This window comes from Myiozetetes cayanensis, unplaced genomic scaffold (assembly GCF_022539395.1).
Source record: "Myiozetetes cayanensis isolate MyiCay16 unplaced genomic scaffold, myiCay2020 scf4, whole genome shotgun sequence".
NCBI classification, from domain to species: Eukaryota; Metazoa; Chordata; class Aves; order Passeriformes; family Tyrannidae; genus Myiozetetes; species Myiozetetes cayanensis.
This window is the reverse complement of record NW_026087631.1, coordinates 6,649,538-6,783,579: the sequence shown is the minus strand read 5'-3', so window position 1 is coordinate 6,783,579 and position 134,042 is coordinate 6,649,538. Positions and strand designations below refer to the sequence as shown.

The 134,042-nt window shown below is 42.9% G+C and overlaps 1 protein-coding gene across 1 annotated transcript; it reads right to left on the bottom strand.

Annotated features, from left to right (window-relative positions):
• Positions 1 to 44,973: 44,973 nt before the first annotated feature.
• TRABD2A (TraB domain containing 2A) lies at positions 44,974 to 112,805 on the bottom strand. The gene is made up of 7 exons (XM_050329158.1): positions 112,671 to 112,805; positions 104,983 to 105,543; positions 69,517 to 69,663; positions 67,164 to 67,338; positions 55,788 to 55,878; positions 48,147 to 48,401; positions 44,974 to 45,154 (listed from the first exon to the last, which is right to left on the bottom strand). Exons 1-7 carry the CDS (start codon positions 112,803 to 112,805, stop codon positions 44,974 to 44,976), a joined length of 1,545 nt encoding a protein of 514 aa, XP_050185115.1.
• Between the last annotated feature and the right edge of the window lie 21,237 nt (positions 112,806 to 134,042).

Below are 134,042 nucleotides of genomic sequence, written 5' to 3'. Positions count from 1 at the left end.
TATCTAATTACTTCTGCAACTTGTGTGGCAGGATGCTAAATGAACTTGTTCAAGGACCACTAATATTTTTACTTGAAAAGCATTTTTGAAAATAATCTCCAGTGACAGGATAAAAAGGTAAAAGCTAATGTTAAAGCACAGAGTCACAATAACTTAGCCTCCTAATGCAAAGCATGCTTCCTTACATGAAACAAGAAGTTCTTGTATAAGAGTATTTTAAACTGGATTCGTATATCTTAGGATCAGATGGAGGATGGAAAGTATTTGAAAAAGATAATGGAAAATTAATTGAAATCAGTTTTTTAATTTAGAAAAGTTGGTGTAAATAAAAAAATTCCATGTATAGATTCCTACCTCATAGTGTTAGATTGCCAAGGATGGATTTTCTCTAATAGAAATGTCCTAAAACTCAAATTATATGAGTGGTATGCAGTTTACAGCTCTTTACACTGGACTGAAACTACTTGCTGATTACTTTTGCAGATAACATATAAGGCAGACACTTTTGATATCCACTTATCACTTGGCCTTTTGAAAGGAAACAAACCACAAAATCTTTAGAATGACCTAGTGTAAAATAGCACAGAAAAACAGTTACTGAGCATAGAGAATATTGTAGAATAAAATGTGAGTGAATGTAACATTTTCCTGAAAGACGTAGTACACTTTTAAAGATTGGTGCATCCTGACCCACAGCTCTTCATGGCATCACCTGTTAGTGTCATGGTGTACTTAATTCCAAAGGAAGGAAAAATTCCCAAAATTATTACAAAGATTAAATGGCAGCAAGGAACTAATCCATAATATCCTTTACAAAATCCAAGCACTTAAAGAAATGTTACAGAAGAAGTGTTTATCTTACGGTCCACTGGCAACAGAGGAAAATGATAGTGAAGGTCCTTGTGCACTTTTTCTTGCTGAGGAGAGCCTTTTTCCCAGAAGGCTTGGTAGATTTCTGCTACGAAGGTATTCAGATGAGAATCTACTCTGATTTAATAGTTGAACATAAAGAATTGTAGATATAATCAAACATAATCTTAACTTTTACTTGTGAGTTACCTTGACTTTGGTATCTGGATATTCCCAAGACCATGTGGGTTCTTTGTTTTTGTTAGAATATTTTTGTCTTGAAAGTTTGCTATTTTATCTGCCACCGTGAGAAATACAGCTGTATAACTTCTAACAGTGAATATAAAATATTGACATACTACAGTGAAGCTACATAGTTCTTTTATTCAACATTAACTTTTCAATGTTGACTGTAATAAAGCAGTAGAGGATCATGATCTAAACCCATTATTCTAAATTACCATGTGCCTAGGGAAAGAGGATGGTATAAATCAGAAGAATGTTAATGAAGAACAGGACTAATCTTCAATTTTAGACAAAAGAGTGTCAAATACTGTGAAATCCCCAAATACTGTGAAATGCCCACAGAAATAAATAGATGCAAAATCAGCTGAAATCCCTTTTCTTTTGTGAGGCTCCTCTTGGCAGTATTTGGAAGAAAAATTTGAAACTCTGTAAAACACTTGGTGAGGTTACCTCTGGGTTAAGGGATTGGGCTGAGTGATGATCATTTGACTGAAAGCCTTCCTCCTTCTTCTTCCCAGAACTGTACATCCACTTTGAAATTATATGCAAAACAGTGGTTTATTGGTTTTGGTTTTTTTTCCTTGATGACAAACAGGCTAAGGCAGAAAGGACATTCCAAGTTTCAATGTAGGGAAGAAAGCATGTGCTCAGAAAGCTGGTTTCTTTATTTTTCCCTTTTGAATAAGCTAGAATATACTTAGGGCCTACTTATACGGGCTTTACACAGGTGAGAGTAGAAGTGCATCTAGGGTTTATATCTGATATCACAGTTGTTAAAACTAGACTCTTCATCACAACTGTTCTCTGACACCATTTCAGATGGTCTTCAGATCTCCAGCTCCTTGTCAGGTCTGTGGGATCATGGAAATAATTCACATCATTTTTCTCCTCTCCCAGTATGGGAGCAAGAACAGTTGTGTCTCAAGTGCTTTTGACATAAAATACTGAAGTTTGTGAAGGAAAAGACGAAGTCAAAGTCACAGGAGCTCTAAAGATAGATTCACCAAAATTATTCTGAATTTCATTTTAGTTAGAAACAACTCTGATTAAAAACTGTCACTAGTTTTTATGAGCTATTAAGGAGGCATGTGAACTGTAGTTTAGAATTCATTTTTAATTGAGTTGCACTGTCAGTCTCATTGTATTAAGAATAATTACTCCTTGAAAACTCTACTAACAAATGCGAAAAGTAAGTCCAAAACCTTCAGATGCCTATTTTTCCTGAGAAAAAGATCTTCGAATTTCCATCCAACAGCCAAGATTTTTTGGTTTATAATCGATAGAAGAGTGGTGCATAAGAACCTTTACATCTCTAAAGAGTCTGTCAGGCCATGAGGACTATCCAAAATTGCAGATGCTAGCTCCCTTTTTTTCCCCTCTTATCTAGGGGCAATGGAAAGGAGACATCCTGATAGAAGAACAACAAGTATCCATAATTCTGTGGCAAAAAAAAACTCTGTGGCAAAAAAAATGTATTTACACATAGGGCTTTGGTATTTTGTTTGTTGGTTTGCTTCTGTTGTTGTTGTTGGGGGGGCAGTGTTTGTTTTTGTTTTGAGTTGTTGCTGTTGTCAGGTTCTTTTACCTGTCAAAAATCCTTGTGGAAAAAACATGGAACAGGGAGACTTTGGAAATAATTTTTTTGACCAAGACACTACAAACCCTGAGTATTTTAGTTAGTGTTATTTGCAAAGTTTAAGTCTGGATACTTAAATTGTAGTTGCTGAACTTAGACCTCCATGGCTAAGTTCAGCCCATCTGAAGCACATTTAAAATATCCATAGTGTGGTGATGGGAGATCCTTCTATTCCAGTATCCAGCTTCTAAGAGGACCAACAATTTCTGTGATCTGACTATGCCTTTCTAGACTGAAAGTTGTTTCCACAGCTCTGCAGCTAACAGTACTCAATAAATTAACAGGTCACGTGGTATGTGTGGAAAAGAACTGAGAATATAAAACATGTTTATCATTAATGTGAACGTCTCTGCATATGACCGGAGTATTTTAACAATGCACTTTCTCAACACTGTGAATTATAAGATGCTTCGACTTCACAAGGAATTCAGAGCTGAAGGACCGAGTTTTTTGCCTGTTCTGAAAGCTTCCAATTTTATAATTACATGCAACCAAATGTCAAACTCCCATTGCAAAAGTGTGTGAATCTTATACAGCACAGGCTATGAATGAGCAGAAGCAACTGAAAGACAAAAGGGAAGTTTCTGCATTAGTTATTGGGTGGATAACTAATGAACAGGAGAAGCTGAGGGTTTAGGACTATTCAGCATACACACACAATCTCAAGCACCAGCCCAACTGCAAACACAGCATTTGACATGCCTTGTTTGTCAAAGTCCCATAGGTGTTCTTTGAAGATGTGTCCACTGCGTGCTACCAGTCTAGCAAATCTCTCCACTAAATTCTGCTGCTGCTGAATTCAAAATGAATGTGCCCTGAGACTAAGTGTCCTGGCATACTCCTCCCACAAAACAGACCTAACATCAGCAGAAAAGACTGCCAGAGTTTCAGGTTGTGAGCAGGGGATTTTTGAAAGGCAAGCAGTGTTTGTGGTAATGAGGAGGACACCTAGAGACTTAGTTCTCTCTAATTATCTTTAAATGTCCTCAGTGTAAATTGAATACTGCTGCCAGAAACCTTCTAGACCATACACTCTGGGAAAGTGGCCTTAAGCACAGGATATTCAAAGTGGAGTGGGAAGCAATAGCTCCAGAGAGATCAGACAGATGAATGGAATGACCCTATCTCAGAGACTCATGCAGTGCAATGACCTGGAAGGCTCAAGCTGAGGAGGTGCTGACTACCACAAGATCCATAAGGGCTGTGCTTCAGCACATTCTTCCCACTGCCCAGAAGTCTTTGCCTTGAAGAAACACCACAGATTGCAACCAGGTGTCCAGAAACAGGCTTGACTAACAGACTTTTCAGTCATCTGTGTGAATTTTAGATTTTAATTCCAGATTACCTCTGGAGAAAAGGCTACACATAAAATTTGGGCCAGCCCAAATTATATGTAATATGATTATTTATTTCATGTCTCTGCGCAGGTCTTATAGTTAGAGCTGAGAAAGGTCAAGTTCAGTGTGACATTCCTATTCCATCTACAGTGGCTATCTTGAGGACAAGATCTTGCACTAAGCTTCCTAAGGGCTTCAGAGGATTTGTTGCGCTAGCCTACAGAGCAGGAACCTGATTGTTTAGAAATCTACCATAGGTGTTCTCCATCTCTTCTGACATAACCAAAAAAACAGCGATAGGTGTTTTTTGGGGTTCCCATAGGGCTCTAAAAAAGAGATTTAATAGCATTGTCATAAAACCAGGATTGGATCAGTTACCTCTCGTTCACAGCTGTGTTTTGGTAATGGTTTCTTCTTCTATAGCATAAAAATAACATGCTTTTTATTAAAAGACAGACAAACAAACAAACAGAAAAACCTCAGCTTTTGATATTTTTTTTATTTGTGAGAGCTTGTCAATAACAAAAAAGCAGTCAAATCTACACCATGGGCAAGAGTGCCAAGTGAAAAGGGCTTTTGGAAAACTAAGGGTTTATGATAAGCGTCTCCAAAGCCCTGAAGATTCCTATGAACTTGGCAATTCAATAGTGAGAGTGGGGGAGACCTGTTTATAGGGAAAAATGTATTTTAGACAGTTCCTGGGGATGCATGTCAGGCATAAAGACTGAGAAATCTTCCAGAACTTGTTAAGACAAAAAATCAACCATACACGTGTACATGCTTTTTTCCATTGCTGTTAAAAAATGGAAACAGAGGCACTGCTGATGATTAGACAGCAATAACTTTGTCAGTTTAGGCAGGTTTTGATGTAAAAATAATATATAGAGGCTTTTATAATTGCTTTTTATTATTAATTTTGGATGTGGGTGTCTCCCATGGACACATTGAAAGAACCTGGTTTTTATCTCCATTACAAAATAGTTCTAGACTTTGTAGCTTGGACCACATGTCTTCCACCACATCCTAGTAGAGTCTTCTTGGCAAGATGACAAGTGCTTTTGCTCTCAGAAAGGCTGTGTTGCTCTTCTCAACTGAGATATGGTTTGTTTTCCAGGTGGCACAGCTGAAGTCTGTCTGATGGAATTCCCTAACAGAAAAATGTGACAAGTAAATAGGGAATTTGACCAGTGGCAGAAACAGCTGTTCAGGGTTCAGTCTTCATCACAGGCAGAATTTTGCTGTAATAGTCACCACTTTTGACTGAGTGCAAGTAACCCGTTACACCTTCCTAGAAGTGCAACATATTAGCAGCCTTACAGTAGAAACCTGGGTTCCTCTGCATCAGGAGGAAATCCCAATGAGAGCTCTGTATTATCTTGAGCCCAGATCTGAAAGTACAGCAGATACTTGACACAGGAGTGTCAAGTAAGGAGTACTTATGGATTGCACAGTGAACATTAAGCACAGGGCACATTATATTTATCAATTAGTATTTAACAGGTGTTCACTGTGCTCACAAAACACTGCACCTATCAAGACAATAACAAGCCTGCTTGTCTAACATTGAAGTTTGTACATAACCAAGCTCAACACCAATATAACCAAGTATCTGTAAACCTTCTAAGGAGTAACGGTGAAAGTTTCCTGACATGAAAATTCATTTAAAAAATTAATGTATCTGAAAAGGATGATCTGTAGTTACATCTGTTTTTTCCATTCAGCCAACATTTCTAGATATTCTCTGAGTTTATGAAATAGTCTCAGAAGTAAGGCAGGTGAATACCAGTCATGGCTGTAATTTTAGTATTTTTTAAAATCTGGTAAGGGAATTCTTCTCCTCCCAGCATACCCAGGTGTAGAATACATACCTTCCTCTCTGACTGCACTGTGGGACTCGGTGCTGGCTTTTGTGCTGCTCTGTTTGTACTTAGCATGTGTCAGAGTACGCATTTGTTCCCTTACTATAGCAATGCTTGCTAGTTTCAGTAATCCCTTCTAATGCTTTTGGAAAGTTGCACATTATTTCTGTAAAACCTTTTTTGCCAAAGCCTCCATTTTCTCACCAATTTAAAAGAAATCTCTTAAAGAAAAAAAAAATCTGTATTTTTTGTCAGGATGTGAACTCAGGGTGTCAAAGAATCAAAGACTTTGCAAGGGTTCGTGTGGGTGTAATCCCTTGGAGTATAAAATTTACAACCAGTAAAAACATGGAGCTTCTGGACCGGGGTGTAACAGCATGGAGAAGGTGACTCAGAAAGACTCTGCCGTGGTAATCCATGGTAAAGTTCTAAAGGAGATGAATCCCTTCTGATGGATGTGGAAAAAAGGCTCTCCTGTCTATACTCGAGGCAGAATTAGGTAGATCTTACTTTGGTAAAATGACTACAAGTGTCAAATTACTTTTGTTTACTGATTGAAGGAACAATTAGGTTCTCAATACCAGGAAATTTACTCCTGAACTCTTCTATTCCAAGAAACATTAATGGCACATCTTCCCTGTGATTCTTACCAATAGCATGGATATAATAAAATACTACTGGTTTTGTTGCTTACCAGCAGCTCTGCTAAGAAGCTTTGAGATGAGGAGGTCCAGATACCAAAGCACAAACATATCTTGAGTGAAAGTTGGATCCTTGCTTTCCCTTCTCCAAGGCACCAGAAGGGTGATTTCAAACCGAGAGCTTTGAGTCAGGTGTCTATATTTACAGTCCAGTGTCTAAACTCATATTGTCCTTGTTTTGAACCATCTTCAGAACCTTTGCTTTCCACAGCAATAAACTAATGGTTCAAGGGCTTTGTTGTCCATAACACGTGCTGCAACTTACTTATAGTTTTGTGCAGAAATAGTTGTTTTGCATTTTCAGCAACAGCTTAAGGATCTCATGCAAGCTCACCTTATAAAATTAACTTGGAACATTCTGTGAGTCATTACAAAGCACAAATTAAAAGATTTGTGTAATATAAAAGCATAGACTGAAATCTTCCTGTACTTGCTGTGCAGACTGGCTGAAAAAACTCTTGATGTATGATGGACGTTTAAGTTGCTAAGACAATTATTTCTAATGACTACAAGTAGCAGAAAGATTTATGTAAGAGCAGAATAATACAAAAGTAATTTCCACTTTCTGTTTTGCTTTTCAGCTATTTCAGAGCTATTGTAAAAGTAAAAGATGTCCTAAAGGTTCAGAGACTTTTCTTAAAGAAAAAATAGTATAATACACTTGAGGGGAATTCAGATTTTTGCTATAATTCAGTAAACATTTCTAAAATAAGGATTTAATGAAAATTATTAACTGTGTGATGAAGGGTAGCATGGAAAAATCCAATCTGATAATCATTATTTGCAATTCAAACCCAGAATTTACAGATTTATCCCCAGGGTATGACACCTATAGCAGCTGTCACCCAGCACAGAGTAATCTACTTGATTTCCACACTTTTAACAGTTCATGCAGGCTGGTGACTCTGTCCACCTCGTGCCCAAGCACAGTGACTAGGAGCTCTCAGGAGGATCCTCCTTTCCATCATACATGGAGAGCAGCTGATGGGACAACAAGCTATCCACCTCCCAGCCTCGCTCTGCCTCTGAATGTCTGCTCAGAATCTGTGTGCAGAACCCCAGCATGCGGCAGGGACGTGTTTCTGATGTGCTTGTCAAAAGCTATCTTGTTGCAGGGATGAACAATCTCTGCTGAGAGATATCGATCTCCCTCGCATCATGTACAGTGAGACAAAAAAAACCCCACTCAAACTAGATCTCTCATGCTGTATCTGGCTAAACAGAAACTCATGGAGTCATACCAGTTTATTTATATGCGCTCTTGAATTGCATTTAACACTTTACAAGTTACACAGTGAGCAGAGAACAGGCTTTAAAAATTTATTCTCTGAATAAAAGATAAGCCTGAAGGAGGTTTCCTCAAGGCCTTCTAAAAGCAATGCTTTTCCTCATGTTCTAAGAAGAAAACACGGAACTGTTTAGATTACATTCTTTCTAACATATTACAAAACAGAAATGAATTAAATGCCTTCAAAATTATCGTAAATTCAATAACAGTATTCCTATAGGCAAACAGGGGCAAGTGTTCTTGAGAAAAATACATCATGATAGTGACTGTGTCAGTTTTGTTTATATATCAACTGCACAATATTGACTGCAATGCCCGTCTGGAAACATAAAGCAGTATTTCTAAATGGATTTGGAAGTTTTAAGTGATTAGAAAAATCGTCTGTATTGCTCAAATAAATTTTCATGATGAGGTATCATAGCAACAATATGAAACTTTTGTTCCACTAGAGAAAATATCACTTTTCTGGCAAACAGCCTGTATTGCACATTCCTTCGAGGTTATTGTAATTCATTTTCTAAAAGAAAATTTTAACACTCATGCCACCAAAAATGCATAAATCTCACACAATGTGATCTGTGTGATCACCCGTAGAAGACAACTGTGCTGGTGAAATGTTTTGCCGGCTTTGATTTACACTGACGTGTAGAAAAGGCTTGGTGTTTGCCAGCACCCAGTCTCACTGGATTGGTGAGAATTGTTCTACTGGCTTGCCTCAATCCAGCACTGAGGTTTTCACTAGTTCATCATAAAATATTTAGTGCCATAAAATGGCCCCAGGAGTCTGTTCCCCCTTCCCTCTCCCCACACAGTTGATGAGCCCATCAAAGAGCAGTTTCTGGAAGAGATGGGAACAGCTCTGCTGAAGAAAGAGTTGAGCCCAAGTTAATCTAATTTTTTCACACACTGCATTTTTCTACAGAAACATTTTCTCAAATGCAAGATGGTTGTGGTTTTTTCTGATTAGGGAAACTGATGAGACCCTAAAAGTAGGTTGTTAACCAGCTGAATTTACCATGCAATGAAATCCTCTCCCACTACGTTTCCAAATCGTGGTCATTGCATTCCCTGTCGTGCCTGCAGGGGCAGCAGGAGCCACTGCCATGGTTTATCCCACCCACATATTTTGATGTCTAGCCAGCTGCACAGTTTGCAGCACGGGCCATAGTGGGGCACCTTGAAAGAGGCTGTAAACACTGTAATTGTCCCAGTAGTATGTTTTTAAGCATCATTTTTAACAATGATTCCTGCTTAGGGGTCTTACTTTAAGTACTTGAGTTATTACTCCGAAACACTCATGCCATGTAGTACTAGTTTATACTTAGCAAAAGAACACTTTACTTACAAATAAAAAAAAAATTAAAAAAAAAGTGTTTTGATTAATCTTAGGTGTTTTATATTCACTGGTCAAAATGCCCTTGTGAAGATGTTCAAAGCACAAGTGAGAATAATTGCTCAATAATACCTATACAACAACTTCCCTGGGTTAACCATGAGTTATGGTCAGGGTTTTTCTCCCCCTTTTTAACATTTAAAGTACAAAAAAATTTCATGCATATTAGAAGCTTTGGCTTTTTATGTTATATATGTATACTTACTATTTCATTGGGTAGGACTGGATTCACCAAAAGTGCAGCTTCATTAGAAGCGAGGTTTTTTTAAAGAGAGAAACAATTTTCATTCTTTTTAACCAATAATCTTCACAATACAGACCTGCAGCAAAAAGAAAGATGAAAGTGAACCTGTCATACCAGGAAGTCTGAACAAGGTGGAGCTGTGAACAATCTCATCACTGCGTTTTCCTGATCCTTGTGCTGTTTTCACAGTTGCAACTTCAAGCATTATTATAATTATGATGTTTATCACTTTACACTGCATAGAGGGGAGAAAATAAAAAATATGCATCCCTCAGACTACTCTTCATAAGCCTCATCCTGTATTTCTTCTTTTTTTCTTTGTTCAGAGGAAATATTTCCATGAAATATTTGGGATTATCAACCTATTTATGAGGCTCACTCCAAAATCTAGTTCTCCTATTCTTCACCAACTTTCTAGTAGCTCTCGGCTACTCAGTAAAAGAATAACTACACAGGGAAAATATATTTCCTAAATTTCATTCCCAGGAATATATGGTATTTTTTTTTAATTCTGTGTTGTGGCTATTCCATTGAATTGCAGACTATGAATACTATTTAAATTCAAAATAGATGCTTAAAATTAGATTAAAGTGTTAATACTTCATGCTGATCGTTCTAAAGACAATTTTCACTGATTTCTACATAAAGAAACTTATTCTTCTTAATGTGTTTCTAATTTTGCCATTAAACTCCCTGTGTATATTACTGAATGAGACCTTAAAAATGAGGAAATGAGTTAAAATTTTAATGATTTTTCTTCACTGCCTTAGTACTAGATGTTATTAAATCCTTGTTGCAAGCCCAAAGGAAAAAAGTTTATTAAATATTGTGTTATTTATCTTCCCTATTTTCTACGGGAAGGGATTGCCTTTATTTTGCTAGTACTTTTGCTTTTTGCTATAGCTTATTTCTAGATTTATAATTAATATTGTTATGGACACGCAGTGGGACGCCTTTCCCCCCCCAAATAGAGAGCTATGAGACAAGTAAATTGATTTGATTCAAAAACTGTTTCTAAAAGCTGAAGTTGATACCATCTTTGCAAAAGGACTGGTATGTGTTTGGTTGCCTAATGGATTTAGAATAGAGGTTTAAATAATTAGAAATCCTGTAGGGGCCAGCAGATACATGATAGAACTATGGTTTGCAGGTCAGGTTACTCTCAGTGATACAGGGAGAACAAAACAGTGCTTCTGAACTCAGGGGTGGTCATTACCAAGACACAGGTGCACTCCAAAAAAACCAGTAAAAATTAAGTTTGTTATGTGCTTGACTCTCTATCATCTATCTGAAGAGCTTTCAGATTAAATACAACAGGTATAGGAAGAAAGTATATCTCCTAATCTATTCTGATTAGCAGAGGGAAAGATAAAAAGACATGGAAATACTTACCCAGGGAATCTGTGGCACAATCAAGAACTGCACAAAATCACTGCAGTTCTACCCAGAAACCTTAAGCACAAACTCATATTTTTTTTCTTCTTGTTTATGCATCCATTAGTTTGTACATAAAATCTCAAAATTCTTATCCTGAGTGTTTCTAAGCATATAATATTACTTTGATTCAGCTGCTATAAATGTCCTGCTTAAGCAGATTTTAGAGGATTACTAGGGTCCCCGTAGGAAAAATGAATAAGATTTAACAAATATAATATTGAGAATTTGGATCTGAACAGCTTCTTAGTATTCCTTTAAAATGTTCCTTCATAAAATCAGAAAGCATAAAACCACTAGCACGTGAAAAGTGATTGATTTGTGCAAAGTCACAGATAACATATATGTTAGTGTAGAACATAAAATGTATAAATAATAAGAAACAATTTATTAAAATCTGAGTTGATAGGAAATGGGTTGAAGAGAATATCCAAAAATCCTGTTATGTAAGAGAAACAAGATCTAACAAGTAGTACAGCCATTCCTCATTATTTCTGCTTAACAAACTGTGATGGTTAAATCAAATTTTCTCTTTATCTACAAAGTATAATTCATTTAACATAATTAGTTTAGAAATGTATTTAAGAAAAACCTACAAACCTGAAACATTAAATTGGCGTTCCTACGCATTCCAAGGGATTCTGCATCAACAGTCAGAAGGTTTCAGTGTATTACTTAAAGTCTTGGAAACTGCCATCCACATGAGCAAAATACACTCTTGTTGCAGAAATGCAAAGTTACATAAATATATATACAATAAATATATATATATATATGTGACATTCATAATAAAATATTATCTTGTGACTTATATAAGTAAAATTAAGTGTCAGGCTGTACATACCACATATTATCAAAATAAACCTAGGATTGACTTTCAAGTATCTGAAGATATATATAATTTAGCATAAGAAAATATCTGTAACAAGGCACTTGCAACTGCACATGGATGGCAAATATTTTCATAGGCAGCAATTGATTATGGAGGACAATATGAAGTTTGACACTCCGTCATGCACACACCCCAGCTGTTCTGCAGACAACACACAGATAACCTAAAAGATTTAGAAATCCCAAGTCTGTTTCAAGTCTGAGCACCAAAAAATAAATCCCACAGTGCAACCGAGCTAAATGAACCACCTGAAAAGTGGTCACTGAAAGGGAAAGGGCTTATTTTTTGCTCTTCTTCTCCCTGTCATGAAAAAATAATTAAGTAAAACAGTAAAAAAAGTTTATCTATTTGCAGATAATGCATCATGAGGCAACGCTCAAAGAATCTACAAGCAAGGTTCCTGATAGAAGACTACCAGATAGTGCCAAGCTTGAGTGCCTCAGCTGCAACCCTGCCTGCTGATCATAAAGCTTTGTGTGTGGGTGAGGGGGGACAGCATCAATCTCATTCACCATAGGAAATAACATCTTCTATACAAATGTTTGTAGAGACCAGAACTGAATTTTAGCATATTGCTTACATGCATGGAGTGGTCTTGATCCTAGTTGAAGGCTATCCCTTCTCCGTATCACATAAAACAGACACGAAAATACACAACCACTTACATTCACGGAGTGCAAACACAATGCCTGGGGCTGAAGGTATTATTCTACTCAGATTTTCAGACAACTGAAAAAATTTTCACCCTTTCTTTTAGATGTATGCACCCTAGTCTGGATGTTTGTCATCATCTTTCAACGTGTCAGAAAAAAAATAAATAGCTTTACAAAGACTTTTTCCACAGACTTTGCAAAGGCATCTCTCAACCTAGCTGCCAGTAACTTGCCCTACTGAGGTCATTTCAGATGCAGTATTGACAGATTTCTATCAAACACTAAAATGCACAAAGAGATACTATTTAATATATTCAAATATTCTGAATATTCTGTTTTATTGAATCAGGGAGAGATTTTTTTTTTTAATGTCATGGACACGGAAGTGGAAGTGCTTTTATAGGATAATCGGTTTCTTTCAGTTGTTGCAGTGTAAACCAGTACTAGCACTACTAGAAAAATATCTATGTCAAGCAGTAAAAATGATGTAAATATTGAATATTTGACATCATACAGAAGGAATTGCATACATGGTTTGAATATGGTCATTGCTGCAGCTGCATATGTATGCTTTATAACTTCTGTTTGTCTCACTACCCACATGAGCAAACAACTAATTTTGGTAATCTGGCTGTATATGTGCCTGGTTTTCCATATAAACAGAATCAGAGCATGTGCAAAACAAATGCTTGTTTTCACTTTTTTCATCTGAAACTTCAGGTTATGGTCTTTAATGTGATCATCAACATCCCTGAACTCCTTTTGTCTTAACTTCAGATAATGATAGCAAGGGTTTCAAATTCTATATGGAAATACCAGTTTCTTAGTAAGAGATAAATAAAACTTCCTAGACATGCAAATCTTCTAAAACTAGTTTATATCAGCAGTGTTCAATTACATATGTGTACACAAAGTGACTGTCTCAAAGGTATCAAAAAGTATTTTCATTTAGCTTGTCAAATTAAAAGTGAGATTAAAGGAACATGGAAAATGAAGAAGGTATTATTATGTGCTTTCACTTTTATCTCAGAGGGCAAATATCTCTGATATAATAAACAAGAAGTAAAGATTTATAAAGAAGTGAATATGAGAAGGCAAAAGAAATGTTTTATCTCCTAAATTCGATAGAATTAAACTGTGTTCAAGATGAGTCATAGAAGCAGAAAGAAAATAGAAATCTTTATGTGGTTTGTAGTGAATGACCACACAGATGTTTTGCAGAGTTTATCTCAAGGGCTGACACATCTGCTTCTAAGAATTTAATTCTGTGTTACCTGGTGGTTTTACTTTTCCACACTTTCTCTTTTCCACCATCATTTTCCATTTTTAAGGTCTGGCAGTTAATGAAAAACCACATTAACAGGGTTGATATTCTCATGGGTGTCCCATTTCTTTAAAATCCTTGGGTAAAACCTAAGAATAAAATCTATCTTCTTTCTCTAAACTATTTTAGGAACCAGGACTACAGAATACCAAAATAATCCTCTTGGATTGTCATATTTCAAAAGGGGAAGGAACAAAATAAAAGGAAACAGAACAAAATAACCCCCAACAATATTTTAAGATTTGAACCAAGGAGACAATTCACCCTGCACAAAAAAATATAACTAGAAGAATAAAATAATCATATATATGCTACCTGTAACATAGTAAAAACATTTTCAAAGACAATGTGGCCTTTAGCAAATGATGCCACCCGGAGGAACCTTGACAGGCTCAAAAGGTGGGCCTGTGCAAACCTCATGAAGCTCAGCAAATCCAAGAGTAAGGTTCTACACCTGCGCTGGGGAAATCCCAAGCACAAAATCAGGTTGGGCGGAGAATGCATTGAAAGCAACCACGAGGAGAAGGACTTGGGAGTTTTGGTGGACAAGGAGCTTGACATCACCTGGTAATGTGCACCACTTGCAACCCAGAAAGCCAACTGCACCCTGGGCTGCATCCAAAGCAGTGTAGCCAGCAGGTGGAGGGAGGTGATTCTGCTCCTCTGCTCGGCTCTTGTGAGACCCCATTTGGAGAGCTGTGTCCAGCTCTGAGGCACCCCTCGCAGGAAGGATGTGGACCTGCTGGAGCAAATCCATAGGAGATCTACTAAGATGATCAGAGGGTTGGAGCACACCTCTTACGGTGTTCCAGCCTTAGAGAGTTGGGGTTGTTCAGTCTGGAGAAGAGAAGGCTCTGGGAAGACATTAGAACACCTCCCACCACCTGGAGGGGGCCTACGAGACACAGATGATCTTTATGATCCCTTTGAACCCAAACTTTTCTGTGATTATAAGACTGCAGTGTTGACGTCCAAACAAAACCAGTCACCTGTAAACAAATATTTACTATGTGCTTTTTAAGAACAAATCTTTTGCAAGTCATATTTGGCTACGGTTGGCAGATCAAAAAGGATTGGGAGGGATGCTTGAAAACACTCTCATTTCAACAGATATGCAAGGGTCTTTCTCTTCAGCTTTGCAGAAGAGTTCAGAACAGTATGCCCAGTTTTGGTTTGTATGTCTTAGTATATGAGGAAAGTAACTGTACAAAACATGTAAAACTGGACAGAAATAGAAATTTAGGTGTCATATTTATGTATCTATGTTTTGAAATATTTGCTGTTTGAAAAATGGTATTTTGGTGTAATAATCACAGACTTCTGATAAATATGAGATCATCTAAAAAAAAAGTATAAAACACAACAAGAGAGTTCTAGAGAAAGTACTTTCATATTTAATAGAAGTACAGGAGACATTCTAATAGAAACTGTGCCTCATCTTTGCAGCCATTTTTACCTGTTATAGTACACACAGTTATCTTGGTTCCCTTACCAGTAGTGTCATAGGTGGAAGCTATGACTCCAGTGGAATTTTGGGCGGTAACGATGCAGTCTTGAGCACCCTGAATTTAGCATCACCGTTGACAGGTACAAAGTCTGTGGTTATTGATGTAAGTAATACAACACCAGTTTTAGAGGAGAATGTAAGAGAGGTGTTTGTGAGAGTGAAAAACTATAATAACCCTGCAGAAGTGACTGCAGTATTGTCAGTGCCTTCTTCAGTAACCTGTGTGCCAGAAATAAATTTTTGAAATCTGTTCATTTACTCTCTTAATATATGGAACAGAGGCTTGGTCAGCCATGGGGGGAGGGTGTGAAAATTCAGGCATACAAATAAGAAGACAGTATTTCTTTGCAAATGCAATGAAGTCGAGCAACTGTGGGTTGCTCCGGCTGCAGAGGGTAAGAGTATACAGCTGCTATCTGCTCTGCAGGGACAAGAAGTTTCTCCACATAGTGGCCCTTCCTGAAAAAGCAAGAAGGAGATAATCAGCTGGGTAATGGGTAACACACTCAATAGACAAGATAATTGTAGAGTTCAAAGAGAACAGTAGTATGGACTGTGACTGTGAAAGCTCCTTACTGTGAGGAATAAAAAACATTGCATTTTGTCTCAGAAGATAAAAACTGGAAATTTGTTTTTCATCTTGGAAAAGGGGTGTATGGAATAAAATATGAAGAAATGCTCTCTGCTAATATGAGAAATTTGACTTTTTTAAAATATACTTATTTTTGGGTAGGAGACTTCAAGAAGATTACCTATGAGTTGATAAGCAGCATGTAAGAGTCTTTAACTGCTCTTTGTATGGGGACTATATGTCTACATTCAGTCGAGTTTTTAACTTAAAAAGTTCTTCATCTTTCTGAGAAAAAGAGGTTTAAAAAATCAAAAACTTTCTGTGATATTAAGAACATTTTAAAGCCTCCCAGTCTATGTTCAATAATCTATGAGTCTGAGATCAGTAGTAGTCATAGACCCTAGACTTCACTTACTACATCCTTTGTTTCACTGAGTACTTCAGTTTTAGGGTGTATGTGGAATTCAGCTTACCTAATTTTAGCCTTCAGAAAGTGTGGTGCCTTTCTGCTAGCCTGCCATCTTTAATCTTCCTCAGTTAATAGAGTGAGAAGGACACTTCACTAAGGTCATAACAAAACAGGAAGAATATCTAAAACAGATGGAGCAAACATGTTAAACAGATGGGATATGCTGTGTCTACACAATACCTTTTCTCCCCCCTTCAGCTCCCTCTCTCCTTGCTTTTATCACAGATACTTGAGGCACAGCTCAGAGAATTGGTCTCTCAGCTTTCTCCCACATTTAAGTGAAACACTCCTCCCTGTCAGGAACTAAGATTTACACTACCTTTAGTTCGCCACGACGAGCCATGTTTAGAAGACAATAAAATAAAAAAAAAAAGGTCTTTGGCTCCTGCAACTGCTTTACAGCTTCAGCTGGCAGCCAGTTGGTCGTGCAGATTCTGGGTCAGGTTACATAACTTGCCTTCTGCGGAGCTCTTCTTTTCCGAGAAATGCCAGAAGCAGACAGCCAGGACACTGCAGTGCAAGTGCTGGGCTTGTTATCTAAGTGAGGGCATCCCGTGGCATCTTCCCCGCCTCGACAACTGAGGTTTCACTTAAGTATCACCACCATTAGATTCACACCAGATGTTCCAAACAAGAGGTGCAAATGTTTTCCTCTCCTTCCACACTTAAAGTAAAATGTAGTAAATCATTCCGTGGAAGAGTTTTCATGCAATTCCAAAAACGTGTAATGGCCAAGGGTCACACCTCTTCCCCTAAGCCAGAAAGAGGTGTATCTGATGATCTCTTTATGAGCTTCGACTGAAAACATTAGTGTTCAGAAAAACCCCTTTGAACTGCAACTGCATTTATTCTTGAAAAAGCTGAAGCTATCGGTTCAGCACTAGAAAATTTGCTTAAATGGCCCGTTGAACCCTGGAACCCCTCAGTCCTTACCAGAATAATGCGCACTTGGATGGCATCCTGAAATAAGTTTTCATGAGTTTTAAATTTTTTTTTTTCCTCACAATTTGTAAATCTCTTTGTCGGAAATTTTCTTTACATATATATATATAAAATATTAAAAATAAATAGATTCTTCAAGATTTTTTTTTTCCTGGGTAGAGTGAATAAAAATGATCATGCAAGCATTCATTATGTTACAGCAGCAATGTTCTCCAGAAAATATTTTAAAAATCCAAAAAGAAAATGGGCTTTCTGAAACCTTTCTGAAACCTTCTGAAAGCTTCCAAAACCTTTAGTGCACAGTGAAATAAGCAATGGGAAATGTTTTGAAAACATGATTTAAGCTGAAACCAAGGGCTCTTTAGTATATATTTGCTGTCTTAGATAATTTGGTAAGTTTTCATTGCATCACTGACAAAATATGATTTTGTAACTATGAGAATTAATAAGAGAGAAAGTCATGTTTGGGATGAAACTTAATAGAATTACACCGGATATTTCACAAGTAAATTCCTGCTGGCTTTAGTGGAAAATGATATAAATAGTGACATACTGCAAAATCAGTAAAGGAAAATTATAATATTCTTGTTTAAAAACACTTTCAACAATTAGGATGAAAAGAGATCATCTATGGGAGCAAATATATCCATGACTGCACTCACAGTCTGTGATCTTATACTTCAAATGTGTGGTTATTATTCCAACTGCTTGGAAATGCAGACATGACTTATTCTTTATGCATTTTCTTCCTTCATGTTGTACTTTTATAAGTTAGTTGTAAGTAGTAACAAGCTTTGTGTGGACCTTTCTACTCAATCAAAATTAATACAATTGATGAGAGGCTCTTCATGGTAGCAAAATAAATTCTTTTAGACTAGTTACTATCTAAAATCTGCAGACAATGCTATTACAATTGCAAAACACTCATTAAAATATATTCTAAATATGTAAGACAGGTAGAATAACTGTTTTAATGACTGCCTCTTCCTACATGCTTCAGTACCTTCAGACATACCTGGCTAACAGCATGAAAAAAACCCAAATGCCAAAAACTATTTTTCTCTCTGTTTCACCAATGACATTTTCTTCAAAACATGTAGCTGTCATTTCTGTGAATGTTGAGCTTATGTCTGCATGAAGTCCTTTTGCAGGTTCATTGGCTATCTGAATTAAAAGAAAAAAAACATGAACTACATTTTTAAATTTTCTTTCTGTTTTTTTACAGCACTGTTGTGAAGTTAACAGACGGGCTCTGGCAATATGGAAACTGAACTTCCACTTTCTGAATGGAATAGATTTATCTACAATAGGTTTTAGTTTTAGTCAGATGAACACGCTTCTTATATAACAAGTGGGACTAAAATTTTGTGAAATTTAAATGCGGAAGAGATTTAGAGCAGAAGAAGATGTAAAATAAATGGTCTCGCAGAAATGGGTATAACAGTACAATAAATCAGCTGAAAGTTGAGTGGGTACATCCTATTATAATTTAATGGTCTTGTTTAGCCATTATATTATCCCATTTTCAAGCAGCAGTTTCCTATCCTACCTGGCAAAAAGAATGGCCAGGCAGGAGAGCCAGCATCTTGATTCAAAAGTTAAGGATTGCAAAAGGTAAGCAAGTTCAGTGAGTATGAAGAGAGAGCATAAAATCACAGAGATCACAATATTTGTTCCTTATAACCTCTACTAGGCACCCTTGATTTTTGGTGTGTGTTTTCCTAAGCTAGGGTTGTTTTCTTTATTTTCAGTTTTCATATAGTAGTTATAAATGGACATTTTTCTCTGGAAACATGTCCAATTGCTTTTTGAAACCATGTAATCTTTCAACCTTTGCATTGTTTTCAGCTAGAGTATCACTGAACTTTTTGGGGTTTTTTGTCTGTTTGTTTGTTTCAATTGGCTAACTAATGGTTTAATTTGATGCCCTCTGTACAGAGGCATGGTATAAATCTATACTCCTCTTCACAATTTTCCATTGTCTTTTTTTTCCTTTTCCTGACTGCTGCTCTTAGGTCTTCACAGAACTGTGTGTCACAAGTTCTCAGCTTGCTCTGTAGGCAGAGTTAGGGTTTTTCACCACATGCATTAAGTTTATCTATACATCTGCTACTTTATTGGTCGTTTTACTGCAGGAGATTCTTCAATAGCTCTTCAGTTTGCTTTTGTTTTTACTTCTCTGTATGTGTTCAATAATGACACCTCACTGATCATCCCCTTTTACAGGGCAGTGACAAATGGAATGAACAGAAGTGATCTCAGCAGAGAGATTAATGGGGTTTCACCAACTACTTGCATCCCTATGAATAATATTTATTTCTGTGCTTGGTTTCTGTTTTTTTTTTTTTTTTTAACCAATTACAGACTCTTTCTTATTCAGTGGTAGATTATTTGCTTTACCACTCTTTCGCTGGAGGCTTTGCTGAATATTCTGAATGTCAAGAGTACTAAAATCCAACTGGTTTTCGCCTTTAACCCTTTGAAAGACCTGTAATTGATTTGTGAGGCCTGATTTCATTTACAAAAGGGAATTCCTGCACACCATGCATAAATCATGATGTCTTCAAGCCATGGCACATCCAGTGTAACAGAGGCATTGTTCTTGGGTAGAGAGAAGAGTCGGTGTAATATAATACAGGAAATGAAGAAAAAGTTAGGAATTGTATGACTTTCAATAGGCAAAATACAAGCCTATAAAACAAACAGCATTATGAATAACATTCTGTTTCCAAAAGGGATTTAAATACATTCTTAAATTAACTGCAAAACTGAAGATACCATTTTAGCATGTCTACAGATAATAGGTTCCACTCACATGCTGAAGTACTACTCTGAGTACACTTTCCCAGACTCAGATCAGACAATGGCAAGTAGCTTAAAGTCATGTATGGCTTAGAGGATACCTTATCTTGGAAAAATATTAATTGTGGTCCTACACATCAATATTTTTAAGGCTAAACTCTTGAAAACTATCTTCCTCCCTTGTTTAAAAATACCACTGTACACCTCAGACACGTACACTCCGACAATTGCCTTTAACCCAAGCCTGTTGCAGTGTATCTTAACCCAAGCCAGCAGGTCCCTGGAGGCAGAATTCCATTCCCTACATCTAACTTCTTCTCTTTGCCGTAGGCCTTCAAGGCACTGCACAAAGCTAGACAGAACTTTACCAAGAAGCTCAGAAGACCTCAAGAAACTTTGGTGTAAGTTGTGTGGAGTGTCTGACTAAGCTGTGTTAGAAAAAGCTGCTCCAGGTTATTGTTTTTCTCAAAAGTCTTAGCAGGTTTACTAAATGGTTGAAAGAAGAACAGATTGGTTTTAGATAACTTGAGTTATCTAAACAGTAACTTAATTATAGCCAAATGCTAGAGTAATTCACTAGTCTATCTGAAACCATTATTCTTACTTGCTTTCATGTGCTAGATCACAGTTTAAACTAAAGATATCATACATCCTCAGTTCTCACTAATGAATCCATTATTTTTTTCCCTAAAGGATGCCAAATTCATACAAACTCACTAGAGAGGCAAGATAAGAAAATAAGCTTGTTTTAAAATGGAGACAGCTGCAAGTTTACTTATTCTTATTTTTGTTTTGATGGTGAGAAATCACTACTCCAGAGGGAAAAAAGTGAAATATTAAGGAAAAAAGGAGCAGAAGAACCTGATCCCTTCTAGAGAGTTCTTTGTGACCTTGAAGAAAGTTGTTTTAGTCAAATGTTGCTTGATACTTAGCTTAAGTTCATCCATCTGACAGTAAAAATGACCTGGATTCAAAAGGTGATGAATAATAATCAAGCATGGCAAGAGATGGCGTGAGGAACTTGGAGAATTTCTGTCAGTGAAGTTTGCTAATAACAGCTTAAGCAAATGCCTGTAGGGAGAGATCTAGGCATCTCAAGCCCAGCTTTGGAACAGGAAGGGATGGGCACTCAAGCTCCAAGAGCATTTCCTAAGATTGCTTTAAGCATCTTAACCTTAAAAAGTAATTTACAGATAGATAGACAGACAGATAGACAGCTAGGTAGATAGATGTGCTTTGAAAAGGAAGGAATTTTCATCTGTCACCCTAAGTAAGACTCAATACAGATTCTGCACTTGGAATAAAGAATGAATGTTTTTATAACTTAGATGAGTTTATTAGTTTCTCATTATGTACTTACAAAGGGAATGAATGCTCACATGAGGTATAGAACAAAGAAGCTTGGCCTACATTTTAGTGTAAATTCCTATGATCCATACTAATCCCATCTTATGGGAAATACTGTTAACTATTTTTTCTGCAAATGTTCTAGTTTGCAAGTGTGTAAATTTTGGTGCAATTTAATAATGCTATGTTCTTAAAAGATACATTAAACCAACCTGCTAAAAATACTTCAAAGGAGAACTGATACCATAATGTCTCTGGTAGACTTGCAATTATAAAATGCATGACAGATCTTGAGCAGTGACAACTCAATATTTTTCACTAGCAGCACTTATTTTCTCTTACATTCCTTCCACCTCTTGCAGCCCTGTAGTAATGGCCCCTGGTGTACTGCATTTTTTCACAGTGTTTTTGCAGTTTTTCTGTAACTAGGAACTGAATGCTGGAGAAAAATGTCTCCTCTTGAGGTTAGTCACAGGGACAGCTCGCCAGAGCATACCTGGTCTGTAAATATTAACTCATGCTGAAGGACACCTGACTCCACTTAATTCTCTCTCCCTCCTCTGTCCATAGGCAGAAGCTAAATATGCAGGGATATTTCTATCTTGGCGGACTTCTATTACAAAATAACAAAGTAAACTTAAACTCAAGAAGACTCTGTAGCATTTTGTGGCTTCAGAGCTGCAGAGGTTAATACCAAGAAAAGGGAGCAGTTAGTATTTATTCCACAGGTGCTATGCCAGCAGATCACAAAAACTGACTTTCTGATCAAAAATTCTGATGAGAAGACAAAAGTATATAATATGTTCAGAAGGTTTTAAAAGTAATCAGTTGGTGACTCTTTGACCCAAGCAAAGTAACTTCTTAGCTCTGTTTTCTCAGGGGCATGGAGATCTCAAAAGTTCTTTTTAACTACAGAGGGACAGCCTAAATTCTCAAAATGTCCATTATATTGTGCCAGATCATAGAAGCTGAGGAATGCCTTCTATGGAAAAATCTACACAGAGCCATGTGCAAGTGTAAGTGATTTTCTGAGTAAGAGAAGCATTCCTTAAGACACCTTTATTTATAGAATCACAGGATGGCCTGGGTTGTAAGGGACTGTTAGATCATCTAGTTCCAACCACCTGCCATGGCCAGGAATACCTTCCACTAGACCAGGCTGATCAAAGCCCAATCCAACCTGGCCTTGCGAGGGCAACTTCCAGGGATGGGACATCCAGAGCTTCTCTGGGCAACCTGTGCCAGTGCCTCACCACTTTCATGGTAAAGAATTTCTTCCTAATATCTAATCTAAATCTACGCTCTTTCAGTTTCAAGTCATCACCCCTTGTCCTCCTGTACAACATGGCCTTGTAAAAAATCCCTCTCCAGCTCTCCTGTAGGGTCCATTCAGGTATTGGAAGGTGCTTTAAGCTCTCCCCTTCTCCAGGCTGAACAAACTCAGCCCTTTCAGCCTCTCTCCATAGGAGAGGTGCTGCAGCCCTCTGATCATCTTCACGGCCTTGCTCCAGCAGGTCCACATCCTTCTTATGTTTGGGGGCAGATCTGGATACAGAACTCCAGGTAGGGTCTCACAAGAGCTGAGCAGAGAAGCAGAATCACCTCTCTCCACCTGCTGGCTACACTTCTTTGGATGCAGCCCAGGATGCAGTTGGCTTTCTGGGTTGCAAGTGCACACTGCCAGGTCATGTCAAGCTCCTCGTCCACCAGAACTCCCCAATCCTTCTCCTTATGGTTGCTTTCAATGCATTCCCCACCCAACCTGATTTTGTGCTTGGGATTGCCCCAGTGCAGGTGTAAGACTTCATGGGATTGTCACAGACCCACCTTTTAAGCCTGTTCAGGTCCCTCTGGATGGCATCCCCTCCCTCCAGCACATCAACTGCACCACACAGCTTGATGTTGTCAGAGGACTTGCTAAGGGTGCCCTTGATCCCACTGCCTGTGTCACTGGCAGAGATGTTGAATAGTGCTGGTCCCAGTACCAGCCCCGAGGAATGCCACTTGTCACTCATCTTCACTTGGAATGTCAATCACAGCTCTTTGAATGTCACCATCCAGCCAATTCCTTATCCACCGAGCACTTTCCAGGAGCATCTGATCCATGATCTGTCCAGAAAGAGAGGTGAGACTGCCTGACCTGTGGTTCCCCATTTCTTCCTTACGTACCTTTACTAAAATGAGGGTTATTTTTTCCCTTTTCCAGTCCATTGGAGCTTCACCAGGCTGACACAACTTCTCAAATATGACGGATAGGGACTTAGTTACTTCCACCGCCAGTTCCTTCAGGACCCATGGATGTAACTCCTCATGTCTCCTGGACTTGTGCACCTTCATGTGCCTTAGAACAAAACCAGTCTTCTTCTGCAGCAGGTTGTTTTTCATTCTCCCTGCCTTTGCCATCTGCAACTTCTTCAGCTTGGGCAGTGTGGCTGGAGCACTCGATGGTGAAGACTGGGGGAAAAAAGGCACTCAGTAGCTCAGTCTTCTCCATGTAATATCCTGGTAATCAGGTGTCCTGTTTTCCTTCCAGAGAGGGCCCATATTTTCCCAAGTCTTCCTGTAATCACCAATGTACCTATAGAAGATTTTCTTGTTGCCTTTGATGCCCTTGGCCAGAACCAATTCTATCAGGGCTTTAGCTTTCCTAGCTTGATCTCTGGCTGCTCGGACAATATCTTTGTATGCCTCCCAGGCTACCGGTCCTTCCTTCCACCCTCTGTGTGCACCCTTGTTGTGTTTGAGTTTGTCCAGGTGTTCCATGTCCATTCATGAAGGCCTCCTGGCATTTTTGCCTGACTTCCTCTTTGCTGGGATGTATCACTCCTGAGTGTGGAGAAGGTTGTTCTTGAGTATCAACCAGCTTTCTCTGGCCCCTCTTCCCTTCAGGGATTTATCCCATGGTACTCAAATAAGCAGGTCTGCTCTCCTGAAGCCAAGGGTAGTGAGCTTGCTGTGCACCCTCCTCACTCCCCTAAGGGTATCAAACTGCACCAATTTCATGGTCACTGTGGCTCAGGCTACCCTTGGGCTCCAGCCTTTCCTTGCTGGTGAGAATGAGATCCAGAATAGCACCTCTCCTTGCTGGCTTCTTTATCACTCGGAGAAGGAAATTGTCATAAGTGTATTCCAGGAACCTCCTGGTGCTTATACTCTGCTGTGTTGTCCCTCCAACAGCTATTGGGGTTGAAGCCTCCTGTGAGGACCAGGACTTGGAAAGGTGAGGTTGCTCCTCTCTGTTTGTAGAGGGACTCACCTCTTTGGTCTTCCTGACCAGGTAGCATGTAGGAGACCTCCACTATAATTGTCACCTGTCCCTGCCCTCCCTTTAATCTGGATCCATAAGCTCTCAACTGGTTCCTCATCCATCCCTGGGCAGAGCTCCATTCACTCCAGCAGGTCCATGGCACAAAAGAGAGGGCAACACTTCCTCTGTATGAATAATCCTACCCAGGAGAAACATTAAGTCAAATATCAGCACATCAATCTGAACTCTGATTTCTGTCCAGGAACTGCAAGCATGTCTCCTGCATTTTATTGCTTTAGTGGATTGATGAATTCTTCATTGCCCAAAGTGTTTCCCCAAGAATCTTACCAAGAATTTTGTCTTCAACAGCCTTGATTTTTGTCCTTTTTTTTGATCAGCACTGGTGCACACAATGATTTGAGTTCCTTGATGTTCAGACTCTGGTTTCTACAGATGCACAACATCATTAGGGAAGATTTGTATTTCTGTTTGCTGCTCTGACACTTCTGATCCTTGCTTCCCTTTCCTTCAGTTCAGAGTTCCAGTAATTCTCACTTTTTCCCAATGAAACTAAAACAGATTCTTTTCTGTTTATGTACCTCTTAAGTGTCATAAAAGTGTCACAGCAGGGAGTCTCACACCTCTGTAAGTTGCTGCTTCATCCTGATGCTGCAGCAGGACTCAAGCTCAGCCCAGTTAGATGTTTCATTTGAGAGAGCTGTCAACCCTTGACAGCTACAAAAGCACTGCACCTACTCGCTATTAGCAGTTCTACAGATGGAGAAGAAACCATCCCCCTGATGCCTGAACTCATAAACATCCAAGCCTTGCCACAGTGGGAATGTCTGCTTTCCAAACCTGTAAGTACAGACTACCTGCGCTGCATTCACTGTGCTTTTAGATTCAAGTTCTTGAAGCCAGAGTCTTGGAGGAGACCTGCTCAGTTTTTTTTGCATCATCTCAGCTGCTACACTATACGCTGACCTCTTCCCACAGATTCCTTATTTGGCAACACCATTTCTCAACCTAGGCACACTTCTGCAGCACAGGAAGACTTCCCACACTGCCCCAGTCCCGGCAAGAGCCTTCCCCTGGAAGGCAGCATCCACCTCGCAGAGCTGTGGCTGGATGGCATCTCAGACACTGCAGGGACAATTAGTCCAGCAGCTCTTGAGGGCCTTGGTGTGCGGTGCAGTGGCACCATCGCTGAGGACACGTGTGCTTTTCTAAGCCAAGCTGCTGATCCCCGTTTTGTACAGCCTGCTGTGCAAAGTTCCATGTTTGCTGGCTGCGTCTCAGCTCCTTTTTCTGGCCTCTCTTACCACCATTTGTATAAAGCATCTCAACTAAACAACAGCCTGGCAAGCAGCACTTCTGTGAACTACATCCTCCAAAGGGATACAAACCTTTTATCAGTTTTACTAAAAATGACACAGCATGAGCAGTAAAATTAAAAAGTGATTATAATTCCATAAAAAAAATTAGAAACACACAACACTGAGAATCATTCATAGCAATGGCATATGAACAACCAATATGCAACATTTCTCAGAGTTAGAAAATGATAAGTGATTTATGGACAATGGTTAGACATAAATGGGTTGTAAAATCTTCACATAGAAAGGACTTCAAAGAATAAGCCTTAAGACAGAAACTGCTTTCTAGTAGATTTAAATTTTCTGAGTAAAAGGAATTCAATGGAATAAATACACTTATGTACTGAAATTACCTGATGAAACGTCAATAGGCTTTTTGACTGACAACTTTCTGATGTGTTTCCAAAGGAGTAGAAGTTATTCTTTTGAAATTTTACTATTTTCAACACATTTTTTACTTTTGTTTTGCTGAACTTGTTTTCTCCCCTGTATTAGATTTATAGATAATTTAAAGTGGTTGGTTAATCTGCACTGGGACATAATTCCACTATAGTTTCTGAAATGGCAAATACATACATTTTTACAAGCTGCATGTCTTCACCAAAAAGTTAGCAATTACCAAAGGGAAATTCATCTGAGTGCACAAATTATTTCTTTCTGATTTAAAATTTGTCAGTTCGTAGGGTAGCTACAGGAAAAGGACAAGAACTGTGTGGCCATTTGTTACAAGTGAAGAGCAGGTGCAGGTCCCTCAGGGATGAGGCAGGATTGAGGAATCTGCACTGAGCAAGTGACAGCCTTGGTTTTCATGAAAGCCAAATGTCACCACAGTGCGAGCCCTGGGACACCGGCGCTGATCAGATGAGGAGCTGGTGGGGAGCGAAGCTCAGGGGAAAGCACGGCAGGGGTGAATGATAAAACTTGTGCTGATTAACACTTGATGTATGTGCAGTGTCCTGTTTAGCTCACTGTGGAGCTGTCTGAGCCAGTGCAGGTGCTGCCGTCCAGCTGCTGAGACGACGAGATAAAACATGCTTGGGACTCTACAAACTCAAATTGGAGAAGGGAAGAAGAGAACTGGCTACTGTAACAACAAGAAAAGAAGAGCTTTGGACTTGGATAAGGAAATGAAAACTATCCTGGGTTACCATAACAAAGTCTTCTCGCACGCTACACTATTTAAGATATATTTGAAGTCTCCAGGGAATATTCCACATTTTTGACACCAACAGTGTTTTGGGAGGAAGCGCTTTTCTGCTATACCACTACCAATTTATCAGTTCTAGTTACCAGATTAGAATGTCCATGTATACAATGTCAGCCTTAGTCTAGACAGCATTGTTTTCTGTTTTTCTTTTTGATGACCGCTGTGGTACAGGGCGATGCCACACAGTAGCCTGCCAAAAGTTCCACTTACAAGACCGTTTTCATCTCTACCCAGCAAGGTAGGTGAAGACAAAAGAATAGAAGAAGCAGTTTCTTAGCTGTGGTTTAGAAAAAGAAACTAGAAACTGAAAAGAAATCAGGATGTGATTTGTTTCTTCCTGATGCCACCTGCTGGGCAGGCAAGGAAAGAGCGTGAATTCTCTGCAGCCTGCCCGATAGGTAACACCACGGAAGGGGGGACCATCATGTGTATTTCTCACCAGACACAGTCAGTTCACTTACTGCTTCTTCCGAAAGATTTTTTGCTTTGGCTCACATATCTTTGGCTTCTGCAGTTTATCTTCCTCTGCCTCTTCGTCCTTCTCAGAAGGTTTCAAGAGTCTTTATCGCCTTTTTCTCTCACTCTAGTCTTGCCTCTGGGGGTTGCCATCAGCAATTAAAATCAAACTGCACTGTTGTGTTGCCTTAATCTCCTTCCACCAAGACAGTTTCTAGAATCACAGTCCTAAGCTCTGTCATTTTCTCGTGATTACTTCATTATATGTTTGATAACGTAGCAGTCTTTGGGGTTTTTTTCCCCCTCCCTGCAACTTACTTTGCTGCTTCAGGTAGCAGCTACCTCCATGCTGATTAAGGCCCTTAATTGTATTCTCCCTTCAGTATTGGACCTTTCAGTAGATGCTTATCTTATAAATCTTTCAGATTATTTATTTCTAAAATAAAACATTTTCCCCAACTCACAATTTTATGTTCAGAAAATCAAGAAATAGATTCCAGATTAATAAGATGAACATTCACTTTATGTTTATTAGGCAGAGATAATCTTCCTGAGCTTTTTGTTTCACATTACCTTGCCAGATGAGAGCTGTTCTGCATGAAAAGCAGTCTTCAGTTTTCGGGTTTTTTTGCCTCCAACTTTCTTACATAGCATTTCTGGTTGTTCAGAGACAATTGAAGCACATTGAAATTGTCTGTTACACAGTGTGTGATTAGTACAATTTGTTCCCCGAGGGCTACTGAGAAAACCTTGAAAGTCCCTGAACTTCACATTTGGTTAAGCTATTTATTGACAGTAGCCAATATTTTTTAAGAATTTGGAGCATTTTAGGAATGAGACCTATGCTGTACTCTTGCAAGATTAGGCCATGGAGAAGAAGCATTAAAAAAGTAAAACATTGACTATAGTACATTAGGGACAAAGATTACGATTTTCTAGTTTCAGGATTCTTTCTTAAGTCCTCTGTTTTGAATCACACAGCTCACTTAAATGGTAGCTTGTTTTGTCTGCACATTTTTAATTTGCCTACATTCATAAACACATGAACACAACATATATACACATACACGCATATATACATATATAAAAATACACACAGTTATATAAAAATGTATATTGATTTTAAGACCACTCCTTTGATTTTTTTCTTTATTTTTATTTTTAATGTTTTCCCTTTCTGAATTGCCACGTGAAGAAATACATATTTGGACCTTCCTGCTCCTTTTTCTTCAGAAGAAGAACCAGAACACTGGTTCTTACAAGGTAAAGTTAAATTGGCTACACCATTAAGTTTCAGCCTTTCCAACTGACTAGTCATCATTCCTCTGATGATAACAGAAAATAACTCAGTTTTGACAATAAACCTAGGTGACCTTCTTGAAATACTACTTATTTACCCACTGAACCCTCACTAAAAGCAGGATATAAATATTTTGTTCAGACCTGACAGATCACCCTATTCATCAAAAATCCTAGACAATGGTCTTTTCAGTTATAGAGCAGAAGTAATATCCTCCTCTTTTCAAACGAGATAAAGATTAATATAAGACACTTATTAGAATTTTGCTTTTCCTTCCTTCAAAATAAGTATCTTGATTTCCATGTAAAATGTTATCTGCTATAATCCAATCTGGTATTTCTATTTCTCTTTCTTTGTGTCTGACAGCTGCCCATCTAAGTCATCCTTTTCAAATATATTAGGGAATTTCACAGAATGAAGAATATTTATATCTTAAACCACTTTATAAAGTGGTTTCGGTTACCACTTGCAGCAATCGAAACTGACAGTGGTCACAAAAATTAGTATCAATGGCATAAATACCCATATTATAAAACCCATGGAAGATAAATTAAAAAAATATTTTGAAAAAAAGTCTTGCTTTTAAAAGGGATTAAAAAATCCAAACACCCCCCCCATCCAAGCCAGAAAAAAACCCTAAACACATTCTTCATAGTTTCATGTTTATGTCTATAAATCTCGAGGTCTGAAAGACTCATAATGCAGCTTTCATATTAAGAGAGTATTATTGTTCATGGATCACCTTCAGCATGCAAAAACTACTGATAGAGAAACCAAAGACAGAAAGATGTGGGAGCTTTAAAATGACCTTAAAAGGAAAATCAGACTGAAAGTGAAAAGAAATCCTGAAAGACTTGAATAGAAGGACAGTCAGTAAAACATTGTGCAGAAGAGAAGCTGAAAAAAAGCTTACTGACTTTGATACAAATAATCACCACAGATAACTGATCGGTATAAAAACATTGTATGGGTAAGTAGCCTCTGAAGTTTGGTGGTGGTGGTGGTTTGGGCTTTGGTTTTGTTTTGGTTTTGTTTTTATTTTTGTTTTTGTTTTTTTGTTTTTTTTTTTTATCAAAGCATAGCTCCTGGGAAGGATGTGTGCTCTGTATTGCAAACTTTGGATACACAGCTAAGCATCATCCATGCTTAGACTGCAGCTGCATCCAAGTCAAGCTGTCCAGTGTCTTTCTGTACAGCTGCTTGAGCTCTTGATCCCAGTGCTCAGTGTGGGATGCTACTGTTTTCAGTAAAGTGCAGCTGTCTCCTTCAACTTTAGGTTACCACAGGTTATCTTCAATGTCAGGACTAACATAATTTGTTTGTTTCGGTGTCAGCCAGATCTTCATAAAGTCTACCAGCTTTTTCTGTTCCAAACCGAGTGTAAATTGCTTGAATAAAACTGTGAAAAAAACCTGTATAAAGCAGCACAGTTTTAAAACATTCTACAGTTTATTGGTTCACATTTTCAAAATTGGAAATATAGCAACACACTTATATTTTTTTTGTGTGTGCAAAACCTCAGGCTTAAAATACATGCTTATTTTTTCCTGTGTGTTTACACCGTTATCTCCACATCTTTCAATATAGGCTAAAATAAGAAATCAAATTACTCCAATTGCAATTAAATTGTGTTTCTTGCCTCTTTTTCTGTCAAATCACTCTCACAATATAGCTGAAATATTTCAGCTATTGTACCTCTTAGTCCATACCTATGCATCCTTACTTGCATGCCAAATTAATTTGTACTAACTGACTACTGCTATAATGAGGTATCTTCTGGGACTAGGTAGAAAGGAATTCCCAAAAAGTCTTGAGTTTCCACTTACAGTAGACAAACAAAGCAAAATAAAACCTTTGCCTGTGCAGAGAAAAGAAAAATGTGGAAACACTTACTTTTGTGAAAGGTTGCCTCTGAAAGCTCCTCTGATAGTTACATGATCTTACCTAGTTAATGACAATTATCTAGCTTAAATTCCTTTTTATTCCTTAAATTCTTTTTTAGCATAATTGTTTTGCAGAAATTTATTGTTGAAAAAATTCTTCCAGGGTTGGAGTCTATCTCTAGTGTAAAACAAGTGGTGTCAGTGACCAATTCCTTTCCTGTTTGTTCCCTTGGAGTTGAATGATCAAAATGTTGTGTGTAATTTACCCTCCCATGGGACATGCAAAGAGACAGAAAGGATAATTAATGCTCCCTGTTATTGATATCATCTATCTGTATCTGCTAAGTTTTGGACTACCATGGGACCTTACTTGACCATCCAAGAAACTGGAGAAAAAGTTCATTTTTAAAGCATTTACGGTATCCTTTAATGCAGCACAGACAATTATCTACTTCTGATTTTTCCTGAAAAAGAAGGTAAAATATTTGAGGACTTGCTGTAGACCTACCTCTTCAAAACCTGTATCAGCTTGTGGTGGGTTTACCCTTCCTGGATGCCAGGTACCCATCTGGCTCTATCACTCCCTTCTTCAATGGGACAGGGGACAGAAAAATATAAAAAAAGGTTCATGGGTCGAGATAAGGAGAGGGAAAGATCACTCAGCAATTGCCTTCATGGGCTGAATAGTCTTGACTCAGGAAACTTAGCTTTATATATTACCAGTCAAATCAGAATAGAGTAATGAGAAACAAAACATAAATCTTCAGAAACCTTCCCCCCACCCCTCCCTTCTTCCCAGGCTCAACTTTACTCATGAATTCCCTGCCTCACTCCACACCTCCCCAGCGGTGCAGGGGGACAGGGAATGGGGTCCTTCCTCCTCAGAGGGAGGACTCCTCACAGTCTTTGCCTGCTCCAGTGTTGGGTCCCTCCTGTGGGAGACTCTTCCATGAGCTTCTGCAGTGTGGGTCCTTCCCAAAGACTGTGGTTCTTCATGAACTGCTCCAACACGGGTCCCTTCCATGGAGCGCAGTCCTTCAGGAACAGGTTGCACCAGCTTGAGTCCCCCATAGGGTCACAAATCCTGTCAACAAACCTGCTACAGTGTGGATTTTTCTCTCCATAGGGCCACAAGTGCTGCCAGAACCCTGCTCCAGCACTGGCTTCCCAAGGGGCTATAGGCTGATTTGGGCATCCACCTGCACTGGTCTGCGGTTCTTCAAGATCTTCAGGTGGATCACTTCCAACTCTTTTGCAAGCTCTCTGGAGCTTGTGACGTGAAAGTAGTAGTGCACCTAAGGAACTGTGATACCAAAACTTCAACAGAACAAAGAGAAAATGCCAGAGCTTCGAGGCAGTGACAACCAATTACCTCCTCCATCTGTCTGAGCTGGGAACCTCCAAGCTCCTCCAGGTTGCATGTGTAACCTCTTGCAACATGACAAAAACCCATGTCACTGCGTTGGTGCCACATATTTTGAATGACAAGCAGTGCTAGTTACAAGGGCTGCCAGTCAATAAGTACAATTTATCAAGATAAAGCTACACTGTTAGAAATATGTGTTTTCAGAACAGGATGAAGGAGATTGTGTACAAATGCTTCCGAAGTCAGTATAACATGTTGCTGTCAGAATACATCCTACATTATGTCCTTGCCCAAGGTGATACTACTCAGGGAAATTTTCATTTGAAAACAGTTCAGCTATTACCAAGGACACACAAAGTTAACAAGAGCCTGGTTAAAAACGAATGAGGACACAGTTCTTCACACAAAACCAAGTAGATCCACGGAAACATTTGCCAAAACATACTGCAGATGCTGACATTACAGGGGTTCAAGGGGAGATTGAACAAGTTTATGGAAGACAAATCTGTAAGAGGTTACTAAGTACACAGAAATGACATCTGGTTCAGAAAAAAAGTGCTGAAGCCAAGAACTGTGGCAGCTGAGAAAGTATACAAACTCAGGCCTGCCTTGTGTTTCTGTGTATTCAATGTCCTTACCATAAGAGCAGCTTTGGGATTAGCTGCAGAAGTTTTCCAGGTGTCTGCACCACAAAGGAGTAACAAGAGCAGAGCAGTCTGTTCCCTGTCCTTTCTACTTATTACGCAGCACTTGGGTGATATTTTCCCTTCAGTACCCTACACACAGGCAAGTGCTGCAAATTTCCGAGCAGGCTGCTCTATCCAGTCAACCCCTGAACACAGATAAAAAAGCTCAAGGTGTCAGTAGCAAAAAACATACCCTTAAGGGGAACTACAGTATTGCAGACTTGGGATACTTTTACTTTAAGACATTAAATCATAATAACTCTCGCAATAAAAGAACATGCTCAATTATTGTATAAGTCTCTACTCCAGAGAGAACTACTTTGGGAACTGAGGTTTCCAGTTTTTAACACTGTAATTATGTATAGAATCACAGAATCACAGAATGGATCAGGTTGCAAGAGATCACAGCGGGTCACCTGGTCCAACTTCCCTGCTCACGCAGGTCATCCTAGAGCACATGGCACAGGATTGCATCCAGATGGTTCCTGAGTATCTCCAGTGAGGAAGACTGCACAACCTCTCTGGGCAACCTGTTCCATTGCTCCATCACTTGCACAGTAAACAAGTTCTTCCTCATGTTCAGGTGGAACTTCCTGTGCATCTGTTTCTGCCCATTCCCTCTTGTCCATCAGCACCACTGAGAAGATGGTCTCATCCATCCTCTTGACACCCTCCCTTTAGACACTTGTATGCACTGATGAGGTCCCCTCATTGATGAGGTCCTGTTGAGACTGAACAGGCCCAGCTCTCTCAGCCTTTCCTTGTAGTGGAGATGCTCCAGACCCCTAATTATCTGACCTATGTTACCAGCTGCAGAAAAGCTCCCAGTAGGCAGCACCAGGTCATCCTCACTCAGACCATGACAGGGAATATTCCCCAAGTGGGAACCATCTGTTTTAAGAGAACCATCTGGACAGCATTTGTCCTAAACTTTTAAGCCTATAAATGAAGCAAATCCTACTGCAGATCTTCTAAGCCGTATTAGATCTTTTAAAATTCAACGGTTTCACACTTACAGCTTGCTATGCCTTCCTAGTTCTGTCCTGTAGTTCAGTGTTATGCACAAACCTCGAAGCCCTTGGAAAACATACAAACCAGAATTTCCCTTGGCTTACTTGTATTATTGACAGTACTAAGTAGTTCCTCATTTGAGTATCTGTCACTTGTGCTGTTCTCACTCACAGAAGGATGTCAGACAGAGCTTCTTAGACATTACTTGATTTCTTAGACATTACATCATTACTTACAAATGAAATATAGATTATTTGTGAAAGAAAAACTGACAAAGATTTGGTAACTTCAAATCTAATCTGTAAAACTTTAAATGCCTGTATAGTATCTTCCTCCATAGTGGTACTGGGGTTTGCCCAATAGTATTAATTTTCCTCATGGTAGCTCATATGGTTCTATGGTTTGGATCTGTGCTGAAAATAGACTTGATGACATATATGTGTTTTAGATACTGCTGAACAGTGCTTGAACAACACCAAGCCCTACTCTGTTTCTCATGCAAGTGAGCAGGAGGGGAGTGCACAAATGGTTGGAAGGGGACACAGCTGGAAAGCTGACCCCAGCTGACCAAAGCAATATTCCATACTGTATGGTATCATAATCAGTACATCAAGCTGAGGGGAAAGAAAAGGAGAAGGGGCAGGGCATTTGGACTTAGAGCATTTGCCTTCCCAAGTAACCATTACTTGTGACAAAGTCCTGCTTTCCTGGAGGTGGTTGAACATCTGCCTGCTGATGCTTTGTTTGCATATACAGTTTTTGCTTTACCTCTCAAACTGTCTCTATTTCAACCCACAAGTTTTGTCACTTCTACCCTTCCAACTCTCTCCCCCACCCCACTGTGGAGGACTGAGCAAGTGGCTGTCTGGCTGAGCTCCCTGCCATCACTAACCCACAACAACACAAACACTTCTGCTGTTTAATTGTGTGGCAGTTAAATGGCAAGTCTTCTGTTTTCTCTCTTCAATTAAATGAAATTTATGCTCTTGATTTTTCTAATTTTGTCTCTTCTGACTACAGAGAAGCCACTCACAGCCCAATCTGGAGGAAGAGAATGACCCGGAGAGATTTCATAGATCCTTGATAAATACGTCACTGATTTTACTTTGCTAAGGACCTCTTTCTGTGGGCAACATAAATCAGAATAGTAAGCTGGTCGTGATTTGAAGTTAAAATAGTTTCTACAAACTGAAAAAAGCTTTTCACCTTGAGTGGCTTCAGTGTAGCTGATGTGGGCCTATCAGAACTGAACATGGCATTTGTGTGGTCAGATACTTGATCCTTGCCTTTTGCTTTGAGATGGAGGAAAATTTTTAAACCCACATCTGGAAGGTAGCGCTCCTCTGGGTCCCAGAGCTCTGAAATTCAAAGGGCTTAGAGAAGGCACACCAATCAGAAAGGCAGAATCAGACAGAACGACATGCACTTTTAAAGAGACGTTTGCTTGTTAATTGCCAGCCATTCAGACCTTGAGCATTTCTGACAGGGTACATGGATTTATCATCAAGACAAGCCTGTGTTTGAAATGCTGCATAACACAAAAAATCAAGATACAGCATATGATTCCACTGGGAGAATAAATTGTATAAAAACAACGACTGATGTAAAATCCAGGAAGAAGAGCAGTAAAATCAAAGAAAGACATCTGACACTTTTGTCAGCGCATCAGGAAGAGAGCGATTTTCTTCAAGAAAGGCAGTAGGGCTGGAAGTGGAAGTGACTTTCTCTCACAAGGGGAGAGGCAAGAATAATGTGGGGTCTCCTCTTAAAGCAGGGTGACAGGTATACAGGCAGCCTGATGCTTACTTATTGTCAGGATGGAATTCAGAGCTCCTCTGGTTTGATTTTCTCTGGAAGAGTTATGTTTAAAGCACTTGTCATAGTTCGTATTTTTTTAGCAAGGAATTTTTCTTTCCTTTCCTCCTGCCCTGTGTGTGTGTGTGTGTGTGTGTTCTGTGATGAGCCATTTAGTTAAACAAAGGAATCGGCTCGAGCCTTAATGGGCGAGATTAGTTGCCTTGACAACGAAGGGGGTGGAGGCTGGGGGAAGAGACTCTCTCTCTGCCGGGGTGAGTTGCTGCGGCTGCAGACACTGCCGGGCTCCTTTGCTTTTTTTTTTTCCTGTCGGAGGGGGAGTTTGCTGCTGCTCTTGGCTCACCCTCCGGCTGACTGCAAGCCCTGCTTACAACGACCCTAATCAGCTGAAGTTTGTGATGCTTCCATTGGGAGAACTTTCTGTTTTATTGCTGTTGTCTTCCCTTTCCCCTCCCCGGTGGCAGCCAAGATCCAACAGCGCCACCTGGTGACGGGCACTGACATTACAAGCTCACTCCGTGATCCAACAGCTCTACCTGGTGACTACAATAGACACTACAAGTTTTTTACACCTTCAGTGACCCAATGCTTTTCACCTGGTGAATGGTACATACATATAAATTTTGCATCTCCAGTGACCCGACGGCGCCCCCTGCTAACTGTGGTTGGAACTGCACCAAAGGGTGCAAGAAATTGAACGCTTTTTTGCCGTTTATCGTTTTGTTCTAAAGGGGATTATTGGTGGGTATAGGAGACATTTCTAGTTATTTCACGGGTTTTTTTTTTTTATTTTTCCCGTGTTCCTGTTAATACACACATACCTTTTAATAAAGGGCTGTTATTTTCCCTTTTCCATAATTTGTTTTCCTTCAATCGGAGCCTCTTAATTTTGGATTTATAACTGGAAAGAGAAGTTTGGGTCTTTTCCTCCTAATTCATCCTCAGCAAAAGACCCTTGTCTCATTTAAACTGGGACAGCACTTCAAAGGAATTGCAGATGGCTAAAACTTCAAGGTATCCCTCAAAAGAACAAAACAGTGGTCTGGCCAGGGTTCCAGAGGAACTGGCTGCCAGGAGTGTACACTGGCCATTAATTCCCCCAAATACACGATACTCTGGAAAGCTGAAGATTTTGAGGTAGACTTCTCATCCTTAATACACAGATGATGACTAATGATTTTATTCTCTAAAAGTACTTTTCTCCTGCATGATTTTATCAGTCCCATTCAAGCACTTAGATATATATTTAAGAACGTATCCTCCCTGTTTGGGAAGGAAGCACCACTAAGTCCCTTCTTAAGAAAAGAGAGAGCAAGGCACAAATAGAGCAAAACTACTCATCTAAAATGCCAGCCTGAGCAAGGATCTGAACAAAGTACTCCAACTTCCCACTTCAGTGCTTTAACCATATTTTTACGTACAGAACATAAAACCATACATTTACTTGTTCAAGAGAGAACATCATGGCAAACAACAGACAGAGCACAGAGATGCTCTCTATGGTATAGAAATTGGTGAGGATGTTCCGAGTAACGACTTTGTCATATTCACCTGAAGTGTGCGTATTTCCACCCTGGGTAGCACTGCTTCCTACAGAGGTAGCAGAAAAACAAAGTGGGAATGTTAAGAAGGTAGATAAGAGTTCCCATCCAAATTACCATTCAGATAGGACCACCCAGGCCTAAAGAGTGTCGAGAAAAAAGAGAAGAAATAACCGCCAGATGAAGTCAGGCAGAAATGTGTTTGTACTGCTGACTGAAATAATTCTGACATAGGAAGCCCATAGCCTTGCACCTACGTTAGCTTTTCTAAAGCCTCAAGTAATCTGTTCCCTTTCGTGTGTTGAGAATCAGCTTCTAAAGTGCAGGGGCAACATCTAGTGTTAGCTGAGGGATACTGCACATTCTGGTATCTCCGTGAACGGTTAAACATCTGAGTCACTGACAATCAACGACAATAAAAGAATTTCTGTGAAAACCAGCTTTTCTCACTTCAGGTCAAGATGATGTATCCCACCGATCAGGCAGGCACTGCCACGAAAGACACACATCATGAACTTTCTTCCTATTTTCTCATTGCCTGAATGCTGTTACTGGGCAGCTCTGTTGGTGTCCCTTTAGACCTAGTAACAAACAGTCCAGGGCCTTGAGAAAGCAGGCTAAAGCTACAGTATCAACTCAGAAGTGATGTTTTTTAGACAAAAACGTTTCTTATCCACATGAATAATGCTATGTTGCACTAGGTGAAATGAACAGCAAAGATCCCACCATTATTTACCCTGCAAGTACTAAAAAGACTATATAGAGGCACTGGGAGTTTCTTTCTCCAGTACCAATCTGAGGTGATAAACGCAGTTCAAGAAGACAGAAACATGCTGATCCTTTCAGAGAGGAGGAGAATTACTGTCCTGAAGAATAAGGCTATTACTGAATAGGAATAGGTTTGATTAAGTAGCAGGAGTGTGAAAAAGATGCTGCATAGAGAGTGCTCAGAGTTTCAAGCAGGGAATGAAGAGGTCATAGGAGATGCTCTGCATGCTTCAGACACGCTCTTTAGGATGATGGAGAACGGGAGAAGAAAGTTGTGTTGCAGACCCTATGTTGCAGGAGACCATTGCAAAGACACCAGATGATGGCATGCAGAGGTCAATACAACTCAGACCCTCCTTCTATCACAGGAGCTTTTACTCGATTTGAGGTGCCATTCAGCCCATTTTCTAAACCTTTCCTCCCTCATCATATATGACACAATTTCTCTTCCATAGTGTGACAGAAGCAGCCTAGGACCAGAAAATGTCTACAAACTTTCTGAAGCAGGTTTAGTGACAGCCAGATCACAATCAAGATGTGGTTGAAAAGGATTGGTTTTTTTTTTAATGTATGGGTCCAGCCCTCCTCCAGCGCTCAAGAAAATCTGTTGTCTAGGCTGGTAAGAATCTTTCACCTACCCTGTCTGGGTACCAAGTACTAAGACTCAGGGAAATATCTGGGACCCCAAAATGTTTATCCAGGCCTCACTACTAGACTAGAATATGAATTACATCCCACACCTGCACACAACAGGGTGGCAGAAGATACAGACCCTCTTCTGCCTCACACCTAGCACAGAAACTGGTGCCAAGTACACATGCCTGTTACTTGTGGTCCCACTCCAGCCATGGCAGCTGAGCCCCTCACCTGTTTTGTTCTCCCTTGCTGTTTTTCAGGATACTCACTGTTGTCATATTGGCTGCTGGCTAAGACCACCATGCACTATATTTAAGAAAAGATCTAATAAGAGGATAGGACTGACTTTAGCGATCAGGCCCAGGGTGTATTCAGGTAAGTGTACTGACCAGGAAACCAGTCCCTTTTATACCACCTCCTGTCTACTCCCTCTCTGTGTTCCTCCCCACTCCCTTCTGCTAGATATGCTTTTGCAAATTTTGGGTAGTCCCTCAGGCGCCCCCCTTTAACATTTCAAATCCTCACAGTTCTCTTTTTTCCCCTTTCTTATCAGTTACAAAGCTGAGCCTGAGAATTTCTTTCAGTCCTTCATCAGTGAGTAACTAGAAACTTTTAATCCTTGGCATTGTCTCTTTTATCTGTTGTCTATCGGGTTCGTGTCTGTTTGTGTTCTTGCTTATCACTTCCCCTTTCATTTATTTTTCCCTTTGCCCTGAAAAGATTCATTGATCAAATAACCTTAATTAGGCATATGATCTTACCTTTCACACACTTACCACAGCACAAGATATTCTCTAAGCAGAATGCGAAAAAGACAGCTGATTTTTTCTTGTTGGTAACTTGAATTTGTGTCACAGCAAGAGTACAGGTCAGGGAACAAAATACATCAAATTAACTCACACCTTAAACCTTCCTTTGCTGAAATCAACCAATTGCCGAAACCAAGAAAGGTGACTATATCCTTGTCTTTGAAAATCCAGAATGGAGGGAAAAACTGAAGGTGATGCTATAAAGATAGCTAGCATGACAACTATTTGAAGTTATTTGCTCATCTGACCTCCTGATAGAGTGGTAGCCACCAGCACCTTACACTGAGCCAGGTGGAAGCCAATGACCACCTCAAGATCACTATTTTTAGCTTAATCGGAGCCCGTGAACCATCTACGGCTTGCTGGAAGCATGGCTGCTGGCTGGCTCCCTGAGCAGATACAGGGGAAAGTCTCCCCAGGGACAGGGAAGGTTCTGTCAAAAAAAACAAGCTGTGGGATTTTCCCCAGTACCTCATACAGCTATAGTTTGCCAAGCAAGTAATTGCTGCTTTGGTCTGAAGACACCACACGAGCTGCATATGGAATGGGCCTGCTGGAGACTTGGCTGTCTGTACTCATGTTTTGTTTGAGCCCTGTATGTGGGTGCTGTTGAGAGCAACACCTCATTGCCCTCTGCCTGTCTATCTGTCTCCAGGATATGTGCTCAGCTTTGCTACCAGTTGATTCTCAAATGGGAAAGCAGCAGCCACATCCATCAGTCTGGACAGACCTCTGGGTCCCTGGGCAAGGTTCCATGCAGGAGGAATGCCCAGGACCTGGAGCTGCTAGAGAGGGTGGCCACTTACGGTACTGCTTAAGGGGTGTCTATACATTTCAAGACCAAATTCTAACTCACCTTTTGATCTCTGAGTTTGAAGGCTGGCCTCATCATATTAGAGGAGATAAAATTCACTGAAACCTCTTTCATCCTTATTTGCTAGTCCAATTCTCTGGATTGAACTCCAGTTCTTTTGGATATGAGGGGTCATGCAGTAAGAGATTCATTCCCCAGAGAGGTCTGGCAGGATATGTGCAACAAGGCAAAAGTACTACAAAGACTTCTAATGCACTGTGTTTTTCCACATAAAGAACAGATATAAACATCAGGTTCTACAGCACACTTACCCTGAATTAAAAAAAAAAAAAAAAAAAAAAATCCAAATAAACGCATCAAGAAATGCAGTGGCCAAATTGCAAACATAAAGAAATTTCAAAACAAAATTGAGTTTTTATGAAATTCAGGTGCAGGATATTCCATGTAGATCTTGAACACATCACCAGAGGAAGTCACTGAGATTGAACAGAGAATAAATTCAGTAAAGCACTGAATATTTAAATAATATTCAGCTGCTTATTAACACCTGCCACTGAAATTTTGGAAAGGGTAATTTTGTAATCTTTTGGGCTGTGAACCAATCACCATACTGTATTTCATCATTGACATTGTGATTCCTGGGCAAGTTATTGTGTGTTTGTTCACAGTAGTACACATAAATGTTTCATGGGTTATGAGTTTCCATTCCTGCTGTCTAGGTGATGAACTGCTGAGACAGTGGTTGTCAGTTCTTCCGAAAGCTGCTTTACTTGCCTAATTTCCTTTATGGCTGTTGAGTTCTTGGGCTAACCACAAGTGATGTTTTCAGAATTCTCAGCACAACTGATTTTCCTCAAATTTGAGTCTTACCATGGAAAACAACTCCAACATTACAGCTTTACTTCCCAAGCAGATAATGGACAGCTACACCCACAATAATCAGTAAACAAACAATGAATTCAGCTGAGTGTAGTATTTTTATTCTGTTTAAACTTCCACACATCAAGACAATCCAAGCATCAAGCTAGAAAAACCTTGAGCAAACTTGTTGATTCTTGTTGCTTATAACATTTCTGCTCCAGTATTTTGAATAGCCTTTGTCCATTTTATCCCCTTGGGTGTAAGTTTATATCCTTGAAGCTGTATTGACAAATAATTAGCCAGTATGCTGCAACAGCAACAGTCCGGCACAAAACTTCATATGCCTTCCACATGGAACTGAGGTCCAAACCCACCACTGGAAGATCTCAGCACACTGGTTTGCTGACTACCAAATTCTGGGATGGGCCAAGTGGGTTTATACTTATAGCATTCCACTGTGTTTAATAAGAAATACATTGCCTGGGATGATTTAAAAAGCCAGGTGGACAATCACAATAATATCAGGTGTGACTGCATGCAGCTGCGTATCTGTAACAATAAAACTAGAAAAGACAGGGGCTTATTTCATTCTATTGCTAATTTGAACGTGATCAAAATAGCTGATTCCCACCATTTCATTAGAAAGGGCCACCTCCACAGAGAAGACATCCCCCTAGTCAACTTCTCAGTAGGTGTTAAGAGGGCACCTGGAGGAGCTGTGGCTTCAAATTCTCTCCAGCAGAGAGCTGAAAAAGCTCTTACCCAATATTTTAACCTCAGAGCTAACTTTCAGCAAAAAGATATTAGCTTTGCTCCAATTTTATTTGGGACTGCAGAAGCAGTTCCCACACTGAGTGTATACATTTAGATAACTGGTCCACTGATCTTATGCTGGTACTGCCTAAAACCGCACAAACTAATCTAGAGCCAGGGTTGGGGTGGGGTGGGGGGCAGAGAGGACAACCAGCAGTGACTGATCTGAAAGAAAAAGTGAGGGGTTGGAACCACTAGTTTAGTTGACAGGTGTCAGACCAAGTCCATGAGACCCTCAAAAATATCCTGGAAGAATTTGCTTACTTTGCAGAAAGGCTCCCAGGATGCAGTTTCTCTAGGCACACAATCCATCACAGTTTAAGTACATCTGGTTCCCTGACACAGTCAGGCACTGGGAAACAGGCCACAAAATGAGTTACGCTAACAGAACTGGGTAATCCATAGAGTTATTTCAGGTCTCTGGAATTCCTGAGCATTTTATAACCACTCTTTCCTCATGCCAACCTACAAAAAAACATTGATGGCTGTTCCACTCAACTCAGTTACCCTCACAGAGATGAAGCTCAGAAGCAACCATGGAGGAGAGAACAAAGGTAAAAGGCAGTGTGGAGCTATTTTACACAACAGCATTTGACTTGTAATGGAGAAAAGAAACAAAAGTTCTGCCTCAGCTGCTTTCTCCCAGTGCTTCCAGTGCCCTTTGGACCTGTGCCACACTTAATCTGGAATTTCTAAGGACAGAAGGAGGAAAAGCAATACAAACGGATAGGTTACCAAGTACAGGACACACTCTGATGTAACGTTTTTGGTGGCCCCATTCAGATACACTGGTAAAATACACAAGTATGTATGTGAGGGTGATGAGACACAGGAAGAGGTTACCCAGAGAAGTTGTGGATGCCCCACCCCTGGAAGCATTCAAGGCCAGGTTTGATGGGGCTTTGAGCAACCTGGTCTAGTGAAAGGTTGTCCCTGCTCACAGCAGGGCAGTTGGAACGAGGTGATCTTTAAGGTATCTTCCAACCCAGACCATCCTGTGATTCTGTGATTCTATGTGCACAGTTTGTCAGGCCTGCAGTGCATTTTTGTAACTAACCTTTACTCCATATGATCTGCTCCCTTCAGGTAATATTCAGGTAAAGGAAAACAAGCACCAGACCCACCAGGCCTATGACTAGTGAAAGATCAACCTGAGAGAGACCAGAGGGGAGAACACACCACCAGCCTCACTGCTGTGTAAAGCCAGAACACATTCAGGACCTTGAGGTCTTGCAATATTCTGTACAAAAAGGAATATAAAAGGAGATGGTGCTGTCTTCTACTCCAGCCCAGATATATTTCATTCCCCACAGTGCTGCTGCTAACTGTGATACTTAGCCTCTCCTTTCTCTGTTCTCCTCAGCAAACTGAGGCTTTGTTCAGGTTCAGTCTTTCTGAAGGTGGACTGGAATTTGAGATCAAGAGTTGAAAGGCCTGTTAAGAAAGCTGGAATCTTTGCTGTTCCTCCTCCAATGGGTCATAGAAGCATAAGAAAAAGAAGTACATTTTATAGGCAACAGAAAAGGTAGCAAAGCATGTGTAAATGCATAGGAAAGAAAACCTGAGGGTTTGTTGTCTTACTAGGGCAAGTGACTGCTATGTTTCCAAATTACCAAGCTGAACATGTTGGCTCCAAGTCCTCCTATGCATGAATATGAGACCTTCCTGGACAATGAAGCTCCCCTAGGAGGAGGAAGGGATATGTTGCTCACAAAATTAATAAGTGTGATCACAAAAGTATGTCCTGTACAAACACAGAAAACAATTCATCGTGACTTCCATGTTTCTTACATTCAACAGTCAGCAACATGTCCATTTCACACAGGCAGCGAAGGACTTCAAACAATTTGGACAGTCTGAGCAATGAACTCAGTAGAAAACTTGCAAGGATTTCCTAGAACAAAGTTTAATTGTGTAGAAATGGAAAAGAAAGCTCTTTCGCCACAAATGTGAATCCAGCTAAACAAAGGACAATATATTTGTGATTTAGAAAGAGAGGGAAAGCCTGCACATGGTCTTCTCAAATCACTTCTTCGGAATGTATTTTGGAAGTGTCCAGCATTTGGACACTTGGATTTGTGAAGTTGCCCAGGATTTTTTTTTTTTCCTTAAATATATATTGGTTAGAGCATGGTGATACTAACACCAAGGTCATGGGTTGAATCCCTGTGTGGGCCATTCATAAGGGGTGGGCTTGATGATCCTTGTGGGTCCCTTCCAACACAGAATGTTACGTGATTCTGTGATTAGTTTGCACTTACAAGTCTTGTCTGGTCATTGGAGATTGAAGTGTACCCATCTTACACAGCACCGAACAGAGAGCAGAAACATTCTGTTCACAAGTCTTCACTGTTTTATTCTATTGTAGAAAGTGTTATCATGAACCTTTATATGTAATCTGGAGCCCTAACAGGCAAGAGATAAAACCATTACTAAGTATAGACATAAAATACCAACCTCTCTTTCCCAGCTGTGCTCATATGACCAAAATCTGTTCTAATAAACAAGTCAGTGATAAATCTTCTTACAAGGCACTGAAGGTGAAAAAATTGTAGTTTAGTTGGGCTCATATAGCTAAACAACAGCTATGTTATAGCAACGTTATAATCTCCCCAAACCATTATGGGATAACATGAAATCATTCTTCTGCAAGAGAAGGATAAATAACACTTTCATTAAAATATCTTCTCCTGTATTGGGTAGGTCAAACCAGTTAACAGTGTTAATCATCCAGACTCAGGAAAAGGAGGCAGTTTAGGAACACCCCAAAGAACGGGTGTCCCACTCAGAGTCTTCTATTTCTTTTTTTCACATGAGGTTTTTTTTTATTTTTTATTTATTTATTGTTATTTTTAAGGCAATGGCCCTGCAACTTGGGTCCCCCTGTGTTTCAATGCAGCATTATCATGTGGAAAGTCAAAGTCAGTAGCAGGAAGAAGAGAGAACGGGAAGGCTGGTGAGCACTGCTGGCGTCTGTGCGGATGTGGCTGGACCGCCCGCGGCCCCGGGGCTGGGATTCGACCGCGATGTAGCCGTTGATGATGCGAATCCGGGGAGGGTGGTCGGTGGCACTGCAAGGCAAGAGAAGAACATCAGTCCAGACCCAGCCTAGAACTGCCCATCAGCCACAGAGCGGGAGGTGGGCAGCCTCTGTGCCCCACTGTTAGCCTTCCGGGTCCATGAGAATGGTCTCTTGTGCAAGTTACACGCCCACCAGACGTCTTTGTCTCCTAAAGGCAGAGTGGTGTCTTGTCCCTTCCTCACAAGTGTGGGCAGCTCCCCTACCAGCTCACAAGGACGAGGGTGCTACCCAGCTGAACTGTGAAGCAGTCTTGAGGGGCAACAGGGAAGAGAGATTGAGGACAGTGACGCCACCAGGAAAATACCAGCCCTTGCCTCAGGTCTACCCAGCCTGCCCACTGCTCCCACAGTCAGTCAGGTGGGTAAGACGACCATATTCCTAGTGCCTTTCAGCTAAGTAGTAAATATATAAGAATAAAATAAGTACTGCTGCAGAGGAGTGTCGCTGGAGCGAGACACCTGTGCTCAACTGAGTACATCTTCCTCAGCTGTGCTTCGTGCACCTTAGTGTGGACCAAACTTGTTTTTATACTGTACACTGTATGATCTCTTCCACAGGTCATGAATTACAAAGAGATTGCATGACATACTTTAAGGAGAGGAAGAGTCACACCCAGAAGCACATACCAGAGTCACTGGGAAAAATCACCACATTCCAGAGTATTTCCCACGGAAGTGAGTGCTCTGACATGGTGACAAATGAGAGCTGAATCACAGCCCACATGATGCTGAACTCCCATTACGGCAATATGTGACAGAGGAGAGAAATTTGTGTGCTCTAGGTTGCTAATGCCAACTGCCCTGAACCAGGGTGGGATTATACACCACAGCAGGCCAAGAGCCAGAAGGGTCACAATTGGGGTTGTTTTCCTTGGCAATGGACTGAAAGTAATATTTGATCCTGGAGCTGCAGGACTGACGCACAGCTCAGGGCCTCATGGTGCTGTGTGGAACGTGAAGGTAAATTTGGATGAACCTAAAAGCAACTCCACCTGGCAGATACAAAAGCTGAGTAACTTCTCCTGCACCAGCTGCTGTGCATCATTCTTGTCTTATTTTGGCCCATTAAGCAAAAATGCTTTGGGAAACTGAATGCAATTAGTATCCTTTTTAAAAACATTTACTCTCCCTTACCCAAAGGGCTCCCCTGAAGATTTGAACAATAGCTGGAGTGAAGCCAGCTGGCAGCACATCAAAGAAGTACAGCTGGCAGCTGATGCATACAGGGGCACAAACAAAAGCCATTCTGCCAAGCCCACCACAAGACTGTATTAAAATCCCTTGAGCTGCACCTTTCACATTTGCAGGCTTACAGAAGGAATCACAGAATCATTTAGGTTGGAAAAGACCTTTAAGATCATCGAGTCCAACTGCAAGCCTGAAAGCTGCGAATGCCCTGGCAAAAGGAACCTGTGCCTGAGCACCCCGAGGGATGGCTGGAGCAAAGGCTGAGAGTCCCAGCGAGACGTGCCCTGCCTGCACACTCTGGGCTGAGCCCAGAGGTGCTGGATACCCGCGGGAAAGACGCGGCTGCTCCACGAGGTGGGGCTGCCAGCTCATCCCACGCCTGCCCTGGAGCCTGGGCAGAGAGCGCGGAGGCAACCCCGGCGTTACAGAAACCCATCGCAAGGATGGGCTTTGTGCCCGAGTGACAGCTGCTCTCCCTCGGCTGTGCGGGCGCAGCAATCTCCTCTCATAGCTCGTCTTTCCCAGTTTTGTCATGCAACAGCTCCACGTCCAGACGTTCAAGCTCTCTGCTACTAAGGGCTCACCCTTAAAAATAATCTGTCACCTAGCATCTGGGTAAGTTTCCAGCATAAAGGATGGCTTAATTAGTAGGGGAAGAAAGGAAATATTATGAAAGAAAAAAAAAAAAAGTCAAGTGGCATTTGCTGGTCCCATGTTTATGTAGCAGTTTCCTAAGCTGCCATTATTAGCTTTGCTTTTACTGCACTACTGCCTGGCAGTACTTGCAAACCAGTATGTAGCCCTAATGTACCTCCAATTTAATCGCAGTAGCACATCTTCCCATCTTCCCTCATCCTCTGAAGGCACGGAAACTGCAAGTGCACACATATCTCACAGTCACTGCCCACTGACTTCCCTGAGCTTTGTGGGAAAAACTGCATGTGAAAAACTGAACATATCACTGTGCAGGCAGGGTGAGAGCTTAAGACAAGCCAGTCCTTAGCATTTCAACTAAACTATCAACAGAAAATCCCCAAACACAATCACAATCACCTGGTATCAGCTACATTAATAGTAAGTAAATGATATGAGGTTATCTGACAGGAGGAAAACACTAAGGTATACGTTCAGCCACAGGCCCAAGTATAGGTAGTGAGAGAGAAGCTGGCCTTTTTTTTGCAGGCTGCTGTACTGCTTGCAGGTAAGTGAGCTCTTCTGGGTGAAAACTAAGGGCTATGTATGAACCTTTGCCCCACAGCACACTCAGCTTTTTTTATATTAACTCCATCATCCACTAGACTGTCATGCTTTTTAAGACTGGAAGAATACAGAGACTGGAAATACTGCATGAATATTGTCCAAGTGCAAGGAATACATATGCCAGGTATGACAGTCTCCACATATGCAGCAGTTCTTGGATAACAGCCCAAAACTTTGATCTGTACCATCTACCACTAGACACATCCTTCTGTGACAGAGAGGACTGGCATACACTCACAACCTCTCAATCCCCAATGCAAAATGATCTAGACAAGGCTTCCTCTTGTTTGATGCCTTCTTTTCCACAAACCTAACCATGGGGAAAAAAACAACAACCCTAAACAGCTATTTTGTCAATAAAAGCACAAGCAGTCTTGTGCAAATTTTTCAGAAAGAATCATGGTCAGGGAGGAGGTCAGATCCTGTCCTCATGGTGTATCTAGCCCCTGCAGAATTTTGGTAGACCAAATTAAACAGTCTGAGTAAAGTCCAGTTTGCATGACAAACCATCCTCCCTCCCCAGCCCTAAACTACCTTTCTTCAAGGCGAACCCAGAGGTCATTAAACTGTCGCAGTCTGTGTTTCTTCTGCTGCTGCTTCTTCTTCTTCTTTTTGTACTTCCTGTCTACCTTCTCCAGCACATCGATGCTGTCAGGCAGCAGCAGGTGAGGCAGAAACTCTTCCTCCTCCTCCTCCTTCTGGGGGTGCAGTGGCAGTGGGAGGTCCTGGGACGTGACATAGGGACTGTGTGACGATGAAAAGGCTAACAAGGTTTTGGGAGACTTTCGGCTGGAAGAAAAGAGGGAACATAGACAACATTTGAAAGGACTTTGAGGCAAAATCTTGATACAGACACTATCAAGGCACACATATATAAAATAGGTGTTTCTCCCTGACATATTGGCTGGATGCTCATTTCTCTGCCTTGTATTTCTGCTCCTTCTTCTTTAAGTCAATATTCTGAGCAAAAGAGTTCTCTTTAACACACACACACACACACAAAAGCTTTGGAAAAGAGGCAATCTGGATCTGAGGAAAGAATGCAGTCTGGCTCAGGGTGAAACAACTCCTGGTAATAACTTCAGCTACCTAGAATGGAATCACCCTCAAAGTCAGAGGAGGTCAAACCACACTCATCTAGTCTACTAGACATGCTCTGATGTACCGCAGAACACAGACCAGACTATCCTTTCAGCATTTTCTGCCCAGAGCCAAGTAACTCTGGGGAGGTGGCAGTGAAAAAATGACTAAAGCACACCAGCTGATGAAGCCAGTCCTGCATCAGCAACTCCCACTGGTAAGGTAAGTAACAAGCAGACTGTGGTCATGGCTACAGAAATGCAAAATTACTGTCTTTGGTGGGAGTGGCTCAATATACCTGGCTACCCTGGACAAAGAAAAGGCTGAGGTTCTCAACAGCTTCTATGCCTCATTCTTCAACAGCAAGTGCTCCAGCCACAACACTGAAGTCTGGAAAGACTGGGAGAGTGAAGACCTGAGCCCATTGCAGGAGAAGACCAGGTTCAAGACCATCTAAGGAACCTGGATGTGCACAAGTTTATGTGAGCTAGTGAGATTCATCTGTGGGTCCTGAGAGAGCTGGCAGATGAAGTTGTTGAGCCACTGTCCAATTTTTGAAAAATTGTGGCAGTCAAGTGAAGTTCCTGAGGACTGGGAAAGGGGAAATAAACCTCCCATTTTTAAAAAGCAAAAAGCAGAAGATCCAGTGAACTACAGACCAGCCAGTCTCTCCTCTGTGCCATGCAAGATAGTGGAGCAGATTCTTCTGGAAACTTTGCTAAGACACATGGAAAACAAAGAGGTGATTGGTAACAGCCAACATGGCTTTACAAAGGGTAAATCATACCTGACAGATCTGGTGACCTTCTATGATGAGGCTGCAGCACTGGTGGATAATATATAATTATATAATGGCCAGTCTTCACGAGCGAAGATCCGGGGAAGGTCTTTACACCTTCCAGCCTGCGCATTGGATTTTTTAGGTGAGACACAGTGTGGATTTGGTGGATGGATGGATCACTCAGTGGATAAAGAACTGGCTGGATGGCTGTACTTGAAGAGTTGTGATGAGTGGTGTCCCTCAGGGGTTGGTACTGGCACTGGTGCTGTTCAACATCCCTGTCAGTGACACAGACAGTGGCATCGAGGGCACCCTCAGCAAGTTCACTGACACGCCAAGCTGTGTGGTGCAGCTGACACGCTGGAGGGAAGGGATGCCAATCCAGAGGGACCTGAACAGGCTTGAGAGGTGGGCCAGTTCAAACCTTAACAAGGCCAAGTGCAAGGTCCTACACCTGAGTCACAGCAGTCCCAGGCACATCTACAGGTTGGGCAGATAAGCGATGAAGAGCAGCCCTGTGGAGAAGGACTTGGGAGTGATGGTTTGTGAAAGACTCAGTATGAGCCAGGAATGTGCACTGGCAGCCCAGAAAGCCAATGGAATCCTGGACTGCATCAAAAGGAGCGTGGCTAGCAGGTTGAGGGACAGGATTTCCCCCTCTGCTCTGTTCTTGTGAGATCCATCTGGACTGCATGCAGTTCTGGTGTCCCCAGCACAAGAAGGACATGGAACTGCTGGAGCAAGTCCAGAGAGGGCCACGAATTTGATAAGAGGACTGGAGCACTTCTCCTTGGAGACAAGCTGAGGAAATTGGGGCTGTTCAGTCTGGAGAAGAGAAGGTTGCATGGAGACCTCATAGCAACCTTCCAGTACCTGAAGGGGGCCTACAGGGAACCAGAGAGGGACTCTTTGTCAGGAAGTGATAGGACTAAGAGTAATGGGTACAAACTGAGAGAGAGAAAATTTAGGTTAGATATTAGGAAGAAATTCTTTACTGTGAGGGTGATGAGATACTGGAGCAGGTTACCCAGGGAGATTCTTGATGCCTCACCTTTGTCAGCATTCAAGGTCAGACTGGACAAGGCCTTGAGCAACATCGTCTACTGGGAGGTGTCCCTGTGCATGGCAGAGAATCTGGGACTAGATGATCTTTAAGGCCCCTTTCAACCCTTAATGTTCTACAATTAAGCAGTCATTTGGGCTCTCTAGTCTGCAGTAAGTGAAAATAGATTAGTTTTGGGAGCATCAAGTTTATTCTCTTCTCATTTTGTCTATCATGAAGCCAGATGGTACAAAGCAGTGAACACACAGCCTTTACAAAATGTCAGGGACATGTCTGACACATTAGAGACCTGGGCTCAACACACTATTGTGGCATTGACTTCTAGTGCTGATCTGCAAAAGGACGTAATGCTGTCCTGCCACTCAGATAAAGAACATCAAGGGACACGAAACAGAGACCTTTAAGGGTTCGAAAGATAAATATGGAGGTCTACATGGAAGGGAGGAAACTGAGCAATTGCATCTCTCTCATAAGTAGAAGTGACCTTTTCACATACTCATAGCAAGCAAAGAGGGAATGAAAGGCCTTCAGCCTTCCAGCTGACCATTAGAGTGGCAGCATTATCTGGAATTTCAAAGGAGCTCCAGCAATCAGCTCCACACTGATACTGTGTGCATGAACAGAGTACCACTCAGTTGAGCCCCCAGAAAAAGCTGTAAGGGCTATGGCTACTCAGCTTCCTGCAGAGGTGAGAAACTGAAAAAGCAAAAAATCAGCTCCATCCTGATTACTGAAGCTCTGTTTCTTTATACTTAGAGCAAACAACATCTCATCCATACTCCAAGGCAGGCAGTCTGCAGTGTCCTATTCACTCAAGGCTTTGCTGGCCCACACTTCTCATTGTCTGGAACAAAGCAATTTGCCCTCTCCTTTATGAGTATCTTGGGTAAACCCACAGGTTCAATCCACTCTCAGTGCACACACAACCCAATACAAATACCTGACTGATCCTTATGGCTACTTAAAGAGAAGAAATCAAGCAGTCTTCTGTAATGAGATTAAACTGGAGGCTGGTTTGGGCTGAAATTCAGAGTGGTAACAGAAAACCTGTGCTGGTTTCAGCTGGGGTAGAGTTGAGTTTCTTCATAGTGGCTAGTACAGGGCTATGTATTGGACTTGTGCTGAGTGGGTTGATAGAGATGTTTTTATTGTTGCTGGGTGGGGCTAGCACATAGCCAGGGCCTCTTCTGCTTCTCCTGCTGCCACACTGACTGGGAGGTTGGGAGGAGACACAGCTGGGACAGATGACCCAAACTGACCAAAGGGATATTCCAGACCATATAAAATCATGATTAGTGTATAAAGCTGTGGGGAACAAGGAGGAAGAGGGAGATTTGGAGTGATGGTGTTTGTCTTCCTGAGTAACTGTTACACGTGATGGAGCTCTGCCCTCCTGGAGATGGCTGAACACGTGCCTGCTCCTGGGAAGCAGTGAATTAATTAATTCCTTGTTTTGCTTTGCTTGTGTGTGTGGCTTTTTCTTTCCCCATTAAACTGTCTTTATCTCAAGCCATGAGTTTTCTGGCATTTGCCCTTCTGATTCTCTCCCCAGTCCAACTGGTGGGGGAGTGAGCAAGTTCCTGTGTGGGGTTTGGCTGCTGGCTGGGGTTAAACCACAACAAAACCACAGACCCCTGGGAAGAAACCTGGCTTTAATCACTTAAATCTTCTCAGAACTGTGTTCTCTTTTCAGCTTCCAGTGGCATGAAAAAAGGAGGTCCAGAAGGGACATATTTCAACATGGCTGCAGTTTTCAAGCTAGCCCGTCACTGGTTGCGCGTTTATTTGATGGTGAATAAAAAGAGTCCTTCCTGGAGAAGGAGAAATAAAACTGTGGACTGAAACATGAAAGCGAGAGTAGATGGAAAACAAAGATAATTTGTCTTATTTCCTGCAAGGCAAATCACAGACTGATCACATGGTGAAGTTTATTTGACAGAGACTGATGCAGAATGGGCCTTAAGCTATCAATCTCTTTCAAATCCTTGTGATTGTCACACTCTGTCACACTGAACTATCACAACCCTTCAGCTCTCCTCCTCAGCTGCCTCACATCACCTGCACTTTAACTCCACCTTACAGAGTGATCCCCCACTAGCTGTCTCCAGTCACCTGATTTGATCCTCTTGAAGGCCCTCTGCCCATGATTCCCTTTCCCCCATCTTCTCTTCACTGTGTTTGTTCCCTAACTAAGTCACAGCAGGGAGATGAGTGGGCACACCCGCTCCCCTGCAGATTAGAGTGCCATGCTGCCTGCAGCCTTCCCTTCCATGGGAACTCATGGCCATATTATGCAGGAGCTCAGCACTGCTACAGGTACAGGATGACCTGCATCCTGCATGGCCAGCCGTTTGTTGGGATAGATGTGGCCTCAGGCCCTATCACTAAACACCCACATATGTAACCTCCTTTGCAACACTTCCTGCAGGCAGTTCTTCCAGGGACTGACTAAGCAACCACTGGAAAAGGCACACGGATGCAAAAGCACCTTAATTATGGCTGCAATTGTGATGACTGTTTTACAGTATCTAAATGCATTCCAAAGTCAGGAACAACAATTAAGACCAGAAGGAGCTTAATTAAACTCGTGGTACTATTTATAAACTGTCCTTTGTGCTGCTGCCTGGTTGGAGAACCTCTTTTGTCTTCCCTGCTTTGGAGACAGCAGGGAGAAGGAACCCTCCTGCCTCCACCAGGGCCATTCATCCCACCCCATTTCCCCCGCAAATGGCCAGCACAGCTCAGGCAGCCCTCTCTAAAGGTGAAATTGTGTAACTGCTCCCAGTCATTTGCCTGCTACAAGAAAACAAGCATAACAATCCTATGTCTTTCTTGGTTCCTACACACAGATATCTAGAAGATACCTCACAAGGGGACTTTTTGGTTAGCCAGAGCACAGGAGGTAGCAGATGGTGGTGCTACTGCACAGTGTCATGTTGCAGGGAAGGGAGACAATTGCAAACTTCCTCCTTCTCGTGTGTAAGAACCTCTCAGCCCCACCGTACCCAACACTAGAACAGTCACTTGAATTCTCTGCCTCAGTTCAACCACTTGACATTTCTTTCCTCTCTAAATTTTGTACAGCGAAATAGTCCACAGGCACTGTCTGGACTGCGTGCAGCACTGCTATCTAGGACAATAGCCTGGACATGGTTCCACATTTATGTGGGCTAGACTGGGTTTACTGTTACAGACTGCCCTATTATTTTCTCCTCAAACAAGTCCAGGATAGCAATCAAGGGAAATCCTCCATCTCATTCCTAGGACTCTGACACATGCTTGCCACAGGTCTTTCCCCCACCTCATATGCTCTTTTCTCTTTTTTCCTTTCTTACTTCACATTTTTAAATATGTTTCCAAGTCATCCAGAAATGTTACTAGTGAAGTGCTGTCTTCTTTAGCTTATTCAGTCAGCTTTAACATCAAGACTCCAGGAAAGATGTTCTGTCCAGTGAGAGATTTAAGATGCAACTCATGCCAAACTGAAGGCTTTCAAAGGCACAAGAGTCACCGGCTGGACAATGAACTCCCATGATGTGGTCAGAGAACTGGGTGCCCAGCCCCAAGTATCCTTGGCACCAAACTTCCTGATGACTGAAAATCTATCCCTCCTTTCCATAGTTGTCTGCCTTTCATTTCCTTACAGCTACATTTTACAGAGCAGTATCAGATCTTGTTTATTCCGAATACCTATTAAGTTGTATTTCTTTAAACTTTAAGAAGCTGCTACAGCAGTTTTTAGGAATACCTAAACTAAAAGTGAGAAAACCAATGAAAATATCAGTGCAAACTGTTTGTTTTGGGTTTGTTTTTGGTTTTGTTTTCGGTTTTGGTTTTGATTTTATTTTTTTTAATAAATCCTTCAAACAATGATACACTGGGTTTTCTAGCATGACTCAAGTGTTACAGATTCGTTAAATCTTGACTTAAGCACATGGGTCTTCTCCTTATCAGACCACCTGCCCATTGCTGGCAACAGGGCTAGAGTCTGACATTCATGGGGATAAGTCTTGGCTCGGTTTTTTTCAGTGCACGTAGAGTTAATGATATATGCCCATGTCAAGAATCGTCACAAAAACGTGATCTGCCAGAGTTTGAATCTTATGGTTTTAGACTGCAGCAAAAGCAGTGTAAAGAGAAAGGTGAGAGAAAGTATGAGAAAAACATCTATTATTTTGTAACAACATCTGTGAAGCCCTTGTCACAGAGTAAGTGCTCTCTGCACAAAAGCTGATAGTCCTGCCTGAGAGCATCACAACAGAAATGTGGGGGAGGAGGAACAAAGATGTAAACAGAGAGGAATAGCATGCTTGACAAAGAAGATAAAAAGAAAACAGGACCATAATTGGGACCATTCTTTTTCTCCACTGTGGTCTTTTAGAAGTGACTATAAGCAGGAGTGGGCATATCTGACAAATACATATTTGGTAAGAGTCTGGAGAATGGGGAGACAAGGATTGCAGATCCTAAGCTGGTGGCAAGAATTCCAGGAAGAGGTGACTCAAAAGCACGGGTAATTCTCAGCAAAGAGTGGAGGAGGAGATTATCTGGCATCTGTAGCTACTGAAACCATGGAGATGGATAAAAGCATCCAGCGAGAGATAAAGGAGGTAGTAAGGGTATATCCCAAAGGACAGCTGCAGGATGAACCAGAACAACAAGTACCTTGGCTTAAAAATGCAGAAGAGAGTAGAGGACATGAGAGCAATCAGTCATGAGCACAGATTGCAAAGAGACAGGGTAGAGTCTGGGCAATCAGATTCCAGGCTGAGAGAGACTAACCAGGAAGAATGAAAAATAGTGGTGTAAAAAGAAGGAGAATAAAAGGCAGGGCAGTCAAACACATTAAAGGGAGGAAGGAGAAGTCTGGAAGCCCTATGTGGTAGGAGACAGTATCCAGATCGGATGAACCAAGCATGCATAGTCTGTGCTTTTCATTTAAGAGTTAAATCTTACAGAAGAGGAAATGTTTTTTAATTTATAAAAACCAAACAAACATAAAAACAAAAATAATCCAAACAAACCACACACACACTAAAAAAAAAAAAAAAAAAAAAAAAAAAAAAGAAAAAAAAAAAGGTAAACAAAATCTTGTTTCCAAAGCAGCTCATGGAAGAGAAAAGCAAACTTCTGAGAAGGAGAGAAGGAGCCTAGCTCACTGTAAGGTATAGTTCCATCTGCCACTGCTTCTTCATATTGTTTACAAACCCAGCCCTCAATGGCTGCTCAGCTAGGTGAAAGCATGCATTACTTGTTGATGGCTTGTCCAGCTGGAGTGTGTTCTACCTCGTACCCTTCTCTCCTCAAAACATCAATCACTGTGTTGTTGCCCATGAAGTGACCTGCAGTTAAAAGAAAAATTACATCAGAACTTGACAAGCACACAGAAAGAAGGAGAAGAACAACAAAGTCCTTCCTCATCACAGGAGGTGTGCCACACTCAGGGGAGGCAGGGCTTTATCACTCCCCACCAGCATGCACCAGAAACACAGGATATCTAATGAGTGATTGCTGAACTTTGCCAAGGTCACTTCAATTACTGCATTCTGCCTTTCTAAAATGCAGATGTGATTGCAGTTCCTCTGGTTCCACAGGTTATTGCATCATGGGCGCTGTTCAGGGACATGGTGGAGTCATCATTCCTGGAGGTGTTTAAGGGAAGACTGGACATGGCACTTAGTGCTGTGGTCTGGTTGACACCATGGTGTCCGGCCCAAGGTTGGACTTGATTATCTCAGAGGTCTTTTCCAACCTAATTGATTCTGTGATTCTGTGATTATTAGGCCATTGTGGATTAGACTGTGGGAACAAGCAACAAAGTTCTGATACTGCTGTTTAAGCGCAGCACTGAGCCTACAGGTGGTGGTGATACAAAAAAGGTCAGAATGTGGCTGCATTTCAACACGCTCCAGCTGTTGTTCAGTTATCACTAACAATTTTTAAACTATTAAGAACCACCCAGTTGCAGAGAAAAGAAAGTAACTTTGAAAGACAGTTACTTAGGTCAACCCCTTTCATTCCTTCTGTACATGCCACTGGGGTCAGGAACCTGACTTCAGTTGGGTTGACAAAAGTTTTGGAAATACTTAGATAGTTCTGCCCTAATTCTGTGATTTACATCTCCACTCCATTTTCAGAGTGATGTGGTGGCTATTAAGAGCATTATTTGGCATCACAGTGAATACCTGACTACTCAAAGGGTGCAGGAGTTATTCCATAAGGACTGTACGTTCTGCACACAGAATGTCTTCCACCATCACTTTAACACTTCATCAGATGAGGCTGCTGAGAAGCAGATGGAGAACAAAGATCTTGCACAGTCCCTCATAGATCTCGCTTTCGTGAAACATTTTTTCATTTAACAGCCTGCGTTAATTAAAATTAGCCTTGAGCAAATTACTTATTAGAGTGATCTCTTGTTTCTGCGGATGTAAGCAGTGCTAAACTTGACGAGTAACTTCAGAAAAACTGTTTTCCGCTAAGATTGTTCATAAATACATGAAAATAAAACCACCAGAATTATTTTAGTAGCCAGAGAAAGCAAGAAGTTAGAAAGAGAATTCAAAGAGTGATGAGATTATCAGGAGACTAAACATAAGGGATTTATGACTTTTCACTCCAAAATGGGTTCAGTGAATTGGAGAACAAAATTCCACTTTCTCACGCCGCAACAGCAAAGTGCTCATGAACTACCAGCTTCAGGCATGACAGCTGGGTGGTATGATTTGAGCACAGACATTTATGAAGATGAACTTTCCCCCAGAACCTAAGAACACAAACCCGTCCAGCTCAAATGAAACCTTTTAACCAATGCCATGCACACCCACTGGGTACCATATTTTCTCACCTAGGAACTGGATTTTTTTCCTCAGCTCCTCAGCTTATATTTTGTCCTCAGAAGGAGTAAAACTGATGCTCTAATATGCGGACCTAACCTAATACTGTTGGTATCTGTTGCTTGCCGATGGTTCAGCCCCAGGTATAGCTAACTGAGAATTCCCTCACGTCAACAAAAAGACCAGATGCAGCAGGGAACAGTAATGAATGTAATCAAATATTATAACTGAGTAAAATTAGCCACTGGAAAGCAAACACTAGGTATAAGATGCCAGACCTGGTTTCTGTCTCTCACCTTTAACGCAGGTGTGTGCAAAACAAGTGGGAGAGGGAATAACTCCTCCTCCACACAACAGAGGAAGGGGCTTCCCAAGAGTGATCTGTCCCTCATAACTGACAGTGAGGTAGGAAAGACTTTTAGAGAAATGCCTCTCCGTTGACAAGGATGGGGGCAGTTCAGATACTGCAAGTTCAGACTAGGTATTCATATCATGCAGGCACTGCTGGAGGAACTGAGTCCCATCTGCAGAAGTGAAAAGCCGTGCCAAGGCTCTGAACCTGTATTTTCCTAATCCAAGTCCTTCAAGAGGAAAGGGACAAGGCATAAAGATAAACAATCTATAGGGCAATCTATGGTGTTAAAATGATTTTCCCCAAGCCAGTTTAACAATTTACAGTCTCGTGCATTTCAAGAGGGAGCTACTGAATAGTCGCACACATGACACCATTAAACACACTACTCCCTTATCAATCTTCAGTCACCTTTGCTCAGAGCAGTGATTTAGACTGGTATGTGGGAAATTACTGTAGCACATGGATGAATCCCATTTCAATCAGTCAGCCTGCTTGAGCAATTTCCTGAAGCTGGGCTATTTCTTTTTAATTTAATGCAGTGATAAGAATATCTTTTTTATCACAGCCATGTATATATACCTTCACAGAGTGCCTTTGCTCATTGTTGCCAAGGCAATGAGCTATGTCTGCATTTGAAAGAAAGATGATGTGCTAATACTGTGCAAAAGAGAACTGACTAAATGAATACAAAGGTGCAATACAGATGCATACAAATACAAACATGCGATATTACATTGTTCACAGGATGTGATCAATCAGGAGCCACTCAGGCTAGGTACATAAAAGAATTAGGAGATGCAGTGTTTGTTATCCAAAAGGTGGGCCACGTGTGGTCCATGAGACAGAGCTTGTTCAGGGTCCATAGGATCTACAGGTTCAGCCAAACGAGATGTAATATTAAAAGAGGAGGAAAGGTGAAGGATTGAGGTACAGGAGCCCACCAGAAGCCTCTCTAGAGTCAGGGCTTTTGCCTCTTTTCTAGGGACCATCACAAAAAAGATCAGATAGCCAAAAACAACAGTAAGAAACATAAGAAAGATTCACTCTCCAAGGTTTGAGATCAAGCAGCTGTTGCTGCAAGGGAGAGTTAGATGAACATCACATGATGGGGAGTAGGCCTCTTTCACCTGTGTTCTATTTTAGCCTTACACACTTGAATGCCTCCCAAAAGAAAAGCCCAGGGCTCTGTCCCATCAGAAAGCCTACTCTTTTCTTTCTGTACACAGCCCTGCATTATCCTCACACCACTAGGTGAAGAGATGCCTCCGAGACGTCAATTGACTCTGGCAGGGGGTGGGGAGCCATGAATCTCTATTCTTCTGTGTTCAAGCTCAAAGAGAAACTAAGAAGCTGTTGTGTGCACCAGCTCAGCCATGCACTCTACTGGAGAGTAAATAAGACCCCAGCCTTTAATCTGCACTGAAAGGAGATGGCATGCAGGGACCACAAACAGGCAATATGCCTGAAGAACAATGCTGTTTGACTAGCACGCATTTGCAGACTTGGCCACGCACTCAGACATGCACTGTGCACTCCTGACCTTCCTCAGTAGCAATGCACAACCTTGTAGAACACAGGATACTACTACTGCTCTCAAATCTATGTCTCCTGCTTATAGCTTTTACTGCCAGTGCATGCACAGGTGCTTTTGTCTAGATAACCATGCCAAGACTGTGGGTTTCAGTAGAGGTTCCTGAACCCAAATTTAAGCCATTGTGAGTCTGATAATTTTCTTCACCTAGGGAAAGGAACAAGGAAGTATTGCAAAACTGAAATGTTTCTCCAAAAGTGATGTGCTTTGCTAATTAACTCACCTACAGAACTTCTCAAAACAGTTGATGATGAAGGCCTTTCACAACATGGGAAAAACGGTTTAATACCATGGAAAATGAACATCTGAAGTTAGTTTCCATGGGCCAAAATGAAGGAATTTTTCTTGTGAAAGGTAAGAAGGTACTTTTTATCTACCCGGTTCCACCGAAAATCAGGTCTCTTAAATGTAAGACCTGAGTATTTTTGGTCCAAAGGTTTCCTATTTTTACCCTTGGGCAAAGTCAAACCTCCAAAAACTGAAGCTAGAAAAAGGTTTTTCATGAATTATAAGGCCAAATTTACAGAAAAGTTAACATAAAAGAAAAGTTTACAACTCAATGTTGCTTATTTTGTGAAAACCGAGTTAAGAGAAAAGCCCACTGGGGCTCTATTTGCACCAGGCCTTACTGAGAGCTTTCCACTGCTAAAGCCTTAGGCTCATTAGACAAGCAGACCCTCATGTAGGTGACTAGTTAACAGTAAGGGAAGGAATTACCAGGGTCATGTCAGAGCTACAGTACTCACAGCCACCTCTGCCATTGGATCTGCTTCCATTGCACACCAGAGCTTCCTTTCCAAAAAAGTTATTAAGGACTTTAAATCCCACTAGCTTAAAACACACATTACATGACTAATTTTTTTCTGCTATAGCTGCACAGTGAAGGTAGCAATGGGTAAGCCCAGCCCTGATAAGCAGCCTGATGGTAACCTGACTGTCAGTACTTAAGCAGAAAAAGCACAGGATTTTGGCCTGGCTGATTTTGATAGTTGCACTAATCAACTATCTGGAACAGAGGCTACCGCCTCTAATGCAGAAATGCAAAGCTTTCTTCACCTCACATGTCAAGAGATGTCAAGAGTAGTGCCCTTCATATGAACCCTGGGGCTTTGGATTCGGGTCCTGCCTCCACACAACATTATCTATCCCCTTTGGGGGTTGTTGTTCTAATAGACCCTGTCATTAGCATTCTGCAGACTCAAAGAGGCTACCAAGGAAAACATTCTCAAAGCTGCTGGGTTGTATCTGGCATTCTCAGATTACAGAGGTACAGGCACACCTTCAGGCACTCAACCTTTCCTCCTACACAAGGAAGCTAAAATAATGCTGCATTCCAGTGGCAGAAGCAAGAAAGCGATCAGCAAGCCCTTTGTGCCCAGGGAGAAGTGAGGTGGCCCCACAAAACTAATTTAATCTTTTTCTTTAAATCTGTTTCATCACTACATTATCTTCTCCCCTCTCCTCTCTCCCCCTTTTTTTGTCCTCTTCCAGGATCTACGAAGATTCAGCTTCTTATGGACTTTTCATAAACATTCTCATTACACATTTACGATCTTTTACATAAGGCATACATAAATTTACATTCCCTATGCACACTCATCTCCAATCCCAAATGTGCTGATGGCAGGTTCAAAGTTTCCATGCTGGGTTCTGAATTCCCACTGAATTTTAAAGTGTTATTACTTTCACCAGAGCAACTTTCGTATTTCTATGGCAGGTTTTTTTTTGGTTTTGTTTTACAATATATACACCTACACAAACTGGACAGAGACATCCTGGGCTCAGCACTGTTGACTGCTTTTTACACCCACTGCTGACAGGTCCTTTCTCTAATCTTTTCTTACCCAGAGACAAAAAATCTTGTTCCTCTTGCATAATTTCCCATCCAAGAATGCCAGATGTAGCAGCAAAATTCAAGAAATAACAGTGAACAGCTCTACCTGGAAACACTGCCACCTAACACACCATTCAGACTCAGTACAACTACGTTTTCCCATGGAAAACTATTTAAAACTATTCTTTTACTTCTTTTTTTTTTTTTTTCTTTTAAGGTTTTCATGACATGAGGGACTAGGGAAAAGGCATCAGACATCCAATGCACTAGGTATGCACGGCTGACACATAACTGACTAGTCTTTCACATCCCGAGGACTGCCTTTAATATTTAGAGAAGTTGCAGGAAGCCATTTGGTGGACCACAGCTGAGGCAAGCAGTGGCAGTAGCATGCTCTCTCTTTTCCTTGACCTGAGGTGTCTGAGACTAAAGGTTACACAACTATCAGCTCAGACAGGGTAAATTATGCTTCTACAGTGATGTCCACATCCTTCTGCTTATTGCTGGATCACGTCAACCACCTGAGAGCTAGTTTTAGCTTAGTGAGTATCATCTGAATTAGTTGTTGGGAGGAAGACAACTCAGATCTGGAGCTGCTAGCTGGACTGCTAATTCAGATACTGATCATCAGTCTGCTCATAACAATTCTTCTTTCAGGGAGGTCTTGGTGGGGGGTGGGGAGTAAAGACTGGGAAAAAAAAACAATCAGTCCCTGGCAATTTGAATCCATACGGTCTGAACCAGTGCTAAACAAACACATTTGTTATTTCCTTTAGTAATCAGAAGAAATAGTAGCTGAAGAAGTTCTCACTGTCATCCTTCTTTTCCTTGTGTTAATGGTGGCTGGCCAACATCCATTATACTTTAAAGCCTCAGAATTATGCTTTTTTCAGGAGCAACAACAACAACAACAACAACAAAGTAGCTCTGAGACAGAAAGGAATTTTCCAGTGTTTACAAGATTAAGAGGATCAACTTCTGAGGTTGTCAAATCAGCCAGCATCTCTCACTGAAGTCACTAATTTCTTCCATAGGGATACAAGGCATTTTAGATCCCTCTGTACTTCTTATTCATGAACTGGCACTTCTGGAGTTTCTCAACTGTTCAAAGAGGCAGGAGAGACTAGAGGGAATTTAAACTTGGTTCCTAGAAACTCTGGCTTCACTAGAAGTCTTGACTGTCATAATAAAGTCAGGAGCTCATCCCACTAAATATGCTTCCTCATACATAAAAAAAAACCCCAAACACAACACTTTTTCTTTTTTCTGTCATTCTTTAGCCCCTTCAACAGAAACTGTAAGTAAGCTAAGGAAAACAAGCTGTGCTATTTCCTAGAATAAAATGACCCTGTTGAAAAAAAGCTCACCTAGAGATGAATCAGCTTAGAAACATCAAAGGACACAGGGGAATGCTTCCACTGACAAGGAATGCTTCCCCTGACTAGATAAGTATCATACAAGTGCTGAAGGGGGCAGGAGATCTGATGACAATGAATATAGAAAAGGTCAACTTCTCAGTGCTGTTGGTACTTTCTCTAGTGGTCAAACCAACCTTCAGGAATCTTAGGTTCCTATGACTAGAGGGAAAGTGCAGGGTTCGCTGTGTGCAGAGAAGGATCAGGAACATTCAAACAGACCAGTCATGTAGACCAGCAGATTGAGCTGCTCCTCAGCCCTAGTGATACACCTCTGGGTCCAGTGCCTAGCTCTGAGCTCCCCAATTCAAAAAAGATGTGGACATTCTACAGAGAGTGCAGCAAAGGGCCACAAAGACAATGAACAACCAGAGCATAAGTCATTTGAGAAGAGGCTGAGATTGTTCAGCCCGGACAAAGAAAGGCTTAGGGGGTATAATTGATGTATAAATGTCTGATAGAAGGCTACAAAATAGATGGAGCAGAACTTTTCTCTGTGGTGTCCCATGAAAGGACAAGGGGCAACAAACACAAATTGACATGTAGGAAATCCCGTTTAAACATAAGAAAAAGCATCTTTAGTTGTTACACACTGGAGTAGGTTGTGCAGAGAGACTCTGGAGCCTTCATCCTTGCCCCTACTCAGAACCTGACTGGACTTCAGTCCTAGAAAAAAATGCTCTATATGATCCTCCTTTGAGCAGAGGAGTGGATCAGGGGATCTCCAGAGGTGCCTGTCAGTATTGACTATCCCTTGATTCTGGGAAGGTTTAGCCAGCATGCAGCACCCTTGTGAGACCTGGACAAATGGTAAAACTCTCCACAGCACAGCAGGACAGCACAGCCCTCTCTGTGTCAATGTGCACTTCCTAGACAAGCCAGAACTTTGATGACCTGCATTGGCTCAGCGTTCAGATCCTGAATGCTCCACTTAGAGCTCAGAGAAATTAGAAACACATGCAGAAGGAAGACTGCTGGTGGAAGATTATAGCTGGCCTTGCTTCACAAGCTCTACTGGCGGCAACAGGGAGTAGGTCTGGCTTGTAGCTGTGGTGCCACCATACAAAAATGCCTGGCCACGATTCAGATAAAACCCTTACTGAACCTAGTGGAATGCTGCTGCTATTACCAACTCTGTCTTCCCATGCTTTCCTCTAATTCCCTCAAACAGACTTAGTTTGGCTTGAAACTTTGCGTGTTTGCAACTTTGGCCAGAAGCAAAGCTTTTTTGGATCTTTTCAGCAAAATCTGTTATTTTTTAGTTCTCCACTTTTGTGCAAATTACTTCCAGACAAAAATAGTTCCAGCAACGAGCTCTGACTGTGAAGCATTTTTGATGGAATAAAGGCCAGTTTGTCTGATCTGCTAAAATATAGCAAAAGCATAAAATATACTGATTCTAATGATCAAATCTATTACAGTCCACATTACCACATGTAATTCCATGTAAGAAATCACATTTGTAACCATGGAGCTATATTAAGACCTGGAAATAGATAGGTTTGTTTGTGGGGTTTTTTTGTACAATACATTACACATCTCTAAATCCCATCAATCCAGTTGGAATGTTAAAAAAAAAAAAAAAATCACTGTTTTCTGATTTTCCCCCATTTAAAATAAAAATACCAAGAGCAGTTTAAATAATAAGCAAAGGTATTTGTAATACCACAGTCACCACAAACCATGACCTTGTTTACATATAATTAATGATAAAAGCTGTTTCTTCAATGGAGTTTGGTTAACGGAAAAAAATTTAGATTTTCCTTACAAAAAGCCAAGCTGTCTTAAAAACAAAAAGCACAGGGTGAGAAAGTCTGGAAAGAAAACAACTAAAAGTCTTCTCTCCCCTTCTAACATGGAGGCCCTTCAAAATTCTACTACCACTTTGATACAACCTTGTCCTGCATTTTATAAGCCAAGGTTAGGAGATACTTTTTTCGCTGGTGGTCAGAAGAGGGAAAACCACCATGCAGTCATGATTTAGTCCCATTTCTGCAGGACTTTCTATGGTCTTCCTTTTTCTTCTCCTTTCCTACAGTTCATTCTAACCTGCCTTACGTAAGCACTTTTCCTGGAACCTTCTTCCAGTAATTAACAGCAGTGCAACACTCAAGCAATGCTCAACACTGGTCATATTTGTTCATCTTCACTGCTTGCCAGCATAAAAATAAATCTTCTACATAATTATCTATCACATACAGCAATCTGCATATGCAAAAGGCTAAATTAACTTGCTGGAAAACAATAAAAGAATGCAATCATAATTGTAATGTGCATTCAGGAAACCTCAGTAATCTATAGAAATTGATCTGTTTTCCGCAATAGGTCCTGCAATGTTACTTCACATTTAGACACTTACTATGAAACAAACAAAAAAAATCCCACCCCCCTTAACCCCCCCTAAATACTCATACAGTCAAACAGGGGCATAATGAGGAATTATGCTGCTGAAAGTGGGAGTCTGGCACTATTCTTTGAACAGAACTATTTGGAAGAGCAGAGAACAGAGGACAGACTGGTTTCAAAGCCAGAGTGGAATTAGAGACAATTTCAAAAACAATCCAGCATCCACAGAGGAGACAGGGAACCTGTCTGGATTCAAAATCATGATGGAAAAGCATGAGAAGAGCACACCAAAAGCTCAGAGATCAAGCCACATGAACATAAGCTGCAGATCAAGGGTGTTCATACAGGACTAAGGCTCCAGGAAGTGCTGCAGTACAGCAGTGTTGGCAATTGGGACACACAAAAAAAGGGAAAATAAGAGTAAGGAGGAAAGCAAGAATCCAGAAAGGATGGGAGGAGACTTTAAGAATGTCATGATTGTTGAGAAAAAGAGAGATTGAGAATGACAGCGATCTGATCTGCTTCTGCAGTGCTTCTGGGTTCTGGGGCAGCACTGTGCACACCTGCGACAGTGAAGACAGTCTGGGGCAGAAGAGCAGGAGCAGAAGAAAACCGATGAGAAGGGAGACAAATGACACAAAGACATCTAAAGACACATGATTTGCACCTGCTGGGATGCAGAGTGTGTGCAAGGAGTGGAAGGAAGAAGCTCTCTCCTCTCCTCTCTCTCCTCTCTTCTCTCCCAAGAGGATCCTGCTCCTGGGACAAGACAGACCCAGTGTGACACATGCATCCACATCTGCTCATCGTCATGGACTGCTCATCACTCAAGTTGTGATGCAGTAACTGAAGCCCAGATATCTATGACTGTCCTCCTGACAGAAGGCTAGCAACTTGGGGCTGGCATATGCTTCGGTTCAAAACATCAGCCCAGTAGGGACAAACACGATCAGAACATCAGCAGTGGAATACAGCAAAGCGCTGGTCCTGGCCGACAGACAGACAAGACCAATATCTGCACAACCAGTGCCTGCTTCAGTGTTCTTTGTGACACTGAGCTGCACAGAGCAGCAATGCTGCAGGAAGAGGGCAGGTTTCAATTTTCAAAAGTGTCTGAACAAACATTGTCAGCCACCTTTGGTTACCTCCCTGCTCTCACATAGAGGACGCCCTGTTATGGTAAGTTTGTAACACTACAAACTTACAGCTACCGGCTGCAAGTGCATAAATTCCCACAGACTTCGAATACAAATGTTTTCAAGTGTTTAAGTAAATATTTTCCTTGCCTTGTCTAGATCTTCCATCCTCACTCAAGCAGTATGCACTGAGACCGGAAAATCACAGATGGATACTGACACTCGTTTCAGTTCTCCCCCTTTCCAAAGGCCCATATGGTTTGTGGTGGAGAGGATGTGATACTTCTCTGGGAATTAGCACCTGTCTTTTCTAACACTGATCCTCACTTCTTCCCCGGAGCTAGAAAAAAGGGTGGGAGTCATGGCAAACCAATCCTGTTTATACCCTCCACCCAGCCCCAGTCTGAAATGCAGGTGTGCCCTCATGGATGTGCTGCTGGGTGTGCCTGTAGAGTCCTCCTGGCTGTTAAGAGGCAGAAAATGGAGTAGGTTTTCCCTAAGTGGGCCCAATGTGCTGCTTAAAAATAGTAGCAGACACAATTTCCTTGTAGTTGTGGAAGCAGGGTGAAAGAAGTAAAGAGCTGCAGGAGGAAGAGAAAGGTGAAATTGTGCCTTGCTTCTCCCCTTGCATTTATTGAACACCTTAGATTCACACAATTTGGCATGTTCTTTTTTTGAATGTGTTCTTGAAAGGTTAATTTAAGCACTGGTGCAACCTCTGACTTGCTGCCTTTCATCTCAGCATCCTATTCCTCCTATCCTTTTGTATTGGTTGCCCAGACCATAAAGATGTACTTAGGTCAATAAGCTGTTCCTTCTGTATGTGCACTGTAGCTGATTCACTATCTTTGGCTATGCATATAAAAAATATGTCTGTAGTGAACAGATATTGTAATAAGTGCATACCCCATGAGCTCTTTGCATACTGAAGATAAACAGTGAAACACTGAAAAGGTTTTCCTACTAAGGTACAACTATAGGGGGAAAAGCTGAGTTCTGTGTCCACCATGGTAAAAATACTGACCTTTCTTTAAACTGAGACAAGCAGTTGTAAAAAGCTTCTAATGGGCATGGGAAGAATGTGTTCAGGTTGAACGGCACCTCAATCACATACCAGCTCCAAAGGCAAAGAAGAAACTCTTTTCTGGGTGCTCTTCGAGCAGGTCCTTAACCCTCCTGCCCATTCGCTCATTTCGCTTGTAGATGAGCTCCTGACGGAAGTAGCTGTCTGTCTCCTGTACAGTAACGTGTTCATGGGCTGGAAGTGTACCATTAATGAAATTTGGGACCTAAGGAAGAAAAAAAACAGCCTTCATGAATGCGGAATTTCTTTCACAGACAGCCATCATGCACAAGCATTTTGCTCCACACTGAATGTGGCGATTGCTTTGTCCCTCAAGGCACAGTCAGCAGGACAAAACACAAAGCAAGCTGAAAAAAATACTCAGCAAGCTTCTAAATAATGCTTAATTTCTCTCGTTTCATGACCCAGCCAGGTGGATTTTTTTCTGATTCAAAGTCAACAAATACCATCAGTTTGCTACACTGAAGATCCTAAACCCTGATTGCTTGGCTGAAGAAAGTAAATATTTGCCCCTGGCTACCTTTAGCTACATACCTCTTCCTCAAATTGCCATAGGTATGACATAACTGTAATGATAATTACACCCTTCTAAGAGAGTTTGGCTGGTATCAGAGCCCTCAGGCTGCCAAAGAATAACTGTGCAATTTGAACTAAAAAAAAAAAAAACACATCCCTAAACTTTTCAAAAGAAAGAGGGCCAGATTTTGTCAGGAAAGAAAGCATCAGCCCTTCCAGTTGCCCTATCCTCAAAGTATCTTCTAAAATGCTGGCTTCCTCTCCTGGGGCCCCCAGGACAGCTGTGACTGCACACTATCCCGACCTCTTGCCATGGAGGAGGGAGAGAAACATGGGTCTGCAGTTGCAGCAATCCTGGCTTCTTGACAAGTAGCTGTAGGCATTGCTGTTATGGGGACTGCTAATAAAAGGGCCTGCAAGCGGTAGTTTCTGGAGATCAGAGCTAATAATAAGCCAGGTGCTTTCCCTTGCAAGGCTGCAGCAGATGAAGAGACTTTGGAGCCACTCGGATTATTACTAACTCTTCCCAGAGGGTTCTTAGAATGCAGTGGGTCATCTACTGGGCAAGCACGGGGTTAAATACAATTTAGTAAAAAGTCCTGCTTAAAACATAAACTGAGAGTGTTGTAAACTATTAGTACTCAGCTCCTCTGTCAGGGAGAGTACCCTGGGGTGGAGCCCCTAAGATTAGGTAAAGGACAGTTTACATGGAGACCTGTCGGAGAAGCAGCAACACTCTCCAAGGACCTGGAGTCAATGCCATCTGTCTCCAGTCTGTAACATCTTTGTAGAATAGTGATGCAGCACCTGTATCCTCTTACAATGCTGTAAGAAATCCTTTGAAATCTGTGAAGGAAGCGCACTGTGTAAAACCTAGGCAGTGTTACAACCAAGTTGCCTGCAGTTGCAGGCAGGAAGGTGTCCAGGACAGGAGGGCAGCAACACACGCACAAAGCTCAGTGCTAGAGAAAGAAGGGTTAGTATGAGTGCAGCTTTGCAGTACTGCACTGGATGTATCAAAAGGTCATACGAAAATGGTTGTTCAGCAAGGAAAGCCCAGGTATCAATACCTGCTTTTTCAGTACTGTAAGGATAGAGCCCATGATTTCACAGATGTGCACAAATTACCAGGCAATATCTCACAGACAAGAATAGAGAGGCTTGATGTCTCAGTCTGAGGTTAGCTAATCTAACAGCCCAAAGAGGCCAAATTAGTCCCTGCTGGGCATTTTCTTGTGGTTTAAAGATCAGTGTTACATTCCACTGTGCTGCTTAGGAAACCATCTCCATAAACCCAAGTCTGTGAGGTCTCAGAAGGTCTCTTTTCCTTCACATTCAGCCTAAATCTATGTTTTCTTTGTTTCACTCCATTTCTCTTCTTTGGGCCTTGTCCACAGCACATAATCATACTGATAGGGGACGTTAAAAAGCTTGCAACTTGCCCAGCCCTACACAAAAGTGTCCAAGTCACGAGTGCGTTTCTCTGTCGCTCTTAGCACAAAAGAGCCTGCTGTTGTTCTACATCAGTGTTAAGCTCGCTCATACCTAAGCTAGAGTAATTCCACAGGGTCCTTAACGAAATAACAGACTAACTCATAGAGCTTTGACGCTAAAACGAACATGGCACTCTCCCAAAGGGGAGGGTCAGGTGCGCCTTCGCTGCTTGTGTGCAGCAAGACAGGGGTTGAGGTGGTGCAGGCTCCTGGAACGGGAGGCTCGGGAAAGCAGATGAGGCAGGGAGCCAGCAGCATGCCCTTGGCCCTCACCTGTAAAGGGCCTGCCCTGGGGACAGACCAGCGCAAGTGTGACAGGGGTTAGTGCTTCAGGGACATGTGCATAGTGCAAGGGCTATGGTGGCTAGACTCACTTGAGAAGTGTCATGGTTGAAGATGATGGAGCTGAGGTCCCCACAGTTGTAATGCTTGATAAGGTCTTCAGTCGTATAGGGGATCTGGACACTGCCTGCTCGGAGTCTCTCCTGCTGCAAGAGAGTCTGATTCAAAGCAAAGACCACCTGAGGGAGGGGAAGAGGGAGGAAAAGACAGAGTTCCTGGTAAGTTCTCTTTTCATCCCATGATAAGGTCGCAGACTCACAGCCACCTGACGAGGGCTCTCTGCAGCTGTCCTGCTCTGAGCCAGTCCACATCTCACCAACATGTGCCTCCCATGGGTTCCCAGGTACTCACACCTTGGGTTCTGTGGGCCTGCTGAGAGGGAACTGGCTCACCACATTTAACTCCATGTGGTTTTGCCCGTGAAATGGTTAAGACAGAAGATACAAAGGGGCAGGTGGAAGCAGAGGCAATCTTTCTCCCCAAGATGACACTTTGCCTGACCACTACAGAGCCCCAGGACATGACGGCCTTCTCAGACACCCACCTAAATTAAGCACCTAAATTCCTTCCTCATCCACAAGAACAATACCAGGCTGTTGTTTCCTGCTTTGTGTCTCCTTCTCTAAGACAAAACCTATTTCAGGCTGGAAGGGCTGTCTGGAGCGAGCAAGGGAAGGATGGTGGCCATTGGGATATGCAGGGAGCCACCCAGCACTCACTTTCTCCGAGCTGACTGCCTCCAAAGGCACTGGGGCTGCCTGCATTCCCTCCTCCTGGGCCTTCCCCTGGGAATGCAAACTCTCCCATTCCCTTTGCCTCAAGACAAACTATCCAGCTGCCACAGCTCCTACCACCAGGGAGCCTTTCCATTGACCAAAAATGGAGAAGACCAGCAGAGCACAGCACAGCTCTCCCAAGGCAGTGGCCTCAGGACCTGACCCAGAGAGAGCTGCTGATCCAGCTGCTGATCCAGCTGCCCCATGCCTGGGGCAATGCTCACCCCCACTTCAAAGGGAGAAGAAGGCACTTTGGAGCAACGCTTCACAGGTGCCTCTGGAGCCAAACAGACAAGGCAGAACCTCCACACCTCTCCCCAGCTGCTCCAGCCACTGCAGCTGGTGGTCACCAAGCTCCAGAAAGGCAACCAAGGAAAGGAACCAAGGAAAGACTTGGGGCAGGAGCTCACCAGTCTGAACATGGGATGACAGTGGGCACCTTTGGTGAGATGTGGAGCTGAAGAATCACCCCCACAGAAAGCAGTCCTCTGCCAGCACCTTGCAAGTAAAACATCACCATTTCTCCTCAGCACAGTGCATACTCAAGCTACCACCAGTTTTCACACCAAAACTAGACATCTGTAACAAGCTTTCTTACTAACTACTGGCTTTTTTAAAGGAAGTAACCTCAGAGATATTGCTTTGAAATTTTTCAAAAATTACTCTTGGGAATGTTACTTTTTAAGCTTACTCTCTGTGTAATTAGCTCCTCCTGGACATTTGCCTCAAACACCATCAAAGGCACTCTGGAACGGGAAGTATTTGCCATCACCATGAAACTCACACATGAGTAAGCATAGTGTTAATGTACTGAGATTGCATGCACTAAATTTGAGGATTACAGAGCAGATGTGAGAACAAACAGGTGCAACTTCCCTCCCCCAGAACACCAATCCGTCTTCTACAGAAAGATTTAAGTTCCACCAAATTTGGAATCACTGTCCCCACTACAGCTAGAGCTTCCTTCACTGTGTATTTAGCCCAATACAAAAGCACATGACTTAGTATTAGTTCTGGGCAGGGGGATGTTCATGAATAGCAACATGCATTCCTAGCTCATGTTTTTAAAAAGGGCAGTAATTCACTTTGTTGGTATAAACTGCACCCTGTTAAAATCATACCTCCAGGTGAACACTCAGCAAAGTTCCATCAAACTAAGCAGTGGCCATCTTGCAAAGGACCTCTTTTTAATTTGAAAGTAAATGAACCAAACCCAAATTGATACCACTTTATGTATGAACAAAACTTTGCTCGTGGGCTGGGGTTTATCCCACTCCAAAGCCATTGTTTTTCCATTTGTTTGGCTTCACTTCCCACACAGAGAAGTCCCAATGGACATTAGTGACCAGATAAGGTTCACTGAGAGACAAGCCAAATCCATGCTGAAAACATGGGATTTCTGCACCCAGGACTGCCAGGTCATGCCAGGAAAACCTCCTATGTATGATCAGTCCATCCAAAAGCACTTCCACGGGAAGGGTTTATTTTGTAAGCTATTTGACTAGCATAGCATCATCTGCTTTACAATTTACCGTTAAAGCAATATGTCCCTTTCTAAACTTTGCAGCCTCTGAAACAATGACCAGACATTCCCTTTTCACAGAGCAGGCAGGGACTGTGACATCAAAGAGGCTTTGCAATCTTTACCTTTTGAGTTTCATGCAGACACAAACCAGAAGAGGCTAACCAATTTCTTTGAAGAAAACAACTAGCCTGCTGGGAGAGACATGAGAACACAGCAAATCTTCCTCTCTCCACTGCACCCCCACAGCCTGCACTCCTGCTGTCACTTGCTCTGCATGCAACCCTCGGCACCATGCACATCTCTTCTCTCCTCCTTTGCAGTATTCCTCAAGTGAAACAGATTCAGTCTGTCCTCCAAACAGACTTGGCCTGGACTGTAGCAGCCAGGTTGAGCCACACAGATGTTGTCCTTCCTCACGCCCATGTTGTCAGACTTCCCCATGATCAATATCTTTCCCCTTCTGGATCTAGACCAGCTTCCAAACGCTGTACGTAGCACCTGAGAGAAAAGTCATGTAAGAACGACCTGAAGTTCCCAACAAAGGGACAGAAGCCAAGAGAGCATCAATGTCCTTGGCAATTAGCCCTCCCTAATAAGTTACAGTAACTCATGCACCAGGCTCTGCACTACTGGAATGCAGGAAACGCTATTGCCAGAAATACTCTCCACCTCAGCTGTTCTGAGCAGAACAGTGGCATCTGCTGGAGGGGCACGGTGGCACACCTCCCAAACAGCTACACAGGACTACAATTTGCCATCAGCATGAGAGCACAGCCTCTCAAAGAAATGTGATAGTTCCTCTCAATCTCTGTGCCACTCGTACCTTCTTGGGGGAATCGAAACTCCTTGTCCAGAAGTGAAGGGGTGTGGGGATAAAGAGTGAGGGATCTGTTTGCAGTACCAGGTGCTGCTTTAAGCTCTGCCCTGGTGAGGAGGTTATCTTCAGTAAATAATAATAGGTAAACACTGTCATGATCTCAAGAGAAGGAAGACTCCTAAACCTACTGTTCTTAAAGGATTTAATTTACTGAGATGGGTGTTGCTCAGAAGTTGGTAACTCTTATCTATAGTTACTTCTCAAAGAAAACATTAGACTAGGTGCAAAATGATAGTTAAGAAGATCACAGCCTTTCAAACTGCAAATTGGATACCAGTCTTGTTTACTAGATGTGAAAAGCCGAAGAAAGTCAACAGGGCACTAGAAGCAGAGAGCAGATCAGCAGCTAGTCTGAAACTGTTATATTTGCTTGGTGAAGATACTGCTTGCCTTCCTAGCTCCCGTTCAATACTGCAGTCCTTTGATTTCTAGTTATTTCAAGAAAACAGAAAATAAGGAAAGGCTGAAAAGAAAATTTCAATTTTGCTTAGAAATTAAACGCAAGAATTTGTGAGCTCTTCCAAGAGTTGATACAGAGAATATGCATCTGTCTTGCAAGTATCTCTTGCATTGCACTGTTTTACTACTTCCAAGATCTTTCCTGTGTTGGAATCCACAGAAATCATTCATCCTCCTTGCAAAACTATTCTTCCTTACTTCACACCCCCCTCCAGCAACTCCATCCTACTCTGCTCCATTAAGTGTATTCATACTAGCATCAAAGCATCTCCTGAAAAAGATGTATTCGAAGAACAAAAGTAACAAGTTTATTAGAAAGTGATTTTTTTTATCTCCCACCTCCCATTTTCACTGTGATGTCTGTCTTCCCCCAACCCTCTCCCTTTTTGTACTGTGGAAAAAATCGATTAAGCTCTCTAGTATACATATTGCTGCAAACCTCATTCTCCTCCTGGAGATTTCTTCAGATGTCAGGAGACACTTGTCCCCTTTGCTAACATTGTTGGAGTGGCCTACTAGGCTAAGGGGGTGGGGAAAAGGGGGGTTAGAGCCTGGCAGATGCCTTTTTTGTCAGAGACAAAGGACCCCCTGCCATCCTCTCCACTTTTCAGTACTTTCATCCACATTGGATCAAAGCGCTGTTCTGCATATGAAAGGAACCTGGCATTATTCGCCTCAAATTAGCCTATCGCCATCCTGCTAGCCTCAGAGTCTTCCCAACAAAAGCACTCACATCTGTTCCATCATTTGCCTCATCTTCTGGGGTGTTTTTTTCTTTCTGCTCTCAGTTTTTGAGGGCCATTCAGTGCCTTGAATTATAGTCTGGGGGAACATCTTCCTTGCTCTGGGATCGCTCAGCCAGACAATTTGCTTTTAATTGTCTTAAGGAATCAGGGGCTGCTTTTGGGTCCTCCCTAGCTAATAACTGCATCCATTATTGCTTCCATTCAGCCTCTTCAGCCAATTCTTCCCCTCTTTCTCCTCCTCCTTAAAAGAGTGTTTCTCTCCTTGCTCTTCACCTGGAGGAGACCATTGCTTCTCTGGGCCAGTGAACACTACTGCCCCAAATCAAAGCGAGACTTAAATCAAAAGCATCATGACTATGAGAATCAATAATCCTCCTTTGTCATGGTAATGGTCCAGCAGGCCAAGTGTTGAGAAGAAAGCAGGATTCCTTGCTGCAGTGTGACACAGCTCCTTAGATGTCTGGTGAACCTTCAAGGTAGAAAGTCAGGACAGGCAGTGTGAGAGCCTGGAAACCTGAACCCACCTGCCATGGGGAGTCCTGCAAAAAACAGCCTGCACACACAGGAGGGAGAAGTCTGATTTTGGCATGGGCTAAAAATAGCAAAAGGAGGTTTAGCCCACCACCTACAGCCTTCAGAGCAGTCTAAGTCACTTTCAGAGCTGTTGCACCTGATGAGATGCTCCTTGTGGCCCCCACAACAAGATTTTGTAAACAAGAGGAAAAAAGGAAGCAAATTCCCAAATTCAGGCCACTTCTGTGAGAAAGACTGGATTAGAGCCATTAGCAGAGAGAGGTTTTATGAAGGACTCACCCGAGGGACAAGAGATAAACAGTACAAGTCAACGAAACAAAGAGGGTGTAAACTACACTGTGTCAGTTATGAGCTCCAAGTTTCTCATGGGCTCCGTATTATTTATGTTTGGGGTTTTTTTTCATCAAAGGCCAGCACTGCAAGTAGAGGGAGCACCTTTTCTCTGACAGGATCATCCAAGACACTTAGATGACACTCTGTTTGCCTCAAATCTGACAGAGAGACGCTGACACAGGTAAAGGCAATGAAGAATTTCATCTTTGGTCTGCCAAAAACAAACTCACATTAGGGCAGTGCAAGCCTGATTCTTGCAGTGTGTCTTTCCAGAACCAAATAAAGAGACACTGAAGTTTGTGGTTGTTATCTGAAATTTATATGGGAATACACAAACCAGTCCTTCTTCAGCTAGGAGCTGTATAAAACAAGGGACTTTAGCAGTAATCCTCTTGTTACAAGAGGATGGTTGATAATGTTGAATCAGAGGAACACTACTTACATCAGTGTATTGTAATTCATTTACTTGTAATAGAATGCATTAATATCTACCCTTTTGTCTGAGTAATTGACACTGAATTTACAGTGTAAAAGGTAATTTTTATATTTCCACTGACAGCAGCAGAAATAAACATCCTGAATGTGGAGTAAGACCATCAGTGGAATAGATTGTTCCCACTTCTGAGGGCAGCTTGCAATTCACATCTGGACAGGACACCTACAAGACCTCGGTGGAACTTGCTCCCATCTTTCCATGGACTAATTTCATGGCCATGAATCTGCTGCTGCACCTCATCCCTGGTAACTCTTCATCTCAGCTCACTGGGATTCCTCCCTGTGCTGTCGAATGCTTGAGCTGTTCATGAAGTGCATCTGTGTATGGACAATTTTGAACTGGTGATCCAGATAAACATGTTACTAAAGAATGATTAAACTTTTTAATTCCATCTGTATTAAAGATTTTGTAAAAGTTTGTTTTTAAAACCTTCACATGTGAAACCTTCACCAGATACCTTTTTACTTCAACATACAGAACTAGGGATTAGCCCTTTATCTGGACTATAGCAAAGCCTTTGACACCACCTCCCACAGCATACTCCTGAAAAAGCTGCAGCCCATGGCTTGGACAGGGGCACTCTGCTGGGTTAGGAACTGACTGGAGGGCCAGGTCCAGAGAGTGCTGGTGAACGGGGCTGCATCCAGCTGGGATCCAGTCACCAGTGGTGTCCCCAGGGATCAGTGCTGGGCCCAGTCCTGTTTAACACCTTTATTGATGATTTAGATGAGGGGATTGAGTCCACTATTAGCAAATTTGCAGGACACCAAGCTAGGGGGGAGTGTCAACCTGCTGGAAGGCAGGAGGGCTCTGCAGAGGGACCTGGACAGGCTGGAGAGTTGGGCCAAGAAGGCCAATGGATCCTGGCCTGGATCAGGAACAGTGTGGCAGCAGGAGCAGGGCAGTGATCCTTCCCCTGTACTCAGCACTGGTGAGGCCACATCTGGAGTGCTGTGTTCAGTTCTGGGCCCCTCAGTTCAGGAAGGACATTGAGGGGCTGGAGCAGGTCCAGAGAAGAGCAACGAGGTTGGTGAAGGGGCTTGAGCACAAGTGCTGTGAGGAGAGGCTGAGGCAGCTGGGGTTGTTTAGTCTGGAGAAGAGGAGGCTCAGGGGAGACCTCATCACTCTCTACAACTCCCTGAGAGGAGGTTGTAGCCAGGTGGGACTTGGTCTCTTCTCCCAGGTAGCTATCGGTAAGACAAGAGGGCATGGTCTCAAGCTGTGCCAGGGGAGGTTTAGGTTGGATATTAAGAAGAAATTCTTTACAGAGAGGGTAATCAGGCATTGGAATGGGTTGTCCAGGGAGGTGGTGGATTCTCCATCTGTGGAGGTATTTAAGAAGAGACCGGACATGACACTAGTGCCATAGTCTACTAATTGTGGTGGTAGTGGATCAAGGGTTGGACTTGATGATCTCAGAGGTCCTTTCCAACCCATATGATCCTATGATTCTACAATCTAATTTTCAGGTTTCTACTGTCCTGAAGCAAAGAAAAAAAAAACAAAAAACACCAAAACAAAACAAAAAAACTAACAAAACAAAAACAACGAAGTATTTTCAACACACTACACTTAGAATTCTTGCCTTTCTCCTACTTAGCATTTCTTCAGTTAGCAATGTCCATCTTTTTTTGGATTACCGTTGCCCCATAACTCCTAAACTCGGGTCAAAATCAGACATGGGAACACTTAAGCAAGTGAAAAGGAATTACTAACAATCCTGATTTCTCTTAGTATATGCTCACTTTACAATTTACAGAACTGTCTAATCAGTACACTAGTAGTAAGGGTTTCTTTCTTTTGCCTAGCTATTTAGTTGACAGGACACTTAACACTACCATCTCAAAATTGGATTAATATTAAAAGAATAATTAAGTTGCAAAGGATAAAAATTCTGAAACTAGGAGTTCTTGGGCTGAGACTAGCTGTACTTCTAAAATTCAACATCTCAAATTGATGTTTTGTTTGGCTTTTCATTTGTTTTTTAAAACCAATCTTCTACTAAAATAGTCGGTTTGGTTTACTTCCACTTCCTTCTTTTCCATGGGATACTCTTAAATCTAGTTGAAACAACACTAAAATACTGAGGTTAATAAACTTCTTATTTTAGCTTTTAAACAACTTTACAGGAAAATTCCCTTAGAATGGAAACAATCTGGCTTTCCAATTGTAGAAAATATGTAAAAAAAGTAGAAATCATGACACATGACTGTGTTTGTGACTGTAACAAGTAAACCAAAGTTTTCCTATCCTCCACAGCTTTAAGGACAGCATTTAGCAGTACTTTTTTATCTTCCTAAAACACAATTACTGAAACTAAACAACCTTGGTATTGATGACCTGGGATTTTACCTCCTTTTTTTTTCTTTTTTTCACTCAACCACAGATGCTCTTTGGAATGCTGCTAGATGAAAGAAAAACTCTTGTAAGTCCCCTTTTAACTTCATTATTCTTTTATTTATCTTCTCTACCACAGGCTACATATATATACCTTAGGACTAAACTTGATAGCAGTTTGGAAGATTACTAGAAGTAGTATGCCTTAGAAATGTAGAATACTAAAGTTTGAACTTACTCTCGCCACTACTTGTACACATTTTTTGGTGGAATGGAATAATTCAGACAGCAAATTTTTAATTGACGGGAGTGCTTACCCCTCGTTCTGCAAAACTGATATACATTACTTGCATAGTTCAGGTAAGCATGGCCAAATCAAGACCATAAAGTGAACAAACAACTCAGCCTTGCAAAGTCATGAGCAGCTCCAGGCAGTTATGTGTCTCTCCTGGTATCCACACAGGGAGATCTTTGGATTTTCTTGAAGGTCTGCCAGCTGTGGAAGTTTGTTCCATGTAAAACACTCTGCACTGATTAAACATTTTTCCACTCAATAGAGCAACTAGGCCAGGGTTCTGGCTGCTGTTCCAAACAGAACAACGGTTTTGAACCAGTGTTTACATTGTAGGCCACTGGAAGTGTCTTTAAGAGAAGGTTCTGGCCTCCAAATGGAGCACAGCAGAGTGCAAGACGACCTTTTCCACAGCTACAGGGGTGAACGGTAGAATTTAAGTTCTATTTACATATTGTTATATACTGTTAGACTTGCCAAGAAAAATCTCAAACAAGAGCTGCTAAAATGGTCCCTGGCTGGCTTCAGGCAGATCAGAGGCTGGAAGTTCTCAGTGCAAGAGGAATAGCTGACAACATTTTCAAATACTGAGACACAGGCCTAAATCTGTGCTCTTCACAGTAACTGTGAGCCCAGTCACACAGAAAAAAGACCATGTCCCAAGTAGGATGGGAACTTATAAACCACCAGCTGTGCAGTGTGAAACCCGTGAGATGACGTTCTTGGAATGGGTCAGCCGGCTCCACTGCCACATGGTAACTCTACTTCCCTCCCTGTCTGTCCACATTAGGACACAAGCAGGGGTTCCAATTTAGCCAGTATACTTATCTGCCTTTGTGAAAAAATCTAATCCACTCTGATTTTCGGACCTGGGAAACCCCACCTGCTGCCAGTGCAATCAGGAAACTGCTGAGCGTTTGGTACTGTCCAATTGCTATAAAGTATCTGGTGGTTTTTAATTTGGGTGGGGTTTTTTGTTTGTTTGTTTTCCCTTTGTTTTGTTCTTGAAAAAGATTGTTGCATGCCAAAAAACGACACTAAAGGAATTTTAAGTGGCTGTCTAAATTCAACTGATTTGCAAAAAATCCCATATCAGATAAGCTATTGCTGCAAAAGTATGGCAGATTTTAAGCTGTAGACTTCTGAGCCAGCTTCAATGCATCCAAAGCCAGAAGAAAAGATTCTTATTTCCCTCACTAACCCCAGGACTTGTCCAACATACTACAAGCCTCTACCATTTTCCTTTTCTTGCTGCCTACATTTAAAAATAAAGGTGTTAAATCACCAAAATGTAACTGCAGTCCATCAAGATATGAAGTCAGAAGGATGCCAGTTCAATCTGGATCACAGAAGCATCTATGAATGCTGCCACTTGGCATGGACTAGAAAAGAATCACAGTAAAAATTAACTCAAAAAATTTGTCAGACAAAAAAGCCATGAGAATATTTCAGACCAACTGAACAGAAATTTCTTAATCACCTCAGTCAACAAGGTAAACAACAGTTACAACAATGAGATAACCCCGTCTTCTTTAGCACTTCTGAGCTCTACATAGTCAAACAATTTTGTTAAAGGCCAGAGCAGGTCACCTACCCCACAGGCAGTTCCAGTACACAGTCACGCACACTTACAGGGCAGGTTAAGTGTCCTGGGTAAACATTTGCTCTAGCATCTCTGAAAAAAACAGAGGTATCTGCCAAGAGCTCATAATTTTCACAAAGTCACCATGATTACCTAAGTGTGACTGTTGGGATTAGAATGGCCTAAGATAAGCAGGCAGGCTCTGGGGTGTGATGAAATGAACAGTAAAAAGAACAAAGCATGTGAAGATTTTTCTCAGGGGTACGTTATACTTTGGCCTCAGAAGTGAACAACTGGGTATTTTTCCCGGGCTGGTCAGGGCAATGCTTTTTCAGAAATCATGTTGAAAAGTTGCAGTGTAATTGGTATCAACTCAACCACCAACTCTCTGCACAGAAAAAATGCAAGAATGTACTGGCTTAAGGTCTGTAACTTTTAACACCGAAGCAAAAAGTTCTGGTGCACTCAGAATTGTGCAAAAGATTTTAAAGGTATAATGGGATGTGAATCATCATCCTCCAAATCCAGTTTTGGAAATAACAAATAATATTGTACAGTAGCAGTTGCTTGGTGAGTATCTGCTAAAACTATGACAGAAGCAAAACAACAAGCAGGTAATCAGGGAAAAATAATTCGAGCTGCCCAAGCTAGGTAAACTATGACCAGCCGTACTAGTAGACTAATGGGATCTTTTTTAGGGATTCCCAAGAGATTCAATTCAATGTTTTGCACAAGAAACCCTCAAGAAGGTCTGCACAGTATAGGTATGAGACTTCTACTACAAAAACTCTAACCTGAAAACTTACATTTGAATGACAGCACAATACAAATTCCTGGGTTCAATTTCATTACTACTATCCACCCCAAAGGTCTGCAGAAGGATGCCTCCCTCCTGCATCATTGCACACTACACCTCATTACTAGTGTGCACCTTCTCTGTGTCAGGCAACACCCAGCAGAATTCCTTATGCTTATGTTTTCTCAGTTAAAATCTGAGATGCAAGTCCACAAGCAATGTGTCTACGCAGTGTTGTGACACTGGATTAAGGATGAAAGAGTTCAGAGATTACCTCACTCTGGATTGTGACACAGAATAGATGAACGTAAAGCAGCTTCTCATCCCTTCAAATATTCCACATATCCCACCACACAGAGTTCCTACAGGGTTTTTTTTAAATATTCACATACATGAAAGGACTCCTCACAAACTCATATCACAAGGAAAATAAAGTTGGCATTGAGAAACTTGTGTCAAAGATCCCTCAAAAATATAGAAGCTCATGAACTACAAATTCTCCATTTTACCATCTCAGGAAAAACGCTGCCCTATGGGCATTTCTGTCTCATCTGCAAACTTTCTAACTGGCAGCAATTCCTGAAACAAAGTTGCCTCCTAAGAATAGGGCATCTGGTGTGTGCTAGCCTACAAAGTGTGATCCCCAAGTAGGGTGTCTTTTACCACAGTCATCAATAGTGAGGGGCCCCACTGGACTAGCTTGTGTCTCAGCTCAGTGCAGCCCTTCTCAAAGACCACCTCACCAGTATGCCCCAATACACAATGCACCGTTATGTCGCAGTGTTTTTCCACTGCATCCTATAAGGATTCTGGTTTCAAAGTTTTGCTCACTTGCTCTTCACAGCACCCTAACTCCAAACCTCCTTTTCCTTTCTAGCAGCTACTCTTTCCTCTGGTGCATTAATTAGCTCGCTTTCTTACTTGAGCTCATGTTATGTTGAATTTATTTTGTTGAAAACACTCAGGTGTTGATAAGTAAATTCACATAAAATATCTTCTTAGGAAACCATATACAGAATAATATCTGCTTGTGACAGATAAAACAAGGAACGAAATCACCATCCCTCAGAACAGCACTTCAAACTCTTATATAAATCCCCCCAAAAACTGAAATGTGGTCAAACCCCAAGAACCTGCTGAGACATTTGGAATTAATGTAAAAAGAAAATTTAAGTTTGTGAAAAGGTTTCAGAAGCCACTGGATGCTTTGCAGATTAACCCTTTGTGATCTCTGCAAGCCCAACGAAGATCTATGAACTACAGTGGGTGCACATGTGAATTTCAAAGATAGAGGACATTAAAGCCTTTTGTCATGTGCATGCACACCACTGCCCAAAAATTGAGCCCTCACAAGCTACAGACTTCCAGCTGAGCAGTGCTGCAAATTAAGTGTAATGTTTACTAGTGTTTCACTTGACGGTTTCTACTTGCTTCTTGCACTCAAAAATAGGATTTCACACTGTATGAGCACATCGAGCTGGTTCTGATAAGTTGGCTGAAGCCTCTCTTCCTGCTGCACGAACCAAAGCTCTACATAAATTCTCTTCCTTTTCCACTCCAAGCCTTCGCTTCCAGGCTTAGTCTCCCCCTTCTGCTTGTTTTTGTGTGGCCTGCTGTCATTCATTTTGACTGTGTGACTATCCAAATAAGCCACAGAAAGTGCCTTGGTTGGCTGGAAACCTGACAAGCTCAGTCAGAGCTCACTCCATCTGATGTTCCCAGTTTTCTGCTGCTCCAAAGGTGGGAAGAAGTGTAGGGTCTATTCCTGATGGTCTAATGCTAGTGCTCAACTTCACATGCTAACTGCTCCCACATTTCCTTTTTATAATCAGGCTGTCCTTAGAACAGCAAAAGGTGCGAATGTTTCAGTATGAAATTTCAGTTGCAGCGGTGATGCATCAGATTCTTCTGATATGACACTATTGATTCTCTGCCAGGTGACAAGAAGCACTGTGGTAGGAAGTGCTTGCGCACCCATCCATAAATAGTGAGAGTGAGATCAAAGGGAGACAACTCACTCCCTTGGTATGTCCTCTGGTCAGCATCAAAGCTACCAAGCCCAGAACTCAAATCCTTTGCAGCCTCTACTGCAACCCACCCGTACAGCTCCTCTCAGGAGGCCTTTCAGGTGAAGTAAACAGCGCTGCTACCTGACAACTGTCCTGCCTGCCTTGTTCACACCAGGACACTGCAGGCTTACAGACACAAAAACAGCAGCACCACCGCTTAAAAGTTTGAACCTAAGTCATACACCAGGCTCACAGTCAGTGTGTCCAACTGCATACGTGTTCCTAAACAGCTCAAATGAAGTAAAACAAAACTTGAAGGTGCACTCCAGCAAGTAACTTCTTTATTCTCTGTTCTTGGCTATGGAAACTGACAAGCCATTCCAGCTGTGGGACATGGGACTTCTCCCAAGTCCTCTTTTTTCAAGAAAGACAGTCAAATAATGTCAGTCCAAATCCTAACTCCCCTCTCAGTCTGCCTGCTAGAAAATATCCAGCCTCTGCTGCAAATCTATCATCTCTCTGTAGAGGCCCTTAGAAAATATTATTAGTACCTTTATTTTGAATCCAGGAAAGAACACAGAGATAATTTCACTTATATTTCAGTTAATCCAGCCCTAGGGTTTCAGTTTCTTCAGCAATCTCATAATTCTGCTCCAGAGGCCCTCAAAATCTTGTCAGCACAATCTTTTGTCTTGAATGGCCTCATGAAACTTAAAAGCAACTGGGTCCACCCTCCTTATATTGTGTCAGGGATGTACTTGATGCAGCTCAGTGATTTAAATTGTGATGAGATAGAGCAGTCATTCAAGGACACCAGACATGGAATGACTGCACATTTTGAAAAGCACCATAAAAAAAAAATCAGACACAAGCAATCATAAAATAAAAATAATTAATACTTTAAGCCTATCATAATTTTCTTCCGTGCTGATGGAATTGTTGCCACAGCACTGCAGAAAATGGTCAGAAATTCTCCACCATCAGAAAGGGCTAATTCAATTTCAATTCAAAATAGCTGAAAAACATAGTTTGATAGAAGTGCTGACATGTTTGACCTTTCGTAACATTTGAAATCGTTTTAATTCAACTTTCTGCTTAACAATTTCCAAGGACATGGCTTTTATCTTGTTACAGGCTGTCACTAGATTTCCCTAGCCCAGTTTCCTTGTACATCACTTGTTTTCCATGAATGTTCAAGAAGGTTGCCTAGCAGTTTGTAGTATGCTGTGCCAGTTACTTTAGAAGCCTTGGCTATGTGTGTCTGCTCCTCCTGCTAGTTTTTAAATGGTTACTCTTACCAGGTATCTTCTAACTCTCCCCTCATCAGTAACTTGCTGGCTAACCCAGTATCAGTTCTTTTCTATTCTTTTCCTGATGGCCCATAACAGCACTGTTTTTTTACAAAAATACTTGCTTAATTCAGCCTTTCTGCCATGCTCAGATACTCCAAAGCTGTTCTTTCCAGAGCTTCTCTCTTTTTAATTTCCTCCACTTACCTCCACAACTTCTTTTGCTCCCCAACTGCAGTAAATATTTCTGCATAACAAGCAAAATCACACCAGTGCAGACCTTGCTGGTGGACAGTTCTCAAAAAACTTGGCCACCAGAAAATCTATTTAAAACATTTCTTGCTTCTACCCATTCCACTTTCTTATCACACTCATTAGACTTCCTGGCTTTATTGACACTAGAAATAAATTCCTTACTTCACAAGTTAAGTGAAAAAATGCTAAATGAGCACAAAGCTGTACAGTCAATTTCCTTAATTTGGAAGGGGACATAAGTGACAAAGCATCAGCTGCATCAGTAACTGGTTTGGTTAAACAGAGAAAGTCCTCTAAAACTTTTATCCTAGTTTTGTGTGGTAGCTAGATGTTTACAGGCTACTAGAGGGGGCGGGCGGGGGGGCAGTAAAAGGAAGTCCCCTGGTCTTCTTCTGGAAAAAGACTTTTAAATTTCTAACTGCTGACACAAGAAAATATCTCTGCTTTTGTCATGAGGGCCTTCATCCTCAGTCCTGTTCTCCTTAAAAACACTGCAATGGAGAATGGGGTGCCTTTCAAAGGTGTTGGCAAGCACTACAGCTCATATACCAAAGAAGCTGTTGAAGAAAGCACACACTGTAGAAAGGAGAAATAAAACCCAAACCAACAAACAGACCAAGTGCTACCATCAGGTTCCCTCCTCAGAGTGACCAGAAGGATGCACCAAGCCTGCTGAAACAGCTCATAGGGAACTACCATAAACCTGGGCCACGGGCTGGCTGCTGGCACTAAAGCTCCTCACTGCAAGAGTCCTCATCCACAATTGTGAACTACCACGATCTCAGACAGGCTGCTATAATTTTTTAGGATGAAACTCCCAAAACACTTCTTACTCTCTCCATAGAGCAGTGCACAAGCAAACATGGACTTGAGCTTGGTAGCACGTACCACCCCGTGCTGCTGGGCACGGCTGTACCGCAGCTTGGGGAGTCTGCAGTCACACAGGGCTGGTGACCTGTGCAGCACTGCAAAAAGTCAGACACAGTGATGCCAGCACTCTGCCCAGGATCCCTGCCCAAATTAACACAGCCGAGTGAACTCAAACACCATAATCCTTCCACACCTCATTTTACTCTTCATATGCTCTGACACTGTTTGATAAGTATTTCCTATCTGGCAAATGCTTACGGGATTTACTACTTTAATGGAATGGGTGTGTAATTACAATTAATTTGCAAAATTTCTGACAAATTTGGGTCTAAAGACTGTCACATTTTCCAAACCAAAAAAAAACATTAAAATCAAATGACTTTTTAGACTTACAAACAGGCAGTGCATTTAACCAAGCTAATTTACGAGGTCTTCCCAGGACAGGGGCTCTCACTGCAAACTGAATGTGCCTTTCTGCAATAAACTAAGGAGCTAAAAATAACAAAATTTATCACGAACTCCTGAATCTCTCTCTCAGTACAGGAAGATTTATTATGAAAAATACATTTTGGTGGGGGTTTTTTTGTGTTGTTTTTGGTTTGGTTTGGGGTTTTTTGTTTCATTGTGATTTTGGTTTTGGTTTTGTTTTTTGTTTTGAGGGTTTTTTTATCATGACTTTAATTTCAAGGTTTAAAAGGTCACCAGAACTACTTCTTTGGAAATGGAGCAATATTTTGCAACAGTTATGGTAAAACGAAAGGATAATCTGAGAAGGATCAAATCAAAATGCTGGAAGAAAAAAAATCAGAATCAATATACAAATAAACATGAGGAATTATTGGGAAGGTAGCCATGCCATCACAGGATCGGTGGGTGGCAGGGCACCAGAAAATGTATGAACCAGCAACATAATGCTTTTGCCAAAGACAGTTTCTAATAGTGTAACATGTAAACACTGGGAAGCACTTAGCCTGTCCTATCCCATCCTGTGAAGGCCTCTGCCAGTCTCTTTCATCCTATTTCGGACACAACTGAGACGCAAACAAATTCAGTCCAAAGGAGAAAAAGAAGACTCTTCAGAGGTTTGGAAACATAAGCTACAGGGAAAGATGAAGATACTGAGTTAGTCAATTCAGAAAAGAGAAACCTGAGGAAGGAGACAGGCATCACCACCGCTCACCCTGTGTAAAACAGGTAGTTAAAAAAATTTAAAGGTCCTCAAGTTATGATCCACAGCTTGGGACAAGAAGAAGACATCAGTTCAGCTTGTAAGAGCAAGTATTTTAGGTATGAGGGGAAGCTAAGATTGGAAGGAAGGAAGAAGGGATGGATTCCCCTGGGACACTGTACAGTCTCCAACACTGAATTTAAGACAGCTTTAGCCTGATTTCTCAGGCGTCATTTTGGTGTACTTCTGCCTTGGGACAAGAAGATGAATTAGATTTCCACAGACCCACTAAGTCTTTTTCGCTGTAATAATCAAACGCCTCAACACTACAAGTACCTGCTTCTTCAAGTGAGAAGACAGCACTCTGTGTGGAGACAGACACACTGCTGTTGGGAGAGGCCGAGTGTGCTCGGCAGAACCTGGACACAAAGCACACCTGGTCCTGAAATTGGCTAAAACCCAAATATCATACGCAAAAAATGAAGAGCCATCTAGTGTGGTGAAAGTAAATGTATGCAGAGACAAAGTCAGTGATCAAAATAATACGATAATGTTCCCAAAGATTAGTTTCTGAGAAGATATACCATAGAAAAGCATAATTTCCTTGGTAATTTTGTTAAACTTAGCAAACCCACAAGATCTGAAATGTTTCTGTTTGTTACATGACAGAAGGATTTCATCTTGGAGATTGTTTACAAAGTGGTGGTTATAGTTTTCTCCGAATTGTGACACCTGATGACAGTAAGATCATCCATATCATATGAGCTCAGTAGCAGTCTGCAACCAGCTGAGTCATAAATTTTAGTAACTGCCAACTGCAGGCCCTTCACTGGTCCTTCAATTTCAATTTTATTAAATTAATTAAATATGCCAGTTTATCTTATAAACCTACTTAACGCACCAAGTGTCGTTACTAAATTAGCTCTTAATTTAGTTACTGAACAGAAATCATTCATACATATTCACGGAGCTCAGAGGCCACTTAACTTGTTCCTATAGCACAGATTCACAGTGTATTTCTAACAACCAGAAAAGATTGCTCAAGGTGTGACTGCAGCCAAGGGACTGCATTAACCTCTGCCACGTGCAGACCCCATCCACAAGTCTTTAGGGCAGAGGAAAAAAAACCTTCAAACACCAAAATAACAAGACTTACAAGGAGAGGTCTGATTTCATAGTAATCCAACCCCTTTTGACAAATCATCTCTGCCAGACCTTGTCTTTCTCAGATCCTCTTCACCCATTTGACTTCCCATCACACTGCTGCTCCAGCTCAGTGCGCCCACGTGCACACACCCCCCACTTGAACACGGGTGTGTACCACGGAGGGAAGTCTGAATGTCATTTCAGAGCAGTGTTATGAAGCAGCTGAGGCTGCTCCTCAGCACCAAATGGCCCCAATGGAGATGGATGTAGGACACCTACCCTCCCTCTGAGACTCAGACATGGTAGGCAGCCAGGCACCCCGCACTGGTGGCCAGTCCTGACATTGCTGAGGCAGAGCAGCGGCTGCAAGGCTTCACCAGTGGTAGCAAAATTACACTTAACACCACACACACAGAAAGCCAGTACTGCAGCAACATCAGCAGCACCTGAAGTTGCATCTCTAGCACAGGCTAGCAACCAGCAGGGTGCAGGAGGAATGGCTCCAGCAGGAGGGGACTGTCAGAAGAGGCTGCAGATCAGAAGCAAAAGCCAGATCTAAATCTTGGTAGCAGATAGAATTTGCTGACAAGGTGTTGCCTACTCTTACCACGTGTGCATGTTTCCCTTGACTGAAATGGCACCAGCCACTCTTCTCTTCCCCAAGAATCATAAAACTTCATGTAGTTATGGGAGAGAAAAAAATGAAAGAAAAGGATTCTGTTCTACAGCACTTACAGCATCCTCAAATTCTTAACAAAATTGCTTGCAACTCCCAAGTATATCCAGAAGTCTTCTTTCAGTGTAGATGATGATCTTCATATTGCCTTCCTCAGTGCTGACTTTCAGAGCAATTCACAGGTAGGCAGTTCTAGTTTTTGCCTACTGCTTTACACAACCAGTGACTCGAAAGCCAGGAGAAATCTGCATACAACAGCTGGATCTTTTAATGACTGCCAAGACAGCAAGCAAACAGGTGCTCTGGGAAATGCTGGGCAGAAAGAAATCAAAGCTATCAGACTTGAAAAGCAAGCCCAGAAAGTCAGCAAAATGCATATCCAGCCAGCTTTCTGAAAATCACAAATTCTCCAAAGAGAATCAGCCTATGATTAAGTTCCTGCATATAAAGAGACTGCATTTCAAAAATTCTATGCCTCTTTCGGCCCAATTCAAAATCATTGTGAATCAGCACTTGGAAAATAAAATTTAACTTTTACAAACAAATATAACGAGATGAAAATTTAAAAATTTTGGAGCTCCAAAAACTAAGGCTAAGTCCATCTAGGCTTCCCATTGTCAAAAAATTGAGGTCACACTGCAATTCACAACAGAGACATTTCCGTAACCTGGAAAATTCTAATGGACAAAGAAACCTGTTTCCACACACTTTTAGTTGTACCTTTGAAAGCCACCGCTGAGAAAATACGATTCCTTGGTCTGTGGCTATGAACAATCCAGTGGGGAGAGAGAATAAGCATGAGCTCACCAGGACTGTGCTGAAAGGCCATTTAAGCTGCAGAACTTGAGGACATGGCTTATCTACTCCAAGTCAGGTTTCTTCCTGTTTTATTACCTGTGAGGACAATGCTACATCCTAACAAAAAGCATGAACTGCATTTGCAAAAGGTTCAAACTTCCATTGGCCTGAGTTACACCATGCCCGCATTTTCAGATAGCCAAAAAATCCCGCCACCCAAGATCACTGAAGTATGTTTGCACCTGTCTTTGTCTATCCTGCTGTCTTTGCTGTAAGCATAATCCATGGAAAACATACTCAGCAAAGTGCTTGGAAAGCAAGCCACAACCTTAACTCTCCTGTGGGCCAAAAACCTTGCTGACGGTTTTTCTCTTCGTCTCTGTTACGTAGCAGCACAGCTGAGAGCAGAGCCAAACCAACATGAAGCAGAGCCTTCTCAGCTCCAGAAATCTGAGCTGTTACATTGCACCGACAGCTGGAAAACTCACTTGTTCAGAGCTCCTTCTTCAGTGACACTGATGCTGGGGCTGCCACAACACAGGTACAATAACTGTGAGGAGATTCAGACCTAACATCCACTAACAAACTGAGTCCCTGGAAAGAAATAGGGGACTTTAACCAGCTCCTTCAAAAATCCAGCACTACACAGATTTCAGTCTGTCCCATACAGCCATAGTGAGCAAAGATTTTCAGATGCAGACAAGGGATGTAGGAGTCCAAATACCACAGAGACTAATAAGACTTATTTGTCTAACCCACTTAATACTTAACAAAATCTGCTTCAGCCAATATAGATTTACTTATCTGGCAAACGCCACACCCAGGAGCAAAGGGTATGTTCTGCCTTCACACTGCAGGAAGCCTGCAGGAAAGAGTGCATCACTCCCTGCACTAAACATAAACCCATCAACATGACCCGTAGGCTTGAACTAAAAGTTTTCATGACCCAGCATCACTCATTTGACCATGAGACAAAGCACTCAAGAGACAAAGCTGTCAAGAACATTAGGTTCAGGCCACATAGCAGCATCTCCCAATAACCCCTCTCCCCAAGACTAAAGGGACTTACTTACCCTCTTGCTGTTTTTTAACATACCCTTTGATGACAGAAGTGTGAAATACTGTACCACTCTCCAAAATAATTCAATTTACACTCAATAGAGCCTTGAAAATAAAGATATCCTGAGATATCACCTATCCTTCCCTCCACAGACTTATGTAGAGTCACTATGGTGCAAAAGTAATTATGCTTCAGAATACAATCTTCTCAAACATGACAACCTCATTCCTGGTAGAGGAACAGAGATCTATTAAGAGGCAAAAAACAAAACTCCCAGCTACACTTGGGTCTCTGCAATGTTGTGCTACTCTCAATCTTAATGAAATTTGTGCTAAAATTTAGACAACATAAACTAACAAAATCCACCTTCACTAAATCCTTTAACAGCAAAACACTTTTTAAAATAGGAAACATCAAAAACAAGAGCAGCATCATCTGAGGCTAAGAGACATATTAACAGAACAGAGGAGAAAATAAGCAAAACAATCCTGTTCTGGTATTTCCTTTTCTCTTAGGCAGTCATTTGTCTGTTGCTTACAGGACAGATTTTGTACCCATCCACAAAAGCACATCTGTTGTACTCCTGATGCATACTTTCTACTTGCTGCCAAAAAGCCATCCTTGGCTCCTGAAAGAAACCATTTTAAATCTATTTTATTAATAGAAGTTCACTGCATGTGAAAAACCTAAACTTCTTGGGAGACTAAATCCACCTTCATTTAAAGCAGTCACACCACCTCATGTCTTTTCAGCTTGCTTTGCAGTAACAGTCCAGTTCTACCTCCCTAAAAGGCTACTGGAATGCCTTGTTACTAATAAGGAAACCGGATTCTCAGACTGGGAAAGGATCAGTTTCTCAGAACTCCTAAAAAAAAGAAAAAAAAGAAACGAACCTGGAGTGTGACTAAAGCATGTGGCCAGTCTGCATTTTTCTAGGAAAACCAAGAGAAGCACCAGCAGAAGCAAAATCTACCATCCCCTCTGTTCCTGTGAACTCTTTTGCTGCTGCTATTTCCAAGTACTGAAACAGTGTACTCATTGCAACATCTCCTCTGTACAGCACTGCTGATCCTGATGTTGTACAAGGAACAGAGGGCAGAGTAGAGGAAGAAAGGCAGTGGCATTATTGTAATTTTTCAGCTTGGAGACACCAGATTCTTTTTCCATCACGTACCATCCCATAGCATCCTTTAAAGGAAAAGAATGCTTTGGCCAGAAAAAAAAATCCACAAAAAAACAAAACAAACAACCTCCCCACCCCAAAAAAAAAACCAAAACAACCCCCCAAATAACAGTGATAGGAATTGTCTCTTTCACTCTATCATCAAGATTATATTAACATGTTTTGTTTTGTTTTTTCAAAGTGAGGACTCCCTTACCTTTTCAGAAAATTTTCTGTAGAAAAGAGCCCACCTCAAATCCTCGGGGCAAATCTACTCAACAGGCAATGAGGAATTGCAGTGCTGCCACAAAGCTGTCCCAGGACAGAGGGGATAGGTGAGATGTGGAGGGCACTACACCTCCTTGTCACCCTGAACAAGGTACGTGGAAGTCTGCAGGAACACACCAGCACCTGCTTTCCCTCTAGCCCAGGACCTGTTTGCAGAAACTTGCTGCTAGCCACCACTTGCAAGTAAGGCTCTCCATCTCCTTCTCCTGAATACCAAAGCCTGCCACTGCTCTAGACGTCATCTTACAAGCTTTGCTTGTCATCCTTGTACACATCTTTCGGGCTCACCCTCCTTTCAGTTTTACCTGGTGGCAAGTCTCAGTTTGAGGAGACAAACACAGAGAGAGAGAAGGGAGACGAGATCATGCAACCAGGTGTTCTGACACTTGGAGCATGTATTTGGAGTATCTGATCCCTCCTCTCCCACTTCACATAACCCCTACAACTACCTCAGTACTCTATGCTCTTTTCTCATCAGAAGATCCATTTTGCTTAGGTAGGCCACTGCAATGCTGTAATGCAGGGTCAAGGCCGGGCTAGATTATAGGATGTGAGCAGTTAACATGGATATGTCAGCATGCTGATCCTCTCAACTTGTTACAGTCAGCTAATTATCCAATAGCATTTGCCACATGAAGCAAATCACAGGTGACTGAACTCTACAACTCTCAGTGGCATAGCCTGGTGTAAGATAAGCCTAGTCACCATGAAGAGACTTGGAGACAAATTCTGCAAGGTTACTCACTGAATATCAGAGTTAATATGCACAAAATGTAAACATTTAGGAGCACCCAGATCTCCACAGGGTATGCTAGTACTTGTCACTGGCATAGTTTGGAGAAGTGGAAGGGAAAGCAGTGATGCCAGAAGTAGGAGCTGGTCTGTTGTATTATTTTCCCTGTACTCTCTGTCACTTACTCAATGGCTGCAACACCTATCAGACTTAGTAGTCTGAGAAAGTCTAGAGAAATTCGACTTCAGCCTTCTCCACTTCTGCATCAACCATTTCACAACCCATTTTCCCATGGCTGCTCATTACATCCAATTTTGAAGCCTATGCCAGGGATCCCTTTGCTGTTTGACTCATGCTGGGACAGAGTTGTTTCCTTCCTACCACAGTTCTACCACTCCTAAATAAGATGGCATGTGACTGAAAATAAGATCATCTTCCTGCTAGGAGCTAAAGTTGAGAAATTAATTGGCTTCAGTCACTGCTACCTGAGACCTAGAGACTTGACCAGATTTACATTCCTGTGAGTCTTAGCAACAACACAGTATCTTAGTTTCCCCTCTGCCACTCTTATTAGAAGTCACAGCAGAGACAAAGGATGACCACTTGTACTCAAATCAGTCTGAGGCAAGTGAAGTTTCTGCCCTCATGGAAAATAAATGCAGAACAGCTTTCAGAAAGGTGTTTTCCCAGCAGTAATAACTCTCAGCTGTGAAAGCCCATTAATAAAATCCTCTACTGGAACCCTCTGTGGCCAAGATAAAGTCCCTGTTATCCATTTACTAATCTGCAATTACTCTCCTCTAGGGGCTGAAGGGGATAGAGGAAAACCTCTTGGCCAGGGCAAATGCAACTAGAAACAGAGTAAGCAATCTGTGGAATGTTTGAAAGCCTCTCATAACACTTGAAATACTTCATGTGAAGACTCATACCTTGGTGAATCTCCAGGTTTCCATCACATGACCTGCAGCTAGACCCTTGAATTGCCTAGTTTCTAGAGGAGCCAGGCTCCTCTGCCTGGCATAGGTGATGGGGCAGAAAAATAGAGGAGAAAGAGAGAACCAAAAAAGGCTCTGCACAGAAGCACTGCACTGTCCCCTGGAACAATGGGGCAACATGAGAACATCTGGCTCACTGAAAGTCCTTGAGAAGTGTGGATGAGCAGAAACCAGGAACCTTGGCTGGGGAGAGAATACTGAGAAAGTGCAGCAGCACTAGAGAAACTGCCCCATTCCCAGCCTTGCAACAAGTTACATTTTTTTCCTCCCTCTACCAGGTGGAAGTTGACAGGTGTCTGTGCAGCTCTCAGCACTGCAGACCCCGGGAAGCTCTTTAACCATCTGTGGCATGGAACTGTCCATGTACAGCCAGTACCCTGGTGAACCTGCTTCACCTGCTCATGCTCTGTTCTCTGTTTCCCAGTTGGAGAAAAGAGCATTCCTTTTCACTTCACAAGGGCTGCCAGTGAGTGGAAAGCTAAGCCTTAAGCCTCTCTCCTCCCTGCACCTCTGGCTGGGCAACCTGCAGAGCATGCAGATGGACAAATCCAGCAAGGAATGCAGTTCTGCCCAGAGGGTATTTTCCATGTAGTGGAGCATGGTGGTGGCAACTGGACTGGCAGGAGTCTGTGCTTCCCTCTAGGTCATGTCCTGGCTGGCAGGACCACCACCTGATGCACCCACCCTGAGAGCAGGAGGACAGTGGGGAGACCTGCTGTCCTGAGATCTGCACAGGTCAAGCAATGATGCTCTTGCAGAGGTGATGCCTTCCACCCAACAGTCAGGAAAGTTCACTTAATGGCTATCATTGTTTTTAAACATGAACTCTGGTGGCAGCCAAAGTACTTGCTTGATTATAGTCAGTGCTCAGGCACTCCACTGGTTTGCATTAGACCTGTCCAACTGTCCTGTGAATAAATATCTCCGTGTATTCCAGGAAAAAATAAAAGGGGGAAAAAATGCACACCAAAGTTCTTGTTAAGTGTTGATATTAAACTGCAAAAAGGAACCAAACAGCAATGCAATTAAAACCCAGTTCTACCTCTGGCCTTTTTTGCTTACTCCAGAAAGGGCATGAGCTCATTATTTGGGGGGGTGCAAACAAGAAAAAAGAACTCTGCTTATACTGAAGGGGAACAGGACTGAATTTCCTGATTCCTGTGGAGTTCAGAGGCAGTAAAGTGACAGCAGCAGGACTGTACAGCCTCTCTAATACCAGGGTGCCAGTCAAACCAGACCTGACTGAGGGTTTCTAGAAAACCAAGCCCTGGATGTGGGGTGAAGGGCAGAATGACAGTCTTAGGCAGAAACTGGGAGTACCTCAAATCCCAGTTCTTTTGCCTCTCCCCTTTTCGTGGTGCACACATCCTCTGTGAGCTGGTGCTCTCCATACAACCATGAAAGCAAAGTAACATCTCATTTAACTTCTGCATCAGCAGCGACATTTACCCTAAACCATATTGATGTGAAGATGGGGAGAGAGGAAGGAGAAGAAAATGCAAGTCAAGGGAAAGGAAAACTGAACATAGAGTGTTTCTCTTAATGCTACGTCTACAGCTCTTGACCACAGAAACTGGAAAGAAGTGGTTATAGGAACAGCAGGGAAAAGCTGATGGACCTGAAAAGGCAGAAAGACAGAAGGGTCATTTGGAACAAGTCTTCCAGAGAACTGAGATCTTCTGGGCTGGTTCTAGCCCATGTAATGCACTCATTCAGTCCCCATTCAAACTCTGGGCACTGAATGCATGAGTGACCATACAAGACTAAAAAGAGAGAGTTGAATTTGAAAAACTTGTATATTTCTAACCAAGAGTTGATGCTGATTTGCAATCACTGAGCATTTGAATGAGTAGGAAGATTTTGGGATGTAAGCCAGTGTGACCAAGGCATGTGGCTACATAAAGAGTAGAACCCTGCAATGTTACACTACAAAAACATATATAATATGCTTAATACGGGGAATTGTTGATGTCCCTGGCTGGGACATTTCAGGAAAGCAGTGTTCACAGGGGGGTAAAAAGTGAAGGTCAGCTCTACCACCTGCACCAGGGAGAAGCTGTAAACTCAGTGTACAACAGCTGTGTTTTCCAGAGGTGCTCTCAATGCATCCCATGCTTGTATAAAGAAATCCACCACCAGAATTTATTCCTAGGACTTTTCTTACTTCTTCTATAGCTACTGAAGTGTGACTGATGTCTTCAGGAAATCTCTTGCTGATTTACAAAAGCCCTGTGTCAAAAAATTGCAGCTGACTTTTCAAAAAATTAATTCAAACAAGACTGTTTGTAGGTACCTTTCCCTTTGTCGTGGTTCACCTGCTTCACCCTTTGCCAACTTGGTCTGCATGCAGAGGGGACTCTTCACCAGGCTGTGACCTTCACCACCAGTAGTCACCAAGGGGGAAAAGAAAAATGTCACCACAGGCTGGGACAGCTTCTGTGCCAAATTTAGAACAGATATGTAGCAACTCATTTTCTGTCTGGCTACTGAAGACTCTCCATGGTCTGCTGAAGTTCTGCAGGATTCCTTTTTCACAGTCTTTCCTAAGCCAAGGCTATTCTGGCTTGGAGGATATGTTCTGGATCCACCACCCTAGCTCTATAACACACTGGCAAACCCCCTTAGTGACATCTAGCACCATGCAGCAGTTCTGCAGGCTAGACTGAACCAACAAGACTCTCAAGGAACCTCCAGCATCTGTCTTGAAGAGTGAGAACATAAAAGAACATAAAAGCATGCAGCACATGGGATCACAACTAGGCAGATACCACTGAGTCACCACCACCACTCCACTGCACTGAGTGAGAACTTGCTCTGTGCCAGCTTACAGACCTGCACACTCCCCTCCAAACCACAGTCACCGGCACTGAACTCAGCAGTCTGCAAGGTGGTTCTTTCCAGAAAGGTATTTCTGGTAGAAGGATACACAGAAGCATCAGTTATGGATGAGCACATATGTCTTAAAGACAGTGGTATGTGGGAACACCTCTGTTTCTCCTGTATTGTAGTCACACAGTCCCTAATTTGTCTAAATTTTAGATGTCTGCTTAGCTACTGTCTGTGCACAATCACATCCGACAACTGGAAAATGAAATCATGCCTTTCTCAAGGACTTCCCCCTGTAAGCCCATGATCTTGAAACGAAGTAGTAGACTCTTAATCTTTTGTAATTAAAATAGAGTTAACCAGTAACCTTTTGACAATAAAGTATATATCAGAAATTACTTTTGGAACCAGCAATACTCACGGGATGTACCTAATTTTTTATCAACGTGGATGAAGTCTGAAACTTCGTTAGTCCAAGACAGCAGCGACACTTTCCAGGCAGAGCGTTATTCACCTGTGCATTTTAGGTGTGTAGGTTTCTTCCAGTGCTGCAAAAATGTACCTGAGATACCTAAATGGAGACATAATCTTTCTCTTGTTCTCCTCTGGCAGAGTTTAAGGGAGATTCTCACCAAAGCACTGTGCAATACTCATAGCAGGTGCTTCCACCCCCTGTATCACTGTTAATCGGCTAAACCTTGAGTTTTTCATGTCTTTTTTTAGCTTACCCACATCTTCAAAGCCAAGGAAAATATACACAGTGTCAGCCTCTCATCTTTCTCCATTTTCCCCTTCCTGGAAGACACGGCTGTAGCCACTTTATTGTCAGACATTCCAAAAATACAGCTCATTCCAAAAATGCAGCTCATTCCAAAAATGCAGCTCATTCCAAAAATGCAGCTCATTCCATGGGACTCCAGCTATGACAATAGCCCATTTATCTTTATAAACAGGCTTTGTAAATTCACACAGGGATGAAACTTGTGATCAAATTACCCCAGCCTAACAAGTTACTATACACTTGCTGAGCAGCAGAGATTGTTCAGGAGGTCAGACCTAGACTGTATGCTACGATCTGTTTCAGCAGAAACGCCTCCATTGGAAGCTCTCAACTACTCCTGACATGCCTGCATTTTGACGGTTTAAGTCTTTGTGCAGGCTTCTGTGAAACTGAAAATGCAGTGCCCAACACAAACACAAAGAAAGGTGCACCACCTACCTACCAGATTCCCAGTATGGTCTCCAGAAGAGTACAGCTAAAATTCACCTCAGAATGTCTGCAACTGCTTGAGTACAGAAATTTCAGCCCTATGACTTCCCAGAGACCATTTTGCCAGACATCCCAGCAGTGACAGGATCTTAGTTCTTTTTCTCAAGGAGCTACAGAGGAATTTGGTATGTCTGCGTTTTGAGGGATACCCTGAAACTCCAGGGGCAGGAATTTCACTGAGCATACATGGAAGTAAGGGGAAGTTCTTGTATGACTATAGGCATGGGCTACCACAGGTGCATCAAACTGCTGCACATTCCCAACACAAGGGGCTGATTTAGTCAGAATAAGGCAATCTGAGGTCAGAGCAGGAGGAAACTTCTGTCTGTCTAGCACTGGATAAGGGCATGTCTTTCCTGCTGAGACAGCCCTGGTCAAGCAGACCAGTAACCATAGTGTTCACAAAACTGCATAGCCCTGAATAAGACGTCTAGTGAAAGACCTGGGAGAAGTTAACTGTTCAACTCCGCTACCATGGAAAGCTAAGCTGCTTTAGCCTTCTGTATGGTTGGATTCTAACCTAACTTATGTGCCCTTCAGAGGGTAGAGTGGCAAAAATGTGGGAAGAGACCAGTGGATTTTGAGCATCTGAGTGATTTAGCCAGCTGCCCTCTGCAAAACAAGTAGAAGTCCAAGACAAGGCCAACACCTGCTTTTCATTCCACTTCTTCAGGTGTTCGCAGGAGCCAGGACTGAACCGTTTTCAGTTAAGAGAGGCAGGAAAATATTTAAGACAACGTCTAGAGGAAAGGTCAGATTTTCTCAGCAGTTAAAAATCTTCAAGCAGTTAATCCAGTACCCCCAGCAAAGGTAAAGCTTTTACTTCACACAATTGAAAACTTGGCATACCCTGAATCAGAGGACTGGAGCATCAGTAGCAAAGTCCTCAACAACACCCTGTGCTGGGACACATCCAGCAGCACATCACTGCAGGGTGCTACATATTTACCAAAGGCAACCAGCATCCCAGCTTTTACCTTGGAGAGAATGGGATAACACTTGCTGTCTGAATCAATTAGTACCTGGTAGTACCTACTTATTTGCAGCAAAATCAGGCAGACTTGATGCCTAGTTGCAAATCCAACCAATTTGAGGTTTAATAGCCTGATAGTCCTAAAACATGTGTAAATATTTTTTCTCACGTGGTACTGTTCATGGGATGTGAGGGGAGTGGGACACACGGATAAATTATAAGTCATACATATAAAAATCAAGGGTTTGAGTAAGATCAAGCCAGTCTCCAGCACTGTGTTCACTAATGAACATGCTCAGAAAGGAAAACAGGTCACACAAAACCACATAAAATCTGCCAGTAAAAAAAATAAAAATATTTACTAGAACATTCTTGTAATACATTTACCAGACACTTGAGTTCTGGCCAAAGCTAGCAATCTCACTAATCTTGTTAAGAACAAAGAGACTCAGAAACGCACAAGGCCAGATGCCTAAATCTTCCATCAGACAGGTATAAGACATGACTGTGATCACAGTAAATTGTGGACTAAATACGGTTACACATTTGGTTTTAGTTGAGAGGACTGTTCTTAAGATCTATGCATAAACCTTCCTAAACCTCTCCTTGGTTTCAGACTGCACAGCCAACTGCTCCCTACATACTTGCCTGTTCACACGCTCAGAAAAGACAAGCCTTGGGAAAAGGGAGAAAATGTGGACATCTGAATGCTCCAGCAGGGACAGTGGCCAGCTCAGGTCAGCTGACCTGTTCCTTACCAACTTCCAGGCGTACCTCAGTTACTTTTTGTGAACAGCTTTGCCACATCTGCACAGTGGATCAGAAGCCCAGCACTTTATCTCCAACAACATACAGAGTGGCTCTTCCCCTGGCACCTGCCCTCAGTTCAAGCTGCCAGGAGCTGAGGGATGTCTTGAGCCAGAGATGGCACTCAGGACACATATGAGATTCCCTGGGGGGATATATCTGAGGCTCAAGCAGTGGTGTAGAAGGGAAGTCCAGGGGGTGAGACCCAGCTGTAATAAAGGGGGATCCCGAGTTCAGCAGCCCCTGATCTGGAAGCCCTCAGCAGCCAACCAGGCAAAGAGGGGTTAGTGCTGGGAGCAATCGAGGGATATTTAAACAGCCCTATGAAGTGTGAATAACCCGGAGTGCGGCAAACAGGGGCGTGGCACTGCAGTGAGGGTGTGGTACATCAGTTGTCACAGGGGTTTGCACAGGCAGGGCGAGCAGGAAGGGCCCCTCTCTGACCATCCAGGAGCACCCAACAGGGGCAGCAAACAGACTTAATAGCTGGAAAGGAAGAGCAGAGAGATCCTTTCGGCCCCAGTCTAATTAGCACACTAGTTTAAGCTTCCTCAGTTATGGCCTTGACAAGCTGTGATGCTCAATCTCCCGTAGCTGCAGGAGTCACTGAACCAGCTGTGCCAGAGGCCTCCAGCCAGACAGACCTGCTGATGGCAGACACAGCTCTCCAGGTTGCCAGGAGCCCCTAATGTCTCTTATGAGGCTGGGGCCAACAAACAGTAATTTTGCAGAAGGTGTGCCGGGTTTGAAGAGCTGAGTCACCAATGAAGGAGCCACAGGAAGAAGTGAACAGGCTGCACAGCATTCCAGTGAATGGGCAAGAGAGAGACTGATTGTTTTCAGAGACACTACAGTCTCAAGACTCTTTGGAGTCTCAAACTTCTGTTGTAGTGGAGAAGCAGGAGGACAACCCTTAGTGGAAACTTTCCAAAAATCCTGACAGTACTTTGCAAGTTTTACAGTTTTCTGAGTAAAGACAACAGCATCAGTGAACAGATTTCTGAAGAGAGTGTATGGCAATAGGAATTAGAGAAATGCAAACCCAGCACTTCACATACCCAAGATATGAGGGACAAAAAGAGTAGTTGGAAGACCTGAAAACATTAATGCAGATAAGAAACAACTCTGTAAGTTGGCTTGCAGTTCATCTTGTCCAGGGAGCAGACAGGGACTGGAGCAACAACAGCAGTAATGCTCTTTCCTGGGGAGCAGTGAGAGCAAAAAGGACTTGGAAACCCCCAAGCATGAGCTCTCAGAAAACCAGCACACCTAAAAAAACCACAGCAAACTCAGATGCAAAAAAGGGAAGGACGAGGACAGTGACAATACTGATGTGTGCACCAAGCGCACACATGACAGCCATGGCACAAGACAGATGCTGTCTGGGGAGAGCTGAGGGAACAGTAAACACATAAAAAACGTGTCCCACTGGCAAAGGCTCAACAAATAGAACATTAGAGGACAAACTGATTGCAGTTGCAGCACCCACACAGGTAAAGAAAGTTGATAGCAGAGACTCTTTGGTGGAATACAAACCCTCATAAAATCGAACAGCTAAAAGCTAAAGCTGGGCTGTATTTTCTGTCTGAATTTGCCTGGATTTGTTGATGAAAACTAAAAATTACTCTTCAGCACCACTGCCATGGGACAGAAATGCTGTCAACTGGGATACAGGACCCAACTTGCATCCCTTGCAATCCTGTCTGGGCCAGGAGGGTGACAGGAGTGCAGTCCAGTTCTGAGGTCAGAAAGAAAGTTGTCTTCTTCAACTCCACAGGCATGTGCTTTAGAGCATCCAGAATAGTTTCAACCTCATTGTCCAAGGGAAAAGCTGGCAGCTACAGAACACATCAGGTTCAGTAACAGGCAGCAAGCGAGCCCTTGGGAGCAGCCGTCAGACAGAGCCACAGTATCAGACCACCGTAATTCTGTGTCAAGACGTGAGAACATGAAGATCAAAGCTTAGCACAGAGGCATCCAACTGCCTGAACAGGTGAATATGTGCCAAGACCACATCCCCTCCCTGGTCCACATTCCTTACTGCTCCAGAAGGCACCTAGCCCAAACTTCTACCTCTAGTGGCTGCTGATGCCCAGGACCCTTCAGCCTGCGGACAGGACTGTGCTCCTCTGCAGCAACAGTGCTCTCACCCAAAGCTAGAGGATCTCAAGCACCACACAGTGCACTTGCCAACCAGTCTGGTGCTGACTTGTCAGAGGACAGCATGATAATCCAGTCACAAGTGCCCTCAAAGCTCTACATACAACTCATAGCCCAGCCTCTGCTAGTTTAGTAAAAAGAGAAGTGTTTTGGCATGCTCATGTATCACTGGGAGCCAGTGACAGGCAAGGAGCTACCAATGGGAGCAGCAAGGAGAGACAAAGCCATGTTTGCCACCTGACATCTGTTTCTGCTGTGTGACATGCTGAGCAAAGGGCATTTTTAATGGGAGAATCCAGCTAGTTGATAGGCATATACAGGGCAAACACAAGGAGCTTATAATGGTCCATGTGACCAGTGCAAACCCTTGTCACAGCAAAGTTCACAGTTTGGGATTTCAAAGCCCTGCTGTGGAGTCCAGGCTGTTTGAAACAAACTCTCCACCCTTCTGAAGAGACAGCAGATCAGCAAGGGAATTCCACTTTTACTCTCACTGAGGGAAGAACCCTGAAATCCCCAGATAGTTAAAAGCATCTTAATTAAACTCTAATTATGATGATAGAAATGCAAAGCCTAAGTTATTTTGATTCCCACCAGCCAGCCCATTCCCCATCCCTGATGTCTAGACGTGGGGGCTGCATATGCAGAAAACTCTGATGTTCCCATCACCTGAGGAGGGAGGGCTGTTCCTGACAAATACAACTTGAAGTTACACCCTCAGGGCAGAAGATGCAATCAGGTTACCACAAACAGTGTCCCGTCCAACTTGTTTAGCAACGAAATGCTCTGCTCCTCTGTCAGCTTCTTCATCAAGCAATTGCTCTTCACTTTGCTCCAAATGTAGATCTTAACTACTCCTTGCAAATCTTGCACCATGTGTGCCTCTGCTTGCTTTTTCTTTTTCTGAGGTTCTCCATTACTGTCATTGCCAAAAACGAACCCAAACCAAAGTTTTATGAGTCAAAACACTGCCAGGTCCGGCCTCATCATCCCAGAAATTAAAGATAAACATTATAGCTGACCAATTACATGTAGGGGGAAAAAAAAAACAAAACAAAAAACCAAAACCACAACAAAACACACACACACACAAAACCCCCACACCTTTATTTTAAATGAGAAGTCTAGCACAATTCTCTCCCATTTTATATTGTTATCTTTTGCACCTAATTTCAAGCCATCACTTCCAACTTCCTTAAAAGGGCGGGGTGGGGGGGGGAAGAGTGGACTAACAAACCATGCAGCACACATTACAAGGCAGAGGTGTCTTTGCTTCCTACTTTCCCCACAGATGTAGACTGTTACTAAATAATAATTTTACATAAAGGTTATCAAAGGTGGCCTTTCACCCAAGTGGGTGGATAGATTAAGCAGGAAAAAGGATGTTGCTGTTATGTCAGAAGGGTTGTACTTGATAAGCAGGAGTCGTACAGCTCTTCCAGTCATGTTAGTGGTCCAGAACCTGGAAGAGCTGGGAACCCTCTAGAGGAAAGCAAGAATCTCTCAGCGCTTTGTTGCTTGCAAAGGTTGCTCTTTGACTAAAAGAAACATGAACAAATATTGCCCTAATTAATGCAAAACTATCGATGTAGAAAACTTTGCTTCACTGTCTATCTGCAACTAACTGTATGAGGAACCATCTGAAACATGAAAATGGCAAGACTTTCAAGTGGTCAGTCCCAGATTTGGAGCCAGGATCTCATGAGCAGTCAGCCCTTAGTGGTTGCCTCCTTTCTACTGCCACCCAAGCGGTTTTGAAGACTGCTTTTGAAGATGTAGTCATGCATTCAGATGCTCAGACAGGAGGAGTGCTATGGCAAGGTTTGACCACAGGAAAGTCGTATGGGAAGATAATTCTCAAACAAAGAACAGAAAACAGGTAGAATCTTCCACGAGAAGCCAAACCAGACAGGGTCTTGGCTAAGAAGTGGTGATATCTGGACAGCTGCTCTGAGAAACTCTGGATGCCCCATCCCTGGAAGTGTTTAAGGCCAGGTTGGATAGGGCTCTGAGCAAGCTGGTCTAGTGAAAGGTGTTCCTGCCCATGGCAGGGGGAATGGAGCCTGTGATCTTTATGGTCGCTTCCAACCCAAGGCATTCTATGACATTTCTTTCACAGGAATGACTATTCCTTATGGTTTTATATTCTCCATTTCCCCAGTGGAAGTTTCTAAGTCATTCCTGTATGTTTGCTCACTTGAAAAGCAGTCACAGAAGTGACTGAATACTGGGGCATTCCAGACCAGCACAATACCAAAGAAAATAATTTTCAAACAGCCTATTTCAAAGTCTTTGTTCTGTTTATATGAAACACGTAATTAAATCTGAACAAACTGAGAAGAAAGCTCCAAAATCAAAGATTTACAGAATTGCCAACCATGACAGTTCACAAGTAATTTTCTGAAACAGCCAAGAAATTGGCTTAGTAATACAAAAATCATCTGCTTCTGGTTCCCCTTTTCCTTAAGCTGCCCGTTTTGGAAATCTAGTAGTGGACAGAAGTGAAGGTGTGAATTTGCTGTGCAGTAGCTGCTCTGGACCTGCTCTCTCAAGGGACTCCCCTGGAAATGAGCAGGCATGGAAAGAGCCACAGCCTGCAGGATGCACATGTACAACTCCACTCGCCGTGGGGCAGCCATGGGCTATGATTGTCCCAATCAGAGGCAAGTTTCTCCTGTAGTTCTGGTCACTCTGGCCCCCTCAGCAGGTTGGGCAATTCTGGATGTTGCAGCTCTGTGTTCATAGCCCATGCAGCTTGATATTTATTCCATCTGCAAAACAGCACAGCAAGAGCTGCTCTTTGAAGAAATCCCTGTGAAAGCTTAAAGAGTCAACGTTTGCAATGAGCTTAACGGGGACATAATTTGCAAGCAATATTTCTCACCCTCCCAACCACTTTCTTACGAGGCTGTAGAGAAGAATGCACGTGGTCCACTCTCTCCACCTCTCTCATGCTAAACCAAAGGGGCTCTGTCAGCAACAGAAAAACATGGGCAATAATGTTAATCAAGCCTCAACCAGGAAAAGAAGTGGAGGAAATGGGACTTCTCAGCCTATTCCTGTGTTAGCTGTGAACAAAGAGACAGCATAAGGATTCAAAGAACAGTGTTAAGCAAGACTGGAGATGTGAATGAGGCTGCCCAGCTCCAAACGAGGGAGAGATGTCTTGCCTGCAGTTAAGGACTGCACAAGTGATGCAGTCTGTGCTGCTGTGCTATTCCCTGCACAGTGGTTCCCCACCAATGTTGGCTGGGGTAGCAGAACCTCAGATATTTGACCCAAAATGCTTACCCTGCACTTGCTGGGCTGCACCTCCCCTTCTGCTCCTTCCCCTCCAGCACAGGAAATTCTGCATCAGTGATGGGACAGGATGCACAGGAAAGGGTCAGGCATCAGTTGAAACTTCCCAGCCCCATAACCAAAGGTCCTCCCACCTTGCGCTATCAGGGCATGCTGCAAAATGCAGGTCTCATCTATTCCTAAGTAAATACCACTTCCTCTCCCCAAACTAGCACCTCTCTATAGCAAAGGCATCCAGCATCAGAGAGCAACCTCCTTGTGATTTGCACAGGGCAGGGGCAGTGACAGATTCCCTGGTGTATTTGGTTCAGAAAGGAACACCCTGTCCAACACATGGACAACACAGAGGTCACTCTACTTGCCTGGTGTGATACTGCATGAACAACAGTGCTGAACTCTACCTGATTTGCAAACACAAAGATGCTTGAACCAGTGCCTGCACTAGCCTGGGAAGCTCCCTGCAGAAAGCTGTGCTGTGCTAACCCTCACCTGATATCAAAGGAAGGAAAAAAACCCAAAACCAAAAAAAAAAATAGTATTCCCAATGTAAAGGGCCCTATAACTGCAGGCATTGAAACATCCACTGTGATACTTCTACAATTAGCACTTATTTCTCAGCACTACTCACCACACCCCTGCTTTCCCCAAGTGACCACACCTTTTTTTTTTAACTTAACATTACAAAAACTGAGCCCCAACCTCTCCTGGGCTCCTGCACGGCAGCCCAGTCAGGGTCAGAAAGTACACATCCAAAGGTCCAGAGTCTCTCAGGGTGAAGCCTGCCCAAGGAAGAGAACAGTCTCATCTGGCCCGAACTCCTATGCTAGCTCCTGACAGGCTGCAGGGAGCAAGAGAATCACCGCGTAGAAAGCACTTACCCCACACCCCAGCCCGTGTTCTTGCTGCTATGATATCCACCTGAGCAGCCAGCCTGGCACCCTGCACACCACTCTGCCTCACCTGGGAGAAGTTCAGCCCATTGAGCAGGTGGCACTGCTCTTCTACTTTCTCCACAGCACCCATTTGCTTCCGCAGCCGCTCTGCCTCCTGGGCCAGGTACAGATCCAGGACAGGCACACCCCGTGACTTGACATCTACCTCTGTCAGAGAGTTCACCATCAGCATCGCCCAGACTGGCCTCTTCCTCTCCCAGTTGCCAGCAATGGCATTGAAGAGGTAATCTGCATACAGCCCCTTGCCCCGCTGGTCTGGGGTAATCCAGGATGGCATCATGAGCTTCACGTACTCCAGGTGCCGCTTGAGTCGGTGGTAGATGTCACGGGGCAGCACATCCTGGAGGTTCTCCCCCTGTGGGAGGAGCTGGCAGCTGGTGAGAGCTGAGATGGTGTAGGGGTCGGTGAGGTCCAGCTCAAAGTACACGATGTGGCTCTGCTGGAAGGCTTTCTTGGAGTTCTCTGGGACAAAATCCCAGACACGTGTGTACGGGACGTGGATGGTGCCAAAGAAATAGGATGGGGGATCTCTCTTGATGGTCCACAGGAAGGAATTCAGCTCATTTTGCTGTGAGAGAGGGAGACACAGATGAGTAAGTACACACTTACACCAGGCCACTGCAGTATAGGCTTAAGGTGCCAAGTCAGCAGGTCACCTGGCTCAGCAGCTTTGCCAGCATGGACTTTTCCTAAAGTGACTTCATTCTCACAGAGTCCTCTTTGACCATGCTTTTTTCTCAGGTCTTCAGGTCAACATTCATTTTTCATTAAGTAAAATCACTGGCTGTGGCTTTCTCCTCCTGAATGGTAACACCAGGTCTTCTCAACAGTAACATCACCTGATACATCACCTGGGCATCTACCAAAACCAGGAGCAGAGCACAACCCCAGCACACCACCTCCAGGCAGGATGCTTATCCAACTTCTGCCTTTTACTGAGTCAAAAGTTGGCATCCCTTTGGTGAAGCAGAGCAAGACAGTAGGGTTTCTATAACCTTCATCTCTGCACAGCAAGGCATCTTTCACCAAAGAAACTGTTGTGACACTTAGTGAGAGGGTAGTGCAGCATCCTGCGAGAACTTTCCACTTTGAGTATACTGGTTGTGGTTGAGGTGGAGTGAATTTACTTCTCAGTGCCTATATGGGGCTATGTTTTAGATTTGTGCTGAAAATGGTGTTGAGATGTTTCTGTTACTGCTGAGAAGGGACTATACAGCATGAAGGCCTTTTCTACCTGTTGTAAGGATGCTGGGGATGCACAAGAAACTGGGAGGGGATACAGCCAGGGCAGTTGACCCCAACTGACCAAAGTGATATTCCATACCATACAGCACCATGCTCAGCACAAAGAGCTGGGGGAAGAATAAGGAAGGGAGGACACTCAGAGTGATGGGTTTTGTCTTCCCGAGTAACTGTCACATGTGATAGAGCCCAGCTTTCCTGGAGATGGCTGTATACCTGCCTACAAAGGTAAGTGGTGAGTGAATTCCTTGATTTGCTTTGCTTGTGTGCACGGTTTTTGCTTTACGTATTAAACTGTCTATCTCAACCCAAGAGTGTTCCCACTTCCACCTTTCCAGTGCCCTCCTGCATCCCATGGAGGAGGGATTCAGTGCATGGCTGTGCAGTACTTGGTCGCCAGGTGGGCGACAGTGAGACATGAAGAAAACGAGTAACACAAATATAGATGCCAGGCAGACTTGCTGGAGCAGGTAGAAGCCCAGTTTTACAGGGACACAGCAAATGGCAGACAGACACACAATAAGGACTCTTCACAGCCCAGTTCTCCTTAAGGAGCAGAGAAGGGCATGCGATAACTTGGAAAATAAGGGAAAAAAATTCTGAGGCCGAATTGGGCTGTGGTTCCTGAGTATACACTTTTAAACACAGTAGAGGAAAAAGCTTCTTTCTTTAGATTAGCTTGTAAAATCTCTCCAAAACCACAGCCATCGGGAAGTCAGAATCAAATTTAAGTTTGTTCTGCTGAAAAATGTACCTCACGGCATCACCAGGAACACCTCGGTACAGGCCTGTGGTATTCCCTCATGACAGAAGAGCAGATGGGGCAAAATTTAATCCCGCTTAAATCCTTCCAACTGACTTTACACCAGCACCAGGCACAACCTTCATCACCCACAGCACGCACGAACCCCACTGGTCAGCATCAGTTACTGGAGCAATGGACACAAACAGTTTCTGTCTGCACAGACAGGAAGAGGTAGCCTTTGCATGTCTAAGTAAGAGAACAGGCTTCCAGATGCACTCAAACATCTGGTCAGCTGTGAGCCAGCAGATAACTTTAACCTCAGCACTGGGGCTAACCGTGCATGTATGCTGATCCAAGAAGCCTGCCTGACTGCCAAATGCAGAACAGGCTGCTTGGAGGAATTTATTGGAAGCACGTTGGCTATAAATTTCTGACACTAAAGCCCCAGGGTCAGAAAGGTTAATCTTAAAGACTGCTCTGCAATGGCTTATCCCAGAAAACCTTCTCCAGCAGCTCTCTACATCAAACCCAGGCCACGGGTCAGGCAGCACTTCAGAGAAGTGCTACCACCAGTCCAGCTTACCAGCATGCACTACAGAATCATAGAATATCCTCAGCTGAAAGGGACCCACAAGGGTCACTGAGTCTAACACCTGGTGCTACACGGGACAGCCCCCCAAAAAATCACACCATGTGCCTGAAAACATTGTCCACACCAAATATATTCCAAAGGGCTCTTCAGACCCTTCCACAGCATTCAAGAGTCTGAAGGATACTTCAGACCCTGGTAAGACCATGCTACAGCTCTATATCCTGTAGGACAATCCTGACACCTGAATTACAGACCATAAAAACTCTCCTGAAGACCACGGGAAGAAGGGAGGACAAACACAAAGAGCATCAAGAGGTAAAGAAGATCCAGGGCAACAGATGAATACAAATCTCACATAGACCTGGGAAGAATACAGGAAAATGAATATGCAAAGTAGAGGGAAAACACTACAGGGTTTCCTGTCATTAGTCAGAAGGAAAAAAATGGAAGGACCCACCACTGTGGAGGGAAATGACCTGAAAGTAGTGTTCAGCCAGCACAAAGTAAGGACCAGAAGTTCTGCTTTCTATCTAATGCAAGTGTAAAGACAGAAGAGGCAGCTGGGGTAGGCATGAGGTTAGGAGTTCAGCATTTCTCTTCACACAAGTCTGATCATGTATCTGGGAGTGCACAAGGACAGCCACAACTGCAAGGAACTGTAAGGGACAAGTGGTCACCAGCCAGCTTAAAACTCCAATCCAGCTCCTCAATAAACACAGCCAGAAGGCTCAAGCCTCGATGAATGGTGCTAGATTTTAACAGGGATTGTCAGTGCTGCTCTGGACTACTGCACACAGCCTAGCTAGAAAGGCTTTTGATGTTACACTCATTTGCTCTGCACAGCCCTCCCACTTTCATAGTCGGATACTGAGAGCAGAGTAATACTGTCATCTATTAGTGGTACCACTGAAGAAATCACACAGACCATCAGGCACAGAGTAAATCCTTCCTTTAAGAAGCCTGTAGCACAGGCCAAAAAAAGCAGGCTGAGACCTAGCAAAAGTTTGCACACCACCCTCAAGGCTGAGACTTTACAAAGCAGAGCAGCTGGACACTCTTGCTGGCACTTCCATGTCAATAATAGCACTCATGAACTTGGAAGTCACTCCAAACACCATTCAGACTTGCCTTCTCAAAATAGCTTGGAGCCAGCCTGAGAGGACAGAGAACCCTCAGTTTTCCACCACTGATGGGAAACTTCCCCAGACCTGCAGAGTCAGTTTCTGGGCACCAGCAGCTCAGTATCAACACCGAGTGATGGCACAGGGAGAGCTCACAAAGCCCACTCTGCCTCCAAAAGTCTGCTCAGGACATGCTAATGCCTCACACTCCTTTGTCATTTCCTTTTCCTTCAGAAGGTGGAGACTGGAGTCCCAGCACCATTCTGTGTCCATGCCAGACCGCTGCAGACACCCTGCTACTGCTCTGCTTGAGAGGGGATGGGGCAAAGTGCGCCTGAGCAGGTCTGCCTTCCCCTGCTGTACCTTTGTGCACTCTCACCTCCCTGCCCACCTCCTGGAGCTGTCAGATGTGTCAGTGCAGCTTCAGAGAGGGAAAAGCAAGGATATAATCGCTCCCCAATACCGTAAAAGGGAAGCTGTTAAACAGTGCTCTAGGTGGCTGTGAGATAGCACAGGAGCAATGCCGAGGCTTGTTCAGCATCGCACCACACACCATCACTGGCAGCACCTCACTTGCCTGAGAGCACGCAGTAGATAAAGGTGCTATACAACCCAATTTTCCTTTGCTGTGGGATCCTTGAACACAGCTGTTAAAATAAAGAAAAGGGTGCTTTAAAACCAACACAGATTACAGCTGAAGTGCTGTCCTGGAGGCTTACAAGAGCTGGGCTGTACACTTGAGCTGAACACATTTCAGTTCCAGCAGCATAACAAAAAGGTTCACAAGTAGATCAAGATTCATATTTCTTTCTCCACTCTTCAGTTTACTGGTGGTACTCAAAGCAATACTCATAATGGGAAAAACTATGAGCAAATGGCAAGAGTGGCAGTCTCACAAGAGAACACAACTTGCTCCCACACCAAGATCCAATTGAAAACTAAAAAAAAAAAAACCAAGGTGAAAGGCTGTGGTGATGTGGAGAATGGAGCCTCAGAGGGAAAGAAAAACTGCTGTCCAAAGACTGAAGAAATGGATGTCAACTCCAGATGTGGAAAACCTACACTCAGTCTGCTTCTTTCTACATCAGTTGTACTTTCTTCCATCTTCCATCTCATCTCTGTTGATCATATGTTTCAAAATACTGTGCAGGTAGGTGCCCTCTGTGGCATCAGTGAGTTTCAGGTCCCCTAATCTTCATACTCACCACTTGGCCTCACAGCTACACCTTCTTCCCAATCTCAGCTCAGAAATACACTGTTTCTTAATCTACAATATTCTCTTACTTTTTTTTTTTTTTCTTTTTCTTGCTGCAGAAGCCAGAACATGCAGCATGCAATATCTCACCCAGGCAGACAGCCCTATAACCCTCCCTATATGGATTCCTCCCTCTCTCTTATCTATCCTGGTGTCGTATCTTGTCATGTTCGTTTATACCTCATCGAGGCAAAGATTGTGATTTTACTGACCACATTAAGTGCCCATGCAACTACAGTAATGCACACAATTTAATAGTCTTGAGCTTTTGCCCACCTGCATTACTGACACTCTCAAACTCAGCTTAAGACTTTAAGCAGAACTCACTTAGGAATAAACACTGCACTGGCTACAACTGCTGAAAGAACACACATTCCATCCCCGTTTGCCAGAAAGGAAAAATAAAACCAAAATTTTTAACTAAAATGCCACAGGTACAGATGACTTGCTGTGCTGACGTGCATATATGGGGAAAAGTATCCATATATATTAATTGGCCTTCTGTCAGGAACAACACATCATAAAAAACTAACCCACTACAACTACAAGCATTCCACTGTTAATCCCTGAATTCTGGCTTCAATTTTTCCTATACACTCCAATGTTAAGCAACAAGAAAGCACTACCAGACCACATTACTTAGTAACTGGCATATAACACAAAAAGATTTTAGTATACTTTATTTTAGATTAATTGTTCCCAATGTCTTTCTTTTTTTCCTATTTAAAAAAAAAAAAAAAAAAAAAAAAGAATGATGGGGAACATTATTGCTTGTAGTTTTAACTATAATTTGGAGTGATGATGAGAAAGTCTTCTTAAATATTGTGTGTTCATTCCTTAAAATAACTTTTTTCTTTCTTTTAGGCACTAGTGTACATATTTTTTTCATGACAGAAACTTTAGGCAACCTAAAACAAAGAAGAAACTTAGGCAACTTAACAAAAAGAAGAAACCTGTAGTCTAGGGAGGTAAAAAAAGAAAACCCATAAGGAACTAAAATAAAAAACAAAAAAAGCTGTCCCTGATGATGGAGGGGCAAGAGAATATATTTTTTTCCCCAAGGGATTGGTGTAAATATTAGTAAAGATAAACTTAACAACTTTGTAAATAAGGCAGATGCTGCCATTCCTAGAGAGTGTAGTTACTACCACTTTTCTAATGACCCTAGGAAACAGCCTGCCAACCCCACAACTACAGGTGGTCTCATGTTTCCATGACAGAGTAATCAGCAGATAATGATATATCATTAACACATTTCACCGCCAGTTTTGCTGGTAACTGGCAGGAGTCCAGTCAGTATCTCCTGAGCAAAACTTCCTGCGTGTTCCACCAAATCTGTGAAACTTCCACAAGTACGACTTGTGCTGCTCAGGCTCTCAGGGGCTGTCCCCTTCGTCCTTGCCCTCACTAGCTCCTTGCAGTAGTTTCACAGCAGCTCACAGGTCTTTGTACTTCATGCCCTCAAGGGGAAGGAGGCACCCACTCCAAATGCTTGACCTGTCTTTACGGCAGTGTCACAGCTGGCCACCTATAAATCCAGTTGACAAACTGGTTCCAGGGACAAGCAAATTGTAAAGACACCATCCCACAAAGTAGGATTAAGCTCTGTTTAACTAAAGCTCAGGCAGACACCTCCAGTGAAGCAAGTGTAGCTTGGCATACAGTTGAATCAGCAATTCCCTAACACCTAGAAGAAGATATCCTGGGGAAGTGGCAAGCTCAACTGGAGGCAGCAAGGCTCCAAGACCAGGTGCAGGTGAGAGGGAGGAGTAAATTCACAGAACAGATCTTCTTCCGAGTTGCAAAGCTTTCTCACACCTACCCTGCACTGAGTCTGCTGTGGCTTCGGCAAGACCTCAGTGCAGCAAGTCTGCACTTACTTCTGAGGGCTGCCAGTCTCCTTAATAGCTGTGCTGAAGGAGTTAACCCTGCCTGCGAAGGATGGTGAGCACAAGTGGTGGTCCACATGTCCCAGAATCACCTCAGGTCCAAACAGATGCCAACAGACAGCACAGATGGTCTGTTAACACAAAATTCAAGAAGGCCTTCCCTTCACGACTTTTGATACTTTCATCTCAGAAGCTTCAGCGAGAAGGGCTTTTTCTCGGTGTCTGATTTTTCATGGAAATGACAGACACCTTGCTCGCAAGCTTCACACTGGCCACAGTCTCACCCCTAACCTGCAGCACTGATCCTCAGCTGTGTTAAGCACCCGTCGGAGCTAGGTCAGCCCTTGCTGCACCTGGTTACTGCAGTCAGGCTCATAAGGTTAGAAGATGATCAAAACTTAACACAAAGCGCGTTTTCACTCCAGGGGCACGGCCTTTTGTTGGTCCAAACCAGCACCTTGGCCTCTGGCAGCAGGGCTAGACGGTACCACTGCGAGGGATGCTGGCAGCAACTCACTCCGGGCCAGTCCGTCCTGTGGCGAACGGCGCAGCAAGTCCTACTTGGCACAGGCAGAAGATCCTCCTGGTTGTTTACATGGTCTTCCCCCCCGGCGTCAGGCTCTTCCATCAGCACTCAGACGGTGGTCGTCCCACCTGGCGCACAGCCCCGGGAAGCCACGGCGCTCCCTTCCCTCGGCGGTGCCGCTCCCGGGCAGCGCCCGCCCGAGAGCGGGCTGAGCTGCGGGCGGGACGGCCCCGCACACCCCACCCTGCCGCCACCGCCCCCCGAGGGGCGCAGAGCCGCATCCCCGGGGCACCCCGGCCCGCAGGGAGCCCCGGCCGGCGCTTACCTTTCTGCGGAGCGGGCAGGCGGCGCGGCCGTGCCGGGCTGTGGCCAGCAGGAGGAGGGAGCCCTGCAGCAGCAGCAGCAGGAGGAGCAGCAGCGGCAGCTGCAGCAGCCAGCACATCCCGCCGGGGCGCACCATTGCCGCCCTGCGCGCAGCCTGCCGACCGTGTCCCCCTGCGGTTTCTGTTCTTCCCCCCTTTTCCTGCCTCCACATCTCCCGTTTTCCTTCTGTTATCTCTCTCTTTTTTCTTTTAATTTAATTTAACTTTTATTGCCTCTTTTTTTTTTTTTTCATCCCCCCCCCCCAACATCCCCTTTCCGCTCGCTCTTTATTTAGTTTGCTAGGGGTTTCTTTGCCCAGGCGGTCCAAATCCAGAGCCCTCGCAGGAGCGGCCCCGTCCCCCCAGCCGAACCCTGAAGTCGCTGCCCCCTCCTCTTAAAGGGTCCTGTGCCGGGCGGGGGAGGAAGGGGAGGGCGCGGGCCCCGCCGCCCCCGGGGGCGGGCGATGGGGCGGCAGCGGGGGTCCCGTATCCGCCGGCCAGGGCCACGCATCGCGGGGAGACCCCCGCCTGGCCCCGGGGGCCGCGGCGGCTGCGCCCCCTGCCCCGCATCCCTCGACGAAGGCGCCGCTCCCGGGCCCGCAGGGACCGCACAGCCCCGGCCCTGCCCGCCGGACTCTGCCCGTCCCGAGGCTCCCCCGAAGGGAACACGAAATGGAACGCTGTGGTTCTTCACGAGCCTCTTCGCTGGTTTAGAGCTGTTCGGACTCGTTCTCGTTTCAGGGGTGGCTGTTCCGAAACTGTGTGTCCAGGGTGCTTTGCACAAAGCGGTGTTGGCAGAATCGCGGAATATTCTGAGTTGGAGGGGACCCCTTGTGATCCTCACAAAGATCGTCGAGATTAGCTCTTAACTAAATGGCCCTTACAGGGATTAAACCCGTCACCTTGGCGTCATCAGCGCCATGCTCTGTGAGCCTTTTATGATCAAAAATATACTGGAAAGTAATCACCATCTCGAATAGTGAAATTCAGCTTGTTTTGCTGAGGAGACTAGTATTGAAATCATCACAGAAGTATCTCTTGCTATTAAGCACAGACTTAAAAATGCTGGGAAAAGCCAAATATTCATCAGTTTTTAGTCCAGTACAAGCCAAAAGAATGAACTCTCATAGGTCTCTAAATATGGGATCTTCCTGATAATTTTATTATGGCATGTATAATTAATTCACATATAGCAAAACCTAGCATTTTAAGGCTTAAGCTAAGTCAATCTTTAAAGTAGAACACTAACACAGTGGCTCACTAAGGTGCATGGTGCTACTGTATGGAACACTCCCTCCTATATCATCCCGAGTTGTTTTAATTCAGTAACTTCCAAACACCAAAGCCAAAATCTGTTGAAGTCTTAAATAAAGAGACAATAGTAGTCAAGTGGAAGGGAAAAGGTTATGCCATTCTATGAATCAGCATCTGCTATTTAATTAGAAATAAGGTGTTGCTTTTGTAAAGACCTTTCTGCACATTGCATTTTTCCATCTATTCTATTATTGTATATATATTAATATAGTATATATTGGTAATATATACTATTATAATAGTAATATATGTTATATATATGTAAAATATACTATTTTATAATATTTTTACCATTGCTACCCTAGTAGTCATCATTAGGCTCACTGTCCTGTGGGGATGAATGAGGTTTCTTCTGAATTTTTTTTTAATGGCTGGTTCTCCTGACCTACTCTTGGGCTGGGTACGCAGAATGAACAAAGAGGGTCTTAAAAGACCACTATAATTTCTTCATGATGTGGGCCATTCCTTCGGAAGCTGTGCACTATGCAACAGGCAAGCTGCAGACCAAGTGTTTCAGGCTATTTGCAGACTCAGATAGACATGGTTTCTTTGGCTTTCCCATATTCCTACTTTTAAACACATCCTTTTCAGTCCCGGATTTCCAGATATCTGTCCCCAAAGTTAAATTCTGGTTCAGAGCAAACGGCTGTAAAACAGCAACAACATTTTCTTTGCCCTGAGATGCAGTAAGACAGACCCACATTTTGTCATATGTATTTCTGGGCATGGAAGCCAGATAGCATTCATACAACACCTAGATCAATCTATAGAGAAAAAGAATAAATTTTTCATGGTGGAGAGATATGCTGCCAGAACAGTTACATACCTTCTGTGTGACTATTTGGTTTGCTTTTGATTCTAAATTAGCAAAATATGTAACAACACTTTCTGAAACACAGCTTGCAGGCACACAGCCAATGCAGGTTAACATGCTACTTGACCTTATTTTTGGATTTGTGGGAAAGGCTTTCTTTGTGGTGAATTGCTAGTGGAAAACAGGGAACAAGGAAGGACAGAGGGAATGTTTAAAAGAGACTTCCAAAGTAATTTTTATTTTCACTTCAACGTTTCAATAGAAAGCCACACCCTAGACCTATTATCATAAACTCAAGAGATAAGCCCACCATTTTTATTTAATGAATTTCTGTCTCTAGAATGACTAGGAGTTGTTTATCCCAGTACTTTATGAAAGGATTTCAATAGGACTTCAGCCATGTCCTTAGGTAGATTCCAGAGAAAGGGTAAACTGAGGTACACACTTAAATGCTTTCCTTAATCCAGGTCTTAGACCACAGAGAGTCTTTGGCCTGAGCTGTCTGGTTGGTAGTTAATTCAAGGTAACTGAAGCAGCCATGTCTCTTGCAGCAGTGGAGTTTAAGCATCTTCTTTAAGCAGGTGTCATGCACGGGCAGTTGCTCACACTCACATCCCACGCTTTAGGTGTGCCCAGGGTGGGGCCAAGAAGTGACCTGGGCTGTGCGCAAAAAGAGTCTGCTTGGTTTTTTCATCAACTGATGCTCAACTTGAGTCAGTTTCATAGGCCATAAGAGTAGCTCTGTAGAAATGGCTGAGAGGCTGTCAGACGAACAAGTCTCCTCAGGTGGGTGTTGCTGCAGACAGGTCTGCAGAGGATCACAGTCCAAAACTCCTGCACATGCTGATTTAGGTGGCATGAATCCGTCTGTTACACATGGCACGGTGCACGCACGCCTGAGAGACCTCCAGACTGTGCATGTGCCTTTGTTACCTAACATCAACCTGCAGCGGGAAAGAAAGCCACCTCATATAGCCAAACACAGCGAACTCTGAGTGAAAGAAACTGCAACAAAAGAGATTTTCACAGACTTCGGGACAGAATTATGTTCACGGTCAGTTAACAGGCAGGTCAGCTCTGACTCACCCGCTATGGGACATGATTTGGCTGGTTTTGAATTTTATCACAGATTTTAAACACCATGAAAATTAAGCATGAGGATTTCTCACCATTTAAAATTATGAAACAGATATCATAAAGCAGATAATAAAGGGAGGCAAAGGGGCTTTCTTCATCAAGTTGAGAAGAAGTACTCTATCTGCATTTGAAAGGAAGTTTGCTTAGAAGTATTGATGTGGACTTCAGAGATTCAGGAATACAGAGTCCCAATTATGCCCCTAAATAAAAAAAGGGTTAGTGAACTTTGTAGTATATTACTATATGAAAGTGTTAGGTCAGCTGGAAGGGAAATATGGGGAATATATTACAAAGTGAAGTGGTTACATGTAATTATCAAGCATAGTTAGTCAAAAGCCAAAAATAAAGAGTAAAGAGTGCAATTCTGTTCTCCAAATGCATCTCAATAATAGCAATCTCAATTTGAATGGAGAGCGAAAGCTAAACAAAAATAAATCTCTTAGACATTGAAAGGAGGTGAAGAGAAAGTACATGACCATAACAGGGAGCCCTGAATTGTTCTAGGCCCCAGCACTTTAGAAATAAAGGAGAGGATCATTTGAGCCTGGAAGGCTGGAAGGAGTTAAAAGGCAGCTTACAAACCATTTTCCCCCCATCTGAAAGTATTCTTTATAAGAGTGCAATCAAAACCCAAACTGTTTAAAAAGTGATAATAAAAGTGCTAACAAAATAATAGAAATAATGTGAACTATGCAGCTATTAATCCATAATGTTAGGAGGAAAAAATGCAAATAAGCATAAAAATAAGTATGATTAATGCATAATTTTATTAAATTTAGTAATAGGGACCCCAAGGGACCTCATATCTTATGCAGATAGAAACTAGTGTGTGTGAAACTATTGTGTGTGAAAATACTGAGGAATTTTAAAGGGGTGACTGAGTGGCATTGTTATCGTAATGCAACTGAAAAAGCAGAAACAGATCACAGCTCCATGGTGAAGCTCTAGTAGTCTGAGTTATATTAACTGATTTTCCCCAAAAAGGGATGTTCCATCTTGATCAGGCCATGGCTCACCCTCTCAGCTAAAGCTTTGGTGCTCCTCTGCACTGAGCGTGGCTGTGTCATGAAATCACTTGCTGGGCAGTAAGCACATTGCCCAAAGAGGCCCTGCAGGACTGGAAGGGAAATACACGTCACTGAAGACCAGTCTGTCTGTCAGAGGGAACTGCAGCCCCACTTCTAGGCTATGAAAGGCCCTCAGCCCCGCTGACAGAAGAACAGCTGCTTAGGCATTGGAAAGGAAGGATGCAACATTCCTTCTTCTCACTTCCATCTCAATTCCCTCACTGGGTTGGAGGAAAGATATAGGAGCAATCAGTCCTTGAAAGCCGGGTGCATCCTGGTCCTGTGCACATGAGCATCCACCTGGGAAGCAGCTGCCCCTCAGGAGGGCTCCAAAATTTACAAAACCCTCAGTTCACCGACATCTTCTGGGAAATATCAGGACAACTTTGCTTTGGAACAGCTGAAAGAAATCTAAGACACATAGAAGTACATTGAATTCAGCTTGTTCATTAAATTAGCGTAATTTTTTTCAGGATGTCTTTGGGGGAGAAATGCTATCCTGGTTTTCTAGCAGTTGTAATAAGGATTTCCCCAAAGATGGGAGGAATTTTCCAAGACATTTAAAACACATATTTTCTCCTGGTTTTCTAACTGTCTCTAAAAGACTATAAACAAAGATATGAGAGTTGAAGACACAGTGTAAGTAACAGAACCACAGGGTGTGTCATGGGAGTGAAGCTCCAGCACAAGGGAAAAAATTTTTGGTGTTTTTTTGGTGATTTTGATACCAATTTCAGTGGAGCAGGATTTTTCTTTGGGGTATTGAAGGTCAGATAAGGCATTCATGGCACTTCAGAACTTCTGTGTGTTTGCCAACCCATTCAGACCTGACCTCTGAGAAGCACTTGAGGTTCACTCTTGCACAGCATAAAGCCAGTGGTGATCCTGATAGTTATTTGCTATACAGACTCGCACAGCAAATGGCACCTCTTCCTTAAAGCCTTTGAAACCCAGACCTTGTGAAGATTTACATAGGCAGTTTGCTTTAGCAACTGCAAAATGTCCAAGGAAAAAGTTTCACATAATTCTGGATTAATCTTGAGCCCTCTCAAGAGGCTGTATAGCTGGATATGATTCTGTCAGAGATTATCCTTTACTTGAATGCAAAGATTCGTTTTTTGTTGTCAACCCATTGGTTGGGTTGACAACTCTGCAGCAGAGTTGAAATTAAGTTTCTATCCCAGCTCAATTTTCATGGGTAATTTTCTTTTAATCAACACTTGCTTTGCTTTCTGACAACTAGGAATTTTCTTTCTCCCCACTAAATATTGAGGAAAATGCCTACAATCCATCAGGATTAAAAAAAAAAATATTAAAAAGAGACAATAACTGTGTTTTCTACCCGTTCCAAGAAATGCCACAACCCTAGCTTGGCAATTTTTCATCCTGAATTTATTTGCTGAAATAGCCTTTTGGGGTGTGGAAAGCAGGCTAAAAACTGTCTTTAGTAGTGGCTGTTGCATTTGCCTCTGCCAAACAGGTGATCTGGAGGAGCTGAAAGATTGTCCAACCTTCATCAGGCACCATGACTGTTTCTGCTGGAAATATCATGTCACTTTCTTAGCTATTCTGGATCTGATTCGCACTCTCCCCACTAACAGCTCTGTCCAGGATTTCAGCGACCACAGGATTGCTCACTAAATCCCGTGTCAAAGATGTGCTACAAACACAGGCCAAATTACCTCCTCTGCACCCAGAATGATGGCATAAAACAGATTTTTTCATCCTTGTGGTGTCTTTCAAGTGAGTGAGTTGCCAGGAACATGAAAGCAGCAGGAGCATGTTCTAACTCCAGACCAGGAAGGTTCTTGGAAGCATGCTTAACTTGAAGCAGATGGACAGTACCACTGCTGAAACAGATCTCCACTTGAGGCTGAGATCCAGTCAAACGCTCAGTTGCGCAGCAAACAAACCCCAAACCAGAACAATTAAAAGAAGCTGAACCCTCCACTGCTCTACGCATTTAATACTGAATACATTCAAAAATATTTAGAAGGGAAGTTCCTGGGAAAACAGTTCTTCCCTAAGAATATCTCCTCACCATGTGAAGCTTAAAGACCTAGTACCGAGCCATCTGCACAAAACCATTAGCAAGCCAGCCCATTCTTTCCTGGACCCCAGGCCCATGCAATAAAGCTACTCCACCCTGGTTTTTTGCCTTTCAGTGGTGGATAGGACTCCTGCCTAGCTACCATGGCTGTCTGAAACTATTTTAAACCAAAACCTTATTTTTTAAACTTCAGAGGCATTTTCTAGAATGAGCTTTGACACTTTGTGGTGAAACCCTGAAAGGAAAAGCCTAATTCTAACATACAAACAGAAAAAGAAGGGCCTTCCTTCAGACAGACAGGGAAACTTATCCCATAGCTAGAAAATGACAGATTCAAAGCAGTACTTCTATGAATTTCGAAGGTCTCTTCATCCTTGAGAAGTAGTCAAGCTAGCTGCTACATCTTTGCCATGGATTTGGCTTTTAGCAGTAATAGAAGCCCGTGCACAGGCTTATTCACCTGCTTTCTTCTCATACAAAGGGTCAGAGCTACTTTCCTGACCCAGACAGCACAGCACTGCAGCACAAGTACTTTCCCATGCACAGATGGGATCTACACAAGATACTGAGAGGGGTTTTAAAGAGCACTCAACAATGACTCCAGTCTTCTTTCTCTGCAGATAAAGGGATTTGGGATGTGTTGTTCTTTGCCCCTTATCATCTTCTGATTCATAAACACATTCTGACACAAAGGTATGATTTCTGTGGAGGTATCCTAAAGCATAGGACCATACTTTTCATAGGATGGTCTCTTCCTCTTTATCCATCTTCATGAGATTTAAGCCACCACTTCAGCAGGCTTCAGGCCTCATTAGGTGCCCAATATCTGTTAGACATAATAAACCACCTGTCTCTGAGTCCTTTTTCTCAAAAGCTGCCAACATCACAGCCCAATAGCAGAGTAACATCTAGGTTCCACACAAAGCATGCAGAATGGTACCAAGCATTCAGTACCAGGGCAAGTCAGCTCTCACAAATCTACACAGAAGGCAGGAGGGCCATATGCTCAAATAAAACCAGCTATTCAGCACAGGAAACAATCTTTACCAGTTCTGCTAGAAGGAATAAGGGAGCTACAATTTTGTCCTGGACTCTAACTTCCTGGTCAGATTTGACTGATTTATAAATGCCAGACATTTCTTATAGGTTATTAAGAAAAGTTACAGATAGTATTTTAATTCGAGTTTTAGAGAATGTTTCTTTCCTCTGCTCTTTTCCTGATTGTACCTCTTTCTATTGTCGAGAAATATGACAACAAAGCCAGAATGATCACTGTCTAGATGTGTCTGTCTGTCTCTGGACAGGTGCAGCAATGAGATGGAATGACATTCAGGAACCTGAAGTAAACAGAAAATGTTCCAGTAACAACAAGACCGAGACTGTGTTCTAAAGAGCAAGATTTGAGGGATAAGTGGCATCAAAGAACATAGCCTTTCCTAATTGTTTAGAAGTTTAATAAAATATTTTGAGGTGATATGGGGTCTGGTTACACCAGGTGCTGCAAAGCATCCTGGGAGTTGTAGTTCTAAGTACTCTGTCACACATGCTGTGTTGAATGCTTGTATGGGATTGGCTTAAGAAGTTACCTGTGTGACGTGGCAGCATTTGAAGCTGCTATATAAGCCGGGACTCCTTGAATAAAGAGCTCTCTCTCTCTTGTTACACACCATATTGGTGTCACTATGGTCCCCATGGGACTTATTATTTATTATATTAATAACTGTTACATATGGCGCCCGAACAGGGACCTAAGCCTTATCCTGAATCAGGAAGAAATACGGACAAGACGTCAGGTACCAGCCTATATTTAACGCTGAAGGACGTTCGCCGAGAAAAAGAAAGAAACACCAGGTACCAGGGGAAGAAAACTCTGATGGGCGTAGGCGGGAGAAACCGCGATTGAGCTCGAAGAAAGGCCTGAATTCGGTAGGAAATTGCCTACGTTTTGAGAGGACGCTCTCGAGAAGAAAAATCTACGTCCCAGGTGAGAGGGCGGAAGAAAAAAGAAAAAGGGGAAAAATGAAAACTTTTAATTCACGTGAACCGCAGAATATTACAAAAGCCTTAAGCTTAATATTGAAAAGACTTTGGAGACAAGTTAACAAACATAAAATAGCTAAACTTTTAAAATTGATGAAAATAACTGTTTTAGGACTGCTGTTATTTACAATTCTTAGTGAAATTGCTTGGAAAGAGGGGTGGAGAAGCAGGGAAAAAACAGAAGTAGAAAAGGTGGACACTTTAAAATCCTCGCAAGAGAACTCGTCCACAGAAAGAAACTTTAAATCTTCCCCTCCCCCAAACACTGTAAAGCATGGAACTCCACGTGGTACTACTGTGTGGAAAGGGGGAGGAGGTCCAAGAGCACGGAAGAAAAGCCTTAGAATATACCTTTTTGTACTGAATTTTCGCGGATGCGTGAATTCCGAGAAGAAGGCGCGTGTCGCGGGTTATGTAACTGGTAAAAGGGAACAAACTTTAAATCCCCAAGCCATGGCAAACTTGCAGACACGTGGAGACCACGCCGGAGCATGGGCGGCGCCATCTTGCCCATGCCGGGAGCAGGAGGTAGTGCCGTCTCTTCCTGTCTCGTGGCCATGCTATGGACTGCCTCTGCTGGAGGCATGCATGGAACATGGTCTGTGCTGGGAGCCGGTAACTAAGCAACAGCTGCTGTGCCTACCAGCTGCAGCAGCGCGATGTTTAAAAAAGATACGTGATAGCCGCTCGACGTTGCGAGCGGCGAGGCCGGCGGCGGGCACAGAGCGCGGGGCTGTCGAAACGCTCGGCAGCCGCAGCGAGTCAGGCCAGGAACAGAGCTGCGCACGGCTCCGCAGGACTGCTGGCGGCGGGCAGCGACTCCGGACCCCCCGGGCCCGGCGGCTCCGGGACAGGGCTCGGCAGCGACGGCGACTTCCTCTCGCGGTACCGGCTGGTGTCGACCAGGCTGCGGCGGTTCCTGCGCAAACCCAGATGGCAGCGGCGGCGGCACCACCGGGAGTGGCGGGCCCAGCGCACAGCGTGGAGGGAGCCGGGCGGCCGGAACGGCAGCGCCGCGGGGCGCCTCTCCCCAGAGCCCGCAAGCGGGCCAAGGTCCGGCCGAGGCGCGGCCGAACAGGAGGCGGTAACCCGAGCACGGAAGCCCCGACGCAGCTGGCGGCGACTGCCGCTGCACCCCCGACCCGCGTGGAGCTCTCGGCGGAGCTCCGCGTGGAACCCCGGGCCGGGGGGCGGCCGCCGTGCCTGAGGAAAAGCCGCGGGGCGGCCCCGCGGCCATCCCGAGCGGCCGAGCAGGCTTGCGTCGGGACTATGACACAAGTTTGTTTAAATGCAGCTGGCGCGGGGCGCCGAGAGCGGCGCGGCGGCTTCGGCGAACACGTGTCGGCGGCGCGGAGCAGTGAGGCTTTCGCCGCCCACCTGCACTTGGAGCGCGGGCTACCCGTGCCGGCGGCCGGGCTGGGCCGTACCTGGAACTGACGGCCGCGTTCCACTACACGAGCCAGCCCGCCCGTGCCGCCGCTCCCCTGAAGCGGACCACGCGGCCGCAGCAGCGCGGCCCGGAACAGCCGCACATGCGGCACAACGCGAGCCGAGCCAAGGCCCGGTGGCGATAACCAGCGACATGACCCCCACCGTGAGCGGGCCGGGCCATGACCGCAGCCACTCCGGCTCCTCCGGGAGCGTCAACAGTGACAACACCGCCTCCCCACCCCCGTGAGAGGGGCAGCGGCGGCCCGGGCAGATACCCGGGTTGGGACCAAAACTATAGAGACACTGAATTTACTGACTGTTTTTACATATTTTACATATAAGCCTTTAGAAATTATTACAAATGTTTTTGTCTAAAATAATTTAGTTAACTATCTTTAGTTTTCTATTTACACTAATAATAGAGAAAAATTCAACATTACCTTATTAATACATTTTTAAGTTTCTAATTTCCCTATACTATCGTTTAAATTACTAATAATCACATTAACTGAGTATTGTTTGAAATTGTTAAGTTCTTAAATGTATCTAAATAGGTTTAAATTTGTAACTATCTTGTTTAAGTAGTAATTAACATCTTTAAGAATTTCTATTGTTATTAACAGATTGTAATAGTAACCTACCTATTCGTTTCTCTTAAATACACACTCAAAAATATGCACACTACTTACCAGTATTATACCTTTAAATTCATTAACTTTTCATATTCACAACAAAAGAAGGGGAGTAGAAGGTAAGAATATGCATGTAATTAAGTAAGTAAATCCTGAGTCAAATAATTTTCATTCTGACCAAACACTACATAAAAGTTTAAGTTGTATAGCTAGAATATGAAAACAAAGATTACATGTATGCATGAATGAAAAATGATTGGGGTGGCCACCCGAACGAATGAGTGAAAGAGAGATTGTGTGAATGTATGAATCCATGTGAACCATTTACACCTTATACAAAATATCTAAAACGAACACACACAGCAAACACTACCTCTAATACATAGCCTTAATAAAAGACAACTCAAAACATGATGTTCCTCCTTTAAACTTTTCCTTGTATTCTAATAAAGTAAGTTTTCCCCAGTTATATGTAAACCCTCAGATTGATAAAAGTTTTTGTTCTACCCAATTGCAAAAAACCCTTAAGTAAATAAGGTTTAATCAAGAAATAAGTTTACTATGTCAAGTGAAAAACGTTTTGTTAAGAATTGCACTGTTTTTTGAATTTACACTGTTTTGTATCTTGTTATTAATAAAAATGGGGGAATTATGGGGTCTGGTTACACCAGGTGCTGCAAAGCATCCTGGGAGTTGTAGTTCTAAGTACTCTGTCACACATGCTGTGTTGAATGCTTGTATGGGATTGGCTTAAGAAGTTACCTGTGTGACGTGGCAGCATTTGAAGCTGCTATATAAGCCGGGACTCCTTGAATAAAGAGCTCTCTCTCTCTTGTTACACACCAGGTTGGTGTTGCTATGGTCCCCATGGGACTTATTATTTATTATATTAATAACTGCTACAAGGTGAAGCCTAGATGTGTCAGAATAGCAAAAGGTGAGTCTGTCCCTCCACATCCTGCATGAAGAATTCATGTGCAAGGTGGAGATATTAGAAACACAAGGGCTAGACAACAATTCCAAGGCTGTGCTAAATGTCATCCTGCAAGAAAACTCTCTCCGGTTGCTCATCAGGAGCAGCCAATATATCTATAGTGGAAACCACATGGGGACACCATGACAATTTCTTCCTGTGCTGGCACAGGACGTGTTCCCTGTCAGTTCTAAAACTGGCCTTCAGGCTGTAACCCTAAACGAGAGGAGGAGATTGTACTTCCTCATGAAGCATTCCCCCAGGCACTCATAAATTACAGAGAGACTCCCAGTAAAGACTGGAGGGATGACTTTGTTTTTCCCTAAGAGCCTGGGCCAGTGTTTATTCAGGTCACCTGCTCAGAAGGGCTTGTTGGACCCATTTGCCTGAGACAGCAGCAGTCCTTGGACTCTAACAGATACTGAAAGCACCACAGGACCTGTCCTAAGCAAAGAGGGTGCTAAATTTTTGGCCAAACCTCACTGCAGTTTATCTGGAGGACAATGAATATTTGCAAACTGCCTGCTGTGTCACAACAGTCTAACCAGCTTTTGGGATTGGTCACCTTACTCCAACCAACAGAACACACCCTATGAAAGAAACTGGATCATACTTCTGCAGTTTGTGCTGTCAGAAAAGTTAAGAGATCCAGTTCAACAGCCATGTGTTCAACTTTGCTTGAAAGTTACAGCAATTTAGGGTCCTTGATAGACAGTGGGATGAACATGCTATAACATGTAGTGTCATGCTGAGATAACCAAGTTCAGAGGTTGGTAGGACTGTTCAACTCCATGCTGCAGCATTTACAGGGAACAGGTTGTGTGGAGTGTCCATGTATCAGTGCGCTAAAGTAGCTGTGCTGCTTCTGGACCTGTCCCTGTGATCCATGCACTGTAATCAAGCACCTTGATGCATCTGAGGCAGCCACCACTGTCACAAACATTATCCAGTGCTGGTGTGAGCAGAACCAAGAGTTTAGAACTGACCCTTTTAAGGGAAAATAATTGTTGTATGATAGCTGTAGTACCAAAAGGTTTCCCATCTCAATAAGAAGCATGGCAGCACCTTCACAACAGAAGGACAGAAGGAAAAGGAAGGTGTTACAGAGTTTTCCTAAGAGAAAAAGCTGGAATGCACTGCTTCTTTTACTCCCTAGGACAGAACTGCATAACCACCTCATGCAGTAAGTGGTATTACCTGGTGCGTTGGCTTCTGGAGCTGTCTTAGATCTGAATGCCCCCATATCAGCTTTCCAGGGCCTCATTTTCCCATGGCTGTGAAAGGAAACTAGCTCCAACATATTTGCACACTTCCTGCAATTATTTATACACATTGATGAGATCCACGCTTTTCTCCCCCTTTGTGTTTTTCTGCCTTTTTTTAAATTTTTTTCTCAATACAGAAAGACCTTTCCTCCAGATAGCATGATGCAAGTAAAACAGCTCATGCATTCTTACCTGAGCCACAACCTTTGATGAGAAGATTTCCTTTCTTGTGTAGACCTCAGTAATCTCACATGGTGGTTGCCTATAGAAGAGGGAATTCCTCTGCTCCTACCAGAATTAAAAGGCAGCCTGCAAAGTACTTAGGCATCAGTCATACTGGAAAGCTTGAACTACTGTGCTAACAAGCTACCCTTGAGTTGCACAGGGAAGATCATTTAACAGGTTGATGGCTCTGATTTAAAATTGTGTGGTAGATCTCCTCTGTCAGCTATAACAGCCAGAGAGTCCCACAAGTCTGCTAAAGCAAACTTTCATCTCTCTGCCTCAGAAACAGGGCTTTAACCAGTACTGCCTCTGCAGAAAGGCTCTGTACCCACTGCTTTCACAGCAGCATAAAAAACTAGAGCATGACATGATCTCTGTGGAGGATGTGGGCACATCAACAGCAGTTAGAATCAGAAAAATGTCTGTATAAAGCTGTCGCTTTCTAACTTACTATCTGCTCCCTGTATCGTGTCTGAGTGATCACATCTACCTGAAAACCTCTCACAGCAATATGCTGCTGTCTCTTCCCCCAGTGATGCAATGTAGGGGTGAGTGAGTGAGACAGATTTTCATTTTCTCCTCTCAGTCAGTGTTTGGAGGCCTGCTACTTAAGTGATAATGGCTGAATCCTTCACTAATTGCTGGAAGGGTAAAGATAAACCCCAGGTCTAGGCTGATTTTGCAGTACTGAGTGATACTGTGGTTGCTGTGACATATATACAACCATAAGCCAGGCTGCATCACCTTGCACACCATATTAAGAAACTAACCATGAGAGTCTTCTTAATCATCATCATGCATGTCTTCACTTCCAGAGGTCAATAGAGAAGCAGACTGAAGAGCAAGAGTATTTCTGGTGAAGACTGCAACAACTGCATGTGCACCTGGCCCTAGGAAGTGGGCAGTAGGAAGCAATGGTGGTGACCAGTGTAAATGCAATCAGGGGTTAGGTAGATAGAAAATAGGACTTCAAACAACAAACTCCAGTGTCACAACTGTGTTTGATTCAGCATGATTTAAAAGCCAAAGGAGAAGACACCCCAAAATGTTAAAATCTCTGTTACAGAAACAAACACCATCCCAGTTTTCCTGCTGAGATCCCAAAGCAGTTTCTGGAAGATTTCCTAACATGTTTCATTTATGCTTTTGGTGATGGCAGCCACAGATACAGTTATTTTTGCCAGGGACAGCTGTGTTCCCACCTCTTTGAGGTATGGGCTTTCACTCTCCTACCCATATTCAACACCATAACTGCACCACATAAGAAAAACAACTACAAAAAGGCAAACAGATGAACTAAAATGTAGAGCTGAAAGAAAGGAGTGGTGAGGGAGAACAACTCACTTTGGGTCGTGTAGTTTCTCTTTTCCTACTGCTTGGTTATGTACCCCAATCAAGCTCAAGTCAATCAGCTGGCATCTGATGTGTTTTGCAGATGGAAGAGCAAAAATGCATATCTGATGCACAGATGTTTCAACTTGGATTTGCTACCTATCTAGCAATCAGACAGAATCCCAATGCTGATCATTCGCAGATGTTGGAAAAAAGAAAGAAATTCCTTCATCCACTGCAAATAAGTTTATACTTTTTACTCTTAGTCAGCCACAGCAGCAGTCTCCTATGAAAGGTAGAGACTTTCTGCTGGGACGGTGGGATTTTTGCAGTTGGTTTCATTGTGCGTGTTGCTTCTTTCAAAGGAAGATCCTTAAAGCCATTTCTGAAGCATGGGAAAGTTTATTTTAGCTGTTCAAAAGGCACTTTTGACTATCAACCAACACTGAGAGATGTGTTTGTAATCAAAGTCATAGCTGCCTAACTGGCTTCTCCATTCAGCTGGGAGATTCATCCAGCCTGTTGGAGAGCATGTCCAAGGTGTTATGTAGACAAGGTGCAGCCACACTTAGGGCTGTAGGTGGAGTGAGACACACCATAAGCCTGGCAGCAGTACTGAAAGCACCAAAGTCTTCAGCTTAACATTCTCAGTATCTGTGCCATCCATTCTGGTTCCTGAAATATCATGGGACAGGCCTGAAAATATCAGATAGAACATGGACAGAGGTTGAATTCATATTGTATGTTTTTGAGTACTTGGTGAACACAGTTTTCACGTTTTTCTTCATGATCAGAGCACTTATCAGTGCCTGCTTTATGAAAACTGTGGTTGTCACCAAGAACTGTGTGACTCTGGGATTTTTACCTATTACCTATTGTCCTGGTTCCAGCCAGGACAGGGTTGATGTTTGCAGTAGCCAGGAAGGGCATGGCCAGGGCCCCGAGGTTATTCTGTACCACCTCATGCCATGTACAAGGGGTGGAGAAGAAGGGGTCCCTTCCACTCAGGTAACATGAAGCAAGTGGTGCAGGGAAAATCATGTTCTGCATGGTGAGCACTCACATGTGAGTTGTTTGCCTCTCTTGTGCACTCTGTTATTAATGTTGTTGTTACTGCCCATTTCTTGTTTCTTTACTGTTTTCAGTAAGCCACTCTTATCCCAATCCATGATCTTTATCTTTTGTTCAGTGTCTGAGGGGTGTTGCCTCCACAGAAAGAATTAAAGTAGGTCGATTTCCAAGCTGTTGTATCTGGTACCAGAAAGGTTGATGCCATGAATCAGTCTGCAATCACGGCACTGTTATCCCAGAAGGGAAATGAACAAGTTAACTCTCATATCTGAAAGTACAAAGAGCCCTGTGGCTTTAGCCAGCCCTGGCCCTTGTTCCCTGCAATCCTTAAATATTCAGACTAGCCAACAAGTGTTTTCAGCTACTGGAAATCTAGACATGGGTGATAACACTTTGCTGAGACCTGGGCCCTTCACAGTGTTAGCAGCACTTTGGCAAGAGCTGGGTGTACAGTGACAGGCAGGCTGCTCCTGCTTCCAAAGAGAGAGGATGGGAAAGATCCTTGGAAGTCATTTGTCAGTTAGGAGAGGGAGTTACTGCACCTTTACAGCTTTGTCTGGCTCCCCCCTGCCCCCAGTGACACTGGAGGGCATGAAGGACACCAGCTGGCCTGAAGATGGGGGAGGTGGCGGAAATATTGGTGCATGGGGAGAACTCCCAGGAGACAGGACCAAGCACTCAGTGAAAAATGAGAGGCTTCACATGAAAATGGAGTTCCATAGCCAGGCATGTTCACAGCAAAAGGAGACCATAAGCCACTGCATTCGAAACAAGGCTTGTTTATTACTTGAACACAATATTCACAAATGTGTCCTGCAATACTGCTAAGTGGAATTTCAATTTCCAAGGTGGATAACTCACTCAGTCCTGTCAGAAGTCACATCCCAGGGTCTCTAAGGTGCTCCAAGCATGGCCAGCTGGAGAATGGGCAGAACTGCACGTGGCTGCACCAACACATGTCATGGGGAGAAGGGGCAGAGAAGGCTTTAGGCTGGGATCCATTTAAATTATGCAAATACTGACTGTGCAAAGGGACTAGCACAAAGACAAAGCATAATTTTCAGGTACAGCATGGAAATGTGGCTAGGCTGTCACAGCTTCACATAGGCTTGCTGGGTGGTGTTTCTGGTTCCAGGAAAGTGCACTTGGGGAAGCAGAGCAGACAGATGTCAGCAGCCTCACTTCCCCTGTGTTGTGCCATATCCAGTATGTAGAGTTAGTCACCCACTGAAGAGGGAACACTTCCGAGGTGTGTATTATGTTACTACGACTGCCAAGTCCTGCATGTCCTTTTCTATGCAACTCAAATATAGCATTCATGCTGTAGTTGCCCTCTCTCTTCATCACAGTTTCCTCCAGGCCGTGCCAGCAATAAGTTGGTTCCAGAGAAGCCTTGTCTGTCAGAGAGGGCACAGGTGCCACCCAAAATCATCGACAGGAGGGGGTGTGCACAACCTGTGACATCATCTGCCATGACAAAGCACACTGTTGAAACAAATGGGCGTGCACTCACTTAGCTCTCTGCTTGATACCCTTTGTGTCACCAAACATGAAGGCTTCTGTGGCTCCTGGTGAACCCCATGTGTGGCAGAGCAGAGCTCACTCTTCAACAAGGCCACCCTTCTCAAAAGTCTTCTGGAAAGCAGCACCAAAAGTCACATCTCAGGCACAGTAAAGGAAGTTAAGGGAGATGAGTGCTGTGCTCCCAGAGCAGGCAGCACTAGCCACCAAAGGCATGTGCTCCACATGGCCGTCAGAGAGGCAGAGTTTATTATTCGGGCTAGGGCACAAGGTCTTTGTTAGTATATGCTGATAATTAGGCTGCTGCTGAAACGTAATGTTGCATACCACAGTGGCAGGGCTTCAGCACCCATGCAAAATTCAGCCTGAACTAAGCTGAATTAGGTCCTTGGCCCAAAAACACCTGAAAGCAGCAGAAGTCTCTACATTGCTCCTAATACTATATACTGTGTTTTTCAAAGCTGATCCACTCACCCCTAGCAAATTTTAGTAGAAGTTGCTCCTCACAGAGGGGAAGGAGGAGGGAATATTCCCCTCTGCCTCCCAGTAAATAGTCCAGGGATACATAGGAACAAACCATTGTCAGCAGGTGTGTATTACCACTGCTTCTGTGAGGCAGCTCAGACCAGTCCAGTTCTACTCTCCCTGGATCACAAAAAGAGGATAAAAAAATCTGAGCTGCTTATTCCATCTGTAACTAGAGGAAAGTTTGACTTCCCCCCTCCCAAACCACTGTTTCAAGGACTATTTGTAAAGAAAGCTCCATGGTTATAAATCTCCCTTGAGCCACTTGCACGGATAGCCTTCATGTTAACGTACCGTGACAATCTTTTCCCTTTCCTTTTAGCAGATGAAGGGTGAAGGTGTATAAACCAGAGTTTCTGAGGTCACTGGCCTACAGGGCAAGGGGTATGGCATATGCTTTACGTTGCTTTAAGTTCCAGCTCTGAAGCTTGTAGGGGCATTCTTGTTTGGCCCTGCAGTTACTCGTCTCCTCCCCTCTAAGTCTTTTTGCTGTCTTTTGGCAAGGATGCTGGACACTGGTGCAAATCAGGTGCAAAGTTGTTAGAACCAGTGAAACTGTTTTCATGAGTGTGAAAGTTACGTAAATAAGAATGGTAACAGGCCTTACAGTTTGAAAATAAACCACTTCTAGCAAAAAAAGAAAAAAAACCAAACCCTTATTTTTCCCCTGCAACTGCTTATTCTCTTGAAAGAAATCACAGATATTATTGAGACATGTTTTCACTTTAAATTCTGTCTAAGGAGGCTTTGTGGCACACAGACTAACATCCTGGTTAAGCAGGAAGTAATTTTAAGTGTCATGTACCCACTCGCCCTTCCCAACCTTCTCAATCTCTTTAACTTCCACTCACCCCTGTCCCCTCTCCCTCTTATGCACGATTTTCAGAAGAGTACTATATTTCTGCTTCCTAAGGCTGGCAGCGTTACATTTCTTTCCCAAATGAGATTTTTTTTCCCCCAGCCCTTCCTTTTAAGGGGGCACTTTCAGAATCAAGGATTAAGAAACAGAAGAACATTAGCTGTGTTTCTGCACATGGGAGTTCGCATTCGGACCTTCCTTAGAGGGGAGCTACAAGTGTCAGTTTCAGTATTTGAGGAAAACCAGTCTTAGGTACAAAAGACCCTGAAGCCCTCAGAACAGCTTGGAAGCAAAGGAATTGGAAGAATATTGCCATTCCTGTCAAACAGCAGCACAAGAGATCCAAAGGCAATTTTCCTACAGCTGCTTTTGCCTTCTCCCAGAAAGAGCAGTATTTTAGGCTGGGATTTTGAGGTTAGAAATTTTCAAAGGGCTTTTCTCTCACTTATACATAAAAAAACCTCACAATGCTGAAAGATTTACAGACCAGCAGGCTGCTTGGTTTTCATCTGGGCTGTTGAACATGTGAAGTTGGTCTCAGAAAAAATTTTTAAAAACTCTTGGAGTCAGTGCTTTTTCTTTTTCCTACCCAAACACAAGAAGGCTAGACCAGTTGGATTAAAAAAACACAAAGGTCTAGCAAATCTTGCGAAACAGAGAGCAGAAGGATGAATTATCCATCTTTAAACAAGAGCCCATCAAGGAGGAAGTCCAACTTCAGGGTCCTGTTCTGGTGAAGAGGTACTGGATGTGACAAGAAGCCTGCCCACCACAGCTCACAGCAGAGCATGTTGGAAAGGGCTGCTCTCAAGTCCCTCTATTAACCTTGTTGCACTTACAGAAAAATTTGCTAGATTAGGATTTGGAGTGCACCCTCATACCTCCATGCTGTATCTGCTTTGTATTCCAGTCAGGATCCAAACCACATGATAATCTGTTGCTCTGAAAATGTCTCAGGTCTATTTGGCAGGTCTTTATAGCGTTTATTTGGCATTGATGAATTTCTGTCACGAGGTTAACCTGAAGAATTTGTAACTTTTGGTAGAAAGCAAAACAGCTGCAGTTCTAACACAGCAAGTAGCTCATCTAAAATAACTCCTGGAGACTGCATTTAAAATATTAGGAATTAATTGCCTTCTTGCTTGTTAGACAATGTCTGTTAGCAATACATGGAGGCAGGGATGGAGGCTCCAAACACTACAAAGAGAGGAAGTTACAGTTCAGGATGGATTTTTCTAACGCATTCACAATAATTCCCCCACAGAAATCAGAGATGAAACTCCCACTGAATTAAGTGGACCAATCTTAGGCCAGCAGCAAATGGCTTGTTAATGGCTTCTCTGTACCCAGAGATCTGAAAAAATGGCAGCGTGCTGCAGCAAAACCTGTCTCAATCTTTGGTTGTGAGTGTCATGAACAGGAAAGAATTATCTCATCGAACAGCAAAGAGGAATTGCTGCTCAGAAGGACACTGCTGAGCAGTCTGAACCAATATTTTTCATGATCAAATCTATGGCCAATCCAGGTGTCTGGAAAGAGGGACTCCAAAAGGTCTCTCCCCAGGCTCCAGAGCTCTCTGGTCCTCATAAGTTTTAGGTACCAGATTGTGCTTAAATATAATCTGTTGGTGGCAAAATTATGTCCTGTTTTTTAAGAGTGTTCTATCAAGAATTTTGGAAAACATCTTTGGCAAAAGCAGAACAGAAAATCTCTCCAAAAACTCTCTTGCAATCTCAATCCTTTCCTCTGATATCAGGTCTCCATAACAATGCACATCTGTCTTTCACAGCTGCAGGGCATTTAATATCCACTTTGCCACAGCAGCACGAATATTTTGTCCTCCTAGGTCCAAAAGCCAGAAGCAGTTCTTCCTGACCCTTCCATGTGCTCTAACACGAGTAATTTCTGGAAGGGAGATGCCACATCAAAGCTCCGTAGAAAGTTCTACACAGATGGATTTAGATTCTGAGTTGTAAAGGTGCCAGTGTGCACCTGTGCAGGAGCATCTTGCTGCAGAGATGCCAGATAAAGCCGGGAGAGAGTCTTACCGATGGCATTAGATTAGAGTCGTTGGTCTTCTCTGTGAATTAAGCAGTAAAAATCTTGATTCCCAGTAGATGGCACCCCTCATTTCACTGATTTTTTTTTCTGGTTAGTGCAACAGACTCTGAGCCTGCAGAGAAAGAGTTTGGTGATCTTAGAAACCATCAACTTTAGCCATTACTGGAGACTGGTGTGAAAGCACAACACACTCAAGTCAATACAGGGACACCACACCTTTGAAAGAATGAAGATGCAGCAGCTCTTAAATCAGCAGAGCCAGAAAGAAGAGAATGGCATGTAAATGGTCGCTGTCCCCTGTGTACCTTAGGGATGGGTTACATGGGCAGGATTCTTTTTGAAGGTCCTGTGCCCTTAAAATCCAGTGCTTTCAGATCAGCTGCCTGAATGCACCATGAGCTGTGTCACCCTGCCTGGGAGAGGGTGAGCTTACAGCCCTAGGCAGCACAAGACAGCATGATCCACAGCAGAACTTCCTTGCCTTCGAGGTGGTAGGGAAATGAGCAATGCCACCAAGGCACTGGCAGCCGTGTCTCTCACTGTATGGAAGTCCAGTGCCCGTTCAGAGCTGACAGCTCTCATCTTCCCTGAGGAGATGTTGAGTTAATAGACACATGCACATAAAAATGGTAATGGTTATTTTATAAGGATTTAAAAGTTCAACGTACTCATTGTATTAATTTATTCAAGAGAATGATAGTTGTCTCAACACACAGCAGGCTGATAAAGATGTTTTTTCTCTCAGAGAATAAGTCATTTTGAGCTAATTAATTACAAGGGAAATGGGAACACACACTACTGTTTAAGCAGAAAAAAAAGCAAGGCTAGCGATAGCCGGAAGGCTGGTTTTGATGAGATGTGGTGTCCCAGGGAACTAGAGCACCATTTTTGGCTCAGACACACATTCTGCGTGGCCTCGGGCAATGCACACAGCCCCTCTGAGGGCTATCTCAGTGCCATTTTGCACCACAGGGGTCAGAGGTGGGGGTATGTGGCATGTCACAGCCAGTCTGTACAT

Excerpts from the sequence above, each read along its gene's own strand:
- TRABD2A (XM_050329158.1), bottom strand. The coding sequence starts at position 112,805 with ATGGTGCGCCCCGGCGGGATGTGCTGGCTGCTGCAGCTGCCGCTGCTG. Across the intron at positions 69,664-104,982 it reads ATGGGCTGAACTTCTCCCAG|GTGGTCTTTGCTTTGAATCA; the intron begins GTGAGGCAGAGT and ends CCCCTCCCTCAG. Across the intron at positions 67,339-69,516 it reads TCAACCATGACACTTCTCAA|GTCCCAAATTTCATTAATGG; the intron begins GTGAGTCTAGCC and ends TTTCTTCCTTAG.